A 144,179-nucleotide genomic window follows, 5' to 3' on the forward strand; every position below is an offset into this window, starting at 1 on the left:
ACATTTTTAGAGTCATTTTAGTCCACAAAAGTTTGGGTCCCCATTGATTTCAATGGGGTTTGGGTTCGGGGTCAACTTCGGAAAAAAGTTTGGGTTCGGTCCCGAACCCAAACTTTTTTCCGAAGTTCAGCTGAACCCGTTGAACCCGAACATCCAAGTGTCCGCTCAACCCTAGCTGTTTCTTACATTCATAATAGTATCGTTTAAGCCAGGGGTCTTTCTAAACAAAGGGGCAGTTTACTGTCCATTGAACTTTAGGGGGGCCAGACTTCATTACCAAGAAATAATGCTCCATCGTTGATGTCAGTGGGAGGAATTGTGTACCCTCATTGGTGTCAGTGGGGGGGAATTGTGCCCTATTGTTGGTATCTATGGCAGGGGTGGATCCAGAGTCTAGCCTCAGGAGGGGCAGGGCTAAAAAATAAGGTGTTGCTTACAGAACTGTATTTAACCACTTACGGACCACCCCGCCACAGTTTTATGTCGGCTGTTTGAAGAGGAATAACGTTGTTATGGCAGTAGCTAGCTTCCATAACCCCCGGTATCCTCTTCTTCAGCATGCGGTCCGCTACAATATAAAAGTGGTCTCTGCGGCAGATTCCGCGAGATCACTTTTATCAGTGGCGCGGGAGAGGGGCGCGTCTTGTCTCCTGTCAGGTATGGAGACAAGTGAGGGGAAGATGGCCCCCACCATCTCCATACAATTGCTGTGCGGAAACGACGTCAACTCTTAAAGGGCCATTTTTTTAAATTATTTTTTTAAATTACAATTTTTTTTTTATTGCATTTTAGTGTAAATATGAGATCTGAGGCCTTTTTGACCCCAGATCTTATATTTAAGAGGTCCTGTTATGCAATGCATTACAAGGGATGTTTACATTTCTTGTACCGGTATTAGGAATAAATGTGACAATTTTTATTTTTTTAAGACAGTGTAAAAATAAAATATAAAAGGTAAAGAAAATTTTTTAAACACGCCCCGTCCCGACGAGCTCACGTGCAGACTCATACGTGAACTCATACGTGAATCGGGACAAACTCATCCGTGAGTTCGGGACTAGGGAGCTCCTGTCGGGTGGAGTTCACTCCACCTGACAGGGAAGTAAGTGCTTAGAAAGGCAGGAGTAGGCTGGGCACACTCGCATCGCTGTTCTGCTGCTCTGCCAGTAATACTAGTACACAGTTTGTAGCAGGGGCCCCGGTATCACCATGGTCTGTACCCTCAAAGCGACGCTGCTGCCTGGGCCCCTCTAAATAAGCTGATGGGACCCATTGATTATTTCTTAGGCCACCTGGGAGCCGTGAGTAGCGGGAGAAGCAAAAATAAAGTCCCTGCCTCTCCAAACTTAAATATGGTGAGGGCTTGGGTTTGGGCTTGGGTTTGGCCTGACTCTCACAAATGTGTTTCTGGAAGAAAGGTCAAACATTCCCATAGACACACTCCTAAACCTTGTGGACAATCTTCCCAGAAGATTTGAAGCTGTTGTAACTGCAAAGTGTGGGCCAACTCAATATTGAACCCTATGGACTAAGACTGGGATGCCATTAAAGTTCATGTGCATGTAGGCAGGCGCCGCATTACTTTTGATAAAATAGTGTATAATATATATAGATATATATATATCTATATATATATAGATATCTATCTGTCTATCTATCTATATATATATATATATATATATATATATATATATATATATATATATATATATAGTTGGAGCCCTATTACCTATACGGATATGGATGACATTCAGAGTTAACATAAAACTTTCCACATGAAATGGACCTGAAAGTGTGCTTTGGTCTAACGTATGGTATACCAAAATAAGGGGGCATACCCTAGATACAAAATGAGGAATGAAATGAAATAAAATATGAAATGAGATGAAATGAGTAATCTGCGAGGAGTAGGAATACTTTGAGAAATGCCCTAAAAAGGGGATGTTAGGGTGGGTATCTCGCACAAGGAAACCGACAAAGATCAGGAATCCGGGAGGATCCCGACAATAGTGATATCAGCAGCTGACAGTAGACTTTAGTCCGCTGTCAGCTGAATATAGGAGTACAGGAATACAGGAGTATAGAACTAAGTGCACTCCTGTGACCCACAGGAAAAATAGGACCAACTACATTTCCTTTAAGGTCAGAATTAAGGTTTTTCTCTTACATAAAAGACTACTTGTAAAGGGATAGAGGAACTGATGAGGTAATTACTCTAAACATGAAAAAAACATTATAATTTGTTATGTCTATTTTTGTGACTTGCAACAGCTTGTAAAATATAGATTTAATCTGTGAGTCAGGTGACCTGTAACACCACCCTGTGATTCCAAAATCTCATTAAGTGGGATGTTAGGGGTAAGATTTGAGAGTATGCAAAGAAGGGGACCCAGAGGAGAGAACCAGATAGAGTTGGGAAAATGAAAGGGAAGATAAGAGCATGGGGAGGAAAAAGGGGAAGGTGGGGCAAGAGAAGGAAGAAGAAAACACAGTTTCTCCGAAGCACCCTCTGTGATCCCCTTTCCCTCCACAGAGCTGCCAGGGTTCAATAAACAGTGGATTCCATTTACAAATTAGTGGCATATTGGTGTATCCAACCAGGGCCGGTGCAGTCGCTAGGCAAACTAGGCAGCTGTCTAGGGTGCACTGCTACCTAGGGGGTGCCGCCACGGCCAGCTGCCTTCCCCATTAGCCTGGCCGGGGAACATGATGGGCCTTACGCAGGGCTGGGGCGCTGACTGACTGCAGAGAAAGCAGCAGCTGTGGACATCCATCATGGCTGCTGCATAAGAGGTCAGAAGCAGCTCCGCCTGTGAGGAGGGCAAAGTGGAGGAGGCGGCTACAGCTGGGGAGGCGGAGGAGGCGGCGCACTCGTGACCCAGTCCTGAGCTCAGTAACCGTGGCCGCGGGACCCGATCGGGTCCCAGAGCTGAAGAACGAGGAGAGGTAGGTGTAAACAAACCTCTCCCCGTGCTTCCTACTGAGGCTGTCACTGATCGTCTGTTCCCTGTTATAAGGAAAGATGATCAGTGATGTCACATGCCAAGCCATGCCCCCTACAGTAAAAAAAACACACACTCACACTTAACTCCTACACTGCCCCCTAGTGGTTAACCCCTTCAATGTCAGTGACATTTTTACAGTATTCAGTGCATTTTTAATCTCGCTGATCGCTGTATTAATGCCAATGGCCCCAAAAATGTGTCAAAATTGTCCGATGTGTCCGCCAAAATGTTTCAGTCACAATAAAAATCACTGATCGCCGCAATTACTAGTAATTTTTTTTTTTATTACTAAGAAAAATTATAGTTTACAAAATAAACCAAAACACAAACTTGCAGACTCAGCTGTTTTTGAAACAACAATAGACACTTAGCATTCAAACAACTTTTTTTTTATAAAAATACCATAAAACTATCCCCTATTTTGTAGTCGCTATAACTTTTGTGCAAACCAATCAATACACGCTTATTGCGTTTTTTTTTTACCAAAAATATGTAGAAGAATACGAATTGGCCTAAACTGAGGAAAATGGATACTTTATAGATAGGCAACTCCTATCCTCATATTGATTAGTGGTTCCAAAATAATCATAACTACTGCAGTAGGGAACAGACACAAAAGATACGCTCAGCATCTTTCCAAATAACCGTTCTCCTTTATTATGACACATTTGAAGGTTTTTATACACATGATTACGTAGGTATCACATTAATATTACAATTGTACGTTTATGGTAACAAGGGGCGTTACATAGGCAGGCTAATTCTAATCAGGACTCGAAAGAATGCAAAACATGCACAGAAAACATTATTAGTGCCATGTGCACAGTGAGGGCATTGTGCAATACATAAAAATTGAATACAATTATATACAGAACCTACAAATTTCCATTACAGTCTCCTCTCTTTTGATCAATATTTGGATCACTAACCATACCTGCTATCACCTTTAGCCTGGAACCTCCCCACGCTTAGGTGGACGTAGTCCTGGCCAAAAAGGCAAAAACTCCATTGTGGAGAAAATAATAGCTGAGCAGCTTTTTCATTACAAAATGACTTTTCATTGTGAAAAACAAAGACATATTTACAGAGTACTGGCTGTACACTCCTGTGACCAGAATGGCCTTCTAGCTTAATTGCTGGTTTGCTGACTTATCAGCACATGTAAACACAGACAATTCTACATAAAATGGAAGAGGTACAAAAGACAAATATGACTTCAACATGGCTAAACTACTTTTCAAATATATATATCCTTACAATTAAAGTAATTGAATCAAAAAGTACCCTAGACTGTGATCACAAGAGGGAAACAAATCAAACACAGAGATTTCTTTCATTTAGACATGACCAGTGTAGTTCAGAGGTACCCAACTTGCCTCTTACTACTATACCACTTGTACTCCACCATCCCCATTTCTTACCCTTCTAAAATGATGAGACCACACCTTAATTTTGGAGTATAAATGGCCATAGCAGCCTATTTATTATTCACACCATATAAATAACTCCAATATCAAATATATACCAAAATATCACCTCCGTAACAACTTGTTCAACTCCAGTCTGTTGGTCTTTGACGGCACCCCGGAACTCCAACACATATTCCACCAATACACTGCGGGACCTTTTTCCACACGATAGGCCTCCAGCGGATAATCAGCTCGGAGACAACCCCCTTCCCGCACTGCAACCATTACAGTATTCCAGCTAACCTTTTGCTGGAATACACCGGAGGGGCACATACTACCGATGAGCCCCCCACCCCTTTCCATCACATATGTTTACTGCCACCGTCAAAGACCAACAAAACACCGCCAATCCACAGCTGTCATGACGACCATCTGCCATGCTCCTGAAAGAAAGAAAACACAAACCAACCAACACAGACAACATATAGGGAGGGTGGGTGGGAAAAACTGCCTCCTCATTTCTTTCTCCACAACTTTCTGTTTCCCAGCCCAGCCCCGCCTCCTCCTTATATATTACCACTCCCCCTTGGACTTTTCTCACTGTCCCCTCCAATCTAATCTCTTCATATTAACCCATGCATTGTCTCCCCTAAACACATGGTCATGCCCGGCCTTGCACTACTTTTTCTTTTCTGTCTTTTCCGTTCCGGGCCTCACTTTTTTTGCAGTGTCTGGTGTGGATCCAGGTGACTTTTCCTTCAAGTTTTGCAAAACTGTACATGAAATAGATGCTGTATTGAGTCTCCAAACATTTCCTTATATATAAATGTCTCTTAACAATGGACAAGTCACCTGGCTTTAGTTTTAGATCCTTCCAAACTTTTAGGATCTGGAATTGGGGAGAAAACACATAAATGAGTTTGTCAAAAACCCTAAAAGATCAGCAACATTCTCTGTGAGATCCGAATGGAGGACTTCAGCTGCTGAGACAGAACATAAGCAAGTGAGTAACACTCCCAAACCAAATCCCATAGGGAGAGAGTCCAATATCCACTTAGGGGCTTGATGAAATATAATAAAACATTTAGGCAAAAGTTTTCTAGTTTCTTACTCTACTTTGTCTGCTACATTGTAGACAGTAGGGGGTGTAAAAAATAAAACCTCAAAACTTCTAATAAGGACTCTCCTATAAAAAATGATTTCCTCTGTTACCCTCTGTAGATTCTGTACTCTGTACTTAAAAACTACTTCTGATAACACTTTTTTACTGTGGCCTTTGCAGTAGCATTTGCCACTGGACACCCAGAAAACATATCCATACAAACAAAATGCATACTCGTAAGATCCTGCCTTGGGCATCTGGATATATCTTTTTGTTATCTCTGGAGGGGATGTTCAGCTTTTGGTAACACCTTTGGTAACAGGTAAAACAAGAAGTAGTATGTTATAAAAAAAAAAAAAAAAGAAGTAGTATGTTATAAAAACAAAAAAACAAAAACAAACGCTCATTTACTAAGGCAGCCATAACTACTTGTGACTGATGACACGGTCCATGTGTCAAGCTGGAGAGAAAAGAGTGTCTGGCAGATATAAATGATCACCTTTTCCAAAGTCTTGTTTTGTAAGAAGTTGCCCTTTGTGGAACACTTGTTCTTCTCGTTCTGGGGTCCTTAAAGTTGAATTATTAATCCCAGCTATACTGGGCCAGAACTGGGGTGGAATCTGTGAGTTGCACAGACCCAGCAAGTGTCCGGGGCTGTAAATGTAGCATCCTTAGAGTTGCCTGGTCTGCTTCCATATGTGAGTTTTACTGTTAGTATGGCTACCTCAGCAAGAACCTGGAAGGCTGAAAACAGCCGATCAAATTAACTTAGCATGCTTGATTGGTTTACACGCCGAAGTAAAAACAAACTTCTGGCCCTTCAAAAGGAACCAAAAGCTCTCTATATCTCAACTATTTATATAAAGATATACTCTTTTTATAGCTCACAGGCTTTGCTAAAACATGGAGTTCTACTTCTTGAGCTGGGGAAAAAGGATCCAATGACTCTGAATACAGAGCATCCTTCTGAGTGATAAACTTCATCTTCAGTATTAAACCGGGAATAACATTACAAAAAAGTAAGGGAGTGTGTCCTGCACTGGGCTATCATGCTGTTTGTGTAAGAACTCCAGTTTCATGTTTCAAAAAGACAATTTTTTTCCTGGCAATATTATAATAAATGATAAGAATACCCTGCAGTCAAGCAGAGATATCCATAAACCCTAAGTATTCTTCTACTTATACCCACTGCACTTACAAGGAAAAGAGGCGCATCATTTCACAATCCACACATTCTGCTTTGGATTTCAAAAATAAAAATAGATAATAACAAAAGGACCAACAATATGTATGACGGACCAGAAAGCACTCGGCCATCAAAAACTATAAACCAACTGGCTGCAGGCAGCATCTATCCTAACAGGGTGTGTGGACTTGATGCGATGGGTCTGTTATATTTACATTTATTTATTATTACTCTCACATCATGGACCACACATCAAGTTATTATCAGGCTTTAAGATTTCATTTCTGTAGAAAAACTTTATGTATCCCAGCCATCTCGGCTTTGTTAAACATTATGGCAGCTTAAATTAACAACCTCATCTTAATCTTTTTTCTTTCACTCAATAAATGTAAAATTACAAAATTGTTATCTTAATCTAAACTAATCCCATTTTTAACAATTTCCCCATTAACCTGATTTCATTTCAAACCAAAGGTTGTCTAAACTAGTTTCAATATATCTATATTTATTAATAAAACTCATATTAGAAATGAATACTCATAAGATAATTTCAATATCAAACACTAATATATATGCACAGATAAATGTCCTTAAAGGGGGACATATTACTTATTTTTACTCAATTTCTCTCTTTTTTTTTTAATGCACTGTTTCAACTATAAAAGGATAGTCAATAAAAAAAAAAAAAGAGAAATTGAGTAAAATTAAGTAATATGTCCCCCTTTAAGGACATTTATCTGTGCATATATATTAGTGTGTGATATTGCTCGCCACCTGAAATGGATATTTTATAGGCAACTCCTATCCTCATATTGATTAGTGGTTCCAAATTAATAATAACTACTGCAGTAGGGAACAGACACAAAAGATACGCTCAGCATCTTTCCAAATAACCGTTCTCCTTTATTATGATGCATTTGAAGGTTTTTATACACATGATTACGTAGGTATCACATTAATATTACAATTGTACGTTTATGGTAACAAGGGGCGTTATATAGGCAGGCTAATTCTAATCAGGACTCGAAAGAATGCAAAACATGTACTGAAAACATTATTAGTGCCGTGTGCACAGTGAGGGCATTGTGCAATACATATAAAATAGAATACAATTATATACAGAACCTACAAATTTCCATTACAGCATATTTGATACAAATATTTGATGCATTTGATATTTTGATTTGATGCATATTTGATTTTTTTTTGTCTCTAAACGTTTTCTTGCACAAATCAGCATTTATAGGCATTTAGAGGCATTTGGAGGCAGTAAAAAACTGGGCCTACGCATTTAGGAGAGGAATGTTTTGACAGAAAAAAACGTCCATCACGCATAAATGTGTGTAAGCGCTTTTAGAAGAGCTAGGAGTGTTTAGTGTTCGAGCATCCAAACACTTGACGTACCTAAACAGATTCACAAAATGCAGCATTGATGTCATTCAGAAGAGCTGAGCAAACGCCCAATAAGCATGAGGTCTAAAATTGAAAGGTTACCATCAGCATTCCAAAAGCACAAAGAATGCAATAAGAAATGCAAGAGAGCTAAAAGGCTAAAATAGATTATGAGAAACATTGCTGAAAAAAGAAAAAAGAAAGTTTTGACATTGAAAATGAGCAGTAAAGTGAGAAGTGATTTTGTTAGAAGAAGGCCCTCCATTTAACTTTTCTCAATGGAAGGGAAGGGAAGAGGGAAAAGGGAGGGGAATGTCCTTGTGGGATCACCAACTGAGTCTGGAGACTCAAAGCTATCACTATTAGCTATTATTTCCCTTACTCTTAATCTTGAAGGATCCTATTGTGTGCTTGCAGCTGCTGGTGGGAAGAAAAGGAGGGAAACCAGCATCACTTAGCAGGTAGGGGGGCACACAGGGGTGCACACGGGAGGGAGCCTGGGCAGCAGGCAATATATGGTGCACAGGGAGGGTAATCGGTGTGGTGGAAGGGCAATTACTGGAAATAATACTTTTAATTGCTATCTCTGCAGCAACTGAAAGCCAACAGGAGAGGAGAAGAAGCCAGCTTTCAGCTTCTGCAGAGAGAGCAAGGGATTGTTTCCAGTAATTGCTGTACCAATCACCCTCCCTCCCCACATCCGAATCACCCTGCTGCCTGTGCCCCCCTGCTAGCCTGAGCCCCATACAGGAGGACTGGTCGCAAACTCTTATCTACAGCCTTATCTAACCTCTTATCTACAGCCCTGGCTGGAAGTTTAGCGCCAGGAAGACAGGGCAATATTGCAGTGAAGATTTCTACAGAATCCTGTGGCTTAAATTTTGTGGGACATACTTAATTACAAGTAAATTCATGTAAAACTGTAAAGAAAAAATAGAAAAAAATGTTTTTTTAGATAAACTTCAGCTTTATTTTCCAGGCCATTCAAAGGGTCAACCTTTAGATTCGATTTTTAGAAGAGGAGAGGTGCTGAAAAAACAATCCCAATCTCAGCGATCCATTCATTCTTTTCTTCATTAGCAAAATTTCTATGACTCCCCCAACCCCCCTTCTTCTGTCGTAGGAGGAAGTGGAGAGACCAGACATGTAAACAAAAGCATGAGATCACTGTGATTGGCCATAAGGTACAGTATCAAGCCCCTCAGATTAGCTTGGTACTCTGTCTTTGGGTATCCAGCCATCTAAGGATGGCTTGGTACTCAGTGGTAAGTGGGGAGAATAGCCATATATCCCTAATTCATGTAGTGCTGTTAATATATTGTAAATAATGAGTAAATAATGGTCCACTAATCTGCTTTTTTTTAAATGAACACTCATAGAAAGTGGGTTAAACACTTTGTATGCTATTGAGAGAACTTAATTTGTTTCTTATGTTCTGAAAACCTTTTGAAAGTGTGCTCTTTATGCTGAACATAGAATCAGTCAATGTAGACTTGGCTTTACTACCTACTAACACATACAATACTGGATTGAGGCAACTACATAGATTTGTTATTACAGACAACATGACCATTAAGCCACGCACCCATATCATATGTGAGAAATTCATTTTTCGAAGTTCTTCCAGGTAAACGACATTAGCTACAGCAAATGGAGTTTTAGTTAGCACAAAAACCCCGATGATTATAACAGTATACTTATATAATTTTTGGGAATTTACATGTTTCGATTTTCTTACTTGCAGAACAATAATTAAATTGGAAAAGATCATGACACACAGTGGTATAAAATATCCAATAACTATTAATGGAATATAAAATATATTACTATAATGTTGTCCTTCTTTATATAAGGCTAGCAATGTGTCATCAGCACAACACATACTGTTTTTACATACTTGTCTCTGATATGGAAACTTCACAAATCCCGGTGGCTCCCATGTGTCATTAAGTTGGCTAGTCATTTCCATGGCCTTCAAAACAAAACTTAAAAAAAAAATTTTTTGACCTAAGCTATCATTTCTAGACATATTGTAGCGAAAAGGAAAAAATGCACAATGAGTTTGTAGTCCATCTTTGTGTGCATCGTTATAATATATGGCTGGTGTGCCAAGAGGCAAGACTACCACCCAAATTGCAATACAGATGAAGAAACAAATGCGCTGGGAGAAGATCTTGTGGTGCCACAATGGTTTGGCCACTGACAAGACACGATCGATGGATAAAGCTGTGATAAGGAAAGAACTAGAGTACAAATTACATACAAATGCAGAATGACTCAGCTTACATACAATAGATCCGAATGGCCAGTACTTCCCCAGTTTTATATTTACTGTCATAGGAGTGATCAGCAGGAATAAAATATCTGATGCCGCCAAGTTCAGGAACCAGAGTCTTGACTTTTGTTCCTTCATTTTGAATCCGGTGATGTAGATGACAACAGCGTTGGTAAAAACCCCAAGCACACAGGTAATAGCCGCCAGCGCTATGACCAGATAGCTCGTTTCTGTTGACAAGTAATTAAAGTGGTTTATGGTAGTCTGATTTCTCAAGTCCCAGAAGTAGAAGCATAGATTTTCTGAAAGTATCTCTTTCTCTGTTCTTGAAACCTTAAAGTAATCACAAGGGTTTAATTGAGCTATCCTCTTTAACACATAAGGGGCTAATAAAAACAGGACCTGAGTGCAATATACCGCACCTTCCTTTTTTTAATCTAAAGAACTTTTTTTTCCTGTTCTGTCCCCTATGGGACAAAGTACTGAACATGTATTACTGTGTCCCATGTTACAAGAAACTTTCTAAACCTAGCTGAGAGGTACAGACTGCACCTGCTCTATTCCTGCCGCAGTGGATATGACAACAGCTAGTAAGGAGATGGATGCTTTCCAAATATGTGCAGTGGCAAAAAGAATGTGGTGGGGGGGGGGGGTGTCAGTCTCTAGCATTCCTCTTGCTGCTTCTTGTCTTGAGAAAATCTCTCAGAGCCGAGACAAGCAGCCATATTAAAGCATCCATCTTCTACATAGCTGTTGTCAGATCTGCCATGGCAGGTTGGGATACAGTTTGGACCTCATAGCTAGGTTAAGTAAGCACCTAGCCATATGAGACAAAGTACCTCATGTACCGAGTTCCATAGGGGACAAAACAGTGAAAAAATTATAGTTCTTCTTTAAAGTAGACGTCCACCCTAACACTAAAATCCATGCATCTACAGACATCCACCATCTAAAGCCGCGTACACAAGGGCGGACTGTCTGGCCTACTTAGTCCGCCAAAACACATTTCAGCGGACAGTCCGCTCGTGTGTGGGCTTCAGCGGACTTTTTCAGCGTGCAGTCTGGCGGACTAAGTATTTCGGAATTTCCGTAATACAGTCCGTCGGACTCGCATTTCGGCGGACAATCCGCCCGTGTGTGTGCCAGTCCGCCGTACTTTTGAAATGAGCGGACTTTTCCTGCCCGGAGAAAAGTCCGCTCATTTCGAGCGGGTATCCAGGTAGGCGGGGCCCGCGAAGGAGACGTGAAACCCATGTGACATAAAGCCATGTGACACCGCCCCTTGTCCCTATATAAGTGGCCGCGCAGCGCGGCCCTGGCATTCCGGCCGGAGAGATCGTCGAGGCAACATCTCCTGGAGAAGAAGAAGAAGAAGAAGAACGGAAGGCGGCGGCGACGGCGGCGACAGAAGACCGGGCCACCGCCTGTAAAAGAGCTATAAGAAGGCGCGGTGGCCCGGCAGAAGAACCGAAGAGGGGGACAAGACCCCCGAAGTCGGGAGAAGAGGCTGGCGGCGAGGAAGAAAGCCGGACTCCTCAGCTAGTAAAAGAGCTACAAGAAGATAGCGGAGGAGTCCGGCGAGAAGACCCCCGGAGCTGTGCAATAAAGTATTTTATCTCGTGTGTTGTGTTTTTTTTGTACTTTTATTTTACAGGTGAATGGGTAGGGGTACATTGTACCCCATACTCATTCACATAGGGTGGGGGGCCAGTATCCGGGGGCCCCCTTATTAAAGGGGCTCCCGTATTCCGATAAGCCCCCCGCCCGCAGACCCCAACAACCAACGGCCAGGGTTGTCGGGAAGAGGCCCTTGTCCTCATAAACATGGGGACAAGGTGCTTTGGGGTGGGGGGGCCCCGCGGCCCCCCCTTCCCCAAGGCACCCCCCATGTTGAGGGCACGCGGCCTGGTACGGCTCAGGAGGGGGGGCGCTTGCTCGCCCCCCTTTCCTGGCCGGCTGGGTAGCGTGCTCGGACAAGGGTCTGTTGTGGACTTGGGGGGGACCCCCACGATGATTTTTTTCGGCATTGGGGTTCCCCTTTAAGTCCATTCCAGGTGACGGGGCCAGCGACGTCTCCTTCGCGGGCCCCGCCTACCTGGAGACGCGCTCGAAATGAGCGGACTTTCCTCCGCGTGTGTGGGCGAGTCCGTTCATTTCAAAAGTAGGGCGGATAGTATGGCGGACTTAATACGCCGTATTAGTCCGCTCAAAAAGTGGTGTGTGTGGTCAAGTCCGTTCATTCGAAAGTATGACGGACTGTCCGTCGGATTGTCTGACGGACTAAGTTGGCCAGACAGTCCGCCCCGTGTGTACGCGGCTTTGCACTAACCTATCTAGCCCTGTAAAGAAGAAATTAATATACATACCTTTTTTGAAGCCAATCTGACCCAATCCCACACTGAGCTGTCAGCTGTGACTTCGCTGTTGAGTCTGGTGCAGCCGACAATGGAAGTCCCATAGTAAGTCTATAGGTGACTTCACTCCCCATTCATTTCACAGCCATTGTTGACTGTGTCTTCTGCAAGGCTTCTGCCGCTTGAAACCGGATCGGATCGGCTTCAAAAAAGGTAGGCATACTGATTTATTCTTTACAGGGCTTGATAGGTTAGTGTTAGATCGTGGATGTCTATTGATGCAGGGATTTTAGTGTTAGAGTGGACTAACACTTTAAAGTGTATGTACACCACAACAATGAACCTCCCTTATTTGTTCCATTTTTATTCTTAAAAATACCATTGAAAGCATTTTGTTGTATCCGTTCAGTAAGTGCAAACAAATACCCGTTGATCATGTCAGAAATTTAAGGTCAAGAGCTAACTTTTGTGTTATCTCAAGGAGTCTAATTAGCCCTTCTAGTTGATATCTTAGGACTGCAAAATGATTGGTCTCTTTGCTGTGGAGAATAGGATGAAGTTTGCGTAGTTTAGCAAAAGACCTCTGGGCAGGGCTGAAACCACTCGGTCCAAAATAATCCTATGTGTTGTAGGGCATACAAATGGCAAGAACTGAATAACAATTAAATACATCCTGTATAAGGTTTATTTATTACTCTCAGTAGAGTAAACGTGTGGCTGCTGCACTGGCTTCTGATGTAAGTGTAAGTCTTTCTTTTAACTTGGTTTACAGAGAGCAGTATCCCAGTCACCCCATTTTTTTCTGGGCTCCAACTAAATAATTGCTCCAAGTGTAGCAGCTAGGGATGAGCTTTCTGTTCGAGTCAAACATGAGTTTGACTCAAACATCGGTTGTTCAATCGTTTGACGAAGATCGAACATTATGGCCAAATTCAAGCAGCGCATCATGCCCCATAATGCACTGCGTCATCACAGTGCATTGCTGGCTGATGATTGGCCAAGCATGCACTATAACCCACATGCTTTGGCCAATCACAGCATGTCAGCAAAGAGAGCTATAATTGGCCAAAGGCATGGTGACTTTGGCCAATTATGGCTCAGGGGGTTAAGTCCATGCCCCGCACTATATAAGGCTGCCTGCTCATTGGCCTTGTGTAGTGTGTTCTTGGTGGAGAGAGAGTGTAATTTCATTTATTTTGAGCATGCAGTTGATTCAGTTAGCTGCAGTGTGTGTATATATATATATATATATATATATATATATATATATATATATATATATATACATACATTCCGGCTTTGTATATATATATATATATATATATATATATATATATATATATATATATATATATATATATATATAATACATTCCGGCTTTATATATATCTATATATATATATATATATATATATATATATATATATATATTATACACACAAGGTCTGATTGGTTCCAGCAACCATCGCCAGCGTCTGATTTACATGGTACAGGAATACCTTGGGGCAAGATCAGACTTGGAGGCCTTTCCAACTGAAAATCCACTGGGTTACTGGGTCTTGAGGATGAATCACTGGCCAGAGCTTACACAGTATGCAATTGAGTTACTGGCCTGTCCTGCATCCAGCGTTCTATCTGAACACACATTAGGTGCTGCTGGAGGCTTTGTAACCGAGCACCTGTCCGCAGACTCGGTTGATCGGCTCACCTTCATAAAAAGTCTTGGATCACCAGCTACCAAGCACCTGATGCTGATGTAAACGAATAATTTTTTTATAAATGTGAGATCCCTTGAAGACTATGCTGATGCTCAGTGACTATCCTGTTATGCTAAGTGACTATTCTATTCCTCCTCAATGTTCATGTAGATAGTTTCTATGAACATTTTTGGTTCTGGGTAAAAAAAGTGCCTAAAGCCCAATTTTTCTGCCCCTGTTTGAGAGGGGCATGTAATTACAATTTTTGCTGTAATATTTTGCAGCAGGGCTCATTCCTGCACTCAACTAGGGTATCTGTAAGGGTTTGTAGCGTTGTGGCACCAGCACCAGTGCCTAAGGCCCAATTTTTCTGCCCCTGTTTAACAGTGGCATGTAATTACAATTTTTGCTGTAATATTTCGCAGCAGGGCCTGTTCCTGTGCTCAACAAGAGTATCTGTGTGGCTTTACATTGTTGTGTCACCACTAACATTGCCACCTAAGGCCCAATTTTTCTGCCCCGTTTAATAGGGGTGCATAATTACAATTTTTGATCTAATATTTCACATCAGGGCTCGTTCCTGTGCTCAACAACAGAATTTGTGAGGGGTTACAGTGTTGTGGCACCACCAGCACTGCCCAAGACCCAATTTTTTCTGCCCTTGTTTAATACGGGCATGTAATTACAATTTTGTATCTAATATTTCACAACAGGGCCCGTTCCTGCGCCCACCAAGAGTAACTGTGAGGGCGTACAGTGTTGTGGAAACACCACCACCATGCCCCTGTCCATAGTATATAGGGCAGGCTGTATGCTATATACAGGCAGTCCACTACTTTCAAACATCAGACTTACAAACAACTCCTACTTACAAATGGAGGGAGACAACAGGAAGTGAGAGTAAATCTACCCCTAGGAAGGGAAATTCTCTCCAGAAAATGAAAAAAGACAGCACTCATAATGCCACATCCGTAAAAAATGTGTCTCCACTGATACTTTATCACCAATCCTTGCCTCCCTAAAAATCCCACATTTTCTAAATCCAATTGTCATTGGGACAGAAAGTGAGGTGAAATCATCTGAACAGGGGCACAGACAGCAAAACAAATGTTACAGGGGCGATGGTGAGCCTTCCCTATGTTATCCAAAAAGCTTAAAAATTGATTTTTTTGGCTGGAGCTACACTACAAATGTACCTGTTCCAAATTATAAACAGATTCAACTTAAGAACAAACCTACAATCCCTATCTTGTTTGTAACCCGGGGACCGCCTGTATACTGCTATTCAGAGTATATAGGGCCTGGAAGCCCCAGGCCTTTTCTTTTTTTAATTTGGGTGCAGGGGTTCCCCTCAATATCCATACAAGACCCAAAGGGCCTGGTAATGGGCTGGGAGGTTACTTATGCCATTTTTCTCAATAATTTTCATCCATATTGCCGGGACTCGACATTACATTGCAGTTTAAAATTACTTTTATTCCTTTAGAAATGTCATTTTGTGCAGGGACTTTTCTAAACACAGGAAACACACGCCACTTTACAGGCATACTATAAACACCCCCCAGGTATGATATTTAAAGGAATATTTCACTTTTATTTTTTCACTTTAAGCATCATTAAAATCACTGCTTCCGAAAAAAATGCCAATTTTAAAACTTTCTTTTGCATTGATACATTTCCCCTGGGGCAGGATCCAGGTCCCCAAACCCTTTTTAGGACAATAACTTTCAAATTAGCCTTTAAAATTTGCACTTTTGATATCTCATGTTCGAGTTCCACTTTAACGGTGTTCGAATGTTCGCGCAAACTTTCGGTCCATTCGCACGTTCTGGATGCGAACCGAACGGGGGGGGGGGGGGGTGTTTTTGGCTCATCCCTAGTGGCAGCACTCTTTTGTCCCTAGATTCCCTCTGTGAAGTCAGCTTGTATGAAGTGAATGGATAAGCGCGCCAAGCCATAGGAATTGTTCCAGATGCAAATATTTGTTTGTCATTTTATTTCAAATAAACTTTCATATCTGGAACAATTGCTATGGCTTAGCACTCTCATCCTTAATTTCAAATGTATACATTTTAGAGATGATACAAACAGTATAACCATACAGGCTATGGTGAGAAGGGGCTAAAAGATTAAAAAAACATATGCATTAGTTGGAGGGCTCTTTGATTCCATTAGTACCTTCTCACCATAATCTCGTATTCTCTCATTGAGTCCAAAGCCCTTGTCCAAAAGCAATGGTTTCCATACACTGCACTGATGACGATGACCAAAAATCCTAAAACAGATCTAAGCAATCTAGAACAAATAATACTAATACTGATATTTGCACTATACCCAAATGCTTCAGATTGTTTATTTGGCTGTTTGGAGAACAAAGAAATGATTGGCATGGCTGTACCCACTATCCTTAAATGAAGAATAATCCTCTTATTTTTGGCATATGTGATGACATAAGACAGGTGCTACATAAACTATTATATCTGTTTTTCCAATAATAAAATGTCTTACCTGTATCTGGACAGCAGTGTCCATTCTTGCTCCTGTGCAGTTGTAAATATCTATTTCTCTAGATATTTTCATATTTATAAGAAAAACATTGCCCCGTCCATTTGTATGCTTGTGAATAATAGATCATTGAATTTCACTTCAATTACCCTTATCTTGGTAAAAATCAGTCCTAATATACTAACAAATTCATGCTTGAAATATAATATTAAAGTTTTCACATTCTACTAGAGTAAAGTGCTTCATGTTTACAGAATAATTTATTTGAAACAAATGAAGAAATAAATATTATAACCTTTAGAAAGTAAACTTGCATTATTAATTATTAGAGAAGTGGGTACCAAATTCACTTTTTCCTATTTTGACAGTGTGAGACCCTGCCACTGTGAAAAGGCTCAGAAAAAGATGCATGTTTGCTGAGTGCACGACTGTGGAGTGTTGATTTTGGTATTCCCAGATGGGGCTTCACAGTTTGGAAATTTCAACTTGTCTTGGGAGGGAAGAAATCTCCAATCTAGTGTCCTGGTATTGTGGAAAACCAGCAGGGTGTGTGTCCAGGTGCACACAGCCCTCATAATGATGGATAGACCCCTGCCTGGAGACCTGGTTGTGTCTATCAGAGACTGTATCCCTTGTATGGGGGACTTCTTGCCAAAGGACTGGGAAAGCCAGAACAATTACACGTGCCTGGGAGACTAAGGGATGGGCTGGAAAACTGAGGCCAAGAAAACTGAGGCATGGAGTGGGTCAAGGGAGGCTTGAAGAAGTCTGGAGGTCTCTGAAAGTGAACCCAGGTGGGCTGGAGAACCCTGTTTGAAGCAAGTAGTATGCCTGTGCAGTGAAGTACTGCAAAATGAGGCTACGTGAACTGGAAAAGTCAGTGTACTAGCAGCAATTGAGTTGCCAATGTGTAACCAGATGACTTGTCTTTTTTTTTGTTACTGTTGTTTTAAGAAACCGCAACCCCTGCATGGGCAACTCGTTTATGTAAGACTTTTGTTTTGCCTTTTAATAAAAGTGGGCTACCAGGCCCTTAAATAAAGTACGGACTGACATGAACTCACTTGGAAAACGCATCTACCACTAGAGCTAAACATCCTCCACACATAACTCTCAACTGTTCTCCATTTTATGGAACTGTGACTCATTATAAATTAAATCCCTCTGTCCCTCTTTCCTTCTCACTTTTCCCTCTTGTTTGGTCTAGAGGTATAGACCTCATTAAATTTATAACTGAACTAATAAAATATTTGACAGCGCTAAACCTTTTATCCATTCTCTAAATTCTTACATTTATTGTTCTAAACAGCCAGTATGCAGGAACATTAGTGGCAAAAAGAACTTGTGAGTTTACCTGATCATTTCCTGTGTTTCATTATGACCTGCATAATTGGAGGCATGGCAGGGGAGTGACCATTGCATACAAAAATGTCCCTCTTTCCCATTTCAGAAGTTGGGAGGTATGCATCAAAATTGTGTTTCAAGGCTTTGTTTTCTAGCAGTTCCTCAGGCGTTGACCAAAGCTTATTGGAAATATTTCATCAATCTTGCTAAAGTCAAACCATGGCTCATGGGGACTATGGTTCATGAGAAGCTCACTTTTAATTTAAAGGACATCCATGGCAATCTTTTTGAAGGTTTGGGATCCATGGATCACATACAACAATAGCTTGAACCTTGACAGCACCCTGCTTTCGACCTGATGGATCCCTCAGTAGCCCAGTTTTATGCGCATATGGCTGAACCATGTGAGAATCGACCCACCCCCCTCCTCCCTCCTTTTCTTTTCCCATCCCCTTTTTCTTCTTCTTCTCTTCTTTCCATCATTTCTTCTTTCATTTTGCCTCTAAGCACCCTTGCACCCCTTTTCTGTGCCTCCTGGTTTAACGGGTGGCATTGAGACTACTTCTCTGAGATCCCATTCAAGAGGAGCAAGCCCTGATGAGCTGGGCTATTGTCCTACTATTGAAAAATCTGCTGATTTGTTGTACTATATATTTTTGTTCCTGCCATTGTACTGACCTCTTCCCTCTACTTGTTCTATGTGAGCATTTGGCCCTCTTGCTCATCCTTTGACTAAGTCTTTATACCCTGCGTTGTGCTAGTGTGCTGTTTAAAAAAACAACAATTTTTAATAACTTTCTTTGTAAAACAAAATTATGTTTCATGGGGATTTTACTTATAGTTTTCTTCCCCTAACCCCTTCGTTAGGACTCGTGTAAAGTCCAAGAGGCTCTGTTTTAATGCTTTCACATGGCTATGGGCTCCTTCCCCCAAACCAATATGACAGCCATGGTGACTGGTGATTGACTGTACATGCCTCAGTTTCATTAAGCATCTGTTTCCTTTTCTAGCCTTTTGTAAGCTTTGCTTAGCTGCTCCATGAAAGGACAGTGGGAGACTTGCTTGTAGTTCTGCAATTGTTGTCGGTAATAGACACATTTCCGATGCTGTGGGGACCTGGAAGCAGCTAAATACAGAATATGATAAGCTAATCAAGTAGACAATTAGGCCGCATACACACGGGCGGACTGTTCGCCCAACTTTGTCCGCTGAACAGTGTTTCAGCGGACAGTCCGCTCGTGTGTGGGCTTCAGCGGACAGTTTCAGCGGACAGTCTGACGAACAAAGTTTTTTGGAATTCCCGTAAGACAGTCCGCTGAAACTTGGTTTGAGCGGACAGTCCGCTCGTGTGTAGGCTTGTTCGACAAACTAAGTATCGCGCATGCTCAGAAAGGATTTACACGGCGAAGGTTGCATTGCAGTGTATAGGACGTCGTTTTTCTAGTCCCGTCGTACGTGCCGTTCACGTCATCGCGCACGCTTTCAGCGGACTGTTCGTTCATCGTGTGTGGTCAAGTCCGTTCATGCAAATTTTGAGCGGACTGTTTGTCGTACTGTTTGACGAACAAAGTTGGGCAAACAGTCCGCCCGTGTGTACGCGGCCTTAGAGAATTATTGAAACAGACAGATGTAAAAATCAAGAAGAGGTTGAAAGGAATAAAGTGAAGATCGATGGAGTTGGGTTTTAGGTCTCATTCACAAGGGTGCTAAGACCCGTAGTCAGTGAATGGGCAATGTATTTATTTGGCTTGAGCTGGCAGGTGTGGCGTGCAGGCAGCCCTGTGGATGCGCAGGCACTGTCACTCTTCACAATTTGACAGGGGTGTGGATTCCGGTTGAACACTTAGCCCCCGTACACACGGTTGGAGAATCCGTCGGAATGTGTCCTATCGGACCGTGTTGTCGGATATTTCGACTGTGTGTGGTATGCATCGGACTGTTTCCGTCAGAATATCCATCGGACCAAATTTTCCAACTTGTTGGAAATATTTTCTGACAAACTGGTCCGATAGGACATACTCCGATCATGTGTAGAGAATACCGATCGGACAAAGTGCCACGTATGCTCAGATCAAATTCCTACATCAAAGCTATTGGCTACTAGCCTGAACGTAGTCCCATCGTAACGAAATTATGTCATCACGTTCTGAAAGATCGGATTTTTCGACAACTTTGTCCGACCATGTGTATGCAACAGTTTCGGACACAATCCGACTGACAAAATCTGATGGATTTGGTTGGCAGAATGTCCGACCGTGTGTACGGGGGCTTACTGTCATTAAACCAATAAACTTGTTTTGCAAGGAGAAGTACAAAAGTGCAACCATTGTGTGACACTTCAAAGCAGCATATCCAAAAAAATATAATTACAAATCAATGAACAAACATGGCTGCTGCACACTGATCTCAGCTCAATAATGCTTTATTGTACCATGATTAAACAATATGACCTAAAGATATGCTTAGAAATCCACTCAAAGCTGGTGGCTGTGCTTCCATGAGCCACAGGAATGAAGGGGTGCAGGCATGTCAATGTGCCCATCCGGAAGGAAACGCCGCTATCCTGGCCAGCCACCGTAACGCATGAGAAAGGATTTATGACTAAGCCACGGTGGGTGGGGCAAAACTAGTCGGTTGTGGTTTCTTGGCAAAGACATGTAGGCTGAAGCCAATCCTTACATGTCACGGTGGCTGGCCAGAAGAGTGTTTTTTTTTCTTTAATCAATGATCAAACAATATTTCCCTATTGAGCTCATGGCTTTCACCCTGTAAAGGCCTTAGTCATAAGGATAATTACAATTTAAACTACAAGGTTGATAGTCATTTGGAGAGAAGAAAAGGAATGAGGATATTGATTTGGAGTGGTACTGAGGGATCGGGAAGGGGGAAAAAGGATCATGCCAGGGTTCAGAACTCAGAAACCATAAACATAATCCAAGGCAGCTACTTGTGTTCCTAATGTCTTCGAATGTAACATGATAGTGAGCATAGTTCTTACGTTCTCATCAATTGACAAACCTCAGCAACCCATTCTGAGATCGTGGGGAATCACTGTAGTATTGCAATGTCTGGGAAATAAAAACAAAAAAAGGAGAGCTGTTCAGAATTTTGTATTTGGTACATTTAGGCCTCTAAAGTCCCTAGTGGGGAACTCTTTCCTTCTTCTTTGACAATGTATTGGAATGTGGCCCGAACCTCTTTCACTGACCTGACCAAGGTCAACTCTTTGTAAACCCTTACATACCCAGTGAAGGAACTATCCTCAGGTGATACACATAGATTAAACAATTCCTCCTACATAAGTTGTACCTGTCTATCTACAGTCTTCTCTACATCTGTTCAAAGTGCAGAGCAGTTTAGTCCAATATGTATTCTTCTAAAAAAATGTTTTTTAAATTGCAATAAGAGTATATTGATTGGTTTGCACAAAAGCTATAGCGTCTATAAAATACGATTTATGGGCGGTGGAAAGATCAGACACTTTTGACACATTTTTTGGGACCATTGACGTTTATACAGTGGTCAGTGCTATAAAAATGCACTGATTACTGTGTAAATGTCACTGGCAGGGAAGGGGTTAACACTAAGCGGCAATCAAGGGGTTAAATGTGTCCCCTCATGTGTGTTTCTAACTGTGGGGGGGGGGGTGGGACTGACTGGAGGAGGAGACATATCGCTGTTCCTTATCACTAGGAACGGCAGATCTGTCTTTCTTCCCCTGTCAGAATGGGGAGCTGTGTGTTCACACATGCCTGTTTTGGCTCTTGTGCCCGCAATCACGGGTGGGAGGTGGATATTACAGCCGCCAGCCACGTGCGCCGGGTCCGCCGCCGTGCAGCGCGCGCGTGCCTGCTATGGTTCTTAAAAGAGCCAACGTACAGGTACGGCGAATCGCGGGAACATGCTGACCTGCCACCATATAATGTTTTGTCTAAGCCAATCGGGAGGGAGAGTCCCGGACTGACGAGGCACTCGTGGACATGGATAGAGATGGGGCTCAGGTAAGAATTAGGGGACCTGAGGGGGGCTGTTGCACACAGAGGGCTTTTTGTCCTAATGCATAGAATGCATTAAGATAAAAAAAAAAACTTCTGACCTTACAACAACTCTAATATTTTTTTTTTTTTATAATTCTCCTTTAAGGAGATTTTAAGGAGATGTGTCCTATGCCTACATACTTTTGCTAAAACATGTCCTTCATATAGTTACATAGTTAGTCAGGTTGAAAAAAGACACAAGTCCATCTCAACCAATTAAAAAAAGAAAAAAAACACAACCATACAATCCCATATACCCAATCCTACACCCACAGTTGAGTTGACCCAGAGGAAGGAAAAAAAATTGCTACAGCAGGGGAAACAATTCCTTCCTGATACCCCCGAGAGGCAATTGGATATTGCCTGGATCAACTTTACTTATAAAGAAAGAATCCAGGCCTTTTTTAAAGCAATCTACTGACCACCTCTGGAGGAAGTCTATTCCACATTTTCACAGCTCTTACTGTGAAGAAACCTTTCAGTATTTGAAGATTAAATGTCTTTTCTTCTAGATGTAAAGAGTGCCCCTTGTCCCCTGTGAGGACCTTAAAGTGAATAACTCAACACCAATTTCACTATATGGACCACTTATGTATTTGTACATGTTGATCATATCCCCCTTAATCTCCTCTTCTCAAGAGAATAAATTCAGTTCCTCTAAAGCCCCATACACACTATCAGTTTTTCTGCTGAGTTTTTCCTTCAGATTTACCAAAACCATATAATATGAGGTCAAGCCTGAGGAGTTTCCAATTGTATGCAATCAGGCAGGCCCTTGTACTACATGGTTTTGGTAAACCTGATGGAAAAACTCAACAGAAAAACTGATAGTGTGTATGGGGCATAATAGTTCCTCGTAGCTGAGCTCCTCCATGCCCCTTATCAGTTTGGTTGCCCTTCACTGCACTTTCTCCATTAGCCCGATATCCTTTTTGAGAACTGGTGCCCAAAACTCAACTGCATATTCCATATGAGGAGGTCTTACTAATGATTTGTACAGGGGGGCAAAATGAAAACTCTCTCTCTGCGGTCCATGCCTTTATTAATATAAGAAAGGATTTTGCTCGCTTTGGAAACCGCAGCTTTTTTAAGCTATTGATCTACGAAAACCCCAGAAACCCTCCCTCGTTTGTATCACAAAAAGTTGGGCAGTATGAGGAGAGCCCACTTCAATGGTGACTTTTTTCCATCCTGAACTGAATCCATTGGGTTATACCAGCATTTCCATCTAGGGAACCATGGGTACTTAGGGTTCTTCTAGAGGTTCCCTAAACTGTGGCTGATTGTCTTCTTATATGATGGAGTCTGCATGATTCCACATCCAACACCAATCTTTTTAGCTGTCAGTAGGGTGAGCATTTTCCCACCTTACATCAATGTTGGAGATATTCTTCTCACTGATTGTAAATAAACAATCTTAGCTGGAGTTTGCTGAGACCTGTAAATTATTTCAAAGGTTGATCTGAGAAATTAGGTTGAGGAAGGCTGGTTTACACAGACAGAACAATGAAAGAACTTTGATTAGTTACTACAGATTACTGTATTCTGCATTCAGACCAAATAATCAAAGATCAGTCATTGTATAAAAAAACACTTGAACACTTGGGTAAAGTGTGTAAAATGCACACATGTTGTATGACTAGTTATGCTTCAGAATCCTTGGCGGGACAGCCCATGTAAATCTGAGACCACTTCCTCATTCCTTCTTCGGTTCCAGTTTCACATTGTCAGGGCTTTAAAAGCCTACAGTTGATAAGCTTGTCTTTGTGGCAGCACCAAGCTCTGTCAAGATGGCATTTTCCTGCACATTAGTCCTAATGTCCTGTCTGGTTGTGTTAGGCAGAGCAGACACCGGGAACCCAGGAGCAGTGGTGAGAATCACACAAAAGGGACTGGATTATGGTAAGTTGTCCATTCATGTTGCTGACAGCAATACTATTTGCTTACCTATTTGCACTCTGCCTAGATTTTTCATAATGGGGGTTAGGAGAAATATGGCTTCCCTTGATGAGTTTCCTCTAAAAAATGGGTTGCCTTTCTGAGCCTAGGACTTCAGTGCATTTTGACATGGAATAGGAAGACACCATATTCGTACTATACTTTGGTTTGGCTTTATTTTATATATATATATATATATATATATATACAGGCATGTACTGGCCATTGGGACTACCGGGAGTTTCCCGGTGGGCCGATGGCTCAGTGGGTCACTCTGATGTAAGGGGGCTAGTGATGGGCCACTCTGATGTAAAGGGTTGCTGATGGGACACTGATGTAAGGGGGTGCTGATGGGACACTCTGACGTAAGGGGGTGCTGTTGGGACAATCTGACGTAAGGGGGTGCTGTTGGGGCATTCTGATGTAAGGGAGTGCTGATGGGACACTCAAAATGTAAGTGGGCCGGTCTGGATGAAGTCCAGGGCCAAATTTCTGTCCCAGTCCAGCCCTGTATATATATATATATATATATATATATATATATATATATATATATATATATATATATATATATATATATATACTGTATATACAACATGCTGATGCCAGAAACTGGTATTTTCAGCAGGAAATTATTTAAATAATTTATTTAATGACAGGTTTCCTTTAAAGCTGAGCTAAAGCCCACAGGATACTGATACTGTAATCGTGGATCCCTCGCCAACTGTTGAAATCTTCTCCCCTGATCTCTTCAGGGTGCAAGCTTTCCAGCCTCTTGTCATTCAACCTGACATGCTGGTGCCGTGCTGAGCATGTATGCTGAGCTGTGCATGCCCAGCTCAGTGTACATCAATAGTGGATTGTGAACAGGCAGGTATGTTGGTTTAATTGCAGAAGAGACATAGGGGGTTATTTACGAAAGGAAAATCCACTTTGCACTGCAAGTGCACTTGGAAGTAAAGTCGCTGTAGATCCGAGGGGGACATGCAAAGAAAATAAAATACAGAATTTTAGCTTGCACACGATTGGATGATAAAATCAGCAGAGCTTCCCCCCATTTCAGATCTACCCCTTAGATTTAGAGCGACTCCACTTTCAAGTGCACTTGCAGTGCAAAGTGGATTTGCATTTCGTAAATAACCTCCATAGTGTTACTTATCATGTGTAGGTGATTCAGCAAAAGGATCCAGCACTGTCCTCTTCTTCCCAAAGCTGCGATCTCTGTGTGGTCCCTAGGGCGTCATCAGTTCTTATGAGGGCCCATTAACCCTGTATTACAAAGACAGGGGTGCCAACTGGGAGCACCTTATGCACAGTTGGAGAGACCCACATGGAGAAGGGATAGACTCTTATTCATACACCCCTAGACATAACAAGCATGTAAGCCTTACATTTCGGGGGGGGGGGGTAATTGAGCACTACAAAGGTATTTTGCTTTGTTGTTCCCAAAGCTGGGCCACTGAAAGCAAGAAAAGTTCTTCTTGCTGAAGCATGACCTGAGGAACAATGCATGGCGGGTCAGTATTAGGAAAAGAACAGCTTCAGAAAGACCACACTTGATGCTGGTGATTGGGTCTTTGCCATCTGCCGGCCATTTTTTCATTCACAGCTTCCATGGCTTATTTTCTCTTGTAACCTATTAGGAATTTTAAGCATGCACATTCGTGGGTGTTCACAATTGATCATCCTTCTAGTTAAAGTGGTTGTAAACCCTTTACAACCACTTTAACCTACAGGTAAGCCTAGATTAAGGTTTACCTGTAGGTGCATGAAATATCTCCGAGAACTGCACGGTCAAGGAGATATTTGCAAATCGCCATATGGCGATTTCTTCTGCACATGCGCCGGAGCTAGAAAGGGCACGCTGTGCTGTTTCTTGCTTGGGTCATGGCATTAAAGGCGGCACCAGTGCGCATGTGCGGGAGTGACGTCACGCGACACCTGCCAGTCACAGAGCCAGATTTCGCGGCCCCGGAAGGAAGAGTGGTGAAGAATGGACGCTCGCTACTAGTGAGGAAGACGGGGACATCGCGGGCTTCTCCTGCAGGTAAGTGTCACATAATGGTCTACTATGTGATGCACAGTAGCCCATTATGCTTTACCTTTGCAGGGCAACAAAGAGGAAGTAACACCCACCAGGGTTTACTTCCTCTTTAAGAAGTACCTATTACAATAATCCAAAACCAGAAATACAATATAAATATAAAGGTAGCAAGCATAGATTATGTTCCTACTTTTGCAAGGAAATTCCTCTACCAATCTTTGCTGCTCTCAGACTTCTCGCTTCCTGTCAGGAGGTGGAGTATGTTCTCACGGTTCTCACCTGCCTGGAGTTTGCATGTTCTCCCTGTGCCTATGCGGGTTTGCTCCAGGAACTCTGGTTACCTCCCACACTCCAAAGATATGCTGGTAGGTTAATTGGCTCCTGTCTAAATAGGCCCTAGTATATGTATAAATGTGAGTTAGGGACCCTATATTGTAAGCTCCTTGAGGGTAGGGACAGATGTAAGTGTACAATATACACTATATTACCACAAGTATTGGGACGCCTGCCCTTACCTACACATGAACCTTAATGGCATCCCAGTCTTAGTCCGTAGGGTTCAATATTGAGTTGGCCAACCTTTTGCAGCTATAACAGCTTTAATTCTCCTGGGAAGGCTGCCCACAAGGCTTAGGAGTGTGTCTATGGGAATGTTTGACCATTGTTAAAGAAGCACATTTGTAAGGTCACCAGTGCACAAATCAAGGTCCATATAGACATTGGTGAGAGAGTTTGGGGTGGAGCAACTTGACTGGCCTGCACACCCAACCTGATAGAACACCTTTGGGATGAATTACAGCGAAGACTGCGAGCCAGGCCTTCTTATCTACATCAGTGCCTGGCCTCACAAATGCGCTTCTGGAAGAATGGTGAAACATTCCCATAGACACACTCCTAAACCTTGTGGATGGCCTTCTCAGAAGAGTTGAAGCTGTTATAGCTGCAAATGATGGGCCAACTCGATATTGAACCCTACGGACTGAGGCCGCGTACACACGGGCGGACTGTTCGCCCAACTAAGTTTGTCAAACAATCCGACAAACAGTCCGCTCAAAATTAGCATGAACGGACTTGACCACACACGATGAACGAACAGTCCGCTGAAAGCGTGCGCGATGACGTGAACGGCACGTACGACGGGACTAGAAAAACGACGTCCTATACACTGCAATGCAACCTTCGGCGTGTAAATCCTTTCTGAGCATGCGCGAAACTTAGTTTGCCGAAAGAGCCTACACACGAGCGGACTGTCCGCTCAAACCAAGTTTCAGCGGACTGTCTTATGGGAATTCCGAAAAACTTTGTTCGTCAGACTGTCCGCTGAAACTGTCCGCTGAAGCCCACACACGAGCGGACTGTCCGCTGAAACACTGTTCAGCGGACAAAGTTGGGCGAACAGTCCGCCCGTGTGTACGCGGCCTAAGACTGGGATGCCATTAAAGTTCATGTACATGTAAAAGCAGGCGTTCCAATACTTTTGCTAATATATTGTATATGCGTAAAGCGCTGCATAAATTGATGGCACTATATAAGTAACTGAAATAAATAAATAAAATAACCAAAAATTTCTCGTAGCTGGGGCTAGGCAGTGGCAGTGACCACGTAGGTGACACAGAGACCTGCAAGGAGTTTTGGAGCAGCAGGACACCTATTGGAACCAGAGGTCAAGCCTAGTATGCCCAAATGTACAGCAATGGTGAGACCCCCTAGAAGGGCCAAGGTGCAGAGTCTAAGGAGCCATCTTGTCTTCACCAAAGCTTAGCAGGGTGTGGCCCTTTGATCAAGTGGACATCTGCTGAGTACTGAGAGCAGATACTCAGGGAAGAGTACTTGCACCAGAATCACTGGTCTGTAGGTAACACAGTAGGAATGCACAAGTATCTCTGGAGAGGTAGACGGCACCAGAGATTGTTGAGGTTTACTGAGACAATGCAAAGAGGCACTAGGAATCACAGGAGCGTTTACTTGGAAACACAGGGATCCAGCTGCTAGTGTGTGGATGTGTTGCTCACACACTGAGCAATCCACACATGATCCCTTTAACATAGTTCCCCCTCTGTGATTGGCTGCAGTACCAGAGGATGCAGGAAGCTGGAGGCTGGACACAAAGGGGACGTCCCAGTGAACAGGTGTGTGTGAATCTTGTATAAGAATTTTGTATTTGTAAATATTTTTTTCCATTATTTATTAAGAACAAGAAAGCTGGTAGGCATTAAATATTGCATATGAATATTAATATGTTAATTTCCAGCCATCAGGTGGAGACCTAGGTGTCTTTTAATGTTTACCAGGCTAACTGTAGCTGCTATGCAGAAAATATATGTTGTTTATGTAGCACCCTCTAGCTAGTGTGCTAGGTGTATATAGTTTAGTTGTTAGCTCTTGTACACACGTTCGGAGATTCCTACGGAATGTGTCCGATCGGACCGTTTTGTCGGATATTCCGACTGTGTGTGGTCTACATCAGACTGTTTCCGTCGGAGTATCCAATGGACCAAGTTTTCCAACTTGTTGGTAAAATTTTCCGACAAAATGCTCCGATCGGACATACTCCGATCATGTGTAGAGAATTCCGATCGGACAAAGTGCCACGCATGCTCAGATCAAATTCCTACACCAAAGCTATTGGCTACTAGCATGAACGTAGTCCCGTCGTAATGAAATAACGCCATCACGTCGGATTTTCCGACAACTTTGTCCGACCGTGTATATGCAACAGTTTTGGAAAAAATCAGACGGATTTGGTTGTCGGAATCTCCGACCGTGTGTACAAGGGCTTAGTATAGGTAAATTGGCTTGGCTGAGAGCCAGGTCTGGGCTGAATCTGGGTCAGGATTTAGTGACCCAGGGAGGCTAAATGACTCATCTGACAGCTTTTCCGGTGCCTCCCCCTGTTTTTTGGAACCTTGGAGAAAGTTCTAGATGCAGTGGGTGGAGGCTAGGAGGGGCTGTAATGCATATTTATAAGGACCCTGGCCAATCCCTAGAAAAAAGGGGCTGAAAGGGGCAGCTCACCTCATAAATAGGTATGAGTCATGCCAGCAGGGACAGTCGGGTGGAAGATGGAGTACTAAGGTGGCTGTCATAGGCCCTTGCAAGGTGCCCCCTATTCTAGGGGGGTTGACTTCAGGCCTGGGGCTCGGATGCTTGGCGATAACCTCACGAAACATGGAGGAAACCCTTCCTGAAGCTATGGGAGTAAGTGAGTGGACAGCAGGAGCAGGTCAGCACACAGATCTCCTGAGAGTCAGCCAGGTGGGCTGGTGAGTGTCAGTCTGGAGGACTGTGGGAAGAAGTTAGCCTGGAGGGCTATTGAAAGGGGCAGCTGCAGCCAGAAGAGGTGGTGCTGGGATTAGTGCTGGGAAAGTGTGAGCTATGTCATCCTATCTAAGTATAGGGGCTGTGAGTCTCTGCCTGCAATGAGTCTTTGCTACCAAATTGCAACTAGGTGACATATCTGGGTTTCTGCAAACAAGTGAGCACTGGAGGAAGAAGTGGAGTGGATATAGGACTGTATATAGGAAGAGTTGTCCCTGAAGTTATTCTGAAGTCAAGTGGGAATCCCATAATCTCCATTCCCTATCCAAGTTACAGTGGTGTGAAAAAGTGTTTGCCCCCTTCCTCATTTCCTGTTCCTTTGCATGTTTGTCACACTTAAGTGTTTCGGAACATCAAACCAATTTAAACAATAGTCAAGGACAACACAAGTAAACACAAAATGCAATTTGTAAATGAAGGTGTTTATTATTAAAGGTGAAAAAAAATCCAAACCATCATGGCCCTGTGTGAAAAAGTGATTGCCCCCCTTGTTAAAACATACTATAACTGTGGTTGTCCACACCTGAGTTTAATTTCTCTAGCCACACCCAGGCCTGATTATTGCCACACCTGCTCACAATCAAGGCATCACTTAAATAGGAGCTGCTTGACACAGTAAGGTCCACCAGAAGATCCTTAAAAGCTACACATCATGCCGAGACCCAAAGAAATTCAGGAACAATTGAGAAAGAAAGTAATTGAGATCTATCAGTCTGGAAAGGGTTATAAAGCCATTTCCAAAGCTTTGGGAATCCAGCGAACCACAGTGAGAGCCATTATCCACAAATGGCGAAGACATGGAACAGTGGTGAACCTTCCCAGGAGTGGCCGTCCCCAAAATTACCCCAAGAGCCCAGCGACGACTCATCCAAGAGGTCACAAAAGACCCCACAACAACGTCCAAGGAATTGCAGGCCTCATTTGCCTCAGTTAAGGTCAGCGTTCATGCCTCCACCATCAGGAAAAGACTGGGCAAAAATGGCCTGCATGGCAGAGTTCCAAGGAGAAAACCACTGCTGAGCAAAAAGAACATCAAAGCTCGTCTCAATTTCTCCACAACACATCTTGATGATCCCCAAGACTTTTGGGACAACATTCTGTGGACCGATGAGACAAAAGTGGAACTCTTTGGAAGGTGTGTGTCCAAGTATATCTGGCGTAGAAGGAACACTGCATTTCATAAAAAGAACATTATACCAACAGTAAAATATGGTGGTGGTAGTGTGATGGTCTGGGGCTGTTTTGCTGCTTCAGGACCTGGAAGACTCGCCATGATAAAAGGAACTATGAATTCTGCTGTCTACCAAGAGATCCTGAAGGAGAATGTCCGACCATCTGTTCGTGTACTCAAGCTGAAACGAACTTGGGTTCTGCAGCAGGACAATGATCCTAAACACACCAGCAAGTCCACCACCGAATGGCTGAAGAAAAACAAAATGAAGACTTTGGAGTGGCCTAGCCAATGTCCTGACCTGAATCCTATTGAGATGTTGTGGTATGACCTTAAAAAGGCCGTTCATGCTCGAAAACCCTCTAATGTAACTGAATTAGGACAATTCTGCAAAGATGAGTTTGCCAAAATTCCTCCAGGACGCTGTAAAAGCCTCATTGCACGTTATCGCAAACGCTTGGTTGCAGTTGTTGCTGCTAAGGGTGGCCCAACCAGTTATTAGGTTTAGGGGGCAATCTCTTTTTCACACAGGGCCATGATGGTTTTGATTTTTTTTCACCTTTAATAATAAACACCTTCATTTACAAATTGCATTTTGTGTTTACTTGTGTTGTCCTTGACTATTGTTTAAATTGGTTTGATGTTCCGAAACACTTAAGTGTGACAAACATGCAAAGGAACAGGAAATGAGGAAGGGGGCACACAGTTTTTCACACCACTGTATATCCAGTTAAAAAAATAAAAATAAAAGTCACAGACTGTCCTCTGACTCTGGAGTGACTGTGGAAATGCAGTGTGCCTGGCTGTGCAGGGTAGGGGATCCCAATATACTTGCGGCTCCTTAGGGGGTGCGCTACATTTACAGAGTTCAAGTGCTCCAACTCAAATATACTCACCCAACTAAAAAGCTGAAAGAATCAGAGGATTAAAGTAGCTCCCCCACCCTGCCTGTTCTACACAGTTCCAGACATTTTTTTTTTCTTTAGAGGGAGAAAACTTCAGTGTGCTATCACTTTAAAAACCCATAATGCTTGGTAATGCCAATGTCGTGCGTAAAGCAACCAAAGACCAACTGCATAGAACAAGGAGAAGGAACTGAAACATAAAGGTCACTTGATCAGAAGGTTTGTGGTGATATTGATTTCCTCTTTCATATTTTTTCAGTTTTGCGCTTTTCAAAGCTGCACCCAGTGAGATAAAAGAAACAAATAATGCAGCTCTGCCTCCATTACTACACAATTAAATCTAAAAATGAGTCAATGGGCCATGTCCCCAATACTGCTTGAAGGAAATAGAGAACCAGGACTGGGATTTTCTATGCACTAATTAAACCACCAAAAAAATTACAAAGATATATTTTTTGCAATATCAGATAAAAAGAAGAAACTCTGGTAAAAAAAAAATGTGGCTAATATATAGCTTGATGTTTCTCAATACAGAAGGAGCACCCTTTATTTATAAATATACATAGGCTCCTATAGTCGCAAGAACTTTGTATATGGGCCACAACACATTTCAATCTCAACAAATCTCCATCAGGGTGTAAGCAGGTGTAGTCTATTTTCTCCACTGCAGGTGGCAGTGCAGAGGAAGTCAGAAAGGAAACTGATTCCTCCATGGTTTCCTGGGTCACTGGAGCAGTGAACCGGTTGGATGCTGACAGTCCATGTGACTCTTTTGGCCATCTTGGGCCAGGCACAGTCTATTTCAGCCCTTGGCTCCTGGATTTGGCATGCTTTAGCACGTGGATAGTGTAGGGACCGGTCACCCATCTGTCAGGGATAGTATTAGTGGTAAGGAAAGGTTTTAGACAGGTAGGGAAAGCTTAGGGATAGTTTCATAGTTAGTAAGGTTGAATAAAGACACCAGTCCAACCTGAGTGAGTGTCTACAATTGTCCCTATCCCTGTACATTGCAAACTCACATCAGTCCCTACCCTTAATGAGCCCAGAATCCAAGGTCCCCATTCATATACTAGGGCCAATTTTTGGACAGAAGCCAATTAACCTACCTGCATGTCTTTGGATTGTGGGAGGAAACCGGAGTACCCGGAGGAAACCCACCCACGCAGAGAGAACATGCAAACTCCAGGCAGGTAGTGTCGTGGTTGGGATTCGAACCAGCGACCCTTCTTACTGCTAGGTGAGAGTGCTAACCACTACACCACTGTGCCGCCCAACTACACCACTCTGCCACTCTTTTTGGACACCTCCCCACTTGGACTTGGACTTGGACCAGGCTGCATTTTCCCCTTCAAGACAGACGCTGTCAGCTCGTCAGAGACCTGCTACATGCAGCTGTCATCCGTGAGTGTTCTCGGTTGGGCTTCCTTCCTTGGGGATTGTTGCGAACTGTTTAACTTTGAATTTATTTATTTATTGTGAGATTGTGATTTTGCGATTTTGCCATTTTGTTGGGATTTTTTTCAAAGTACAGATTTTGTTTCACATTTTCACTTACATTTGTGTATTCACTAATATTACCTGTATTTACCGAGGACACCAAGGAGGAAGGTTTCAGATTTTGTTTGCACTTTATAATTTAACACAATTTTGTTATTGACACTACTAAGGGCACTAGGTGCAACAACATACTCTTTTTATATAGCAGTCTTGTGACTTCTATCAGTGTCCGATTAAAGCTTGTAGGAGGAGTCATTATCCTCTGACTGTCCTATGATGCTGCATGACCCTCTGTCTGGGCAGTGCTGATTGGCCCTGTGCCGAATACTTGCACCCTCCAAAGAAAACCTCTCTAAAGGCCCGTACACACGGTCGGACTTTTTGACAACAAACATGCAAATTAGCTGTTTTGGAGCAACATCCGACTGTGTGTACGCTCCATCGGACAAACTTTTTCTGTTTTCATCGGACTTTTGTTGGCTCTGCGAACGGACAAACTTTTTGACAACAGAAGTCCGATGGAGCAAAGTCCTACCGTGTGTATGCAAAAGCATCGGACTTTTGTACAAGGTACAAACACGCATGCTCAGAACCATTGCAAACGATCAGACTACAATACAGAAGTTGACCAAAGGTGGCGCTGGAGTCATTGAACGTCCTCTTTTGAAGCGGCGTCAGTACGTTGTGACGTCACCACGTTCGTGTTTGTTGTCAAAAAGTCCGACCGTGTGTATGCAATACAAACTTGTGGACAACACACTTTGTACAAAAGTCCACGGAAAAGTTTGTACAAGTCCGACCGTGTGTATGGGGCTTTAGACACATTAAACTGAGCATATGCAGAGTGCCTCCAAGGCTCTGTACTATCAGGAGATGGATTGGGGAGTGGGAAAGAAGGGGAGAATCAGAGAAGACAGGATCAAACAGCCCTTTTACACAATGCAGAGGACTAACCCCTTAGCTTCCACAGTGAGTATGCTTCACTGCATATACAGACTGATTTTACTGTTGTGGGTTTAGTAAAACTTTAACTACAGCAGATCAAAATCAGGTCGCCTTCCCTGCTTGCAGGGCTGTGTTGTATGGCTGTGGTCAACTCAGAACTGGATAGAAATGCAAATCCTTTGACAGGTAAAACAACTCATTTTACACGTTTCATGTTTATTTAGTTGTTTACCTGGAGTTCAGCTTTAAAAGATATATATATTGATTGAAAAAATGTCACTTTCATTTACAGCCCGCCAGATAGGAATCAGTGTCCTGCAACAGAAGTTGTCAAGTCTTCATCTACCAGATTACTCAGGGTCCTATGATGTGGGAATACTGGGAAGTGTGGATTATCACATCTCTGGGTGAATATTAACTGTCTGTCATTATTTGTAAATAAAGAATTGCTGTTGGGCTATGTTTAACAGTTGGAGCATGCCCAGTGAATAGTACATTGCTCCTCGTGTTCAGTGTAGGAGCTCCTCGTGTTCACATTAAAGAGGAAGTAAACTCTGATGGGTTTTACTTCCTCTTTATTTCCCTGCAAAGATAAAGCATAATGGGCTACTATGCATCGCATAGCAGCCCATTATGTGTCACTTACCTTAAACTGAAGCCTGCAATGCCACCGCTGTCCCCACTCCCCAGCAGCGAGCGTCCATCTTCACCCCCTTCGTTGCGGGCCCGCGAACTCTGGCCCTGTGACTGGCCGAAGTTGCATAACGTCACTCCTGCGTGTGCGCTTGGGAGCCGCCAGTCACGGCACGACCCTTATTAGAAACGGCTTTCTACCTTTTCTAATGTGCGCATGCGCCGTAGACACCGGTGCATGCGCCGTAGACCTCGGCGCACGGCTTTTTTGTAAATATCTCCTAACCCGTGAAGGTTCAGGAGATATTTGCAGCACCTAAAGGTAAGCCTTAATATAGGCTTACCTGTAGGTAAAAGTGTTTGTACAAGGTGTACAACCACTTTAAGTGCGCCTCGTGTTCACATGAGCTGTGATAGTCAATGCAGGCTCAACAAAAGGTCACAGAGGAAACAATTGTTTTTTGTGTATCCTGTTCACACCGTACAGGTACATTGCACCACAATGCACAACAACATGTTAAAACACACGGCAGTCCATCACTATACACTGCTCTGTGTGAAGTTGAAAGAGTTTTTTTCTTAACTTTAAATAAGGTCTTATGCACACTGGGGGTTTGCTTTTGCTTTGCTCCTCTGAACATCTAAAAGCTGTGTGTTGCACATGCGCTCATCAAGCGTGAGAACGTTTATGAATTTCCATTAATTCCTTTATTCAGGCCATTGGAGTGCATTAACCCTCAGGCACATTCAGCATTTTCTCTGCTCTTCAGCTCCTCTTCTGAACATGCTTGTGTGTGTTTTTTTTCTTCCTGTAAGGCTACTTTTACACTGAGGTGCAGATAAAATATAATACAGATAAAAATCATTGAAAAAAAAACGGCATGGGTCCCCCCCCCCATCCATTACCAGGCCCTTTGGGTCTGGTATGGATATTAAGGGGAACCCAGAACCCAAATTTAAAAAAAAATGGAATGGGGGAACCCCAGGCTCTATATACTCTAAGCAGCAGTATAGATACTATACAGCCTGCCCTATATACTCTGCAGAAAATTGGGCCTTAGGTGTTGGTGATACCAGAACACTGTAAGCGCTCACAGTTACTCTTGGTGAGCGCTGGAACGGGCAATGCTGCTAAATACTATATCAAAATTTGTAATTATATGCCCCTGTTAAACCACCAGAAAAGTAGTAGAAACAGTACTACGGCTGCACTGTATTGTGTATACCACCAGAAGTGTAGTCAAAACTGTACATACTGTATTAGATACTGTGTACACCGCCTGCACTGTATTAACAACTGTACTACGGCTGCACTGCATTGTATGCTGTGTACACCACCAGACATGTAGTAGACACTGTATTAGATACTGTGTACACCGACTGAAGTGATCCAACCCCACCTCTGACTGTCCGACAACAGCCTACAACAGTCTATGAGAAAAACTCATACAATGTTCCAACAATCTGTAAAGGTGGAATTCATTTATCTTCATAGATTTATTGAGGGATATTGTTGATAAATATGTCTGTCCCAAGTGAAGGAGCCTCTCCAGCCCAGTCTGCAGGAGGACCACCATTATTTCCACTGACCATTATCCTGTACAAGATTAATATTACCTCTTTCCATCCACTCCAGAAGGGAAGATTATTGTCCTTATTCAGAAAATGAATCCAAGACTCGCTCTCAGCATTCATCAAGTTGTCCACAGGGGCGGACTGACCATTCAGCCACTCAGGCACTGTCAGAGGGCCCCATGCCACTAGGGGGCCCCATCAGGGTTGTCAGCCTCAGTAAAACTAGGGACAGTATGTAAAAATCTGTGTTCTTTTACATCTGCCTCTGAAATGTCTTTTACCGACATCCTTTTGGTCTAAAAATCCAGAGATTATAGCTGCCCCACCTCTCCAGTACCTTTTCAGCCAATAGAAACATATCTGTATATACTGTGTGTACATGTATGTGTAACCTGTGTGATTGTATACTGTGTGTGTGTGTGTGTTTGTGTATACTGTGTGGCCCCATAATCTCTGATTGCCTGGGATCCTCATAATCTCCTATTGCCCGGGGGCCCCATGAGTTGTCAGTCCGCCCCTGGTTGTCCATCATTATAGAATGATCTGCTCTCTCCATGGGCCATAATCAGTGGGTAGGAGGGTTGCCCCTAGTCCTCTCCAAAAGCCCCCTGTCCTGGTTGGGTCTGTCACATAACCATTCTCTTAGTTTCTCCAAAGACCTTCTACTATTTAGCTTCCATGTCATGTTGTCACTATAAATTTTATATATTTCCTCTAGAAGGAAGGTATTTTTAAGGTTGAGTATATGCCTGTATTAACCTTCTCTGTCTTGTATTATTTTTCAGCATGGCTATAACCAGTGTCCAGCTGTCCAGCTCACAGATTGTGTTTGTTCCTAATGTCGGCTTGAAGGTTTCCATTGATCAGGCTTTTATTGCAATACATGGAAATTGGGGAGTAAAATACTTGTTTGTGTAAGTAATGTTTTATCTTTTCTGAGTTACATCATTAGCTTCTGAGTTCTTGAGCATGCGCACACATTCTGCGGGTCACTGTACTGCCCATATACCAGAAACTAGTAGCATTTGTGCACATGTGCAGCAACCCAACCTCAGAATGTGTGTAGATGTGCTACCATTTTGTGCCATGTCACAGATATCTGGCAGAGACCAGTGGTAAATCTGCCCACATGCCAGATTTTAGAAGATGGTGGTGCAAAATGGGGATGGGATTGATGTAGCTGTGAAGTTGTGCTTTAAAGTGGTTGTAAACCCTTATGCCCCGAACACACGATCGAAAATTCCACCAGCAAAAGTCAGATGAGAGCTTTTGGTCGGAAATTCCAACCCTTTGTAGGCTCCATTGGACTTTTGCAGGCGGAATTCCCATGCGCAAAAGATTGAGAGCATGTTCTCTATTTTTCGGTCGGAAAAAGTTCCGATCCAAAATTATGATCGTCTGTACAAATTCCGACGCGCAAAATTCCTACGCATGCTCGGAAACAATTGGACGCATCAATGCTCGGAAGCATTGAACTTAATTTTCTCGGCTCATCGTAGTGTTGTACGTCACCGCAGAACTTTTGTGTGACCGTGTGTATGCAAGCCAAGCTTGAGCAGAATTCTGTCGGAAAAACCATCCAAGTTTTTTCCAATGGAAAATCCGCTTGTGTGTATGGGGCATTACATATACTCAGTGAAGTGACTGGGTTCCGGTGATACACAGAGATTATAATAGTAATGGTACAGCGCTGCACCATTACTTTTATATTTACACTACTTGCAATTGTCATATGCGGTGCTAGCAGCTGTTTCTGACAGCGTGGTATTCACCACATGTTTTACATTGATACACAGAGATTTTTCACAGACTCCCAAAGCAGTGGACGCCCATTCCCCCCCCCCCCCCCACCTTCACACAGCACACAGGAACAGAGCTGAAGCTACCAATCACAGGCTGTGCCCTCCATGTCACCTTTTTACCTCTTGGTGTCAGGAAAACTGTTGGTGTCAAGAAAATTTGTCAGAAGTGACTTATGCTTATAACAGAGGTACTAGACATCAGGCAGAAATAGCACTTATTGCTTTGCAGAAAGGCAAGTAAACACTATATAAATATGTTCTTTGTTCAGATTGAGGTTTACAACCACTTTAATTATAAGTGAATACTAAAGAATAAACCACTTTTCTAGTTTTGCATAAAATGAGTGTCATTTTTTTATTTTTTATTGCTGTTTGTTTCCTCTTTAGTGATATTTTCCTTCACTTTCAGTAAGCTGGCAACACAGGAAATGAGGGCACATCTCCCCAATGTGAATTCTCATCTTTGACAGCTGTCAGTGAAACCAATGTTGATGGGAGATTTCCTTATCGCTGACAATGGTTAAAAATTAGGGACAGAGGGGAAGTGAGAAGAAACCTCGGGGACACAGATATCAGTAAAAGTCTTATGCCGCCTACACACGACCGGACTTCCCGGCAGAATAGGTCCGACGGAATCATTCCATCGGATATTCCGATGGTGTGTGGGATAATCCAATAGTTTTTCTTTAAAAAATTCCAACTGACCTAGAAATAGAACATGCTTAAAATCTGTCCAACGGACTCAATTCCTATCGGGAAAACCGTTCGTCTGTATGCTGGTCCAACGGACCAAATACGACTCAAGGGCAGCTATTGGCTACTGAACTTCCTTTTCTAGTCCCATCATACGTCATCACGTTCGAAACTAACAGACTTTCAAACGGACTTTAGTCCGTTTGTGTGTGGGCAAGTCCGTTCATTCGGAAGTCCAGTGTAACTCCGTTGAAAGTCCATCGTAACTCTGTTGAAGGTCCATCGGGAAGACCATCGGACCTCTTCTGCCGGAAAGTCCGGTCGTGTGTACACGGCATTACAGAGGTTTTTATTGATATTTACCCACAACTATTAAAAGAGAGAAAAATTGGACTGGAAAATCACTGTATTAGGATCATAAGAAAATGTTGAATACAGATATAAAAAGATATATCTAATACCAACGGTGGAGCGGATTTTAGCGTTTTCCCATCCCTAAGATATAAATTGATTTTAAAGAAGAGATTGACTTACTGTAATTGCAATCCAAGTACATTAACTTAACAGGAATATCCTGTTTAGTGGAAATCCCTGCCCTTGTTCTGAATTTTATAGTAACACCAAGCACGTTACTCTAATAGACAGCAAGGGGAGTGAAGCTTGTCATCTGATATGATCAATACAAAGGACTGAAATTCCCATTGTACTCTCATGCTTTTCTATATTAACCATTTGTTAAATGTATCCCATCTTCATACTTGGTGACTTACATCTTAGTTCAAGCCTTAACTGTTTGTCTAGTTTTGAACATAGTGGGTAAAAGTCAGGGCTGTCTATGACCTTTTTGGGGGTATTTTGACCCCCCCCTCCATACATTATAAAGCGCTGCGTAAACTGTTGGCGCCATATAAATCATGAATAATAATAATAATAAAAAATGTTCCCCTTACATCCTGTCCTGATGACACAAGCAAGAAAATCATGGCGTGATTGTCACCGAGAAAGGAAGATAGAGAGCAATAAAAACGGATGTTCCAACCTCTTTGCCTTCTACGTGAAACTTAAAGTGGTTGTAAAGGTGACTTTTACCTATAGGTAAGCCTAGAAAAAGGCTTACCTATAAGTAGTGGAAATATCTCCTAAACGAGTGCCGTTTAGGAGATATTTCACTTGTAGTGCGCCAATGTCGTCATCGGCGCATGCGTTGTTAAGAAACGGACCACCGCACAGTTTCTTCCCCCAGCGTGTGCCATGACTGATGGCTCCCACGCGCATGAGTCAGCCACAGAGTCCGTGGCCCCGGAAGGAAGAGGGGCGAAGATCGACGCGGCCTGCTCAGGGTACAGCGCAGGCTTTGTTTGCAGGTAAGCATCATATAATGGGCTAGTATGCTATGCTTATACTCCTACCCATTGAAATCAATGGGGCAGCGCGGCTATACCGCCAGAAAAGCGCCGCTGCAGCCCCGGTAGCTTTCTATGCTATAATTGGCACACAGTGAGCACATGGTACCTGAGCCAATCACAGCACCCTTTACCATGTGATTAGCTGTAGCCAATCGGAGATCACTAGTAATCATAGCTGTTATGAATGTAACCCAGTGGTGACAGTTGAAAACGTTTGCTATTACGATGATCGTCATTGTAACAGCAAAACAGGTGTAAAAAAAAAAAAATCCCTGATTACCCCCTCAGAGTAGTATGGTGTTATTATGGTGATGACAGTACATCAGAATTGATTAATTTCCAAAAATAAAACTATGGTTTTATATATACAAAACCATAGTTTGTAGACGCTATAACTTTCACACAAACCAATTCATATTCACTTATTGGGATTTTTTGTTACCTAAGGCATGTAGCAGAATACATTTTGGCCAAAAGTTATGACAATATTAAATTTATTGGATATGTTTTATAACGGAAAGTAGATGGTCTTGTTTTTCAAAATGTTGAGTCTATTTTGGTTTATATCGCAAAAAAAGAAAAGAAACACAGAGGTGATCAAATACCACTAAGTGAAATCTCTATTTGTGTGAAAAAATTATAAAAATTTCATTTGCGAACATTTTGCATGACCGGTGAATTACCAGTTAAAGTAGCGCAATGTGGAGTAGCAGAAAATGCCCTGGTCATGAAGGGGGTAAATCCTTTTGGCGCTGAGGTGGTTAAAGAAACAATATATGTATTTCCTTGTTACCTTTAGTAATGATAAAGTAATCGCCGGATAAACAGATCCATAGCAGAAATGTAAAAGTTACTCTGGTCCATAGGAGGTAAACAGGTATGAGGCAAAGTGGTTAAATGCTGAACTAAATAGGGTGAACACTGGACCTATTTTATGGTAATAATGCTAAACCAAACCTAACCGATAGAAACAGAGTAATACCGCGTACACACGATCGGAAATTTTGGTCGGAAAAAGCTCTGATGATTTTCCCGACAGAATTCCAACGGGATTTCGCTCAAGCTGTCTTGCATACACACGGTCACACCAAATTCCGAGAAGAACGCGGTGACGTACAACACGTATGACCGGACTAGAAAAAGGAAGTTCAATAGTCAGTAGCCAATAGTTCAATAGTCTCGTAGTTGAATCTGAGCATGCAAAGTTTTTGCGCGTCGGAATTGCAAACACACGATCAGAATTTTCGGAAAAATTGAGAACCTGCTCTCAATCTTTTGCTGGTGGAAATTCGGCCAGTAAAATTCAGATGAAGCATACACACGGTCGCATTTTCCGATGAAAAAGCTCTCATCGGTCTTTTGCTGGCCGAAATTCCGACCGTGTGAAGTATTCCCATTAGCTAACCCAAGAATAAAGGTCCCTGAGTGCATACATGTATGAATATATTATAACTACTGTATATACAGAAACAACATTTTTAGAAAATTAACAAACACAGATAACATTATCTACAGTAAGCTGATCTCCTTTACATTTCAAATTGGACAACACTGGAAAAAGTAATTTCCTTTAAACAGAAGGTTTATCCATATTTTACTATGTTTCCCTCCAATAGATCAGACAGCGGTGACTTCGATTTGCAGGTTCTGAGAATATCCATTTCTGTTGGGCTGAGTTTAGGAAGTGATGGATCTGGTAGGCCAACAGTGTCCACCTCCGACTGTAGTGCGAACATTGGAGACATGAAAGTACACTTCACAGACACCTTCGAGTAAGTTCATTCTCTCTATCTCCAATAAAAGCTTGTTCACAATGTAGTGCGCATAGTAAGATATACCAGTGGCATCACTAGGGTTGATGTTACCTGGTGCGGTAAAACCTGGTGTCACCCCCCCCCCCCCAATAATTTTTGCAACCTGCGGGAGAGAAAGGGGGAAAAGAAGGGAAGAAAGAGAGAGGGGGGAGAGAGGGGGAAGAAAGAGAGAGGGGGGAAGAAAGAGAGAGAGGGGGGCAGGGAGGGGATAAGAAAGAAATAGGGGGGAGAGAGGGGGGAAGAAAGAGAGAGGGGGGAGAGAGGGGGGAAGAAAGAAAGAGGAAGAGCAGGGAGGGGGGGGGGAGAGGGGGAAGAAGGAAAGAGGGGGGGGAGAAAGAGAGAGGGGGGAGAGAGGGGGGAAGAAATAAAGAGCGGGCAGGGAGGGGGGAAGAAATAAAGAGGGGGGAAGAAAGAGAAGGGGGAGAGAGGGGGGAAGAAAGAAAGGGGGGCAGGGAGGGGGAGATGGGGGAAGAAAAAGAGGGGGAAGAGAGGGGGGAAGAAAGAGAGGGGGGGCACGGATGGGGGAGGGGGAAGAAAGAAAGGGGGCGGGGAGGGGGGAGAGGGGGAAGAAAGAAAGGGGGGCACGGAGGGGGGAAGAAAGAGGGGTGGAGAGAGGGGGAAGAAAGAAAGGGGGGCAGGGAGGGTGGAAGAAAGGTAGAGGGGGGAGAGGGGGAAGAAAGAGAGAGGGGGCAGGGAGAGAGATAGAGACAAAGAGGGCAGAGAGAGAGGGGGCAAGGAAAAAGAGGGGGGCAGGGTCTGGTCAGTGCTCACTCACTTGGGTGGTTATGGGGCTCACTGGCTCAGTCAGTGGCTTCTCTTTCAATGTGGCTGTCGGCTTCACAGATGGAGCACACAGGCAGGGAGAGAGAGAGGGGGGAAAGAGAAAAGGGGAGAGAGAGAGTGGGAGACAAAGAGAGGGCAGATAGAGAGGGGGCAGAGAGAGAGGGGGGCAGGGAGATTTATAGATATTCTCCAACCTTTCATAAGTTCTAGGCAGCGTGCATCTAATGTGTGTGGGTTTTTTTTATTAAGCATATATTGTGTAAATTTTTTATTGTAATTATTTTTATTATTAGCTTATTATTTAAAATGTATTCCTCAATAGCAGCACAGGCTATAAGACCACTTTTTGTGCAGTGGCGGCTGGTGCTTCATCGGTCCAGGGGAGGGGGGGGGCAGAATACGAACCTCACGGACCCCCAGTACTCTGCCCCCTGAGACCACCATTTTTTGAAGCCTATTAGAGCCAAATTTTTAATCCATTCATCCAACACCCTGTATGTAGATCAGTAGGAGCCCGTGCGCCCCTAATGGATGGGCCACCACTGGATATAACCTTGAAGAAGTAGCAGTGACATCATCAATGTACTGTACATAACTTGTGTAGAAAGCAGAGCTGTGGGAGGGACCCAGCAATCCCACCCACTACAGGCTGCCTGCAGAAAACGACAGGAGGGGGCGGATACAAGACCAGTCACCCTGCACAAGGAGAGAGAGCAGCAACAGTGACTGGTCTTTATTCCAGGAAACTCTGGCAACTCGGGCCATAGAAATAACTAACATATACTGTGCTTTTTACTTTTTGTTTTGTTTTTTCTGTAATATTCTAGCTGGCTTGTTAACCTCTTTGATGACGCCATTTCATCATCCTTAAGGGAAACTATGCAAAATCAGGTATTTATATAATTGCTACTTACAGCCTTTTCTGCTTGTAGGATAAATGGAAGATTATTACCATCATGTATTCCTCCTTCTGTATATGCAGATTTTTTTTTTATATTATTATGAATGAATTTCAAGAGACAGGCTTATTTAATAACCAAACATGCTTTGTGGAAGGTGAAGTAATTCATAAGCCAATAGAAAACTCAAGCAAGCCGGCATTGAGAAAAGTGGAGACAACTATTGCTAACCTCTCCAAGTGAAAATGATAGCTGCCTGGCTGCCATGAATATCCTCTGGCTTCAGTGCTTAATGTGATGTTACCCTGGAACATATATGTAAATAAGGAGCTCCGAGCTGCATGCTTTTTCTACATCAGTGATTCAGAGGGCATTAGAGGCAGAGACAACTAGGCAATTAGCATTTTCAAAAGAAAGTCTTCATTCTGAGCCCCTGTGTTATTCTTCTTTTGGGATGTGGAAGCCCTGAAACTTATGCGGATGCGTTTTAAAGTCATGGGTGGTTTGTGGTCCTAGAGTCTGCTCATCAGTAACTGTGGGGGTCTTTCTGGACCCCCAGAGGAATTTGTTAAAGTTTTGAAAGAATAGGAGCGCCACACCAGCTTGTACAGACTTTTTTTAAATAAATTTTCCAATGCGTTTTGGGGGCTCAGCACTTCCCCTTCTAAGCTCACTAAACTGAAATCAAATAGTCTACCCCCAGGGCCGGTGCTAGACTATTTGGCACCCTAGGACAGACCAGCTACTAGCACCCCCACCCTCCCCCAAACAAAACAAAGGCTCCAAATGCAGCCTGTACAGGAATGCTCCCCCCCTTGCTGTTGTTGGCTCCATGTACAAACTGACTGGGGAGCTGGGAGGAAGTGACGGCTTGTATGGCACCTAATTGGCTCGATACCTCTTCTTCATGGCTTGGGTGAAGTTTGCAGGAGACGGCTTCATCTCCAGCTAACATCATTCAATCCTGCATCGGTATGAGGAACTTTGGGGCCACTTACACAGCCTTAGGCCTGGACCCCCCGAGCCTGACCCCTTTTCACCCCTTTCATTAGGGTCCCCAAAATCCCCCTCCCTTTCATCAGAGTCCCAACAGTTCCCTCTCCTTAAATCAGGGTTCTCAGAGTTCCCCCACCCTTACATCAGTGTTCCCAGAGTTCACCCTTACAACAGAGACCCCACTTTCATTAGGATCTCCAAAGTCTTCCTTTACATTAGAATCCCAAAGCCCCCCCCCTTACATCAGAGTCCCCATAGCTCCCCCTTACATCAGGGTCCCCAGAGTCCCCCAGTTGCGCCCTAGGCAGCAGTTTACCCTAGGCGGCTGCCTAGTATGCTTAAGCCCCATACACACTATCAGATTGTCTGCTGATTTTTTCCTTCAGGTTTACCAAAACCATGTAGTGGAAGGGCCTGCCTGATTGCATACAAATTGAAACTCCTAAGGTTTGACCTCATATTATATGGTTTTGGTAAATCTGAAGGAAAAAATCATCAGAAAATCTGGTAGTGTCTATGGGGCTTTAGTGGTAGCACCGTCTCTGCCTACCCCAAAGTAATATTTTATTTATAGGTGGAGTGTGGTGGGCTGATTCACTCCTGGTCTCCTATATATCTTTAACAGTAAAGCCCCATACACACTATCAGATTTTTGTCTTCAGATTTACCAAAACCATATAATATGAGGTCAAACCCTAGGAGTTTCAATTTGTATGCAATCAGGCAGGCCTTTGTACTACATGGTTTTGGTAAATCTGAAGACAAAAATCAGCAGAAAATCTGATAATGTGTATGGGGCTTTGCTGTTAAAGTAACCAAGATATATAGGAGACCAGGAGTGAATCAGCCCACCACACTCCACCTATAAATAAAAAAAAGTGTGTATGGGGCTTGAGAGCTCCCTGCTATAATTTCTCAACTTGGTTCCTGTCCACCTGGGAGTTTTGGATGTTCTTGTCAACCTTTGTTCCAGTTCCTTTGTTTCCGGTTGTAAACTTGGGATGAGCTTCAGAATCGGCTTGAACATGTCAGAAACCATGAATCAGACTGAGACAGCAGTACAGTTATATCACACTTGATTAATAAAAATAATAATAATGATAATAAAAAGGTAAATAGAGTAAAGGTAGTCAAAACCAGAGTTCAGGAACCGGAACGGATAGTCAGACAAGCCAAAACATCAGGGAGCCAGAGATGAGCGTAGTAGAAACAAGCAAGCAGGATCTGGAGCCAGAAAGAATGTTAGCAAAGCGAGTCTTTAACAGGAACACAATTGAGTGTCTCTAGAGATGTGACCGAAGCAAAAGCAGAGATCATCTGGGCTCAAAGGCTTAAGTAGGCAGGACTGATGAGTAGCATATCATCAACAGGTGAGTCACCTGTTAAAATCACATGCAATTCTAAAGCAGTGCGATTCGAGCCATTAATTCTGTATGGCTCAAATCACACTACATCCGCATTAAAATCGTGCAGGACTCTTTTTTTCGCCTCACCAAAATCAGATCGCTCGGGTGTTCACACCCATGCGATCTATTCTGCAAATCACACTGCGTTTTGCAAACCATCGTTAACTTAACTTACACACCTGCAGTGGATCACATGAACGGGCTGCGATTTTGATGTGGTGCGGAAACAGCATAGAATTTGCTGCAAATTCCATGCCGCCTCAGTGTAAACCGGGCCTAGATGACAGATCCCCTAGTTTGTTGAGAAACACAGGCTGGCAGGGATCTGTCATTTAGCAGCAGGAAGGCTACAATAGTTAATTTACAGATCCCTAGCTGCTGTCTGTAGACAACCTAACCTCTGGATCTACAAATCATCTTGACAAGTCTGTACTTTTTTTCACATCATATTGAGTTATCCATTTTTGCAACAGACTTTACTCTTAATAAATGCAGTGCTAACATATATCTTCTTTTAGATATGTCCACAGGTTATTGATGCAGTAAATAATCGTCTGCAGCCTGTTTTGCAGAGCCTTCCAGGTAGGTAGACTGTCATGTGTAGTCATTGGTATTAAAATGTATGTAAGGTAAAAAAGAAGTAAAAAGTAAGGTAAAAAAAGAAGTACAGAAGTGGTGTTAATGCAGAAAAATACTAATTGATCTTCCAGAAATCCAGTGAACATCTTACTGCCTATATGGGTTGACAACACAGTGCTTTTGCTGCAGTAAAATCCCAGTTGGTGTCAGCCCTGCCTACTGGACTTCTAATCTCTATTTATATCTCTCCTCTGTGCCTCTCTACATACATACTGTATATCGATTCCTGTCCAAGACACACAGAGCAGCTGCCTTGATTTCTAAGGGCCTGCCCATACACTGTGCATAGGGAAAAGACTCCCGGGAGATGTAGTTCTGGGGGAGTGTCTACAGCAGTAAGAACTTACACCCCAGCTTCCCCTGCGAGAATTTTACAAGCCTGATGATGACATCACAGGAAGTAAAAAAAGCTGTTTCTTGCTATAGAAGCTAAGTAAAAGAAAAAGTAATGCTGGGACATGTTTTAAAAGGTAAGAGAGAGGTTTAGGAGTAAAGTTGTATAAGGCCAGTGTTAATTGTGACGTCAAATTTCAATTTAGTTTTAGTCATAGTCTTTTTGACTAAAATGCTATTTTAGTTTTAGTTGTATTTTAGTCTTTGAATTAAAATGCCATTTTGGTTTTAGTCGTATTTTAGTCATCTGAATTGTTTTAGTCATATTTTGGTCGACTAAAAACTCCAGCACATTTTAGTCGACTAAAATCGAATTGGTTTAGTTAAATTTGAATGCGTTATTTCTTTAGAATTGGCAAAACATTATATACTCCTGGAGTAAAAGTCGAATAACATATTATTTATGGTATTAAGGTTTGAACATACAGTGGTTGATTTACTTAAAGCAACTAGACTGTGCACTTTGTAAAGTGGAGTTGCACTCCGCAGGTGCAATTGCTCCAGAGCTTAGTAAATGAGGTGAAGCTTCACTTTGCAAAGAACACCCAATCACATGCAAAGGAAAATTTAAAAAATGGCATGTTTGCTTGCATGTGATTGGATGATGGAAGTCAGCAGAGCTTCTGCTCATTTACTAAGCTCTGGAACAACTGGTCTTGTAGCGTGCAACTGCACTTTGCAAAGTGCACAGTCAATTTGCTTTTAGTAAATCAACCCCATAATATCTATATAAATAAAACCATGGGGTTTATTTACTAAAGGCAAATCCGCTTTGCACTGCAAATGCACTTGAGAGTACACTTGGAAGTAAAGTCGCTGTAGATCCGAGCGGGACATGCAAGGAAAATAAAAAACAGCATTTTAGCTTGCACATGATTGGATAATAAAATCAGCAGAGCTTCCCCTCATTTCAGATCTACCCCTTAGATTTACAAGTGACTGCACTTCCAAGTGCACTTTCAGTGCAAAGTGGAGTTTTCCTTTAGTAAATAACCCCTGATGTTTCATAAACAAACAAAAAAAGAAAAAAAAATACATTAAAAATTAGAAAAAAATCATAAAAATAATTTTTATAACTTACCAGAAATGCCTGTTGCTAGGCATATCATCCTAATCTGCCTCTTCCTCCTCCGCAGAGATCTTCTTTCTTCTCTCCTTGTCGCGCTGTCTTCTGGGTAATGGGTCGCACTGTGTTCCGGGAACTGTATGTGTCCCAGAACACAGCGCGTCCCATTCACAAAGCGCTGCGCGACTCGCGCATGCGCAGTAGGAAACGGGCAGTGAAGCCGCAAGGCTCCACTGCCTGTTTCCCTTAGCGAAAATGGCGGCGCCGGGACTGGAGACTGAGGGACGGGTCAGCCTCGGGCGGCCGACATCGCGGGCGCCCTGGACAGGTAAATGTGCTTATTAAAAGTCAGTAGCTACAGTGTTTGCAGCAGCTGACTTTTAATTTATTTATTTTTTTTAAACCGACCCTCCTCTTTAAGAAAAAAAAAAAAACGAGAAAAGCCTTTTTCTTAATTTTATTTTTCTTTCAGCAGCTTATTAGATGCCCCCTACTTATTCATATGTGGAAGTTCAGTTGCTGAACTTTTATTACCTGTAAGATTACCACTGTGGGGTTATGGGGGGGCGGCAGAGGACTTTGAATTTCAACTCGCCCACCTAAGCTCCCAGCACAAAGAACATTTCTCATTAAAAGAAAAATGACCTCAACTTACCAGTGCCCATGAAATGCAGCATGACCATCTCCATAAATGCAGCCTGAACATTACCATACATACAGTCTGACCATTGCCATAAATGTAGCATGACCATTGCCATAAATGTAGCATGACCATTGCCATAAATACAGCCTGACCATTGCCATAAATGCACCCTGACCATTTCCATAAATGCAGCCTGACCATTTCCATAAATGCAGCCTGACCATTACCATAAATGCAGCATGACCATTGCCATAAATGCAGCCTGACCATTACCATAAATGCAGTCTGACATTTACCATAAATGCAGCCTGACCATTGCCATAAATGCAGCCTGACCATTACCATAAATGCAGCCTGACCATTGCCATAAATGCAGCATGACCATTGCCATAAATGCAGCCTGACCATTACCATAAATACAGCCTGACCATTGCCATAAATGCAGCATGACCATTACCATAAATGCAGTCTGACATTTACCATAAATGCAGCCTGACCATTACCATAAATGCAGCCTGACCATTGCCATAAATGCAGCATGACCATTGCCATAAATGCACCCTGACCTTTTCCATAAGTGCAGCATGACCATTACCATAAATGCAGCCTGACCATTGCCATAAATGCACCTTGACCATTGCCATAAATGCACCCTGACCATTTCCAGGAATGCAGCCTGACCATTTCCATAAATGCAGCCTGACCATTACCATAAATGCAGCCTGACCATTACCATAAATGCAGCCTGACCATTACCATAAATGCAGCCTGACCATTACCATAAATGCAGCATGACCATTGCCATAAATGTAACATTACCATTACCATAAATGCAGCCTGACCATTGCACCTAAATACAGACTGACCTCATGTCATTCCATCCTCCTGACTGAAGACAGAGCAGCCTGAGTGGCCCGAATGCTCTGTCTTCTTTCTCAGCAACAATGTCAGGCCCAGCCGGGAGATCACCCGGTGCTCACAGGGGCTTCAGATGTCTGTCCTCCCTCTCCTGCTTCTCTTCTGGCGGTACCGGTGTTCTGGCAGATAGTGTCCGGCCATTATATAGTGTCCGCCCCGTACTGCGCATGCACAGTACAGAGCAGACGAAGCTTCGGAAAATCTCCGAAGCTGAACGGCGCCTGTGCCATGAGTGGAGGTGGTAGCCCCACCATTCAAGCGGACATAGGATTGTGAATATTAGAGGGCCCCTCGCGGGCGAGCTTCGCTCGCCATGCTTCGGGCTCGGCCTCGCTATGCTCGGCTCTTTTATATTCCTACTCTATGTCCACTTGGATGGTGGGGATAGAACCTGGACTCACAGCGCAGGCGCCGTTCATCCTCGGCAATTTTCGGAATCCGTGTTGCTGTGTACTGCGCATGCGCAGTACACAGCAGACACTAACGGATGGGGGACCTTATATGATAGGACACTGGCGGTGGGCAGTGCCAGCAGCAGACTGGGGGGGGGGGGGGTGCCTAGAATACATTCACTCCATAAGACACAGAGACATTTTCCCCCCATATTTCTGGGGGGAAAAGTGCGTCTTATGGTGCGGAAAATACGGTAAGTGTAATAGATCAAAGATAGTGGCAAATGAAAAATCCTTTTATTTTTGTATATTTATTACAGGTACCTATATAGAGCTGCCAATTTATGCAGAGCTTTAAATATATATTGTACATTCACTTCAGCCAATTAGCCTACCAGCATGTTTTAAGAGTGTGGGAGGAAACCGGAGTACTCAGAGGAAACTCACACAGGCACAGGGAGGACATACAAACTCTACCTGGGTAGTGACGTTGTTGGTATTCGAACCAACGACCCTAGTGCTGCTAGGGGGAAGCGCTAACCATTTCGCTTTTAGGGGTCCGAAGACTTTATTGTTCAACTAGATATTTTTCTTCTGATATTTCAGATGTATCTCAAAATTACATGGAAAACATTTTTATTTTTAGTTTCAGTGAAACTCGATGATGTGGCAGCTATTGATTACTCACTGACGGGGCCTCCAACTGTGACGCCTGGAAATTTGGATGTACACATGAAGGTACAGTGTTAGTTGACCCTGGTGTTTTTCTAATCCCATCTGAGATTGGCTCATATTGAGGTACAGATAAGCAAATATCTTCCCGGGAACGCTAGACAGAACCCCCCCTGAGATTCCCCTACTGGCTTGAAGTTGAAAGGCTCTTTAACCCATTCCTGCCTCGACTTAGATCAGTTGCCTTGACACATTGGAATACTATAGACATGGGGACCCCCAAGGTATCTACTGCACAGAATTACTGCACCTCACCAACCTTAACCAATTAAGGACCTCTTTTTGATATTTGTTGTTTACAAGATTTTTTTTTTGCTAGAAAATTACTTAGAACCCCGAAACATTATACATTTTTTTCTTACACCGTAGAGAATAAAATGGCGGTCGTTGCAATACTTTCAGTCACACTGTATAATACATTTGAATTAAAAAATAAGACAACAGTAAAGTTAGACCATTTTTTTTTTATATTGTGAAAGATAATGTTATACTAAGAAATTTGATACCCAATATGTCACGCTTCAAAATTGGGCCCGCTTGTGGAATGGCGACAAACTTTTACCCTTTAAAAATCTCTATAGGCGAAGTTTAAAAAATTCTACAGGTTGCATTTTTTAAGTTACAGAGGAGATCTAGAGCTAGAATTGTTGCTCTCGCTCTACCGATTGTGGCGATACCTCACATGTGTGGTTTGAACACCGTTTTCATATGCAGACGCTACTCAAGTATTCACTTCTGCACAAGAGCTTGGTGGGATGGGGTGCGTTTAAAATCTTTTTTCTTTTTTCTTATTTATTTTACCTTTTATATTTTACTTTTACACTATTCTTGTAACAACAGCCATTATTTCCTAGGATGTCTGCTAAAAAAAGAAAAAAAAAAATATATATAGATATATAGATATATACACATATATATATGTGTATATATCTATATATATATATATATATATATATATATATCTATATATATATATATATATAGATATATATATATATATATCTCATGTCTGGAGGTTCTGAGCAATTTTCAAGCAAATAAATGATGATCTTTACATGTAGGAGAGGAGTGCTAGAATAGGCCTGATATGGAAGTGGTTAAATAGGATTAATTTGAATTTGAGTAGAATAAGATAGATTAGAATAGGAAGATGGTTCTATTCTATTCTATTGTGTTGTTTTTTTTCTATACTGTGTTCTGTTATTTTTCTATTCTATTCTAATCTATCCTTTTCTATTCTTTTTAAATTCAAATTGATTCTATTTGAATTAATGGAAATGGTTATATTATTTCTTATCTATTTTATTTGTTTTTTAATTCTATTATTTTTCTATTTGTTTATTCTATTCTATTCCATTCTGTTCTTTTTTTTTATTTTATATTTTATTTTGTTCTGTTTTACTCTATTATATTATATTTTTTATTTTCTGTTATAATATTATCTATTCTATTCTTTTTTGTTCTATTCTATTCGTTTATTTTCTATTCTATTTTATTATTTTTGGAAATTGGAAAACTATTTGAATTTGAATACTTTTAGCATTTGAATTTGAAAATGTATCGAATTCGAAAACTATTCGGATCGATATGAATTTGAATTCAAATTGATTTGAATACGAATAAACAAAACATAAATATATTTCAAAAAAATAATAGGACAAAGTGGGACTCTAATTGTGCCTCAGAGCAGTGCAAAAAAATTGAAAGATAATATAATTATACAAAAATAAACACATTTTTATTTTCTAAAAAACAAAATTTAAGTCATAATAAATATATAATATATATATATATATATATATATATATATATATATATATATATATATATATATATATATATATATATAATGACTATGTTTATATATTTAATATCTTTTAATGTGGTATAGGAATCTTATCAATATTTCTTGTAATGTTTATATTTTCTGATATAAGTGTATGTAAAGACAAATAGATTAACATATCTATGTTGATTGCATCATTATGTATTAATTATATATGGTACATTCCTCAACACTATTTGTAGAGTGTGCTATCCTCAAGGCCCTGACAATGCGTAGGTAATTTTCTGTATAACCTGTTTAACCAGCTGGGAACTAGCACATCCCTGAACCACTCAAATTGAATCATTAAGACTGTAATATATCTTACATTTTGTTTTCTAGAAAATAAAAATGTGTTTATAATTTCTATAATTATATTGTATTTAAATTTTTTGTACTCCTCTGAGGCACAATTAGATTCCCACTTTGTTCTCTTATTTTTTTTAAATATATTTACATAAATCTTTTCGGATGGTGCCTCTGTAGGAATATTGGTGTTCCACGCCCACCCCACCCCTACATGAATAAACAAAACTAATTTAGAAAATGAATTAGACGGATTAAATAAATTTAACTAAAGGAATTTATGCAAATAACAAATCGAAACGAAACAAATTTTTCCATTCTGCACATGTCTAATTGAGAGAGGGCTGATGTCACTGAGTGGAGACTGGTCCAGTGGATACAAGTTCTGGCCATCCACAGTCCGGCCTGCATAACTCCACCCCCTTTGTTGCTTGTCTGTGCTTGTCTGATGCCCCAGAGGACGTTAATTCTAACGAAACACGGCGGGTGGAGTCCATGTCCGTGAAGTACCATGCACGCCAATCCTGTATACTGGTTTATTGACTTCTGGGATGCGAATTGGATGCGGGAAAACTGCATCCAATTTGTATAAGAGTGAACCCAGCCTAACTGTTTTTCCAAGATGGGATTTAAATGTATCCTTTGTAAGGAGCATATGAGAATGTACATTAATTGTCTTTTTGCAGGTGTCTTTGTCACTAACAAACTTGTTCAAAATTTATATCCACAGGGTGAAGTTTTTGAAATTGCACACCGTGCCACGCCACCATTTTCACCACCACCATTGTCTCTACCAGATGACCACAACCTGATGGTCTACTTTGCTGTCTCAGATTACTTATTTAATACAGCTGGGTATGTCTATCAGTCAGCTGGAAAGCTTGTCTTCAATGTGACTGATGACATGGTAAGAAAGCTAACTATAAAAATACCGCATTCATCATTTAATAAGAAAGAAAAAGAGCAGTGATGTTGTGTAATAGGATAGTAAAGTCAGTAATGCTTTCACTAGAAAATACAAGTGTTGAAAAATGTTGGACTTTTAGGCAAAGGTAATTTTAAACAATTTTATTTCTAAAAACAAACAGATTTTCAATGCCTCAGACCTTAATATTTCACTGTCTATTATGTTGTAAATACATCACATTTTACATATATTCCCATATGCATCCAACATAGGGACATTAATAAAAAAGGACCATCAATACAAAAAAATACAATTTATACAGACAGTGTATCAAGGGCGAATCAGCTCAGAGGTGCTCTACATGTTACATGTTCACTATAATGCTTCATCAGGAGCTTATGCTTTTTTGTTCCCTATGGATAGCCAGATAGAGAGAAAAGGCGTCTCTACAAAGGTAAAGCAGTAGTGTAGCCCATATATCGTATAAAAAGGCACAAAAGGAAACGAAGGCTCCAAAAATATAAAGCAAGGAAGGGAAAAAGGTTGTTTCCTAATAGCTTTCAATTTAGCCTTGGGAGAGAAGGGGAGAAGAGAGCCACCCTCAGTACCTCCGTAGCCAACACCGGGGCTGCTGTGAAGTCAGTAATGTCGCGTACACGTGATCGGACTATCCAGCCGGACAATTCAAGCCGGACAATTTGAGCGTGTTTTCTTCCCAAAAGTCCGGCGGACTTTGAAAGAAGACTTGACTCAAAATTGTCCGGCAGATTCGCCTTTCCGGCGGACAATATGCTCGTCTGTGTGCTAGTCCGCCAGACTTTCCAAATGAACGGATTTGCCCACACACGGACTAAAGTCCATTCATTTTGAGCGTGATTTCAGGTACGACGGGACTAGAGAAGGAAGTCAATATCACCGCCTCCATCGGCGCAGCAACTTATATAGGCATAATGTCACAACCCCGGGGGATGTCACAGTCCCGCGGGCTCCTGGATTCCGATAAGCCCCCCGCCCGCAGACCCCAACAACCAACAGCCAGGGTTGTCGGGAAGAGGCCCATGTCCTCGTCAACATGGGGACAAGGTGCTTTGGGGTGGGGGGGCCGCAGGGTTCCCCTTCCCCATAGCACCCACCCCCCCATGTTGAGGGCATGCGGCCTGGTACGGTTCAGGAGGGGGGGCGCTCACTCGTCCTCACCCCCTTTACTGACCAGCTGGGCTGCGTGGTCAGATAAGGGCCTGGTATTGGCTTTGGGGGGACCCCCACTCTGTTTTGGCGTAGGGGTTACCCTTAAAACCCATACCAGGCGACGGGGCTCTCAAGGTGTTAATCTCGCCAATGGAGGCGGCGACATTGACATCCTTCTCTAGTCTCGTTGTAACTGAAGTCACGTTCAAAATGAATGGACTTTAGTCCATGTGTTGGCAAGTCTGTTCATTTGGAAAGTCCTGCGGATTGTCCGCGGGACCTAGTCCGTTCGAAAAGTCCGTTCATATGTGGTCGTGTGTGGGCAAGTCCGCTCATTCGGAAAGTCTGGCGGACCTCTGCTGAAAAGTCCGGCGGAGCCTCCGCTGGAAAGTCTGGCGGATTGTCCGTCGGACTAAGTCCACTGCATAGTCCGATCGTGTGTACGTGGCATAAGAGTATTTTATGCCTGAAAAAAAAAAAACATTCTGATATCTGGAAAGTGTATTATTTCATCATGCTTTCAGTAATTACTTGGATCATGGAAAAACATCATGATCTTAAGGCCTGATTCACACCTGATTCACAATTTGCATGTTGCAGGTGCATTTTGAGTTTTTTAACCACCTTCAGACCGGACCATTTTGCTGGTAAATGACCAGAGGTCTTTTTACAATTTGGCACTGCGCTGCTTTAACTGGTAATTGCGCGGTCATGCAATGTTGTACCCAAACAAAATTTGCGTCCTTTTCTTCCCACAAATAGAGCTTTCTTTTGATGGTATTTGATTGCCTCTGCGATTTTTATTTTTTGCGATATAAAGGTAAAATACCGCAAATTTTGAAAAAAAATGATATTTTCTACTTTTTGTTATTAGAAAAATCCAATAAACTCAATTTTAGTCATACATTTAGGCCAAAATGTATTCAGCCACATGTCTTTGGTAAAAAAAAAGTCAATAATTGTATATTTATTGGTTTGCGCAAAAGTTGTCACATCTACAAACTAAGGTACATTTTCTGGAATTTACGCAGCTTTTAGTTTACGACTGCCTATCTCATTTCTTGAGGTGCTAAAATGGCAGGGCAGTACAAAACCCCCCCAAATGACCCCATTTTGGAAAGTAGACACCCTAAGGAAATTGATAAGTGGCATGTTGAGCCCATTGAATATTTTATTTTTTTGCCTCAAGCGATTGAATAATGACAAAAAAAATTTTTTTTTTTTTTTTACACAAAGTTGTCACTAAATGATATATTGCTCACACATGCTATGGGCATATGTGAAATGACACCCCAAAATAAATTCTGCTGCTTCTCCTGAGTACGGAGATACCCCATATGTGGGACTTTTTGGGAGCCTAGCCGCGTACGGGGCCCCGAAAGCCAAGAACCGCCTTCAGGTTTTCTAAGGGCGTAAATATTTGACTTCACTCCTCACTACCTATTACAGTTTTGAAGGCCAAGATGGCACAAAACCCCCACAAATGACCCCATTTTAGAAAGTAGACACCCCAAGCTATTCGCTGAGAGGCATTTTGAGTCCATGGAATATTTTATATTTTGCCACAAGTTGCGGGAAAATTACAAACTTTAATTTTTTTTTATTTTTTTTTCACAAAGTTGTCACTAAATGATATATTGCTCACACTTGCTATGGGCATATGTGAAATGATACCCCAAAATAAATTCTACTGCTTCTCCTGAGTACGGGGATACCACATATGTGGGACTTTTTGGGAGTCTAGCCGCGTACGGCGCCCCGAAAGCCAAGAACCGCCTTCAGGTTTTCTAAGGGCGTAAATATTTGACTTCACTCCTCACTACCTATTACAGTTTTGAAGGCCATAAAATGCCAAGATGGCACAAAACCCCCACAAATGACCCCATTTTAGAAAGTAGACACCCCAAGCTATTTGCTGAGAGGCATGTTGAGTCCATGGAATATTTTATATTTTGCCACAAGTTGCGGGAAAATTACAAACTTTTTTTTTTTTTCACAAAGTTGTCACTAAATGATATATTGCTCACGCATGCCATGGGCATATGTGAAATGACACCCCAAAATAAATTCTGCTGCTTCTCCTGAGTACGGGGATACCACATATGTGGGACTTTTTGGGAGCCTAGCCGCGTACGGGGCCCCGAAAACCAAGCACCACCTTCAGGCTTTCTAAGGGCGTTACAGTTTTGAAGGCCATAAAATGCCAAGATGGCACAAACCCCCCCCAAATGACCCCATTTTGGAAAGTAGACACCCCTAAATTTAGGGGTACACTAGTGAGACTAGGTAATAAATGGCGGGTGCCCTGAAACTATAAAAAAAATAACTAACCAACCAGCGTCACCTGTAACAGTTATATGGTGATCACTGGTGAAAGGGTTAACTAGGGGGCAATCAGGGGGCTTTATGCGGTAGTATATGGGGGTCCCTGGCGCTATAAAAAGCTGCGGCGAACCTAAATACCTACCTGCCTAACTAGCGTCACCTGTGACACTAATACAGTGATCAGAAAAATGATCGCTTATTAGGCTGGGTTCACACTGGAGCGATGCGGGAACGCCACGAATCCGCGGCGGGTTCCCGCATCACATGCCTCCCGGCGGCAGTTCACACTGCCCTATGCGAACTGCTGGGAGTGTCAGTGAAATGTTAATGACACCCCCAGATCAGTTCGCATATCGCAGTGCGATCTGCAAACTCGGATCGCATGGTGTGAACACAGATGCGATCCGATTCTGCTGCGGACCAAAAAAAGGGTCCCGTGCGAGTTTGCGGCGGGTGCGACACGAATTCAGCCATACTATCTGTATGGCTGAACTCGAATCGCACAGAGATCGGATGTGATTTGCACTGCAGTGCGGTGCGAATCACATTCGTTCTCATAAACCGCTGCAATGTGAACCCAGCCTTAGTGACACTGGCGATGGGGGGTGATCACGGGGTTAAACCTTTATTGGGGGGGTTAGGGGGGTACCTTAGAACTAAAGGGGGCTAACCCTAACTGCCCTAACAGTTATTACAGTCACAAATGACACCCGCCGGGTGATCAGGGGGTTAAACCTTTATTAGGTAATAAATGGCGGGTGCCCTGAAACTATAAAAAAAATAACTAACCAACCAGCGTCACCTGTAACAGTTATATGGTGATCACTGGTGAAAGGGTTAACTAGGGGGCAATCAGGGGGCTTTATGCGGTAGTATATGGGGGTCCCTGGCGCTATAAAAAGCTGCGGCGAACCTAAATACCTACCTGCCTAACTAGCGTCACCTGTGACACTAATACAGCGATCAGAAAAACTATCGCTTATTAGGCTGGGTTCACACTGGAGCGATGCGGGAACACCATGAATCCGCGGTGGGTTCTCGCATCGCATGCCTCCCGGCGGCAGTTCACACTGCCCTATGCGAACTGCTGGGAGTGTCAGTGAAATGCTAATGACACCCCCAGATCAGTTCGCATATCGCAGTGCGATCTGCAAACTCGGATCGCATGGTGTGAACACCCATGCAATCCGATTCTGCTGCGGGCCAAAATAAGGGTCCCGTGCGAATTTGCGGCGGGTGCGACACGAATTCAGCCATACTATCTGTATGGCTGAACTCGAATCGCACAGAGATCGCATGTGATTTGCACTGCAGTGCGGTGCGAATCACATTCGTTCTCATAAACCGCTGCAATGTGAACCCAGCCTTAGTGACACTGGCGACGGGGGGTGATCACGGGGTTAAACCTTTATTGGGGGGGTTAGGGGGGCACATTAGAACTAAAGGGGGCTAACCCTAACTGCCCTAACAGTTATTACAGTCACAAATGACACCAATGCAAAAAAAAAAAAAAAAGCAATTGGTGTCACTGTGACTGGGGGGGCAGGGGTAATTGGGGGGTGATCGGGGGGTAAAGGGGGGGTGTGAGTGTGCCTGGCATGTTCTACTGTATGTGGGGTGTGTTGGTGCAACTCACCGAACCTCTCTCCTCGGTGCCGGAACGAAAAATACCGACACGGAGGAGAGAATACATCACTTCCTCTCCTGTGTTTACATTACAGGAGAGGAAATGATGTCACCGGACATTTTCATTCGCCGGGAGCGATCGCGAGGGGGTGGCCATGAATGAATGGCCGTCCCCTCGTCCGGGATCACTCCCGAACGAATACCGACCGCCGCAGGCACCGGGCGGGGGCCCGATCGGGCCCCCGACCGGCGGGCAGGCAAGGACGTACATGTAAGCCCTTATGCCTGCCCGTGCCATTCTGCCGACGTACATCGGCGTGCGGCGGTCGGCAAGTGGTTAATACACGCTTTTGATCCATTAAAGTCTATGGAACCAAAAACCAGAAAAAAGTCCCTGGCCCTTTCCATAAAATGCATAGATGTGAACTACATCAATAGGAAGCCATGTTAAATGGACAGTAGTGTATTCCTGCAAAACTGAAAACCCACAAAAAAATACATAGGTGTGAACCAGGCCTAGAACATTACTCATAGCTATTGTTAAATAAATAAATAGGCAGCCATATTTGTTTGACATGTTTAAACCACAATAGCAACTTTTTTTCTTAATTGTTTTTATGAAGCGAGACAGCATAAAAAAAAGATTGTGTAATATTGACCCAAACTATTACAGTAAAACCTTGGATTGTGAGCATAATTCATTCCGGGAACATGCTTGTAATCGAAAGCACTTGTATATCAAAACGAATTTCCCCATAAGAAATAATGGAAACTCAAATGATTCGTTCCACAACCATTTATTCATCAGCCCTTCAGTTTATAGTCCATATAAAAAGATTATAGCAATGTGATAGGTTGTGTAACCATAAAATGTCCGCCCACAAATGGAAGCCTCCACAAGGGAATTAGAAGCAAAATCCAGCAGGAGCTACAGAGTATAAAAGTAAAGAGAGGAGCCTCTATATGTAGCAATATGGTTACATTTAATGAAGGTACAACATTTAGCAACTCACATGGTTAATGATTAAAAGAGGCACATCTAAGATCGCAGGCATCCGGGGTAAAGCTGTCTGCAATCGTGACCGGGAAGACTACCCTGCAGTAGAGCGATCTGAAAGCGAGACTTGAACAGCTTGTGGAGCGCAGCGTGGAAGGGGCGCCATCAGTGGCGGTGCAGAGAATTGTCTATGTTGACATCTTTACCCCGGATGCCTTACATATATAGATGTGCCTGTTTAAATCATCAATATGAGAGTTTCTAAATGTTGTACCCTTATTAACTTATTCAGATCCGAGCTGTAGCCGAACAACGTCTACAGCACAGATATGCTTTGCTGGGAGGTCGTCTATTGGCGTCCTCCCCTATGAACGCTGGCCACGCCCCCCCCCCGAAGGGGCACGCTGTGATCACCCGAGTTAATGAGACTCGGGTGATCACAGATTGGAGTATTGGATCCCGACGCCTTACCACGTGATCAGCTGTCAGCCAATGACAGCTGATCACATGATGTAAACAGAAGAGTGAGGAGAAAAAAAAGCAGACCACCGGCTTCTGTTGAAGGGACATCGGTCTCAAAAGAGGAAGAGGTGAAGCCGCCTCAAATGTGCCCACCAGTACCGCCTGCAAGTGCCACAAATCAGTGCCCACCAATCTCTGCCCACCAGTACCCAAGTGGCAGCAATCGGTGCCACCTATCAATGCCCTTGAGTGCCACCTATCAATGTCCACCAGTGGTGCCAATCAGCTCCTCATCAGTGCTACCAAGCAGTGTTTCCTATCAATGTCACCTACCAGTGACGATCAGTGCCCATCACTGCCACCCATCAGTGCCCATCAGTGCTAGCTATCAGTGCCACCTATTAGTGTCCTTCAGTGCCACCTATCAATGCCCATTAGTGCCGCCCATCAATGCCACGCATCAGTGCCACCTATCAGTGCCCATCAGTGCCATCTCATCAGTTCCCACCAGTGGCGCCTATTAGTGCCCATCAGTGCCGCTCTAACAGTGCCCATCAATGTCGCCTCTCAGTGCCCATTAATGCAGCCTATTGGTGCTCATCAGTGCAGTCTATCAGTGCCTATCAATGCCCATCAGTGTAGCCTCATGAGTGTACATCAATGAAGGAGAAAAATTACCTGTTTTTCAAAATTTATTAAAAAATATAAAACGGTTTTATATTTATTTGTTTCTGGTCTTTTTTAATTTGTTTAACAAAAAATAAAAAATCCAGAGGAGATCAAATACCATCAAAAGAAAGCTATATTTGTGGGGGAAAATGCTAAAAAAATAAAATTTAGGTACAGTGTTGTATGACCGCGCAATTGTCATTCAGAATGTGACAGCGCTAAAAGCTGAAAATTGGTCTGGGCAGGAGGGGGGGGGGAGGGTTAGGTACCCAGTAAGCAAATGGTTAAATGTAACTGTGTTGCTACACTTAGAGGCGTATCTCTTCTCTTTTATATTCAGTTGTGATATGACGCTACTTGTATATCAAGTCAAAATTTATTTAAAAATGTTGCTCGTCTTGCAAAACGCTCTCAAACCAAGGTTTTAGGCTGGATTCACACTGATGCATTTTTTGTGCTTTTTGCATTTTTTTCAGATTTGCACTACAGAATGTGTTCCATAGGAAACCATGTTAAATGGACTGTAGTACAAATCTGCAAAATGCAAAAAGCATTAAAAATGCATAGGTGTGAATCAGGCCTTAAGCCCCGTACACACTATCAGATTGTCTGCTGAGTTTCCCCTTCAGATTTACCAAAACCATGTAGTACAAGGGCCTGCCTGATTGCATACACATTGAAACTCCTAAGGTCTGACCTCATATTATATGGTTTTGGTAAATCTGAAGGAAAAACTCAGCAGACAATCTGATAGTGTGCATGGGGCTTTAGTGTACCTAGCAGTTTCAGCTGCTGCAGTAGTAAGTAGTCTGCTGAATATCCAGACCATAAAAAGCAGTCTGGATGTAAGAAGTCCCATGTCCCCCTGCATAGTCATGAGGCTGGATTCACACTTATGCATTTTTGCAGATTTGGACTACAGTCCATTTAACATGGTTTCCTATGGAACACGTTCTGTTGAGCAAATCTGAAAAAAATGCAAAAAGCACAAAAAAAACACAGGTGTGAATCCAGCCTAACTGCTGTGCGCCAATCGACTACAATCATATTCTCTGAGCAGAGCGCTGTGCAGAGGGGTGTCAGATTAGGACTCCCACATTCCATTGGTCCATGTATCTAGAATACTATAAGGGGAGAGCTGCAAAGCATTAGTTGGCAGCATGATTGCAATAAAAAAAAAAAATATATAAAAAAAAAAGCATGCAATGATCTTTTTAATTAACTTAATTTCATAAGTACATTACAAAAATAAAGTTTCAGCTAGGTTTAAGCCCTTGTAAATTAACCACTTCAGCCCCGGAAGAATTTACCCCCTTCCTGACCAGAGCACTTTTTTTCGTGCGACGTGGCTCCCAAACAAAATTGACATCCTCTTTTTCCCACAGTAGAGGTTTCTTTTGGTGGTATTTGATCAACTCTGCGGTTTTTATTTTTTGAGCTATAAACAAAAAAATAGCCACAATTTTGAAAAAAACACATTATTTTTTACTTTTTGCTATAATAAATATCCCCAAAAAATATTAAAAAAAAACAATTTTTTCCTCAGTTTAGTCCAATACTTATTCTTCTACATATTTGGTTAAAAAAAATTGGAATAAGCATTTATTGATTGGTTTATAGCATCTACAAAATAGGGGATAGATTTATGGCGTTTTTATAGATTTTTTTTTTTTTTTTACTAGTAATGACGGTGATTATTTTTATCGTGACTGCAACATTATGGCGGACACATCGGACAATTTTGACACATTTTTGGGACCATTGCCATTAATACACAATCAATGCTAAAAAATTCCATTTACTAGTGTAAAAATGTCACTGGCAGTGAAGGAGTTAACCACTAGGTGGCGATAAAGGGGTTAAGTGTGTCCTAGGGAGTGATGCTAACTGTGGGGGGGGGAGCTTTGTGTGACACATCATTGATCACCGCTCCTGATTATAGGGAGAAGCTGATCAGTGACAGTGTCATTAGGCAGAACAGGGAAATGCTTGTTTACATTAGCATCTTCCCGTTCTTCTTCACCGTGAGACGATCGCGGGTATCCCCTTGGACATCAAGTCCACGGGACCCGCGATCACAGTCACGGAGCTCCCGGCGGGCGTGCCCGCAAGCTGCCTCTTAAAGGGTGATGTACATGTATGTTAATCTGCCTGTACGTGCCCTTCTGCCACAGTATATCTGCATGAGGCAGTCGGAAAGCGCTTAACAAAGAATATTTGCTAAAAATGGGTGGATTACCATTCATAAAGATAGAGAACAAACATAAACAAAATATTTGTTTTAAAAATAAAAGAAAAGGCATCTCAACTTATATTTGTAATTGCAAGAATAGGCTAAATCCACTTAAAGCGGAATTCCTGGAATTAGATCAATTTTACCCTTGCAGTTGACTCATGGGCTATTTCTTCATATACTGTAGGTTCCAAAAGGTTCTCCAATGAGACTGAATACCTCAACTTTTGGGATATTAATACCACAGGTAAAGTATGATAACTTAATTTGGGGCATAGCAGAATATTAACTCCTTGTGATGGTAACAAAAATGTGTAATTTATTTGGTTACATGTTGGGAACTGTCAGTGGCCGTTTCTGTTAACTTAAAGCGGAGTTCCAGACAAAATATGACTTATAAAAATACCCCTAGAATACTCATCCCTTGTGCAATGTAACAAAGGCATGCTGTAAACTATGGCCAGTTTTCTATCTGTGCAGCGTTGTTTTCTTACTCTGAAGTTTCTGCACAGCACGGCCATCTCCAGTGTAGGCATCTGAAGCCTTGGCTACCCAACATGCACCTGCTGATCTCACGCATGTACAGTGCGGTGCAATTTTGGTCAGCTTGGCATGGCACAGCTGACCAAGATTTTCCATAGATGCCAATGTTAAATGTTACTGGAGCCGTGCCATGCCAAGCTGGCCAAGAATTTCCATAAACGCCATGCCAAGCTGACCAAGATCTCCCAATCTCGCCAATGCAAAACCGGAAATGTCTCACAGTGCCATGGCCCGCTAGAGGAGGAAGTGAAATTAGATATAGGCATAAATCAGGTAAGGGAACAGAAAAAAAAAAAAATTGCCAATTAATTTTAAGGATGCACATTAGTGCTGCATGGTGAGTTAAAAATATGGGTGGAACTCCACTTTAAGGTTCACAGTTGCGTCTGTTCTGCCATTCTACTGATCAGAGCTTGTAACTCTTAATCCCATTTCTCATGAGCAGTCCAATCCTCTGTTTTTCAGGCGGACCCGTTCGGACCCTTCATTTTCCTTTATGGAGCGGCGGATGTAAATAGACTTGTGTCCATTTACACCCGCCAACCTCAAATCTGATCTGCCAAACCAAACAGAAGAGGATCTGTTCCCACTCACCTGGCCGAATCAGAGCAGTCGGGTATAAACGAACAGCTAGCCCATTTGCAATTGCAAATAGAGACAAAGGGGCTGTGTTCATGTCTAGTCTGCATAAGCGGAGCAGATGCGAACGTGTCATCCGTCCCTCCAATGAGCTCAGCAGGGGATCATCAGATAGATTGAAAGGGGCATTATAGTCTATTCTCCTGCAACTAATCGTAAAGTGGGGGTTGCAGTATTATTCCAAAGGCACATGGGAACCTTACATAGCCCGCTCAACTGTGCTGCTCCCTAGCGGCATGAACTAGCTTGTCTCTCTGCTTAGTACCTTCTTCAAATTCAGACAGAAGGCATGGTGTTAAAGTAGAACTATGGTATCCCATTAACATTTATTTTAAAAGTTTATCTGCACTTACAATTTTCTCTTGTTCCCCTGCAAAGTTCCACATATACCTGTTGATCTTGCCAATGCAAGTCCACCTGATGTAGATTCATTTGATGGTGCGTCAGCAATGCTGCACTGCTCCTGAGCTCAGAGCAGAGTTGTCACTCTTATGTAGGCTGTGCTTGCTTGCACCGTGAGCGGAAAAACATGTTGCAGGGTACGTGGCTATGAACATTGTCAATGATTCACAACCCTAGCTTGTCATTAACTACCTGATCACACCTAGTCCTGCCCTTTACCAGGCAGGAAGTGATGGAATATCTTAAGCAGAGCCTCTGACAGCAGTGAAACCTAACAGGAGCTTTAAAATAACGTTTTGGCAATAGACACTTTAAACCAACCCCAGTTGCTTTTATCTCTCAGAGTCTCCATTTTTGAAATCTCTGCATTTTCTTGCATAATTACACTAAAAAAAGCAATGTAAAATGACTTTCTGTCACACTCATGAAAATCATTCTTACGTTTTTTTTTCCAGTTGGAAAAGATGTACCCAGATATGCTTATGAAGCTAGTAATTACCTCACACTCTGCTCCATCTCTGAATATCAACCCAGGAAATGTGAGCATGGCACCATTGGTGGACATCCAGGCCTATGCAATACTTCCAAACTCATCCCTGGCTCCTCTCTTCCTTTTAAACCTGGTCAGTAATCTCCTGAAAGGTCATTCATGTTAAGGTCATGTTGAATTGTTTTTCCCTGCACCATCCATAGTCTTGAATATAGTGGGATTTTTTTCGGTCTTTGTCCTCTACTTCCTGTTGTGTCTTTAACACTGGAAGTGAAGGGAAATCACTCAAAAAAAAATCACAATTTAGGGCCCATTCACACCATTAATTTGCAATAACATGCATGCTACTCTGCATGTTACCGCAGTGAGCAGCAACACACATTCAAAGCATTGGTATGATGCAATTTTAATCACTGTGAGTGGCACCCTACACCTGCCAATGGGCATGCGTTACAGTGCAACTCAACAATGCACTGAAAAACCTTGTAGTGTTTTGCCAAAAATTGGGGCAGATGCACACCAGTCGGAATGTGCATTGGGTTTTCATCCAGAATGAATCCCACCATATTACACCAGCACACTTAAAAGGTATTTCTGGACGTTATGGTATAGAGTGTGGTAAGGTTGAGGCAGTTTCCTCTACATTTAGTAGGAGCAATGGGACTTTTCACCTTTGATATTTGTACTAGTTCTGAAACCTCTACTTTGTCATATTAGGGTTAACCCGGACACAAGGGGCATACAAAGTGGGAGCACCCATCATAAAGTTGCGGCTTATTGGTTTTTGTACCTAATCCTGAACTTACTATCCCTAACCTGATAAAAACCCTTATAACATATGCGGCCATTTCCAATTCTAAAATAAATGTGCCCGGAATTTGGTTCTATTCCTGATCCCAGTGTGTGGGCTAACAGGGGCATCAAATATATCGCGCAACTTTGTTTTGAGGGTAAATTACAGACCTTTGACAGGCTGAAGCAACAGTACGCTTTGCCTAACTCGCATTTATTCAGATTCCTGCAACTTAGCCATGCCTTTCGAACACAGTTTGGAAATGCCCCAGTGGCGTTCTACACTTCGAGGCTAGAGACTCTGCTCAGAGATGATGATCTGTCTAAACCTCTGTCGGCCATATACAAGGTTTTGCTCCCGAATGTTCATACCGGTCTCGAGCTCCTGAGGGCAAAGTGGGAGGCAGATTCCTCCTCTTTGGACACAGAGGACTGGGAGGACGTCTGGGAGTATCCTTTCTTACAGTTAGTGTCAGCCAGGGATAGATTAGTGCAATTTAAAATAGTGTATAGGGTATATTATACTCCGCAACGTCTCCATAGAATCTACCCATCTGTCCCTGCCTCCTGTTGGAGATGCAACTCACTCTCAGCGGATTTTATACATGTATTCTGGGGCTGTCCTCAAATAGCTATTTTTTGGGTGGAGGTGACTAACTTTATTCGGTCGGTTACCACTGTAACGGTACCGTTGTCTGTTGAAATATGTCTATTGGGTTTGGTCGGATCGCTGGCCCCACGCCGAGCGATCAGAACACTGGGATTATTGTTATATTATGCCCGTAAGTCTATTGTTCTTAAGTGGAAGGCTCCGTTGGCCCCCTCTATTAATTTTTGGAAGAGTTTAGTGAACACGGCTCTTCCACTATACAAGGCCACCTATCTTTCGCGTGGCTGCGGAGCTAAATTTCATAAAGTATGGGACATTTGGACGGAGTCACGAGACACCAATGCTGACTCAAGTGCTGACTGACAATGTTTCATTAGGATTTAGTGGAGGTTTTCTAGGATATTAACACGTCTGTAGCCCTGGGTCCTCCTTACAGGGGCGGTGGGGGGTTGGGGGGGGGGCGAAGGCTTGCATGCTTCATCCGGGGATGGCCTACAGCCTGCAGTAGAGCATGAGCGAACTTGAAGATTGTCCTGAGCAGTGAGCAGTGGTGCTAGAGTGTACGGTGGGTTTTTTCCTTGGTTGTATACGCCGGTGGCGGTATTTTGGGGGGGGGGGGGGGGTCGTTGTTATTGTTGACTCAGGGGGTTGTAGTAGTAATCAGCCTGGGTATGCCCAATAGGCTGTAAGTTGTTTTATGTTTTAATTGCAAACTCAATAAAAAGAATTTAAAAAATAAAATAAAAATAAATGTGCAAAAATCGGAAGGCGATAGTTGTGAACCTACGCCCTGACAGGCTCCAGAACAAAAGACACAACTTCCCATTCACGTGGGCCAACCAAAATTTGAGATCTGGATCTCAAATTTTCCGACAACAAAATCCATTATTGGAAATTCCAGTCGCGTGTACACAATTCCGATGCACAAGTTCTACGCGTGCTTGGAATCAAGCAGAAGAGCTGCACTGGCTATTGAACTTCAATTTTCTCGGCTCGTTGTACGTCACCGCGTTCTTGATGTTTGGAATTTCCGACAACATTGTGTGACCGTGTGTATGCAAGACAAGTTTGTGCCAACATCCGTCGGAAAAAATCCCATGGATTTTGTTGTCGGAATGCCTGATCGTGTGTACGCGTCATTACTGAATGCAGAAAAAATATGCATTCCTCAAAAATGCAAATACTCAGATCCACCAACGGAGGGCCAGTGGATCACTGTTTTGAAAATAATCGTCAAAACAGAAGGTTTTTACGGCAGCTATGGGACAGAAGGAGGAGTAGCACAGAGAAACGTGGTATTATTGGGCGATTTCCAATATTCCAGCGATTACAACACGTGTCCTCTGCGCTTCCTTCAGTAATTCTACTAGGAGAGGAGCATAAATAGAGATGCTGGAGTGGATTGTGTGCAGGGGTGGACTGACAATTCATGGGGCCCACCGGGCAATAGGAGATTATGGGGCCACACAGTATACACAAACACACACACAGTATACAATCACACAGTATACACAGACATGTTTCTATTGGCTGAGAAGGTACTGGAGAGGTGGGGCAGCTATAATCTTGGGATTTTTAGACCAAAAGGATGTCGTTAAGGGACATTTCAGAGAAAGATTTAAAAAAAACACAGATTTTTACATGCTGTCCCTGGTTTTACTGAGACTGGCAACCCTGATGGGGCCCCCTGGTGGCATGGTGCCCTCGGGCAGTGCCCGAGTGGCCCAATGGTCAGTCCGCCCCTGATTGTGGGGGTTATGACGTGATGACCTGGCCCCTGGTGTCCCAGCTGTATTATTACTTTCATTAGTCCCTCCATCTTTCCACACACATTTTGAACCCCCCCTCCCCTCCTTTTTTCTCTTAATCTCTGCCTCTATCCTATTTTTTTTCTACTGGCTAAGGTTTACATATACAGAATATTGTAGGACACGCTACTTGATGTGTGTCAGTTGGTAAATAGCCTGCTAATAATTTGAGGCACTATTGCAGTGCTACTGACTTATGTTCTTAGTTGGGTTTTCTTTCTTTTAAGTTCTACCTTGGAAAATACGCAGTACGCAAGCCGCTGAGATGTAAAACCCCCCTTTGGCACCAATGTTCATCATGGCTGTAAATTAGTCTCGGAGATCAATAGAAAAAATAGCAACGATGAATCTCCCCAATTGTGAATGGGACCACAGACAGCAGACCATAAAGGGCTTATTTACACCAGATGCAGTTGAACACAGTTTTAAATGCAATATTAACGCATATGCAAGAAAAATTAATGTATTTCAATGTGCCTAGTTTACACAGTTGTGGTCCTTTCATATCTGCAGTGAAATAAAGCCTAAAAAATGCACTACGAAGGTGGTGCAAATGCACTGCAAATGAGCCGCAAATGCATGTAAGGCCTTGTTCACTGTGGACTACAAGTGCGATCCATTTGCTCAGCAGGAGATCGTCTGCTGGTCCTCGCTGAGGAGGCGGATGACAGGTCATGCATAAGCGGAGAGGGCATGGATACCGGTCGCTCTCCTCTATAGGCGGCCAGATGTAAACGGACCACCTGTCTGATTACACATGACTACCATCTAATCCGGTCCCCTGGAGAGAAGGAGAAAGGACCCCCATCCGTCTCTTTTTGGCAGATCGGATTGGACTGGATGTAGGCAGGTGGAGGTTCCGATCCGATTCCCTGAAAAGCCATGAAAAAGCAGCTGTAAAAACGTGTTTTTCCATTGGCGTTAATGCGTGTTTAGTCACGCTAACTTTAACCACTTTCAGACCGGACCATTTTGCTGGCTTAAGACCAGACCACTTTTTGCGATTCGGCACTACGTCATTTTAACTGACAATTGCGCGGTCGTGCGACATGGCTCCCAAACAAAATTTACGTTGTTTTTTTCCCACAAATAGAGCTTTCTTTTGGTGGTATTTGATCAGCCCTGCGGTTTTTATTTTTTGTGCTATAAACAAAAATAGAGCGACAATTTTGAAAAAACGCATTATTTTTTACTTTTTGCTATAATAAATATCCCCCAAAAATATATAAAAAACATTTTTTTCCCTCAGTTTAGGCAGATACGTATTGTTCTACATATTTTTGGTAAAAAAAAATCGCAATAAGAGATTATTGATTGGTTTGCGCAAAAGTTATAGCTTTTACAAAATAGGGGATAGTTTTATGGCATTTTTATTAATATTTTTTTTTTTTACTAGTAATGGCGGCGATCATTGATTTTTATTGTGACTGCGACATTATGGCGGACACATCGGATATTTTTGACACATTTTTGGGACCATTGTCATTTATACAGCAATCACTGCTATACAAATGCACTGATTCCTGTGTAAATGACACTGCCAGTGGTTAACCAGGGGGTGGCAGTGTAGGTGTTAAGTGTTCCTAGGGGCGTGTTACTAACTGAGGGAGGCTGGGCTTTGTTTTAGTGAACACTGGTCACTGGTTACTTGTTGCTAGGCAGAACGGGGTGATGCTGTTTACAATGGCATCTCCTCGTTCAGCCGCCCCGTGAGACGATCGCAGGTATCCCTGCGGCGATCGAGTCCGCGGGACCTGCGACTGGACTCACAGGGGTCCCGACCGGCACGCGATGGCAGGGCGGCATTTAAAAATGGACGTGCCTGTATCCCAATATGCCTGCCCGTGCCATTCTGCTGACGTACATCGGCGCGCCGGTCGGGAAGTGGTTAAGCAGCGTTTTTCTGCCTCTTTTCAAAATCAATGGTTCCCTGTGAGATCCCATTCATTTAAATAGCAGAAGTCACATCCAAATTGGATCATGATGATCCAACTTGTGTTGCGACTTGTGCTCTGAGGATCTTGAAGGGGAACACCTCACCAAAATGAGAAAAAAAAACGGCGTGGGCCCCCCCACCCAACCAAGAGCATACCAAATTGAATATGGAACTTGAGGGGGAACAACGGAGATTGTTTTTTAAATTCCATATCAGGCTGAAGGGTCTGGTATGGTCTTGGGGGGGACCCCATGCCTTTTTTTTTTTTCGGCAAGGGGTTCCCCTTTGAGATCCTCAGAGCAAAAGTCGCACTACAAGTCGAATCATCATGATCTGACTTGGATGTGACTTCTATTCAAATCATAGGGGACCATTGATTTTGACATTTAAAAAAAAAAAAAAAAACGCTTGACCCATTTAGCAGCCTTTAGCAGCATCAGACAACTTTACAGCTGTAATGCAGGTCTTTATAACACTGGCCCTGGGGGATTTTTTGTCGCTTTAAAACGCCTATGCCAATAACAGCTCCTAAAAGCCTGTGTGTACATGAGGCCATAGAATAACAAAGAGAGGCTTTTTTAACCACTTCAGCCCCGGAAGGATTTGCCCCCTTCCTGACCGGAGCACTTTTTGCAATTCGGCACTCCGTCTATTTAACTGATAATTGCGCGGTCGTGCAACGTTGTACCCAAACAAAATCGACGTCCTTTTTCTCCCATAAACAGAGCATTCTTTTGAGGGTATTTGATCGCCTCTGCAGTTTTTATTTTTTGCACTATAAACAAAAAAACTGTGACAATTTTGAAAAAATAAATAAAGATTTTTTACTTTGTGCTATAATAAATACCCCCCAAAAATATATATTAAAAAAATTATTTTCCTCAGTTTAGGCCGATATGTATTCTTCTACATATTTTTGGTGAAAAAATTGCAATAAGCATATGTTGATTGGTTCATGCAAAATTTATAACGTCTACAAAATAGGTGATAGTTTTATGGCATTTTTATTATTAATAATTTTTTATTAGTAATGGCATCGATTTTTATGGTGACTGCGACATTATGGCGGACACATCTGACACTATTTTGGGACCATTGTCATTTATACAGTGATCACTGCTATAAAAATGCACTGATTACTGTGTAAATGACACTGGCAGTGAAGGGGTTAACCACTAGGGGGTGATGAAGGGGTTAAGTGTGTCCTAGGGAGTGATTCTAACTGTGGGGGGGGTGGGCTTCAACACACACGACAGCGATCACTGCTCTCGATGACAGGGAGCAGTGATCTCTGTCATATCACTAGGCAGAATGGGGAAATGCCTTGTTTACAAAGGCATCTTCTCGTTCTACATCTCCGTGATACGATCGCAGGCACCCGGCAGACATTGAGTCCACGGGACCCGCGGTCAGAGGGAACGCAGCCCGCAGTTACGCTTCTTAAAGGGGATGTACCTGTACTCCCTTTTGCCCACCCGTGCCACTCTGCTGACGTATATCGTCGTGCATCGGTCGGGAAGCAGTTAAGCTGCAAAAACAAACAAACATTGAACTCTGGTAAAAGCAGCTGTAAAAACTCCCTGTGTGCGTGAGGCCTTACAAAGGAAAAACACTTTGGATAAACCAGATGCTGTGTTGACTGAGTGTATTTACTTGTATTTTACCAGAAAGGAAACCTGCACTGAAAGGAATATCTTATGTTAATTACTTGGGCACCAAGCCATGTAATCAAAGGCATTAAGGAAATGTTCTGAGACAAATACATTACTAACATTGCTGACATTGCTAATCTTTCTTTCTGAAGATGCAAGTTGAGTTGACTAACTATAATGCTGATCCAAGGGCTTGCTGACATCAAATAAAAAGATATTGACGATTGATATCATCATTGAACGTCACTGGCTGCGTTCTTGTTCCTGATTGGTAACAAAATGATAAAAACCAAAAACAATGACAGCCGCCATAATAGCACAGGTTTCTTTACATAACTTAAAGGGATTGTAAAGTAAAAATTTTTATTTTTTTAAAATAACAAACATGTTATACTTACCTCCACTGTGCAGCTCGTTTTGCACAGAGTGGTCCCGAACCTGCTCTTCTGGGGTCCCTCGGCGGCTGTCTCTGCTTCCTCCCGCAGGTACTTCTCACGTTCATGCGAGCTCCCTCGCATTGGTGAGAAGCACCTGCGGGCGCGCTCCCGTGATACAGCTGGCGGCTATAGCCTCTCGCTGTATCACAAGGCCCCACCCCCCGGCGCGCTGCATCATTGGATGTGATTGACAGCAGCGCAAGCCAATGGCTGCGCTGCTTTCAATCCATCCACTCCAGCAAATCAGCGGCCAGGCTGAGCGGCGAAGAGGACGGCGGGGGCGAGCGCGGGATTTTCGAGGGGTCAGGTAAGTAAAACGCGGGGACTGGGGGCGCCGGCACTGTCAGATGTTTTTTCACCTTCATGCATAGAATGCATGAAGGTGAAAAAACATTTACCTTTACAACCCCTTTAATTTTTAATTTGCTAATACTTTAACTTGTTTGCTAACATGTGTCAATCTAATTTACAGAAAACTGATGTGTTTGCAAATGTTGCAGTAAATTCAAGCAGGATTGTGGGAAACCTGAAACTTAGCAGGTAAATAGTAAGCATAAATAATAAATAAATAATAAAAATATATATAAATATTTTGTGTGTATATATATATATATATATATATATATATACATACATATACACTATACTATATATATATATATATATATATATATATATATATATATATATATATATATATATATATATACAGTGGTGTGAAAAAGTGTTTGCCCCCTTCCTCATTTCCTGTTCCTTTGCATGTTTGTCACACTTAAGTGTTTCGGAACATCAAACCAATTTAAACAATAGTCAAGGACAACACAAGTAAACACAAAATGCAATTTGTAAATGAAGGTGTTTATTATTAAAGGTGAAAAAAAATCCAAACCATCATGGCCCTGTGTGAAAAAGTGATTGCCCCCTAAACCTAATAACTGGTTGGGCCACCCTTAGCAGCAACAACTGCAACCAAGCGTTTGCGATAACGTGCAATGAGGCTTTTACAGCGTCCTGGAGGAATTTTGGCCCACTCATCTTTGCAGAATTGTCCTAATTCAGTTACATTAGAGGGTTTTCGAGCATGAACGGCCTTTTTAAGGTCATACCACAACATCTCAATAGGATTCAGGTCAGGACTTTGGCTAGGCCACTCCAAAGTCTTCATTTTGTTTTTCTTCAGCCATTCGGTGGTGGACTTGCTGGTGTGTTTAGGATCATTGTCCTGCTGCAGAACCCAAGTTTGTTTCAGCTTGAGTACACGAACAGATGGTCGGACATTCTCCTTCAGGATCTCTTGGTAGACAGCAGAATTCATAGTTCCTTTTATCACAGCAAGTCTTCCAGGTCCTGAAGCAGCAAAACAGCCCCAGACCATCACACTACCACCACCATATTTTACTGTTGGTATAATGTTCTTTTTATGAAATGCAGTGTTCCTTCTACGCCAGATATACTTGGACACACACCTTCCAAAGAGTTCCACTTTTGTCTCATCGGTCCACAGAATGTTGTCCCAAAAGTCTTGGGGATCATCAAGATGTGTTGTGGAGAAATTGAGACGAGCTTTGATGTTCTTTTTGCTCAGCAGTGGTTTTCTCCTTGGAACTCTGCCATGCAGGCCATTTTTGCCCAGTCTTTTCCTGATGGTGGAGGCATGAACGCTGACCTTAACTGAGGCAAGTGAGGCCTGCAGTTCCTTGGACGTTGTTGTGGGGTCTTTTGTGACCTCTTGGATGAGTCGTCGCTGCGCTCTTGGGGTAATTTTGGGCGGCCGGCCACTCCTGGGAAGGTTCACCACTGTTCCATGTCTTTGCCATTTGTGGATAATGGCTCTCACTGTGGTTCGCTGGATTCACAAAGCTTTGGAAATGGCTTTATAACCCTTTCCAGACTGATAGATCTCAATTACTTTCTTTCTCAATTGTTCCTGAATTTCTTTGGGTCTCGGCATGATGTGTAGCTTTTAAGGATCTTCTGGTGGACCTTACTGTGTCAAGCAGCCCCTATTTAAGTAATGCCTTGATTGTGAACAGGTGTGGCAATAATCAGGCCTGGGTGTGGCTAGAGAAATTGAACTCAGGTGTGGACAACCACAGTTATAGTATGTTTTAACAAGGGGGGCAATCACTTTTTCACACAGGGCCATGATGGTTTGGATTTTTTTTCACCTTTAATAATAAACACCTTCATTTACAAAATGCATTTTGTGTTTACTTGTGTTGTCCTTGACTATTGTTTAAATTGGTTTGATGTTCCAAAACACTTAAGTGTGACAAACATGCAAAGGAACAGGAAATGAGGAAGGGGGCAAACACTTTTTCACACCACTGTATATATATATATATATACACACACATATATAAATATAAATATATATATAAATATAAATATATATATATATATATATATATATATATATATATATATATATATATATATTGTGATATATTTTACAATATATAATTGAAACATTTTATCTTGGTGTCTCCACCTTATTCTCCATCCACAGTAAGGCTGGCCATACATTATACAATTTTCTTGTACAACTTTCCTTTAGAATTATTTGCCAAAACCATATAATAGGAGGTCAAACCTAAACACTTTCAATTTGTATGCAGTCAGGCAGGCCCTTGCACTACATAGTTGAAGGTAAAGCTAAAGAAAATTGAATAAGAAAATTGTATGGTGTATGGCCAGTTTTAGACCTACAAGAAAATCCATATAAAAAAATAAAAAAAAAAGACTGATATAATTCACAGGGAAGATTTTGAGGCAAATGGTCAGGTCTTTTGGGTAACCCTATCTCAGATGTGGGTTGCTAAGAGTTATTGTAAATTTGAGCTGACAGAATGGATTTTAGCTTCCTTGCATTTTCTAAAGACTCCATTTGGATTGACATTAATGGCAAAATATAGGGCAGAAAAAATTTACAATAATGCCACGTACGCACGATCGAAGTTCTCATCGGAAAAAGCTATGATGGTTTTTCCGACGGGATTCCGCCCAAGCTTGGCTTGCATACACACGGTCACACAAAAGTTCGCTGAACTTTCAACCGTCAAGAACGCGGTGACGTACAACACTACGACAAGCCGAGAAAATTAAGTTCAATGCTTCCAAGCATGCGTCGAATTGTTTCTGAGCATGCGTAGGGATTTTGCGTGTTGGATTTTCTACAGACGATCAGGATTTCCGATCAAAACTTTTTCCGTTGGAAAAATTGAGAACCTGCTCTCAAACTTTTGCTGGCGGAAATTCGGGCAGCAAAATTCTGATGGAGAATACACAGGGTTGCATTTTCCGATGAAAAGCTCTCTTTTGCTGGCCGAAATTATGATCGTGTGTGCGCGGCATAACTCTCGGTAATCCAGGTCTGGGATAGGATTACTGAAAAGATATGATCATTTGTCTCAAAATCTTGCCCGTGAAATCAGGTATTCATAGTCACATTTCACAATAAGGCCTTATGGTTAATAGCTGCAGTTCTGGATTTATCACTTTATACTAGGGCTGTCACTGATTAAAATGTTAGATTAATCGATTTTTTTTAAATCGATTAATCGACTAATGTCAATTAATTATAACGCACATACAGATCCAACTACTTTTAGCTGATCTCCTTGCATTGCAACTCTGCATTAGTCAGTGGTAAATGTGGTATACACTACATACAATCACCCGACACTAGTTCGTTTCCACAATCCATGACTTAACCTCACAGTTCACACAAATACGTTTTAAATTCAAACTGTAGCACTGATGTAAGTCATTTTTTTTTTCCACAGTAGCATGACAATCCCTCCACCTCCGATCTAACTAATCCCTCTCACCTTATGGCATGGACCTCTGTGCAAACAGGTGGTCATGCAAGCGGGTATCAAAAGGGTTAACACAGATCATAAACTTCTCTCACGTCTCCTTAGATCTCAGCAAGGACTCCAGGTCATGGGTAGAAAGAAAAGATCTAAATGCTCACCGCTTAAGTATAAGATTTCATTTTTGTGTTCAAACACAAACTACTCACATAAGGATGATAAAAACACAGCATGTAATCGTGTTAGTTCCGTAGGGCAGCAGCGGGTGACGCCATGCGTAGCTCCTCCCCGTGCATGTTACGTCCAATCAGAACTTTGACGTCAGCGGATTCCGCCCCCCTTCCCTTCTTTAGCGGACGGAGGCACTTGGGGAAGGGGGGAGGAGTCCAGTGACATTGATGTCCGTGATGTCACCGGATCTTCTGACGGAACTCCCTGAAGACCCGGGAAGCCGGCGGAGAGGTGATTACCAATCAAAAGAATTTTGATCGATCAAAAAAATGAATCAATTGATCAAGGAATTAATCTTTCATTTCCACAGCCCTACTTTATACACATTGCCCATAGTATCCTCACCCTAAAATGAAATAGGTATGGCAGACTGAATAGTCTATATCTATAATGCAGTAAACAAGTATGTTCTGTATATAAGGTAATGTAAATCTTTTCTTATAAAAGACAAGGAGACATTATTTATAAAGCATCAAGATCTTGCTGTGTTTTTTTTTCATTTAGGGTAGACATTGAGCTCAAACATTCTGATGTAGGACCATTCTCGGTGAGTATGAATTGAGGTGATGGTATAACTTGGGTCAATAAATTGGTATCTTAGTATGTAACCTGATAAAGCTCTTCTCACCAGTTAGGGTAGTCATTTTTAGCAAAAAATTCAACTTTTACAAAGTGGTTATGTGAAGGTACGTGCCATGCTTGCCAAACCATGTTTGGCAGAAAAAGTAGTACATGTTATTCTATTTCTATTTTGTATGAAAACGGAGAACCAACCAAGGCTTCGGAAGATGGTTCGGATGGGCTCTTTTCACCTGAAACCAGCTGCCGAAGCCAACTTGAAAGAAGGAGCAACTTCACTCCAGATTTCACTAAACCTCTTAGAGCCATGCGTTTTATGTCCTGATGAAGAGGGAGATTTTCAGCCCCTGAAACACATTACTTTTATGCCCTGTTTTTTTGTTCTAATAAAACAAATATTTAATTGATGCATTGCACTTGTTTCCTTAAAGTGTTACTAAATCCACAACAGTAAAAATCAGTCTGTATATGCTGAATAGCATGCTTGTTATACTCGCTGTGGAACTTAAGGGGTTAATCCTCTGCATTGCAAAAAAAAAGGCTCTTTGATCCTGTATGCATAGTTCCTTCACTTCTGCACTGTCTATCTGGGGAAGGCCAGCTAATGCACAGGCAGAGTAGCCAACCTACACATGCTCAGTTGTGTCTTTTATGCTGGAGAGAACATTTCCTTGTTCTCAGAGCTAGCCAGGTCACATAATAATGGCATCACACATGTGGGCGTGTTTACAGGCTATAGTGGAAATCTCCTCCTAATGGAAATCACAGCTCTGGGCAAACTCTGCAGGTTATCATGTGACCGTAGTATACAGATCAGCCGAAAAGCTATATAGTGGCAGTATTTTAATGTAAAAAGAAGATTTAGAAGTTGTGGGCACTGTGGGTGGGCAGATTAACAATTTTCATATTACTGGGTTTAGTGACACTTTAAGCCCCTGGATCTTGCTAAACATTTTTAAGAGACACTTAACCATTACCATTATCCTTGTTCTATAAAACAGATTCTTCTCCACTCTGTGAAATGAACCAACATTGGATTCAATGCCCCTTAAACCTAGTACACACGGGTCAAACTTCAATCAGTTCAACAGAAACCAGCTGAACACCTTTGTGAACACCAGCCTGTCAGGCAGCAGACATAACCACCACTGTCATGCCCTGTACACACGGTCGGAAATTCAGACGGAAAAAGTCAGTTCGTGTGTGGGCTCTATCGGACTTTTTCAGACGGAATTTTGAGGGAAAAAGTTTAGGAGCTGGATCTAAAATTTTCTGACAACAAAATCCGCTCTGACTTTTTCCACTCGTGTGTAGAGAATCCTGACACACAAAGTGCCACGGATGCTCAGAAAAAATTTGGAGACGAAAACTATTGGCTACTGGCCTCTACGTAGTCCTGTCGTACGTGTATAACATCACCTCATTTTCAAATCGACACCTTTGTGTGACCGTGTGTATGCAAGACAAGTTTTGGCCAGAATACCTCGGAAAAAATCTGACGTATTTTATGATCAGAATGTCCACCTGTGTTTATGGGGCATCAGAGGGGAAGCCACAGGGGAACCAAGGCCTCTCAAAAGAAGGTTAAAAATCTTCTGTCCCAGGAGTGAAGCAGGATACGGCAGAAGATTATTAACCTGCTATTGAGATGCGTTTGTTCCCCTGTGACTTCCCCTCTGACAGTGGTGGTTACAAATGACAACAGTATCATATACAATTTAAAATCTCCCCAGAAAGGACATTTGATATAAGGGTCAAACTCCCTAGCCTTGAAACTGAGGATACCCCTCATGTTATGGTTTATCCACTTGCATAATTTAATTTGCAAGGAGACATTATACAACCTTATATGTGCCCACACATTCCCCTTGTTGGGGATCCTGGGTGGCCACCCATCTGACCGCCTCACTCCATTAAAAACAAAAAAATTGTTTTATCTGTTAATCTCCTGAAGAAGCATGATTGTCACGAAACATGACAAGTAAGAACTCATGCTTGACATCATAATCACCCCTATAGTGGTTACCCATCTATATAATAGAAACTGGAATATACCTGTGTGTAGATACATGTGTGTGTGTGTACATATAGGTGTACCCAACCCAGTAATGGGACCCACATACTTATACAATATATTCTAGTGTCTTTTTGAATATTTATAACAGTACTTGAATGCAGATGGGTAGATGAATAAGGGTACAGGAGGACAAATTCTCAGGCAAAGTCCTTCGGTAGCAGCCTTGGGTAGTACTTGATGAAAAGGGGACAGCCAACTAGTCTGAGACGCGTCAGAGCAGTCACAGTCCTTGCAGCAACTTCTGGTGTCTAACCTTTAAAGCACAATCACTTATCACGTAAAACACGATTGGAACTTCGGCCAGCAAAAGACAGATGAGAGCTTTTGGTCAGAAAATGCGACCGTGTGTATGCTCCATTGGACTTTTGCTGGCCGAATTCCCGCCAGCAAAATATTGAGAGTATGTTCTCAATTTTTCGGTCGGAAAAAGTTCCCAGATCGGAAATTCCAATCGTCTGTAGCAATTCCGACGCCCAAAATTCCTACGCATGCTCGGAAACAATGCGATGCATACTTGGAAGCATTGAACTTTATTTTCTTGGCGCGTTCTTGACGGTTGAAAGTTCAGCAAACTTTTGTGTGACCGTGTATATGTAAGCCAAGCTTGAGTGGAATTCCGTCTGAAAAACCATCCAAGATTATTCTGACGGAAAATCCACTTGTGTGTATGTGGCATTATGAAGCAAAAGGTCCTGCTCACAGAGTCCAGAGACAGATTCCCATCTAATATCCCCGGGACACTCATTAGTGAAAGGAATCCTTCTCCAGCCCAGCTTTCTAAGTTAGTGTGCTCCAGCAGATTTCTTTCAGGCCCTCGGCCAGACAAATGTTGAGTCCTAACAGCAGTAGCTCTTCAGTAACACAGGCTGCCTCCCAGTAGCTGAGGCCCCAGGAGAAGAGACTTCTAAACAGACCTTCCCAAACCTTTATCTTCTCCCCAGTCATACCTTCTGGGTGCCCCTTCCCAGGGATTGGTTGAGGTCACATAAATATTCATAACTAAGTCGCTGACCCTCCTACGCTATCTCTGGAAACCTCATCCAGAGGCAACTAGGAGCAATCCACCACCAGGCTTAGGGATAGACCTGACCAGATCTGAAAAAGAAATGACTCCTCAACTGAGTACAGAAGAGCCAAAAACTAAATTTAACAAAGTTTAGAGCAGGGTGCTATTCCTGTCAGAAGATTTTTTATTAAGATTAGAGATCAGGCCCCCATGTTAAACACTATGAGCGTTGGGTTCACCATTCCAAAGACTAATGTACAGATAATAACACATCTGTGTCTGAAAAATTATATTTCAGGTGGGACTTATACAGACTGCTGTGAATTTTTACCTCTTAAACACCCTTCTTCCTAAAGTCAATGGTATGTACCTGGACATTACACATCAATGAAATATTTCTATGTGTTGGAATGCTATTGTGCCCTTTTGTTTTTTCCCCTGAAAATAAAGGATGACAATCTTTTTTCCCTGATTATTTAGAAAAATTTAATGAGGGCATTCCCTTACCTCTACTGGACCATGTGCAGCTTGAAAACCTTATTCTGAAGCAATATGAAGTAAGTCAATACTTGGAGTATACATGATTAAGTGTTTATACCTTTAACTACTTTTGTAGTTTAGAAAGTCAATGTTGATTGAAAGTATATAGATTTTATTGTATTCTGTCAGTTTATGCTTTTAATCCACAGCATCATGTATTGACTGAAGGTTGAAAGCAGATAAGGTTGTGTAGGCTGTAAGGCCATCAGGTTGAGGTCAATAACTGCTATGCTATTTATCACATACACTACACAACAGTGTATTAGTTTGTCTTAAAGTGTAAGTTCTAGAATAAATAGGACATGTCAACACAATGTGGTACTGTGGACATCAAATGTTTAGGCTGTGCCTCGTCCTACTAAGCCTGGCAGCCTAAATTATGCAAGTGGATAAACCATAGCATGGGGGTATGCTCAGTTTCAAGGTTAGGGAGTTTGACCCTTATATCAAATGTCCCTTCTGCTGAGGTATTCAATTGTACAGTATATGGTACTGTTGTCGTTCGTAACCACCACTGTCATGCCCTGTACACACGGTTGGAAATTCAGACGGAAAAAGTCAGTTCGTGTGTGGGCTCTATCGGACTTTTTCAGACGGAATTTTGAGGGAAAAAGTTTAGGAGCTGGATCTAAAATTTTCTGACAACAAAATCCGCTCTGACTTTTTCCACTCGTGTGTAGAGAATTCTGACACACAAAGTGCCACGGATGCTCAGAAAAAATTTGGAGACGAAAACTATTGGCTACTGGCCTCTACGTAGTCCTGTCGTACGTGTATAACATCACCTCATTTTCAAATCGACACCTTTGTGTGACCGTGTGTATGCAAGACAAGTTTTGGCCAGAGTACCTCGGAAAAAATCTGACGGATTTTGTGATCAGAATGTCCACCCGTGTTTATGGGGCATCAGAGGGGAAGCCACAGGGGAACCAACGCCTCTCAAAAGCAGGTTAAAAATCTTCTGTCCCAGGAGTGGAGCAGGATACGGCAGAAGATTATTAACCTGCTATTGAGATGCGTTTGTTCCCCTGTGACTTCCCCTCTGACAGTGGTGTTTACAAATGACAACAGTACCATATACAATTTAAAACCTCCCCAGAAAGGACATTTGATATAAGGGTCAAACTCCCTAGCCTTGAAACTGAGGATACCCCTCATGTTATGGTTTATCCACTTGCATAATTTAATTTGCAAGGAGACATTATACAACCTTATATGTGCCCACACATTCCCCTTGTTGGGGATCCTGGGTGGCCACCCATCTGACCGCCTCACTCCATTAAAAACAAAAAAATTGTTTTATCTGTTAATCTCCTGAAGAAGCATGATTGTCACGAAACATGACAAGTAAGAACTCATGCTTGACATCATAATCACCCCTATAGTGGTTACCCATCTATATAATAGAAACTGGAATATACCTGTGTGTAGATACATGTGTGTGTGTACATATAGGTGTACCCAACCCAGTAATGGGACCCACATACTTATACAATATATTGTTTCCTTAGGGTTGATGGTGGTTACCAGCACAATTTTGTGTACATAAAATTTAATGGATCCTGATTTTAATTGTTTTTTAAATTGAATTACAAAAGATGTCATTTTTAACCTGTTGGTATACGAGTCAATTGTGCCATGAAAGTCCATTTCTCTGTACATTTTCTTTAATGAGATTAAAGTGTAAGTTCACCTTCTGGAAGATTTTCAAAAATATCCCCATGCAGTTCTCCTGTATATTCAATGAAAAGTACAAATCCAAAGAATAGCACATACCAAAGCTCCTCCAGGAGAAGATCCTCCCATTACATGGTCCCCAACACCTGCATCGGTAATGGAGGAACTTCACCATTTACAACAGATGGAGCTCTGGTATGTACTGTTCACTGGGTATAGAATTGCATAGGGGAATTTTTGGAGAATACTTCTGAAGGTGCACTTACACTTTAAACAATATCTGACCCAGACAACTTAAACTGAGCATGGGATGAAAAACATATAAGCAGAGGTTACCTTCAGTAAGAGCACTTGATAAAACAAACTGTAGATCTTAAGACATAGGGAGCTGAAGTTATATGCAAACATGGACTTTTCTAGTAAATGCTGTACTTGGCCCTTGCCCCCTTCCGGTCCCTGTTGTACTTTCACATGATGACTGACCAACAGGAAGGTTGAGACAATGGGAGACAGTCGGGCCAAGCTTAACCTGTAAAAATAAGTCTGGCGGTTGGCTCTAATGTCAGACGGATGTTGGGATCAGATCTCTCCGTATCACCTGCATTTGTCTCGCACTGACAGGGAGGAGGACGGAGACATGCAAGGCAGCCATGCCTCAAGCAAATAAAGGAACAATGGGTGCAGGAATACCCCAAGGGACAGCTCAACCCTCCTGGTCCTGACCAAGCTTCCCTCTGTCCTAGGTCCCAAAATAACCTCATGGGTGGCTATAGCAGTAGTTTAGCCACTTGACTCCATACTACCTCCTACAGTGCATTCTAGCACTAGTTTTTACTAAAATCACATGACACAGGGGCAGAGCTTACACAATAGTTTGCCATCATTCACATGTACCTAGGGTAAAAATACAGCCCCGTGCATCATGTTAATTTTTATTCACCCTGAAGCAAATGGCGGTTAAGTACCAAGACTTTACTGAAAGAACAACCATGTACACAATATTCTGTCTGTTCACTTTTTTATTCCGATTTTTTTTCAGCACTACCTTCTGTTGGGAGCTGACGTTCACTATGGATGAATGATGGGTAATAACTGCCACTGTCTGTCCAAACCGGTTTATCCAGATAGTGTTATCAAGGTCCCATGAGTCCATCTATTTTCCTTCTATGGTCTTATTGCTGCAATACAAGACTGCTACATCTCAAGAATGAATTATCACGTGTCATTATACTACTTATGTACATTTCTAAAAGGAGGCAACGCAGAGAGATGGAGAGCCACCATAAAAACACTGAAGAAATCAAAGATCCCTGGTGGGGGCACATTTTAAAGCTGGTGTGTCCAAATCAAGTGGGTGTGGTCGGTGATAAGGCAGTAAATTAAATCATACATCTACAGTAACATTCCCTCTTACGTTGCTGGTCATGGACCCCCCCCTCCCCCCCGTTGTAGGGCCCCATTACACTGTCCCACATTTTAGCTCTTCTTATCTTTATAGTATGAGTGTGTATGACCAGTACCACAAATATCTCCCCCAGTGTCATCATAATGTGCCACCATGCCACCCCAGGGCCATATTTATGCCATCCTGTCACATCAGTGCTACCATTAAGCCCCTCCCAGTGCCACCATTATGTCCTCCCAGTGCCACCATTTTGTCCCCCCAGTGAAACCATGTTCCCCATCAGAAGTTCAGAAGTGGGAGAGAGTCACTATGCTGGCATCGGGATCAAATGGCCACGTTTAATGGGTAAATGGAGATCAACCTGTTGCCGACCACTACTCTAAACCTCCTTGACCTGAATGCTTTGTGTCTCTAGTGGAGACATCATCCCTTCCTATTCTGTCTGACATCTGTCAAATGGAAAAGAATATGTCTTCTAAACAGGGACACAGGCAGTAATTAAAACTTGCAGGGGCTCTAATACTTCCCCTCTCTATCCAAAACAAAAAATGTAGAGTTTGTGTTAAACACTGGTTTGTTTTTTAAAGACATTCTTTGTTTCTACAAATAATTCTTGAAATCGATTCCTTTATTATTCCCCATTGAATCAGAAAACCAGTGCAAAGTTGATTTAGGTTTGTTTAATCCATGGCTGTAGTATAATTCATGCTACATTAAAACGGGAATTTCCTTCTTTATCCACAACTGTTATCATTGCTTGAGCTTAACTAGATGTAAATCCAATTACTAAAATCCCAATAAATCATTGATATGTTAGAGCCTAAGGCTCCGTTCATCTCTGCATATGGGGGGCGACAATCGTGGTAAAAATGTGCAAATAGAATCGCGGGATGCCCGTCGCCCAAAAGAAGCTCCTGTATTTCTTTTGGGCAACGGACGTCCCCTGATTCTGTTTGCGTGTTTTAACCACAATTGTTGCCTGACGAATCGCGGGAAAATGGTGCAGCGTTTAAGGTGTTATTAAAATCAACAGGCAATGCGCCAGGAATGCACGGGAATGCACGGGCGTCCCTGTGATTTGCTGCTATTGCAAAATTGCGACGATTCCGCCCATAATTCGTAATGCGGAGATGTGAACGGAGCCTAAAGCTGGCCATAGATCAATCGATCCATCTATGGGCAGGCTAACTGTACCCAAGTAAATCCATTGATCGACTTGGGTACAACCAGCATGTCAGATTTTTAGCATGAGATTACTGCTATAGCCACTAGCAGTAATCCCTGTGTTCTCCCTGCAGGGACGGTTCCCCGGCCACCCGTTCTGAGAACACAATGGCTTCATTGGAGGGATTCAGGAAAGAAAATCGCATAATCTATGAGCTGCTTAAATTTAGGTAGATTTTTTTTTTTTTCATATTTGAATTTCTAATGTTTATTGAGATCAAATCAATGATTGTTTTCTATTGTAATGATGAGAAAAAAAATTGAAGAATGGAAATTTTTTTTGGAATAAAATAAATTCTAACAGTGAACGTGGGAAAACTTATACTTATTGTGATGCACATGGAATTCAAAACTTTGGCATGTCTAGCTAACTAAATATTAGGGTTTTCAGATGAAATTTGGCAAGTCCATAATGATACTACTGAATGTCTTGGTGAATGATTTTCATTAAAACTAATGAGGCGTACACACAACGGACTTTTCGACGGACTTGGTCCGGTGGACAATCTGACGGATTTTGCAGCTGAGGTCCGCCGGACTTTCAAACGAACGGACTTGGTCACACATGATCACTCCAAAAGTCTGACGGATTTGAACGGATGACATAGAATAAGGAAGTTCATAACCAGTAGCCAATAGCTGCCTAGCGTTGGTTTTAGTCCGTCGGACTAGCACACAGGCGAACGGATTGTCCGCTAAAAGCCACGTCCGCCGGACAAATTTGAAGCCAGTCTTATTTCTAGGTCTGGCGGACTTTTGGGAAGAAAAAGTCAGTTGGAGCCCACACATGATTGAATTCTCCGACGGACTCTGGTCCACCTGAAAGTTCGATCGTGTGTATGCGGCATAACTTTAACTTGTGTATGGTCAGCTTTACAGTTGGTGGTTAATGGGCTATATATGTATCCAGGTTAAGGGATAGGTTTAGGGGTTATATTAAAAAATGAACACTCTAGACAAAATCCAAAATTAACCTTTAGAATGCATACATGGAACACAGCCTACCTATATCAGTTTGCTCTCTTCACCCAGACATTACTATAGTGAAAATAAAGGAATAAAAAGCCCAAATAAAATTAAAAGTAATGCTGCCAGTACATTTAAAGTGGTATTAAAGGTTTGACTATTTAAAAAAAATTTACAAACATATCATACTTACCTGCTCTGTGTAATGGTTTTGTACAAAGCAGCCCCGGTCCTCTACTACTGGGGTCCTCAGCCGGTGCTCCTGGCTCCCCCCCCCCCCTTGACCAGTGGCCCCAAAGAAAGCCACTTGCTATGGGGCACCAGTGTTAATTTTGGCAGCAAATTTCTATTTAGTTTTAGTCTTATGCCCCGTACACACAGTCGGACATTCCGGCGACAAAATCCGTCAGATTTTTTCCGACGGATTTTGGTCCAAACTTGTCTTGCATGCACAGGGTCGCACAAAGTTGCCGGAAAATCTGATCGTTCACAACACGGTGACGTAGAACACGTACGACGGGATTATAAAGAGGCCAGTAGCCAATAGCTTTCGTGTCGTAATTTATTCTGAGCATCCGTGGCACTTTGTCTGTCGGAATTGTCTACACACGATCGGATTTTGTTGTCGGAAAATTTTAGATCCAGCTCTCAAACTTTTTCCGTCTAAATTTCCGATGGAAAAAGTCCGATAGAGCCCACACTCGATCGGATTTTCCGACAATATAATCTGATCAGACCTTTTCCATCGGAATTTCCGACCGTTTGTACAGGGCATTAGGGGTAGATCTGAAATAAGTGGAAGCTCTGCTGATTTTATCATCCAATCATGTGCAAGCTAAAATGCTGTTTTTTTATTTATTTTATATTTTAAGTGCACTTGCAGTGCAAAGTGGATTTTCCTTTAGTAAATAGCCCCCATAGAGATACAGCTCCGCCGCTCCCCCCTCTCTTCATTGGCTCACTGGCAGTAATTGGCAGCAGTAGGATCCAATGGCTCCTGTTGCTGTCTCAGCCAACGAAGAGAGAGAATCCTGGGACAGCTGAGGCTCTTGAGTACATCACTGGATTGAGAAGGGGGCTCAGGTGAGTGGGGTGGGGAGAGGGCTGTGGGGGGAACTGTACCAAGAAGGTTTTTTTATACCTGCATGTGTAAAATAAATAAAAAAAATGTTTTGGTGATCTGGAAACACTGACTGATACAAGTGGGGAATTCCCAAACACACCCGCTTCAGGCTTCTCATTGTCTTGTACATACAATGAACCTAATGTAGTAAAAGTAAAAAAAGTTTTTCACAGCCACCAACCTTGTCTTGAAATCTTGAATTGTAAAGGCAATTTTTTTTTTTAAATAATAAACATGTCATACTTACCTGCTCTGTGCAGTGGTGTTGCACAGAGAAGCCCCACTTCTCCTCTTCTCAGATGCCCTGGCACTGCTCCTGGCTCCTCCCCCCTGCCAAGTGCCCTCATATCAAGCCGCTTGCTATGGGGGCACTCGTGCATGCTCACTCCTCACTCTGTGTCTATAAGATACAGAAAGCACTGCTCAGCCCCACCCCCTGCTCCCTCCTTACTGGCTATGATTAACAGCATCTCAGCCAATGAGGAGGGAGAGACCCAGGAGAGCTTCTGCTCACGTACACATAGCTGGATTGAGATCGGGTTCCGGTAAATATTAGAAGGACTGGGGGGGGGGAGCTGCACACTGAAGGTTTTTTCATAGAATGCATTAAGGTATAAAACCTTCAGCCTTTAGAACCACTTTAAGCATATTTTTGACCCCGGACGTCACCCCGGACGTCACCCCGGACGTCACCCCGGACGTCACTTCCGGTATCCTCCTCAACGCAGAGTCCGTTCGTTTTTATGCTGTATGTTTTTGCCTTTGACTGTTTTACCTAATGTGAGTACCTAGGACTAGGTCCTTTCTATATTAAAGCTTATGTTTACATACTTCACTATTGGGGCCCCCCCCTTTTTTGTCTCCTATATGGAATTGATCTATGGTGTATGGCTGAGAACCTAGGGAGGATGATCTGCAGTACCTATACCAACTGATAGCATCATTTTTTTGCTGGAATTGGGAGATTGTTTGCTGTTTACCTTACAGCAGGGAGGTAAGGTAGCCATTGCACTCAGTGTGGAAACACCCGACTCTGAAGATACACAAAGATCACCGGTGGAATCACTAATTTATGTTTAATTTTTCACGAGGCCAGCTTTTGCTACTACACAGTGTGAACTCACATACTGCATGTATTTTTAATGTTATAGATAAGAAATATCTTTATTAATTATTTTTTTTTGGACTTTTATCAACTGTTTTTTAAACCATTTTTTCACTGGATGCACTGTATGGATTTAGATGCAATTTAGTGTAATCACACTCACCATATGCACTGTATAGTTTGAAGTTTGATCTGAAATCATTGATTTATTATTATTCGTATATATTTATATACTTTGTGTAGCAGGACTGTCACTGTATGCACTTTAGTTGGGGTTATTTATATTTATTTTTTTGTTTAATTGGCACTTTTGCACTTTAGAAGGTGTAGATTTAAAGGAACACGGTTTTAATAGCTATATTTAGCTAATTTTTTCTTTTTCTTTTTATTAGTATTGATTTATTTATTTAAATTTATTTTATTTTTTGTGGAGCGCAACACTACTCATGCACTACAGTGTACAGAATGATGAGGTATGGAAAAGAGAATGTACAGCACAGTGTACTGAATGATGAGGTGTGGAAAAGAGAATGTACAGCACAGTGTACAGAATGATGAGGTATGGAAAAGAGAATGTACAAAGCAGCACAGTGTACAGAATGATGAGGTGTGGAAAAGAGAATGTACAGCATAGCGTACAGAATGATGAGGTGTGGAAAAGGGAATGTACAGCACAGTGTACAGAATGATGAGGTGTGGAAAAGAGAATGTACAGCACAGTGTACAGAATGATGAGGTGTGGAAAAGAGAATGTACAGCACAGTGTACAGAATGATAAGGTGTGGAAAAAGAGAATGTACAGCACAGTGTACAGAATGGTGAGGTGTGGAAAACAGAATGTACAGCACAGTGTACAGAATGATGAGGTGTGGAAAGGAGAATGTACAATGCAGCACAGTGTACAGAATGATGAGGTGTGGAAAGGAGAATGTACAAAGCAGCACAATGTACAGAATGATGAGGTTCGGAAAAGAGAATGTACAAAGCAGCACAGTGTACAGAATGATGAGGTATGGAAAAGAGAATTACAGCACAGTGTACAGAATGATGAGGTGTGGAAAGGAGGATGTACAAAGCAGCACAATGTACAGAATGATGAGGTGTGCAAAAGAGAATGTACAGCACAGTGTACAGAATGATGAGGTGTGGAAAAGAGAATGTACAGCACAATGTACAGAATAATGATGTGTGGAAAGGAGAATGTACAAAGCAGCACAGTGTACAGAATGATGAGGTGCGGAAAATAGAATGTACAGCACAGTGTACAGAATGATGAGGTGCGGAATGCAGAATGTACAGCACAGTGTACAGAATGATGAGGTGTGGAAAAGAGAATGTATAAAGCAGCACAGTGTACAGAATTAGTGATAAATAGTTATCCTCGCGCCACAATGGTTCAAAGAAATAGTTATAAAATTATGGTTGCAGCAAAAACACCGATAGGAGTATGAAACCCTCCCCTAAAATTGTGATATGTAGTGCATGAGTAGTGTTGCGCTCCACAAAAAATAAAATAAATTTAAATAAATAAATCAATACTAATAAAAAGAAAAAGAAAAAATTAGCTAAATATAGCTATTAAAACCGTGTTCCTTTAAATCTACACCCTCTAAAGTGCAAAAGTGCCAATTAAACAAAAAAATAAATATAAATAACTCCAACTAAAGTGCATACAGTGACAGTCCTGCTACACAAAGCATATAAATATATACGAATAATAATAAATCAATGATTTCAGATCAAACTTCAAACTATACAGTGCATATGGTGAGTGTGATTACACTAAATTGCATCTAAATCCATACAGTGCATCCAGTGAAAAAATGGTTTAAAAACCAGTTGATAAAAGTCCAAAAAAAAATAATTAATAAAGATATTTCTTATCTATAACATTAAAAATACATGCAGTATGTGAGTTCACACTGTGTAGTAGCAAAAGCTGGCCTCGTGAAAAATTAAACATAAATTAGTGATTCCACCGGTGATCTTTGTGTATCTTCAGAGTCGGGTGTTTCCACACTGAGTGCAATGGCTACCTTACCTCCCTGCTGTAAGGTAAACAGCAAACAATCTCCCAATTCCAGCAAAAAAATGATGCTATCAGTTGGTATAGGTACTGCAGATCATCCTCCCTAGGTTCTCAGCCATACACCATAGATCAATTCCATATAGGAGACAAAAAAGGGGGGGGGCTCCAATAGTGAAGTATGTAAACATAAGCTTTAATATAGAAAGGACCTAGTCCTAGGTACTCACATTAGGTAAAACAGTCAAAGGCAAAAACATACAGCATAAAAACGAACGGACTCTGCGTTTGTACCCCGGACGTCACTTCCGGTATCCTCCTCAACGCAGAGTCCGTTCGTTTTTATGCTGTACGTTTTTGTCTTTGACTGTTTTACCTAATGTGAGTACCTAGGACTAGGTCCTTTCTATATTAAAGCTTATGTTTACATACTTCACTATTGGAGCCCCCCCCTTTTTTGTCTCCTATATGGAATTGATCTATGGTGTATGGCTGAGAACCTAGGGAGGATGATCTGAAGTACCTATACCAACTGATAGCATCATTTTTTTGCTGGAATTGGGAGATTGTTTGCTGTTTACCTTACAGCAGGGAGGTAAGGTAGCCATTGCACTCAGTGTGGAAACACCCGACTCTGAAGATACACAAAGATCACCGGTGGAATCACTAATTTATGTTTAATTTTTCACGAGGCCAGCTTTTGCTACTACACAGTGTGAACTCACATACTGCATGTATTTTTAATGTTATAGATAAGAAATATCTTTATTAATTATTTTTTTTTGGACTTTTATCAACTGGTTTTTAAACCATTTTTTTCACTGGATGCACTGTATGGATTTAGATGCAATTTAGTGTAATCACACTCACCATATGCACTGTATAGTTTGAAGTTTGATCTGAAATCATTGATTTATTATTATTCGTATATATTTATATACTTTGTGTAGCAGGACTGTCACTGTATGCTTTTTAGTTGGAGTTATTTATATTTATTTTTTTGTTTAATTGGCACTTTTGCACTTTAGAGGGTGTAGATTTAAAAGAAACACGGTTTTACTAGCTATATTTAGCTAATTTTTTCTTTTTCTTTTTATTAGTATTGATTTATTTATTTAAATTTATTTTATTTTTTGTGGAGCGCAACACTACTCATGCACTACAGTGTACAGAATGATGAGGTATGGAAAAGAGAATGTACAGCACAGTGTACAGAATGATGAGGTGTGGAAAAGAGAATGTACAAAGCAGCACAGTACAGAATGATGAGGTGTGGAAAAGAGAATGTACAGCATAGCGTACAGAATGATGAGGTGTGGAAAAGGGAATGTACAGCACAGTGTACAGAATGATGAGGTGTGGAAAAGAGAATGTACAGCACAGTGTACAGAATGATGAGGTGTGGAAAAGAGAATGTACAGCACAGTGTACAGAATGATAAGGTGTGGAAAAAGAGAATGTACAGCACAGTGTACAGAATGGTGAGGTGTGAAAAACAGAATGTACAGCACAGTGTACAGAATGATGATGTGTGGAAAGGAGAATGTACAAAGCAGCACAGTGTACAGAATGATGAGGTGTGGAAAGGAGAATGTACAAAGCAGCACAATGTACAGAATGATGAGGTTCGGAAAAGAGAATGTACAAAGCAGCACAGTGTACAGAATGATGAGGTATGGAAAAGAGAATTACAGCACAGTGTACAGAATGATGAGGTGTGGAAAGGAGAATGTACAAAGCAGCACAATGTACAGAATGATGAGGTGTGCAAAAGAGAATGTACAGCACAGTGTACAGAATGATGAGGTGTGGAAAAGAGAATGTACAGCACAGTGTACAGAATAATGATGTGTGGAAAGGAGAATGTACAAAGCAGCACAGTGTACAGAATGATGAGGTGCGGAAAATAGAATGTACAGCACAGTGTACAGAATGATGAGGTGTGGAAAAGAGACCATATATACTGTGTGTGTATATATGTATATATATATATGTATGTATTTACTGTGTGTGCGTGTGTGTATATATGTATATAATGTGTGTGTGTGTGTGTGTGTGTGTGTGTGTGTGTGTGTGTGTGTGTGTGTGTGTGTGTGTGTGTGTGTGTGTGTATACACACACACACACACACACACACACACACACACACACACACACACACACACACACACACACACACACACACACTTATAGAGATAAAACATGATTTAGACGGTATATATTATTATTATACAAAATGTGAGGAATTGTATGTATATAAATCTTTATTGCAATTTGTATTTACTATATATGTTGTATATGGGGGGATAGATGGTGCAAAACGCCCATTATTTATCTTTATCATTACACAGAAAACGTTCCCGCCATTTCTTCCCCCTTTACAGCTACATGAAGTGATTTTGTCCTCTGTATCATGGCGGCCTCGGGCCGTAGCCTCGGCATGGAAGATTTTGCTCTCTAGTGTCCAATTAATCATTCCTGTTACATACAATGCATACGGACTTCGGCAAAATGGCCGCCGGCCGGAGCCCAGATATGAGACAAATCGTCCTCTAGTATGTTAGGAAGAAAATGCGGAGGATGCTGGGAAAGGAAGTAGTATGCACGGAGACATAGTGAGGAGCAGACGAAGGAGAGACAAGGCGATCCCTTGATCGGCGTTCTATGAGAGAGGAGGCAGAAAATATACAGTGTAGGGGATGGAGGAGAGTGAGGGAGAGATAGTGCGACCTTCTATATGAGTCTGTCATAGAGGATGGCGGAGATAGAGAGCGGATAGAGGAGGATTACCATAGAGATCTATAGGAGCTGAGATAGGAATCTTATAGATGACGGAGGAGGAATATAATAGAGTGACAGTGCGACCTTATATAGAGATCTATCATAGATGATGGAGGAGGAATATCAGAGAGAGACAGTGCCACCTTCTATATGAGTCTGTCATAGAGGAGGATTAACATAGATCTATAGGAAGAGAGCTGAGATAGGAATCTTATAGATGATGGAGGAGGATTATTATAGAGAGACAGTGCGACCTTCTATAGGAATCTATTATAGATGATGGAGCAGGATTATTATAGAGACAGCGTGACCTTCTATAAGAATAATACTAATACATTTACTTTTAAAGATATAGAAGAACATTATCAGCTAATAGACTGGTACCATCACTTAAAGTATTTAAAGCTAAGAATGTGAAATGAAGAAAGTAGGAATGAGAAAGAAGAGGAAAAAAAAATTAAATAAGCAAAAAATGTAAAAACAAATACAGGTTTAACCACTTAACTACCGCCCATTGCGCACCAGAGCATCCGTGACCGCTGGGTCCAGTGGACCCGGCGAATCACGGTCAAATGACGGAGTGATCACTTGTAAACAAGCCGGCGTCATGTTATGACGCCGGTTCCTCCCTCCCCCTCTCTGTACCGATCGGTACAGGTACAGCGGAGGGGGAAGAGATCGGTGTCAGCAGCGATGTGGGCTGCATCTGCAGTGCCCACATCGCTGCTCACCGAAAATTAACCCCTCGATTCCCTGCATTACTCTGCAATACCCTGCCATTTCTCTGCATTACTCTGCAATGCCCTGCAACACTCTGCAATGCCCTGCAACACTCCGCAATGCCCTGCAACACTCCGCAATGCCCTGCAATACTCTGCAATACTCTGCAACACTCTGCAACAATCTGCAACACCCTGCAAAACCCTGCAACACTCTGCAATACCCTGCAACACTCTGCAATACCCTGCAATACTCTGCAATACCCTGCAATACTCTGCAATACTCTGCAACACTGCAACACCCGCCAATACCCTGCAACACTGCAATGCTCTGCAACACCCGCCAATACCCTGCAACACTCTGCAATGCTCTGCAACACCCACCAATACCCTGCAACACTCTGCAATGCTCTGCAACACCCGCCAATACCCTGCAATGCTCTGCAACGCCATACTCTGAGATACCCAGCCATACTCTGAGATACCCAACCATAGTCGGTGATACCCTGCAATACCCAGCCATAGACATCCCCCCCCTCCCGCCGCCCTCCGGTGCTTCTACCGAATCGCCAATACGATCAAAGCCAGAATCTTTTTTTTTTTTTCAGGCTTCCCAGCTTAGAGGTGAGATGCAGGGTCTTATTGACCCCACATCTCACTGTAAAGAGGACCTGTCAAGGGATGTTTACATTCCTTGTAATAGGAATAAAAGTGATCAAAAAAATTATTTTTGGGGAAAAAAAATTCAAACTAAAATAAATAAAGTAAAATGAACAATAAAATTTTTTTTTTTTTAAAGCGCCCCTGTCCCCATGTGCTCGCATGCAGAAGCGAACACATACGTAAGTCCCGCCCACAAATGAAAACTGTGTTTAAAGCACACATGTGAGGTATCGCTGCGAACGTTAGAGCGAGAGCAATAATTCTAGCCCTAGACCTCCTCTGTAACTCAAAACATATAACCAGTAAAAAAAATTTAAATCGTCGCCTATGGGGATTTTTAAGTAGCGACGTTTGGCGCCATTCCACGAGCGTGTGCAATTTTGAAGAGTGACATATTAGGTATCTATTTACTCTGCGCAACTTCATCTTTTACATTATGCAAAAATTGGGCTAACTTTACTGTGTTTTTTTTTTTTTAAGCACAAAACTGTTTTTTTTTCCCAAAAAAAGCATACGAAAAATTACTGCGCAAATACCGTGCGAGATAAAAAGTTGCAAAGACCACCATTGTATTCTCCAGGGTGTTTGCTAAAAAACATATATAATGTTTTGGAGTTCTATGTAATTTTCTAGCAAATAAATGATCATTTTTACATGTAGGAGAGAAATGTCAGAATTGTCCTGGGTGCTCCAGAACACCCGATGGCGCTCCATGCATGTTGGGCCTCTGTATGTGGCCACACTGTGTAAAAGTCTCACACATTTGGTATCGCCATACTCGGGAGTAATAGCAGAATGTGTTTTGGGGTGTAATTTGTGGTATGCATATGCTGTGTGTGAGAAATAACCTGATAATATGACAATTTTGTGAAAAAAAAAAGTAAAAAGAATCTTGATTTTGCAAAGAATTGTGGGAAAAAAATGACAACTTCAATAAACTCATCATGCCTCTTACTAAATACCTTGGAATGTCTTCTTTCCAAAAAGGGGTCATTTGGGGGGTATTTGTACTTTTCTGGCATGTTAGGGTCTCAAGAATTGAAATAGGCCGTCAGTACTTCAGGTGTGATCAATTTTCAGATATTGGCACCATAGCTTGTGGACTCTATAACTTTCACAAAGACCAAATAATATCCACCAATTTGTACTTATTTTTACCAAAGATATGTAGTGGTATAAATTTTGGCCAAAATTTATGAAGAAAAAATTACTAATCTGCTAAATTTTCTAACAGAAACAAAGAAAAATTCATTTTTTTACAGAATTTTCGGTATTTTTTCTTTTATAACACAAAAAATAAAAAACCCAGCGGTGATTAAATACCATCAGAAGAAAGCTCTATTTGTGTGAAAAAAAGGACAAAAATTTCATATAGGTCCAGTGTTGCATGACTGAGTAATTGTCATTCAAAATGCGAGAGCACCGAAAGCTGAAAATTGGTCTGGTTATTAAGGGTGTTTAAGTGCCCAGTGGTCAAGTGGTTAATGCTGCTCCAACCCAGATGTCAAAGAGCATTGAATCTGCATTCATAAAAACAAACGAGCAAACCTGTGGTGTATCCTTTTTCCTTCCCCCCCAAAGTGACGTATCAAAATATCAACATTTTATATTCCGCCTGCGGCGGTTTTTGCTGTTATAATTGCAAGGTCAATTTTGATTGTCTGTATCGGAAGTATATTTTTTCTGTTATACAAAAATTTTTCTTCAATAAATATACATTAAAAAAAAAACAAAAAACAAAAACAAACGAGCAATATATAACTGTCCTTGAAAATTATTATAAAGTGCCTTGAAAAATAATACATTGCCTCTGTTACAGCAACAACTTAGCAGAAAAAAATAAAGAGGAAAAAAAAAATAGGTAACTCCTTTCCCATATTTGTGATCAACAGGTGAACAGGATCGCTGTCACTAAATATTTACAAGTCGGGTAAAAAAAATAATATAAAAAAAAGGAGAGAATAAAACAATGGTTGCAAAAAAACATTTAGAATTTAGTCAAACCCGACTGCACTTTATTGCTGAATCAACATTTTTACAGGCTTTTTTTCCAAAACGTCAAAAAGAATAATAAACGTTCTAGGGTCCTCTTTTAAATGGGCACAATACTCTACATCTGTCTCTTAAAGCTGACCACATCAGGACAGCAACAGGGTGGAGTTCACTAAAGCTGTGGCCCTAAGATGGTACCTGAATGAACTGTTCCCATTAAGAAACCTTTGTTTGAGATATTTGGATTGACCTCTTTTGATCTGAGATCACCCAAATCGCCCACTTATCTCCTAAGATATCTTGATTTTCCGGCTCCCTTGTTACCTCCTTCCATGTTCAACATCAGGACCGCTCCAGAACCTCTGGAACTCCCCCACCCCAATATGTCCAGCCAGGTTCTACCCTTTTTCACACCTAGGTGATCCCTAGAAACTTTTATTTCAGGGAAGTCTACCCCGCCTCCACCTAAAATGTTACCTCAGCTAGCTCCATATCAGGTAATTGCCATCAGATATTATTTTGTACCACCCTCCTCCCCTTAGATCATAAACCCCTTGAGCAGGAAGGGCCCTTCTATTCACGTCCTGCACAGACTGTTGTCACTATCTAAATCATGTTTCCCAAACCACCCGAGTACCCAACATTTAACTCCCCCCCCCCATTGCAAGGTGTCAGGTTTGCTATAAAACATTTTTTCGGGGGTGAGTCGGGGTACAACTTGGCTTTCCTGCTATATTCATGCCAAGGGCAAGAGATGTACAATAGACTCCCAGAGGTAGTGTACCCCGCTGAGTACCATTTAACCTGATGCTGAAAACGGCATCATTAGACCTGTGATACCAGCACCAGTACCCAGGTCTCATGCATTTTTAACTTTGTGTAGGACCAGTGGGAACACTACCCCGGTATCAATTAGATGTGACTACCTCCTGTGCCAGCATTGTTGCCTTTTCCCATAGCACAATGCCTTCCTTTCTCCAGCACTCATTGGTACCAGTCATCTGAGGCTGTCCGGACTCAAACCATCAGAACAAGATGGACTCAACAACGTTTCATGGTGACATATGCAGAACAATAAATATAATATAATAATTAAATAATACAGACAAACCATTTAAATGGATTGAAATGGCCGCGGACCTTTATTTATTGGTATTTAACATCTTATAACCAATTATAAGAGCATGCCTCAATCTAGATAACACAATACTCATAATTTAACCACCACCAAGCCACAAAGCTCGGGTAAACATAAGGCATGTCTAAAATAATTACAAAACTGTCCCATATGCCAGGTTCATCCAAAATGAACCTGGCACCCCCCCTTCACTGCGGGCAATTGTACACAATTTTGAATACCAACATTAAAAATATCCAAGGCGATATCAGTCAGATGGACAGCGTCAGAGCGGTAAAAACCAACATGACCTCCTTCCAAGTCAACATGTCTATAAGACAAACCCCCTAACAAGGGCATAAATTTAGCTATAGCTCGATTAACCTTTTTATGGATCTTTTCACAATGGTGAAGCTCGGAATTACGTAACCAAATCAATCGAACAATTTCGGAAAACACCAGGATCGAGTGAGGCAAAATAGAACGGAAAAGCAAAAAATTCTAATTTTAACTGAGAAATGATATCCAAGGTATGATGTTTGCCAATATCATTTCCAGCAATATGACAATACTAGGAGGAGGCCAAGAAGAGCAAAGAGAACAAAACGTCTGGCGCAGATCCTCCAACCGCATACTGCGCAAGGAATACCACCATAAAACATATTTATCATTTGGAAAACTCAAATTAGTACCGTATAGCCTATTTAAAGCTTTATGAAAAGCCCAAAAAACAAACGAGAGACCGATGATCCATACATGACATTGTGTACCTAAAATCAAGCAGAAATAGGACGTATGTAAGATTTGTAACAACGAGAATTCCATCTGCCAATAGTCTTTATAGTATTATCAGATAATCCTACCTCAGAAGCACTAGTAGCAGCACCTCTACGAAATGAGTGAGAAGTAATAGGTAGATGAGCCAAACCTAAAGAAAATAAACATTTCTTTAAGACAGAGCAAAATTGAAATTTTGTAAGAGGCAACGCTGAACCATGAACCAAAAGATTTCCGGTTCCGGAAGGGCGCACTTGCAAAAATTGTCTAAGCAATAATACGGGATAAATATTGGACGAAGGAAATCGATGCAAAGTTATCCACCTACCACGATGCAATTGATCAGTCTTGCTTCGAGCAATCCGAATTTTTTTTTTTTGCCACCTCAGTAAGTTCAATTTATTACCAGAGGACCCAAATCAGCTTAACGCTCAGAATCCCTCTTCTCCAACTTCACATCATTGTGGCAATTTATCCCTTTTTTTTTTTTCCCCTTCCTTTGTAAATCGCAATCCTTAATTTCATGTCTCACATACAATACCTATAAAAATATATCAAATCGATCTTATAAAGTAAATTTATCCCACCTCCTCCTCCTTCCCTTTCCCTCCCCCCGATTCACCCCGTAGACCACCCCATTCTAACTATTACAAAACCCCTACAAACCTTATATCCTTAGCCTTTCCGTTGTGTACCATTTTATTTTGAATTCACGCCAACTCTTCCATTTCAGCATAATATTATTGTTACTTTTCTCCTCCAGATTGCACCCTAGGCACTCCATCCTATAAGTTTCTACGACAGCATCGACCCATTCCCACATTGTAGGGGCTTCACTCTCCTTCCAATTTTTAGGAATGAATTTTTTTCCAGCATTTAAAAAATGGGGGACTAGTGACACCTTATATTGTTTGGTTCTACCCTTTATACTGTGAAATAATACTACCCAGGGCTCTGCCACCACCTCGGTTTTGGTTATCTCCTTTATGTAGGATAGGATTTTTCTCCAAAACATTTTAATTTTCGGACAGCCCCACCACAGGTGAGCCATCGTACCTACTTCATTACACCCCCGCCAGCACTTCCCACTGTCCTCTTAGTGGAATTTACGACTCCGGTCTGGGGTATAATACCACCTTGCCAGGCACTTATAACTCATTTCTGCCATCTTGGAATAGACCGTCGAATCATGGACCAGTTTGAATATTTTACCTAATGTTTCCATCTCTATATGTGTACCCAGTTCCCTTTCCCACGCTTTGACGAATGGTGGGACACCCGGCCCCTCTCCCGCCAGCAACAGCTTATACCACCTTGAAACTATCCCCTTTGGGTTCTGTATTATAGTTAGCTGCTCCAAAGGTGTTAGATCCTTACCCGATCGAATCGGTTGGGGTAATTTTTTTATGAAAAGAGAGAGCTGGGTGTATCTCCACTCGTCAATTACGGTACCATCATTTTTATTTTTTGCTTTAAATCGTGAAACGGTGCCAGGCCTCCCCCCGTGATTACGTCTCTTAACTGTGCCAGGCCTCCCCCCGTGATTACGTCTCTTAACTGTGCCTCTGTCTTCACCCATTTACCTCCAATCTCCTCACAACCAATCAAAAAATATTCGTTCTCCTTTAATGCAATAAGGGGTGAGTTATATTTCCCATTTAAATGTTTATAAACCTTATCCCATATCCTGAGTGTATTACGTGTTATAGTGTTGCCATCTAGGATCACTGTCCTCTTGTGCGGGGGATTCCAAATCTGCTTACCTAATTGTGTCTTACAACTAACGTGCTCTAAATGAACCCACCTTTTTTCTTTATTCTCCCTTTTGGTCCATTCAGTCGTTCTTGACAGGACGGCCGCGTTGTAGTACAATTGAATGTCTGGCATTGCTAAACCACCCTTTATTTTCGGTTGTCGAATGCTGGACATTGCTACTCTGGGTTTTTTATTTTTCCAAATAAATTTTGTTAAAATCGATTTTAATTTCATGAAATATACCTGAGGAAGGGGAATCGGCATCATCTGAAACTTATACAGAATTTTCGGGAATATTATCCTTTTTCAAATATAATTTTTATTCCGGCACAAGAAAGGGTCATGCCGCTCTTAAACATTACAAACATGGCAATAGTAAAGGACGCAGCCTCATCAGATAAGTCATCAAAAGCAGTACAACTTTGCTTCGCAACTGGAATTACATTGACGCCACCATTACTGGTGTACACATGAGGACAGTATGATAACATATCACTAACTAGCCGCTGACGGCTACCCTTTCTTCCTTTCACTTTTTCTATAAGAATTAAGGAGAGTGAATAGTTAGAGGAACAGTATAAAGAATAGCTAATAAAAGTAGAGAAAGAGAACTAGCGGAGAAGAGCCAGAGGGAGTGAAGAAGAAGAGGGGGTGGGGATGGGTATAGGTTAAAGAGGTGTAGGGTATAAGAGGGGTAGGGTATGGGAGGGAGGGGGAGGGTCACAGCCATGGGTCTGGTACATATCCCTGTGTCTTTACTCCTAAGCACCAGGCATCTGGGCTCCCAGTAGGGCTCTCCCCTCTGCCGAGAGGATAAACATATCCCAGAGACTCCATGTGGTCCGGAATATCTCCTGTCTGTCTTGCGATGAGAGGACCAGATCCTCCATCTTCTTAATTTCCTCCACCTTCCGCAGCCATTGTGCTGTGGTCGGAGGGCGGGATTGCTTCCACAATTGAGGGATGCAGGATTTGGCAGCGTTTAGTTGATGTCGTAGGATCGATTTTTTATATGTTTTGACAGGAATGGACGAGAGGTGCAACAGAAAGAACGCTGGGTCATCAGGGATCACATATTCTGTAAATTTTTGTGAGACGGTGCGGACTGATGTCCAGAATTCCGTCAATTTGTGACAATCCCAAAAAATATGCATAATCGTTCCAGCGTCTTCGTTACACCTCCAGCATCTGCCCGAAGTGCCAGGGAAAATAGAGCTCAGGCGGCTAGGCGTACCATCTGGTCAATATTTTAAAATTGGTCTCTTGGATTTTGGTGCATATAGATGATTTAAGAGAATGTCTTATTATGGTCATTATCTGAGACGTCGTAAAGGTGCGACCCAAATCTGCTTCCCATTTGCGTACGCAGGGGAGAGGTGGCTGGGCTCGGGGAGTGTTTAGCAGTGCATATGTGATGGAAAGCACATGTCGTATAGGTTCATGTCCAGAGCATAACTCCTCAAGAGGGGTCAATGGCCGAGAGTAACGTTGTGGGTTAGGGAGGGAATGTAGAAAATGATGAACCTGTGCTGCCGGCCAGAATGTAAGGCAATACGGTCCCGCTGCATCCATAAGCTCCTCTATAGTGGGCCACCTCCCGTCCTTTACAAAACTAGAGGCCCATTGACAATTGGCCTCACGCAATGTCGGAAAGGCCAGCTTAGGCAGTCCCGGAGGGAAACGGGGATGGCCCAAAACCGGGGTCAGGGGGGATTCCGTCGTTGTCAAAGAAGCCGCCCGTGCAGCTCGACAACATTGTCTCAATGTATTGCCTATGAGCGGGTGTGTTTTAACCTCCTCCGGTAAGGAATCATAACACCATAGCGCCCTCTCCAAGGGGAATGCTATTTTTTTACTCTCTATTTGGACCCACTGTTTCAGTTCTACCTGACGGTCCCAATCGACCACTCTACCTAAATTAATCGCTCTGTAATATTTCCTGATGTCCGGCGGCGCAAGACCACCATACTGTTTCGGGAGTGATAACTGAGAGCGGGGTATTCTGGGTTTCTTTTGAGCCCAAACAAACCTAATGAACATGGCCTGCACCTGTGTAAAATATAGGGGAGGAATCTCAATTGGTAAGGCCTGAAATAAGTATAAAAATTTCGGGAGTATGCTCATTTTAATGAGGTTGTACCTACCGAACCAGGAATGTAAACCCGTGTGCCATTTTGCCAGCAGTTTCTTAGTGTCAGCAAGTAGCGTGGGGAAATTATGTTGATATACCCGTGTGACGTCCGCCGGTATGTGTGTGCCCAAGTAGTTCAGAGTAGAGGAAGTCCACTTAAAACCAAAGCTATTTTGCAGCCCCCTGCTACTACTCTGCGTCAACCCGACGCCTAATGCCTCTGACTTGGTGAAATTAATTTTCAAATTAGATATCGCACCATAGGCATCGAATTCCTGAAGGAGATTCGGGAGCGAGATCGTCGGGTTCGTCAGGGTGAACATCATGTCATCCGCGTACGCCGAAATTTTATGCTGAGCATCTCCCACCCGTACCCCCCTAATATCTGGATTTCTCCTAACAGTGGATAAAAATGGTTCCAACGAAAGAGCGAACAGGAGGGGAGACAACGGGCACCCCTGTCGCGTCCCGCTTTTTATACCGAAAGGTGCCGACAGAACCCCATTAACTTTAACTTGGGCGGACGGGGTGGAGTATACCCCAGCAATTCGGTTGATCATAACAGCTCCAAGGCCCACTTTCTTCAACACCGAAAACATATACGGCCAGCTCACCCTATCAAATGCCTTTTCGGCATCAGTGTTTATAAAAACACTGGGGGTGTTTGTGGATCGTAAGACGTGCAGCAGATTCAGGACTTTCGTAGTATTATCTCTCGCTTCTCTAGAAGGTACAAAACCAACTTGGTCTAGGTGGATCAACGTTTGTAGGCGATGCGCTAGCCTAGTCGCTATAATTTTGGTTAGTAATTTGAGATCCACATTTAGCAGAGAAATCGGCCTGTAACTGCCGCACGACGCAGGGTCCTTACTGTCTTTATGTATCAAATATGGGCTCGCAGTGTGTCTTTGGGAAGCGTCCCGCACGCACCAACCGTATTATACAACTTAACCAATTGAGGTCCCAGGATCGGGAGAAGTGTCTTATAATATTGGATAGTGTACCCATCAGGGCCTGGCGCCTTCCCTGGTTTCATCGCTCCAACGGCCTGTTGAAGCTCTACCACAGAAATGGGGGAGTCCAACTCCTCCCTGGCTTCGGGGGAAATACATGGCATCTGGGCCAAATCGAGATATTCATCAATTGCAGTTTGGGGGGGAGGGGTTTGCGGAAGATTATAAAGTTGCGAGTAAAAGTCGTGGAATTCACGAGAGATTTGATTAGGCAATGACATTTTCTGTCCACTAGGGTTAACAATATGAGGGACATACGTTAATAGCTTTTGGTCGCTCACCATCTTCGCCAACAGTTTACCACACTTATCACCGGACTCGTAACCCGTCTTACGACAGATTTGCATGGCAGCTTTTTTTTTTACAAATTTACTTTTATTCAAAGGGCAAAGAAACATGGAGCATAACAAGTAAACATTACATTGAACTGATACCAATTGGCATAAAACATTGCACCGATTGGTACGAAATACATCTTGCCCCTGAAGCCTACCAACCAGTAGGGTTAAGAAAATGGGCCAACCAGAGCTTCATCATTGAGCACGCGATACTCTCTCCTCTGCTTCACCGCCATGAGCTTCTTCCTTGTCGGTGACGACGCTTCTGTTCTGCAGAGGGCAGAGACCAAGGTAGCAAATGACATGCCAGAAACAACAACTTGCCCCATAAATCTCGCCCTGATTTTCCATTTTTTTCAGAGAGAATAATAGCAAAGAAAAAAAAAAAAAAAGGGGAAAAAGGTATCGAGGGCGTGGAGGACACTGCAACGTTCTCTCCAGGCCCCAATCCTTCAAAGAGAAAGGAAAGAAAGAAATAAAGAACAAGTCAAGAGTGTAAACAAGAGTAGGACAGAAAGGGATGGGGAGGGAAGGATAGGGGAAAGGGAAAGGAAAAAGGGGGGTGGAAGCGCTAGGGGCAGTGGGGGGGGTAAAGGCAAGGTGGGGACCATGGAGGCAACACAACCCCCCAATCCAGACCCCATCTCCAAGCACCCCAGCCAACAGTGTCAGCCCATTAACACCTACTGGGATCTAAATCCGGGACACACCCTTCTCCAAAAGGGCCCTGCCTTCCCTCGAGAATATAAACATGTTCCAAGCCGTCCATGTTTTAGTGAATTGCTCGTTCCGGCCCCTATTAGTGAGGATTAAATCCTCCATTTTTTTGATGTCCTCGACTTTTTTAAGCCACATACCAATTGTCGGTGGTTGTGTGTGCTTCCATTTTAGAGGAATACACGCCTTGGCGGCATCTAAGAGATGACGGGTCAACGAGGTCTTATACCGTTTTCGGGAAACATTAGTGGCATGGAGCAGAAAAAAGGCAGGATCATCCGGAACAGGACTGTCAGTAAATTTCGATATCGTTTCCCGAACCGTCTTCCAGAACTGCTCCAACAGAGGGCAGCTCCAAAAGATGTGGAGAATCGTCCCCTCCTCCCTCTGACACCTCCAGCATCTATCTGACGATGTCGGGAAGATCCGGTGCAATTTTGCCGGAGTGTTATACCATCTAGTTACAATTTTGAAATTGGTCTCCTGTGTGCTAGTGCAGATGGAAGACTTATGCGTGAAGTAGAGGATATTTTGCTTCTGACGGGTCGAAAAGCTGCACCGCGCGTCCCTCTCCCAGGCCCCGAGGCAGATCAAGTCATAATCATCCGGCGACGAGACCAACATCTGATACGTGGCGGACAAGGCATGGGGCATGGTACCCTCCTCTGAGCAGTAGACTTCATAGGGGGTTAAATTTAGGGCGAAGTTACCAGGGGGAGGTAAAGACTGCAAAAAATGGAGTAGCTGTGACGCTCTCAAGAAATCCAATTTGTACTGCCCCCGCGGATCTACAAGGGTGGCCGCAGAGGGCCATTTACCCCCGTAATGAAATGAGACGCCTGAAAAATCCCTGACCATTTAAGGAAACGATATTGTGGGTCCGTAAGCCCGGGGGGTAAACTCAGGTGTTCCTATTATCGGATGAAGCGGAGAGGCCTGCGACACTAGCTTGGCGCTCAAAAAAAGAGACGCGCACACCCGCGAGGTAACTCCTATAATGGGATGCTCCCTCACACTGCCTGGCAAGCTGTCGTGGCACCACGGGGCTCTGTGCAGTGCCACTACACATTGAGCTTGTTCCAACTGGATCCACTGTTTCGTGATGTGGTGTCTATTCCAATCTATGAGTCTCGTCAGGTGGGTAGCCTGATAATATTTACGGAGATCTGGGATCGCTAACCCTCCCTGTTGTTTCGGTCTAGTCAACTGGGCGTAATTAATTCTGGGTCGTTTGTGGGCCCAAATAAAGTCTGATAATAAGGCCCTAGTCTGTAGGAAATAGTAAGAGGGGATATGGATCGGCAAGGCCTGCAAAAGATAAAGAAATCTAGGAAGGATGCACATTTTAACGATGTTGCACCTGCCCAGCCAGGAATGTAAACCCTTGTGCCATTTGATGAGCAGGTTGCGAATTGTGGAGAGCAGTGGAGGGAAATTTATTGCATAAATTTGTGACACCTTTGGTGGGATATATGTGCCCAGGTATTTCAGGGCTGTCTGGGTCCATTTAAATTTAAAGTTCATACGGAGCGTGGAGACTAGGTGCGGGGAGAGGCCCACGCCCATCGCTTCCGATTTATGAAAATTGATTTTCATATTGGAGACGAGGCCGTAGTCCTTGAATTCCTGCAGTAGGTGGGGAAGGGAGGTCGCTGGATTGGTCAATGTAAACAACATGTCATCTGCGTAGGCAGCAATTTTGTATTGCGTATCTCCCACTAAAAGTCCCGTAATGTTTGGATGGGCTCTCACCTTACACAGGAAAGGTTCCAGCGACAAGGCAAAGAGGAGAGGAGATAACGGGCACCCCTGACGAGTTCCGTTGCGTATCTCAAAGGGTTCGGACAGAATCCCATTGACCCTAACCTGTGCCGATGGGTTGGAGTATATAGAGCCAATCCAAGTCAATAGCCTGTCTCCAAAGCCCACGTGGTGCAAAACAGATGTCATAAAACCCCAATCCACCCGATCAAAGGCCTTCTCCGCATCCGTGCCCAGGAAAACACAAGGGGTCTTGGTTTTATTGGCAACATGTAGAAGGTTAAGGACTTTAACCGTATTATCCCGTGCTTCCCTGGTGGGTACAAAACCAACCTGGTCCAGATGAATCACGGACGGGAGAAGGCCCTGGATCCTGGCAGCCAGCAATTTCGCGAATATCTTAAGGTCTGCGTTAAGTAGCGAAATCGGCCTGTAACTAGCACATTGCGAGGGATCCTTCCCCTCCTTCGGGAGTACTGTGATATGGGCCAGCAGGGACTCCCTAGGGAATGTGCGAGTAGATCCCAAAGAGTTGAAAAATTGAAGCATAAATTTCCCCAATGATGGCAGCAACATTTTATAATATTGGGCCGTGAAGCCATCCGGGCCCGGCGCTTTCCCCACCTTCGTCGCCCCCACCGCCGCCTGCAATTCCCGCATTGAGATAGGTTCTTCTAGGGACATGCACACCTCCTCTGACAGTTTGGGCATGGCAGATTCAGACAAATAGTTCTCTATGTGAGCCTGCGAGAGGGTGGGGGTTTGTAGATTATACAGAGATCCATAGAATTTCTGAAATTCTCCTGCAATCTCCCGGGGGAGGGTAACTTTCTGGTTATGCGGAGTCATGACCTGCGGGACATAACTCGCAATCCTCTGTTCCTGCAACGTTTGGGCCAAGAGCTTGCCACACTTGTTGCCGGATTCGTAGGAGATCCGTTTACACTTCTGCAGCGAAGCTTTGGCTCTGAATTGCATCAAGTCCGTAATCTGAACCCTGAGAAGTTTGAGGTCTGCTTCGCCGGCCGGCGATTGAGCGTGTTTGTGCTTGGCTTCTGCCCGGTGGAGGTCCCGCAAGAGGGCTGCCAATCGTGCATTACGCCTCTTCTTAATGCGTGCCCCATGCTTTATCAACACCCCCCGTATAACCGCCTTGTGCGCCTCCCACACCATTCCAGGGTCGATGTCAGGAGTATCATTGAAAGCAAAAAACTGCTCCAGTTCCCTGACCACCTCTTGAAGCACCTCCGCATCTTGAAGCAGGCTCTCATTTAACCTCCATGTCCCGGCTTTGGCTGCGTGGCCATCAGTCATGGCATAGGAGATCAAAATGGGGGCATGGTCAGACCACGTGGTTGGTTCAATGGAGGAGCCCCTAAGGGCATGTAATTGGTCGTGGGGTATAAAGAAATAATCAATCCTGGAATAATGGCTATGGGGCGCTGAGTAAAACGTATAATCTCTTTCTGACGGGTGAAGTAACCTCCACGCATCTATCAGCTGTGCTCTGTGTATGGAACGCGCAATACGATGTCTGACAGTGGGAGTTATTGAGGAGTGTCCCGAGGATGTGTCCTCTGAGGGGATCAACGGGATGTTGAAATCCCCACCTAGGACCAGCTGACCTGAGACAAACGTCTGTAGAGTCTTCAGTGTCTTGGAGATGAATTGATCCTGCCCGGAATTCGGTGCATATATATTCGTCAATGTGATTGCTATTCCCCCGATGGTGCCCTTGAGGAACAGGAATCTACCCTCTGGGTCCATCTTTACCTCTAAGCATTTCCAGGGAACATGGCGAGCTATGAGAATGGAGACCCCCCTAGATTTGGCGGTCCCATTAGTGGAGTGGTAAACAGTTGGGTATAAATTGTTCCTTAAGAGGGGCAAATTTCCTCCCTTAAAATGGGTCTCTTGGACCAAAGCCAGATCCACCCTAAGCTGGCGTAAGTCTTGTAAGAGCATACGCCGTTTTTCCGGAACATTCAATCCACGAGCATTGAGGGAGAGAATAGTCAGTGCCTCCATGGTCCCCAGGGAGATATAGCGGGGAGGGGAGGAGGGAAGAGAGGGTTGCTGGGAGTGGGGCAGGCAGAAGGGTAAAAGCAGAAATAGGGAGGAGTAAGGAAGAGAGGAAGCGGAGGGAAAGATGTAAGAAAAGAGGGAGAAGAGAAACTATAATTTGCCTATTCTCAGAGGGAGAACAGCGGCAAACTAAATTTGTAGCACAATGGTGCTAATGCGCTCACCAGTTTCAAAACCGGTAACCGAGCGCAGACCTACGTGGGGAAGGAGAAAGGAACGGCCAGTGGGACGGCTACCAGCCCTCCCCCCCACCCAGACTATAACAGAGCATAATCAACTGAAAATAAAGACAGCCATAACATAAACAATAGAAACAGTGCGTCATATACAACAAATACAGAATCTTAACATGCAAGCAACTTTAATGTACCTCTCAACAGGGAGATTGAACCAAGGACCGGACACTAAAAGAGCCGGCCCCAACCCGGCCACCGTGGGGCCCTCCTGTACCATGAAAATGGGACAGGTAACCCCCCTCCCACCCCCCAGCCTGCATGGCAGCTTTTGCCCTATAGTGTAGTAGGTCCGTTATTTGCATTTTAATCAGCCGTAAATCTGACTCCGACGCAAGAGAGACATCATGTTTATGTCTAGCTTCGGCAGTAGATAACTGCCGTAGCAGGCTGTTCAGCCGTTCATTACGTTCCCGTTTAACTCGAGAGCCATGTTTTATAAGGACCCCTCTAATCACAGCCTTATGCGCCTCCCATAGTATGCCTGGGTCGCAGTCTGGGGTACTATTGGTATGGAAGTAGGACTTGACCTCTCTCGTAACATCTGCCAATATTTCTGGGTCCCGCAGTAAACTCTCATTCAAATGCCAGAAACGATGTTTAAGGGATGTCGTCGGGATAGTGCGTACGTCAAGAAGACCGGTGCATGATCTGACCATGTGATATTCCCGATGTCTGTGGTGCGTATTGCATGTAGTTGCACATGGGGGATCAGGAAATAATCAATTCTGGTGTACGATTTATGCAGGTTTGAATAGAACGTATAATCTCGTTCACCGGAATGTTGAAGCCGCCATACATCTACCAATTGTGCTCTATGTATGGCCTTTGCAATCCGTTTCAGCTGGCCTGTCGGTATAGAGACAGAGCCTGCCGTAGTGTCTACAGAGGGCATCAGAGGGATATTAAAGTCCCCCCCAAGGATCAGTTGTCCCGTCTTAAAGTGAAGCAGTTTTTCCAGAACCCCTGCAATGAAGGCGTCTTGGCGTTCATTGGGAGCATAGATGGTCGCCAAGGTCACCTGAGTATCCCCCAGGAGGCCCTTGACAAAAATATAGCGGCCCAGCGGGTCTGTCAAAGAATCCTGTCCCTTCCACTGAAGTCCACCGGAGATCAGAATGGATACTCCCCTCGACTTCGCGGAAGGGTTCACCGAGTGATAGGTTACAGGGTAATATCTATTCTGAAGGAGAGAGCATTTATGGTCCCGGAAATGTGTTTCCTGAAGAAAGGCGACATCAACATGAAATCGCCGTAAGTCATGCAACAACATGCGTCTCTTCTCCGGAATGTTTAGTCCCTTAGCATTTAGTGACATTATCTTGAGGTTATCCATCCCCATAGCTGTTGTAGAAAAGGGGGGGGGGAGAGGGGGCGGGAATGGGTTAAGGGAGGAAAGACAGAGGGGTAATAAAAGGAGAGGGAAGAACAGAAAGAACAGAAGAGAGAAAAAAGAAAGAAGAAATAGAGCGGGTTCAACCGCTTCACCACCTACAAAAGTATCCTAGGTACGCTTCGTTCCTAGGAGGCTATATTACACCCCCCAGGAAGTGCGCTTTCTTACGTGGGGGAGGGGTAGATTCAGGGCTGTCTAGCGAGGCCCCGAACCTCCCTGCCATCCCAGCCAAAACATGAAAAATAATACACTGCAACTCTGTGGCAATCGGTGCATAACACAACAATTATCCCAACAACAACTATGTAACCGAACAGTCAGCATCAGATCATCCCCCCACCACATCCCCCCGCCACCCAGGCCCCATACCTGAACCAACTAACGTCCCCAGCTAGACACATGTCCGAGGAGGTCAACAGGATAATGCCCAAATTTCACCTCCCGGAGAAGCGTAGTCCCCTCTCACACAAAGGTCAACCGTAGTGGCCGGGCAGCGTGTGGGCAGCCGGTGCCGGGCCGCAAAAATAAGCACGGCAACGGGCTGCAGACAGACACAGACCAGACCAGCCCAGATGACACGGGTATCTCTACGTTAGGGGGAGAGTCCCCGAGAAGAGCAAGGTGGAGACCAGGCTAATCATCAATCACATGAAAGGTTCAGACATACGTCCCATAATAATGGCAAGTCCATACATCCACCCCGCACCCAGAACCCCCCGAACCCCCATTAAACCAATCCCGTGATGTCCATACACCGCCAGACATGAAATTGGCATTGAAGGGTCCCATTCGGCTACCGGTTCCAGTCGTAGATGAAAAGGTGCGTCCCTGGCAGCACTGAGTCACCTCCAGATGCTCCGGGGGTCTGCAACAAAGTAACCCCACAGGTGACCAACCCCCGTGGTCAAATGATCACCACCCCAACACTCCAGCCCGAGTCGCGATCAGTCCCTGAAAAGCAAAAAGCGGGGGAGACCCCTCTGCAGTCCAACATCGAGAGTGTGCGTGGGGGGGGGGGCAGGTCCACCAGCTCCCACCTTCCCATGGCTCAGGAATCCAAACAGGGGTGAACATAACTTAAGTTTCTGAGGGACCGGGCGGCAGAGTCCAGGCGGTAGCATAAAAGAACAGTATAAGCACCCAACTGAGCGACCACCCATAACCCACACCCGCCCCCCAGTCCCCCCCGAACACGGCATCGGCTGCCATGAAAGGATTAAGTCATGTCATGTGGCAGTGGCAGGGTGCAACATATGGGAAGGGGGACAATCGTTCATCAGAATGGTCTGTTAGGACTCACGTGTTTCCTCAAGCGATGCTGTTCTCTGACGGCGGCGACTCCTCTGTGGTCTGGGGGACAGGCTGTCACTACGCGTGGGCCCTGTTCCCCGCCCCGAGAACCTCGGAAGCAGGTCCAGCCAATTCGGGATAGGAATGGGCGCTGCGCCCAGGAACTCAAACAACGCCGTAGGGAATCCGGGGCCCGTAGCGTGAACGAGCGCTGATCCTTCCGGAATGTGACCGATAGGGGATAACCCCACCTATAGGTCGCGTTGTGCCTCCTGGCTAGATCCAGCAAAGGCCTAAGCATGGCTCGCCGTTGAAGGGTCGCTTTAGATAGGTCAGGGAGAATCTTGATGTCAGCGCCATCGAATTCCAGATGTTCGGCTTCCCAAGCTTGGCGTATGATGCGTTCCTTGAGCGCATAATGATGCAGACGACAGATTACGTCCCGCGGTCTAGTGGGGTCCGCTGGTTTAGGGCCGAGTGCCCTCTGTATGCGATCCAGCTCTACCCTCTCTGGTAGGTCCACTCCCGCAATACTCCGAAAGATGGCGACAGCAGTGTCTTCAAGGTCTTCCATGCCGGTTGCCTCCGGCAATCCCCGCAGCCGCAGGTTATTCCTGCGGCTGCGGTCCTCCATGTCTTCGGCGTGTAGCTGCTGGGATATCAGGGCCAAGTGTTGCTGCCTCTGCTGGTGCTCCATTTCTGTCATCCTCCGATCCAGCATAGAGATCTGCATCTCGCCTGCATCCACTCTGGTAGCAAGATTTGTCACCTCCACCCGCACTGCCGCCATCTCCTTCCTATGTGCTGCTTCCACCTTCCCTATTAGGGTCTCTATGTCTGACCTGGTTGGGAGTGCCTGGAGCAGCTGTTTAATGTCCGGGTCTCCCGCCCACGGCTGGGGATGGCAGCGGGGAACCCCCTCAGCACACTGCAGAGTACCTGCCTGCACGTCAGGGAGATGGTCCGGAGGCGCCGCTCGTAAGGCTGTGGAAGCTCCGCTCGCCGCCCCTCTCTCCCGCTCCACGCGCGGGTCCGCCATTTTAGGTTCCGGGGAGCTCGTCTGGGAAAGGTGGAACAAGCGCTGAATCTCACCCGCTGACGGCGTAGAAGCTGCGGATTTAGCCGCCTTGTTGTGCCCCTTAGTGTTCTTCTTCTTTACAGAGTGCATAATGTATGGTATGAAGCTGAAATAGCTGGGCTTTCAGGGACAGGCCCGGGAGCTCAGAGACCACACGTCGCTATCTGGCCATGTCCAGGCCACGCCCCCCCAATATTATCCTTTTTACCGTATTTATACGTCCTAACCAGGATAATGGTCTGTTTCCACATCATTTGCACTCCGCTTGAATTTCATGTAGTAATGGTATGTAATTTATTCTGTACATTTTCTTCTCAGAGTTGGCTAGTTTAATGCCCAGGTATTTAAGATCTTTTTGCCAGGGGAACTTCCATTTTCTCGTGAGCGGTTGTTCCTCGGCTTTACTTGTACTAACATTTAACATCTCCGATTTCGGACAATTTATTTTGAAATTTGAGAGATCACCATACTGTTTTAAAGTCTTTACTAAGTTAGGCATACTGTTCTTAGGGTTACAGATGTAAAATAAGATATCTTCTGCGAATGCTGCAAGGTTATGTTCCTCCGTTCCGATTTTTACCCCTAAAATATCTGGGTTTTCCCTGATCGCCGCGAGGAGAGGTTCTAAGGACAATACAAAAAGGAGGGGAGACAACGGGCACCCCTGCCTTGTCCCCCTTTTCAGTTCAAAGTAGGGCGATTCAAGTCCATTAACTTTTATCTAAGCGCCAGGATGAGAATATAAAATTTTAATCTTCTGCAACATTTTTGGGCCTAATCCCATACTCTCTATCGTCTAGAACATGAACCCCCAGCCTACTCTGTCGAAGGCCTTCTCCGCGTCCGTCGACAGTAGCAGACTGGGGGTCCCCCCCCTTCGCATCTTTTGGAGCAGCAAGAGTGTTCTTATCTCATTGTCTCTACCCTCTCTACCTGTACGAACCCCACCTGATCAGGGTGGACTAGTGTGGTCATCAGACCCCTCATCCTTTCAGCCAGGACTTTTGCATATAATTTCGTATCTGCATTGAGCAGGGAAATCGGCCTATAGCTAGAACATTGAGTTGCCTCTTTCCCTTCTTTCTGAATTAAGGTGATTGTAGCCAACAGAGCTTCCCTACTTATTTTGTACTCTTCCACCAAGCCATTCATGTATTTACATATTTTTGGGATCAAACTTTCTGAGAATCTTTTATAGTAGAATATTGTAAACCCATCTGGTCCAGGAGATTTCCCCGAGGCTGACGCTAGCAGCAATCCGAATTATAACATAAGATTCAAAATAAATCAAATCAGAAAAAAATGCCAGTGTTGCCTGTGACATTAGTAGGAAGCAACTCAGAAATATGAAATGCTCCAAAAAAACAAAGACAAAATGCAACTTTAAACAATAAAGATTCATATGTAGAAAAGCAAACCACCTCAGTAGAAGAGCATATTTGTTGTAAAAGGTCCACCGAAATCGGTAAACGAGAATCAACTGACCCATTAACCTTTAACCTTTTTATATCCTTTCAATGCTTCTTTCACGGTACCAAAACTAAAACAAGAAGGATAACCCCGCAATTTAGCAAAAAAAGATATCCCAGCTAATTGCTTCAAAATGTGAGAGTAAGAATAATCTTTTCCCATCAAGCTATCTATAAGGATTATCGAGTCTCCATTTTGTTATACTGTATTCCATTTTGTTATACTGTATTCCATCTTTAAACTTTGTATGACCAAGTTAGAATTCTAAGTACTAAGACATAGCTGCTCTCTATCTGGGAAATATGCTGTTTTCTTAGAATGCCCTTGGCCGCGAGAGTTTGTGCAAAGAAAGCCAGACTTACGGTCATCTCACATTCCCTTAACTGCGTCTGTGACCTAGAACGTCTGGATCACAGGCTACTAGCACAATGTTGATGAATATTGTAGTCTCACTCTTATCTCGTGTGAAGGTTAATGATGTGCTTTGCCATGAAGACACGATTTCTGCTTATTCTGCTTGTTCTGTCAATAAACCTGTTACTAGGAAAAGTTTGGTGTATAACTACAAGGGGGAATGGGAATCCCTGATTGGCTACTCCACAGGGTGCCGCCCCAACTGTCTCAGCATATAACCTGTTGTATTCAAAACATTAAATGTAATCATTATTCACATACATCTCGTGTATGAGTCTTGGTTATCTCACCGGTGAACGGGACTCCCAGGTTCATACAGACCACAGCCTAGGCAAGATAGGAAGAGGGAAATCGAGCACCTAACAGAGCAAGGACCTACCTTTACACTATCCAAAAAGGACAAAACTAAATGTTCAGAAAACATGCCGACCTTACCATAAGAGTCCAGGTAAGCACACCACAACTTCCACGTGGCATAGTAATCCGCCCACGTAGAAGGCGCTAAAGAATTACGAATAGCCGAACCAACATTCACCAAACCAGATCCCACAGATCCGAAGAGTAAGGCAACCCACCCTCGTCCGCTCCCGGAGCCAAAAGACGAAAACGGTCCAGCTGCAAAAGTGATAAAGAATCAGCAATCGAGTTATCTATTCCTGGTACATGCTTAGCCTTCAAACAAACATTTAATTCTAAACACTTAAAAACTAAACGTCTAAGAATAGACAAAACAGGCAAGGACCTAGAAGATAAACAATTGATAGCGTTGTCCTGAGCAGTGAGCAGTGGTGCTAGAGTGTACGGTGGGTTTTTTCTTTGGTTGTATACGCCGGTGGCAGTATCTTGGGGGGGGGGGGGGGGGTTTGTTGTTATTGTTGACTCAGGGGGTTGTAGTAGTAATCAGCCTGGGTATGCCCAATAGGCTGTAAGTTGTTTTATGTTTCAATTGCAAACTCAATAAAAAGAATTAAAAAAAAAATAATAATCCATCAGCGAGCCCTTGCCACTCTTTTGCACCCTACATTTGATTGAGTGGTGCTGATGTCTTGTGGAGCGGTGCCCTCACTTCTATGATCAGTTGACAATGTTCAGGCCTAGCAATTGGCATAGACCTGAAAATTGCCTCAAGGAGGTCTCATGCTGGGATACAAGTGCTGAGCCTTGGCATAGTGGAGTAGCAAGGAATGATGGACTGCTGGCATGCTGAGTATTAAGGGTTTGCTCTTCTCAGACACTGTCATGTTGTCCAAAATGGACAAGATTCTAGTGTCTTTGGAGAATTTAGTTGTCCTGGTAATTAACTGTTAACAGTTGCCAAAACTGGTAGAAAAGAGTATGAATACTTAAGTGCTATTGATACTGCAGTGAATTAATGGCACTAAAAGATTTCAGACTTCTCACAGTTCATGGTTTGAACATTCTCAAATCCTTTAGTAAATCAGCCTAGTTTTGCCAAGCCGGGGTAGCCTGAAATAGACCTATGGGTGGCTCATCTGTGTTCCAGGCTGTACGTTTCAAACCAAAAAAAAAAAAGAAACAAAAATAAACTGGCTAAATTATTCACCAACTGGTCCATCCTGTGCTGCACATTCGTCATTCTGTTTTGTACCGAATTAGTGTAGTGCTGAGAAAAAAGTTTAGAGAAAGATTTCAAAAGCTGCGCCACAACCCCTGTTAGCTAACCAAACCAATATAAATTAATAAATGAATAAGTGAATGCTTGATATGCACATAAATAAATATGATACATAAATAGATGAATTACATTAATCCCACATACCGTATATACTCGAGTATAGGTCGATCCGAATATAAGCCGAGGCCCCTAATTTACCACAAAAAAACTGGGAAAACTGTTTGACTCGTGTATAAGCCGAGGGTGAGACATGCAGCAGCTACTGTTACAGCTTCCATCCCTGTGTCCCTCCCTGTGTCCATTGCAGCCTACCTGTGCCAATCTGCAGCCTCTTTGTGCCATTTTGCACCGATCTGCATGTATAAAAAAACATACGGCGGCCATGCCAGGTTTCAAAAGCCGCACCTCTCCTCCTCGTCTGTGACAGACGGCGGCCATTCCACTGTTCAAAAGCCGCGCCTCTCTGTCTGTGATAGGCGGAACACTCAATTTCCCAGCAGTCAGTGTTCCGCCTATCACGGACATCCTCTCATCCTCGTCCGTAGTATGAGGATGAGCGGATGACTCGAGTATAAGCCGAGGGGGGCACTTTCAGCCTAAAAAAGTGGCTGAAAATCTCGGCTTATACTCGAGTATATACGGTACTTCTATTTCTTGTTTGCACCCATTGTAGAAGCCAAACCATTTTACTGAATAAATAAGTATAAGGAATGGTAAAGTGCTGTAATTCTACTTTAAATATAGAAGAAAACCAAGATTTGTACAAGGATACTTACAGATTTAATCATGTCATTAATCGGCACGAGGTATTTGCGTACTCCACCATCCACTTCTCTGGCCCTGAGCTCACAGAAGCAACAGCAGATGAGGGGCTGGATCCAGCACTCTCTTCCTCTTCACCTTCGCTATGCACCTCTGACTTAACTTCAGTTATATTTACTTCTAGGATATCAGAGGAGGCAACAGGGTCTATTACATCTGCCTTATCCTGGGGTACCAAACATAGATCGCTCTGTAATTAGCAAAAAATAAAAAATAAATAAATAAAAAATAAGTTTTAAACTTGCGTAAGAAAATATATATTTAATTTATATTTTACATGTCTATATACCCACACACTCACATTAAAATAAATGTCCACTACTGAGAGTTTTTATGTACAACTACTAAGAACTGTATGTTGATTGAGTTTGTACCTTCTCCACAACAGTCTGAGAGGTAGAGTCATCCCGCTCCTCCTGATCACCCGTAACACTGCTCTTCTGTCCATTCAGGTACCCAGTTGTCGCCACTTTCCTCTTGATGGTGGAATTCCTATGATTCTTCACTGCATTGTCAGTTCTATGCATAGAGTCATGATTGGCGTTCAGGGTTATTCCGACCATAGCATGCGTGTGAAGAGAGTAATGCCACAGACGTGTCAAATGCTCCTGTTTTCTGCCACCTTTGAAGAGACAGTGTGGGCTTTTGCTGAGAGGCTTGTGCCTAGTCCTAACATCATAAAGCTTAAGAAAGAAGAAATGACCCTGGACAACATTCTGCAATTTTATGATGCCTGTGAGGACAAAGAAGAAAAGTACAATGCGCTGAGAAACATTTATGGCGTAGTCACCATTGCTCAAGCGATCGTGTTTTGCAGGACTCGCAGGACAGCCAAATGGCTTGCCTGTGAAATGGCAAAGGACGGGCACAAGGTAGAGTTGCTGAGTGGAGAACTTTCAGTAACAGAGCGAGCCTGTGCTATACAGAACTTCCGTGATGGCAAAGTCAAGGTCTTGCTCACCACAAATGTCTGCACTCGAGGAATAGATGTGGAACAGGTGTCAATCGTCATAAATTTTCACTTGCCAGTGGACATGGATGATCAGGTTGATTTTGAGACATACCTGCACCGTATTGGCCGCACCGGAAGATTTGGAAAGAAAGGCATCGCCATTACACTAATTGAGAAATGTTGGTTATACATGCTGCATGACATAGAAGACTATTTTCATACAAAGATCAAGAGGCTGGACACCAGGGATATCGATCAACTGGAGAAGTTTTTGCCATAGGGAATCTGATCTTGGAATCTGATCTCCGAAGAATAAAATATTCAAGTAGAAAACATTTGCACTTAAGTTGGTACAGAAGGATATTAGTTTGATACAAATATATCGGTATGAAGAAAGGTCTATTCTGCACCCACCAGTCACGAAGACGCTCAGCCCTGCTCCAGCAAAGATATGAATCGTGTGGCACTGGGCCGAGAGAATTTTTGATTGCTTTAGGCTTGCTTGGTTTACAGTGGCCATTATAGTATTAAGCACAGTCTGGTTTACTTTGTGATTTAATGTTTGTGTACAGTTTTTTGTGTACAGTTTTGTTACTCTGACCTCACTATAGGTGGTTTTCTCCCCTTTATTTTGTATGTGTTTTTTGTTTCGTTTTTTTAAACGATGCACAACACAAACTTAAAATGCAAGTGTCTAAATAAATTGCGGCTGCACATGTGCTGTTTAAATGAGCACATTATTAACACTGTAGATATCACCTATTTGTTTATAAAATGCACTTTGGTGTTTTTTTTACTGTTTGAACAGTTCTGATTTTGTATTCTGTAAATAGTGCAGATTGACTTTCAGCAAATTGTGATGTTGGTTGGGGTGTTGAAGTTTAGACAGGATTTCACAGGTGTTTTTTTTTTTTTTTCTGACACGGTCACCTTTGCCATGATCCGGATAAAGTCAAATAATCCATCAGCGGCTCTTTTTGCCCTGGTGATGGAGCCGCTCACGTCGGCCCTCAGGAGGGCGGAGGGGATTCGTGGGATACGGGTGGGTTCCATACGAGAAAAGGTAGCTTTATATACAGACGATCTCATACTTTTTTTAAGTGACCCTGCCCAGTCTCTCCGGGAGACACTATTCATTCTTTCCCACTTCACTGAGTGTTCGGGGTTGAAGGTAAATTGGGACAAGTCTCAAATCATGCCCATAGACAGGGGGGCTAAAGCGGCGGCGGATCCCGACCTACCATTAGTGTGGACGGACACAATCAAATACTTGGGGATTTATATCTCCTCCTCTACCTCTGATTTTTGTGCCCTTAACCTGGATCCATTGGTGCAGAAGATGAGGACTAGACTGAAGGCGTGGTCACATCTCCCTCTCACCTTGATTGGGAGGATTAATTTATTCAAGATGAAGCTTTTGCCTGCTTTCCTCTATGTTCTCAGACATGCTCCAATCTGGATTCCTAAAAAAATATTCCGCATGATCAACTCTCTCCTGGTGTCGTTTCTCTGGGGCGCTGGTCAGCCGAGGTTTCGGCTGACGGTGTTGCAGAGGCCTTGGGGGGAGGGTGGTTTGGCTTGCCCGGACCTACACTCCTATTATGTGGCGGCCCTTCTATCCCATGCCCACAATTGGCTGGTTTCGGATGAGTCCAATGCGGCGGTGGTTCTGGAGGCGGCGTGGTTGGGGTCATATGAAGCATTGAGAAACTTAATGTATCGCGGTCTTCGGGCCCCGTTCCCTCTTACTGCCGCAATGCGGGCAGTTGTGAGGGCATGGAACATAGCTAGCTCGATGCGCCCCGTACCTTCGGGGCACATCTCTCCGCATAGTCCTTTTTGGTTTAACCCCAATTTGCCGGAATTTGGTTCTATTCCTGATCCTAGTGTGTGGGCTAACAGGGGCATCAAATATATCGAGCAACTTTGTTTTGAGGGTAAATTACAGACCTTTGACAGGCTGAAGCAACAGTACGCTTTGCCGAACTCACATTTATTCAGATTCCTGCAACTTAGCCATGCCTTTCGAACACAGTTTGGAAATGCCCCAGTGGCGTTCTACACTTCGAGGCTAGAGACTCTGCTCAGAGACGATGATCTGTCTAAACCTCTGTCGGCCATATACAAGGTTTTGCTCCCGAATGTTCATACCGGTCTCGAGCTCCTGAGGGCAAAGTGGGAGGCAGATTCCTCCTCTTTGGACACAGAGGACTGGGAGGACGGCTGGGAGTATCCTTTCTTACAGTTAGTGTCAGCCAGGGATAGATTAGTGCAATTTAAAATAGTGCATAGGGTATATTATACTCCGCATTGTCTCCATAGAATCTACCCATCTGTCCCTGCCTCCTGTTGGAGATGCAACTCACTCTCAGCGGATTTTATACATGTATTCTGGGGCTGTCCTCAAATAGCTATTTTTTGGGTGGAGGTGACTAACTTTATTCGGTCGGTTACCACTGTAACGGTACCGTTGTCTGTTGAAATATGTCTATTGGGTTTGGTCGGATCGCTGGCCCCACGCCGAGCGATCAGAACACTCCTGGGATTATTGTTATATTATGCCCGTAAGTCTATTGTTCTTAAGTGGAAGGCTCCGTTGGCCCCCTCTATTAATTTTTGGAAGAGTTTAGTGAACACGGCTCTTCCACTATACAAGGCCACCTATCTTTCGCGTGGCTGCGGAGCTAAATTTCATAAAGTATGGGACATTTGGACGGAGTCACGAGACACCAATGCCGACTCGAGTGCTGACTGACAATATTTCATTAGGACTTTGTGGAGGTGTTCTAGGGTATTAACACATCTGTAGCCCTGGGTCCTCCTTACAGGGGCAGTGGGGGGTTGGTTGGGGGGGCGAAGGCTTGCATGCTTCATCCGGGGATGGCCTACAGCCTGCAGTAGAGCATGAGCGAACTTGAAGATTGTCCTGAGCAGTGAGCAGTGGTGCTAGAGTGTACGGTGGGTTTTTTCTTTGGTTGTATACGCCGGTGGCGGTATCTTGGGGGGGGGGGGGGGGGGTTTGTTGTTATTGTTGACTCAGGGGGTTGTAGTAGTAATCAGCCTGGGTATGCCCAATAGGCTGTAAGTTGTTTTATGTTTCAATTGCAAACTCAATAAAAAGAATTAAAAAAAAAATAATAATCCATCAGCGAGCCCTTGCCACTCTTTTGCACCCTACATTTGATTGAGTGGTGCTGATGTCTTGTGGAGCGGTGCCCTCACTTCTATGATCAGTTGACAATGTTCAGGCCTAGCAATTGGCATAGACCTGAAAATTGCCTCAAGGAGGTCTCATGCTGGGATACAAGTGCTGAGCCTTGGCATAGTGGAGTAGCAAGGAATGATGGACTGCTGGCATGCTGAGTATTAAGGGTTTGCTCTTCTCAGACACTGTCATGTTGTCCAAAATGGACAAGATTCTAGTGTCTTTGGAGAATTTAGTTGTCCTGGTAATTAACTGTTAACAGTTGCCAAAACTGGTAGAAAAGAGTATGAATACTTAAGTGCTATTGATACTGCAGTGAATTAATGGCACTAAAAGATTTCAGACTTCTCACAGTTCATGGTTTGAACATTCTCAAATCCTTTAGTAAATCAGCCTAGTTTTGCCAAGCCGGGGTAGCCTGAAATAGACCTATGGGTGGCTCATCTGTGTTCCAGGCTGTACGTTTCAAACCAAAAAAAAAAAAGAAACAAAAATAAACTGGCTAAATTATTCACCAACTGGTCCATCCTGTGCTGCACATTCGTCATTCTGTTTTGTACCGAATTAGTGTAGTGCTGAGAAAAAAGTTTAGAGAAAGATTTCAAAAGCTGCGCCACAACCCCTGTTAGCTAACCAAACCAATATAAATTAATAAATGAATAAGTGAATGCTTGATATGCACATAAATAAATATGATACATAAATAGATGAATTACATTAATCCCACATACCGTATATACTCGAGTATAGGTCGATCCGAATATAAGCCGAGGCCCCTAATTTACCACAAAAAAACTGGGAAAACTGTTTGACTCGTGTATAAGCCGAGGGTGAGACATGCAGCAGCTACTGTTACAGCTTCCATCCCTTTGTCCCTCCCTGTGTCCATTGCAGCCTACCTGTGCCAATCTGCAGCCTCTTTGTGCCATTTTGCACCGATCTGCATGTATAAAAAACATACGGCGGCCATGCCAGGTTTCAAAAGCCGCACCTCTCCTCCTCGTCTGTGACAGACGGCGGCCATTCCACTGTTCAAAAGCCGCGCCTCTCTGTCTGTGATAGGCGGAACACTCAATTTCCCAGCAGTCAGTGTTCCGCCTATCACGGACATCCTCTCATCCTCGTCCGTAGTATGAGGATGAGCGGATGACTCGAGTATAAGCCGAGGGGGGCACTTTCAGCCTAAAAAAGTGGCTGAAAATCTCGGCTTATACTCGAGTATATACGGTACTTCTATTTCTTGTTTGCACCCATTGTAGAAGCCAAACCATTTTACTGAATAAATAAGTATAAGGAATGGTAAAGTGCTGTAATTCTACTTTAAATATAGAAGAAAACCAAGATTTGTACAAGGATACTTACAGATTTAATCATGTCATTAATCGGCACGAGGTATTTGCGTACTCCACCATCCACTTCTCTGGCCCTGAGTTCACAGAAGCAACAGCAGATGAGGGGCTGGATCCAGCACTCTCTTCCTCTTCACCTTCGCTATGCACCTCTGACTTAACTTCAGTTATATTTACTTCTAGGATATCAGAGGAGGCAACAGGGTCTATTACATCTGCCTTATCCTGGGGTACCAAACATAGATCGCTCTGTAATTAGCAAAAAATAAAAAATAAATAAATAAAAAATAAGTTTTAAACTTGCGTAAGAAAATATATATTTAATTTATATTTTACATGTCTATATACCCACACACTCACATTAAAATAAATGTCCACTACTGAGAGTTTTTATGTACAACTACTAAGAACTGTATGTTGATTGAGTTTGTACCTTCTCCACAACAGTCTGAGAGGTAGAGTCATCCCGCTCCTCCTGATCACCCGTAACACTGCTCTTCTGTCCATTCAGGTACCTAGTTGTCGCCACTTTCCTCTTGATGGTGGAATTCCAATGATTCTTCACTGCATTGTCAGTTCTATGCATAGAGTCATGATTGGCGTTCAGGGTTATTCCGACCATAGTATGCGTGTGAAGAGAGTAATGCCACAGACGTGTCAAATGCTCCTGTTTTCTGCCACCTTTGAAGAGACAGTGTGGGCTTTTGCTGAGAGGCTTGTGCCTAGTCCTAACATCATAAAGCTTAAGAAAGAAGAAATGACCCTGGACAACATTCTGCAATTTTATGATGCCTGTGAGGACAAAGAAGAAAAGTACAATGCGCTGAGAAACATTTATGGCGTAGTCACCATTGCTCAAGCGATCGTGTTTTGCAGGACTCGCAGGACAGCCAAATGGCTTGCCTGTGAAATGGCAAAGGACGGGCACAAGGTAGAGTTGCTGAGTGGAGAACTTTCAGTAACAGAGCGAGCCTGTGCTATACAGAACTTCCGTGATGGCAAAGTCAAGGTCTTGATCACCACAAATGTCTGCGCTCGAGGAATAGATGTGGAACAGGTGTCAATCGTCATAAATTTTCACTTGCCAGTGGACATGGATGATCAGGTTGATTTTGAGACATACCTGCACCGTATTGGCCGCACCGGAAGATTTGGAAAGAAAGGCATCGCCATTACACTAATTGAGAAATGTTGGTTATACATGCTGCATGACATAGAAGACTATTTTCATACAAAGATCAAGAGGCTGGACACCAGGGATATCGATCAACTGGAGAAGTTTTTGCCATAGGGAATCTGATCTTGGAATCTGATCTCCGAAGAATAAAATATTCAAGTAGAAAACATTTGCACTTAAGTTGGTACAGAAGGATATTAGTTTGATACAAATATATCGGTATGAAGAAAGGTCTATTCTGCACCCACCAGTCACGAAGACGCTCAGTCCAGCTCCAGCAAAGATATGAATCGTGTGGCACTGGGCCGAGAGAATTTTTGATTGCTTTAGGCTTGCTTGGTTTACAGTGGCCATTATATTATTAAGCACAGTCTGGTTTACTTTGTGATTTAATGTTTGTGTACAGTGTTGAAGTTTAGACAGGATTTCACAGGTGCTTTTTTTTTTTTTTTTTTGACACGGTCACCTTTGCCATGATCCGGATAAAGTCAAATAATCCATCAGCGGCTCTTTTTGCCCTGGTGATGGAGCCGCTCACGTCGGCCCTCAGGAGGGCGGAGGGGATTCGTGGGATACGGGTGGGTTCCATACGAGAAAAGGTAGCTTTATATACAGACGATCTCATACTTTTTTTAAGTGACCCTGCCCAGTCTCTCCGGGAGACACTATTCATTCTTTCCCACTTCACTGAGTGTTCGGGGTTGAAGGTAAATTGGGACAAGTCTCAAATCATGCCCATAGACAGGGGGGCTAAAGCGGCGGCGGATCCCGACCTACCATTAGTGTGGACGGACACAATCAAATACTTGGGGATTTATATCTCCTCCTCTACCTCTGATTTTTGTGCCCTTAACCTGGATCCATTGGTGCAGAAGATGAGGACTAGACTGAAGGCGTGGTCACATCTCCCTCTCACCTTGATTGGGAGGATTAATTTATTCAAGATGAAGCTTTTGCCTGCTTTCCTCTATGTTCTCAGACATGCTCCAATCTGGATTCCTAAAAAAATATTCCGCATGATCAACTCTCTCCTGGTGTCGTTTCTCTGGGGCGCTGGTCAGCCGAGGTTTTGGCTGACGGTGTTGCAGAGGCCTTGGGGGGAGGGTGGTTTGGCTTGCCCGGACCTACACTCCTATTATGTGGCGGCCCTTCTATCCCATGCCCACAATTGGCTGGTTTCGGATGAGTCCAATGCGGCGGTGGTTCTGGAGGCGGCGTGGTTGGGGTCATATGAAGCATTGAGAAACTTAATGTATCGCGGTCTTCGGGCCCCGTTCCCTCTTACTGCCGCAATGCGGGCGGTTGTGAGGGCATGGAACATAGCTAGCTCGATGCGCCCCGTACCTTCGGGGCACATCTCTCCGCGTAGTCCTTTTTGGTTTAACCCCAATTTGCCGGAATTTGGTTCTATTCCTGATCCTAGTGTGTGGGCTAACAGGGGCATCAAATATATCGAGCAACTTTGTTTTGAGGGTAAATTACAGACCTTTGACAGGCTGAAGCAACAGTACGCTTTGCCTAACTCACATTTATTCAGATTCCTGCAACTTAGCCATGCCTTTCGAACACAGTTTGGAAATGCCCCAGTGGCGTTCTACACTTTGAGGCTAGAGACTCTGCTCAGAGACGATGATCTGTCTAAACCTCTGTCGGCCATATACAAGGTTTTGCTCCCGAATGTTCATACCGGTCTCGAGCTCCTGAGGGCAAAGTGGGAGGCAGATTCCTCCTCTTTGGACACAGAGGACTGGGAGGACGGCTGGGAGTATCCTTTCTTACAGTTAGTGTCAGCCAGGGATAGATTTGTGCAATTTAAAATAGTGCATAGGGTATATTATACTCCGCAGAAAATATATATATATATATAGTGCAAGCGCTCAACCTGTATACACTTCTTATAGTGCTACAAAGTGATATAAGTTCAAATGTATATATAAAATAACCCAAAAAGAAAAAGTGAATACAATATTATAAAAGTACAAAATATAAACATATATATAGTGACTTATATATGTGTATATATAACAAAAAATAGTGATTAATAGGATATTATATCCCAAAAAAAGAAAACAGTGACTGTGGATATCTGTAAACAATAATCACAGTGATGAAGTCTATAAATGGATATATAGTCCAAAGCAATCGTGCAAAGTGCCAATAGCAGCCAGGGTTCTGTAATATTGTGACCGAAGAAAACAATATTTCACCATGTGACGATCCCACCACCGTATAGAGTGCAGGCTTACCGGATCTATATGACCCTAGCAGACATACGCCTCAGGGGTCAATCACAGCTTGCGATCCCAAAAAAGGTCTCAAGAATTGGATGTATCAGTCATGTCATATACGATCCCAACAGATCCCAACAGATGGCTAGATGTGGTCAATATTCCTCATGTGCATGTACAAATCCAACAACGACTCATAGGTAGGCATAGAAGATGAGAAGACGGAGCCAACATAGCATAATAACGTTTTTTTAAAAAAACTTTAATAAACATTTTTTTACTAAAACTCACATTTCAGGAAGAACAATCAAGCGTGTCAGAGAGATGAAAATGGCAGTAGCGGAGTCCTCCCGACGCGTTTCGACCCACCGGTCATCATCTGGGGTGGACTCACACTACTGTCCTACTGTCCTACTGCCTTATATATCCACCCATATATCTACACCATTTGACCCCAGGAATCACATTTAGAAGTGATGGTAGTTATACTTCCGGTATACGGAAAAATGGCGGCCCGGCGTGCGTTCCACGCCTCGCATAGGATGCGTTTCACCTAGTCATATTGATGTGTGAAAAAGAAATGTAGACAGAGACCTGTTTAAAATGGTCTCTATGTAAAAAGGGGCCAACATATAAAAGAATTGGGATGTTATGGACTCACAAATAAGTAAAAATTGTATCAAAAACCCTTTTTAAGATGGTGGTCGAGAACCGGAAGTGCGCATCCACAAGACCCGGAACCGGAAGTAAATGTACATCACTTCCGGAGCGGGATGGGAATGTAAACAGGACATGGATATAGAAAAATCACTATCTATTCTCTTATACTAATAAAAAGGTGGCGCTAATGACACCTAGTGGCCACTAATGAAATTGCGACTTGATGATACAGAAAGTAAGCCGTCAATGCTTCACACTGTGCAAAAAATACATCACGTGTTATAGAATAATAACCTTATGGTCAAAATGACTGTGTGACCAGTCACCCCGACCATGAAGTCACTAAAGTCATTACTCTACAACCATAAAAATGAATGAATATTATTGATAATATCATTCAAAAAATAAAATTAAAAATAAAAATATAGATATATAAAATAAATTAGGAACTACTACATAGATGATACCCACGGGTAAGAACCTACCCGATGCCAGACTACAAACATACCCAATACCAGACTACACATTGCTAATGCCTAAAGGTCCTATGAATCATCAATGAACGCATTAATGTCCCACTCCACATTCATACCGAATGGGGAGTGGGACTGAAGTTCATATATCCAAAAAGTTTCGAGCCTGGAGACCCCACGAGTGAGGGGTCCCCCTCTCCAAGGTGGAGTGTATTTATCTATCGCGATAAATTGGGTGCCACGTAAGTCATTACTGTGGCATTCCCTATAGTGTTTCGGCACCGTATGCTTGGATAATTTACTTCTAATCAGAGAAATATGTTCGCCGACCCTCGTGGAAAAAGTTCTGGTAGTACGGCCCACATATTGCTTCCCGCAAGGGCATGTTATCAAATAAACCACATATTTAGTTTTGCAAGTGCAAAAACATTTAATTGAATATCTTTTGCCAGTTACTGTAGATGTAAATTCCGAGATTCTTCGTTGTGTCAGTGCATTATGCTGACACACACTACATTTTTTGCACGGGAAATAACCTACCATGTTATGAAAAAAAGTGGGCTGTGTTGGAGGGTTAATGATATTGGGGGCAATTTTACTTTGCAAGGTGGGAGCCCCTCTGAATAGGACATTAGCTCTTTCAGGAAGATTAGGACCCAATACAGTGTCCTGTCTCAAAACCTCCCAATGTTTACTAAAAATCTGTTTTACCTGCCTATGTTGCATACTGAAGGTAGTTATAAAGGACCATTTAAATTTCTCACTGTCATTCCGAGGGGTTTTCACCTGCAGGAGGGTGTCCCTATTTATATTCGAGACTTCCTGTAGTTGTTTTTCTAAAGTCGGTGCATGATACCCCTTGTCTAAGAACCGTTGTTTTAAACAGTTTGCCTGATCCACAAAAGTACGATCGTCAGTACAATTACGACGCAGTCTAATAAATTGACTGCGTGGAACGGAAGTGAGCCAACTTTTATGATGGCAGCTATCCATGGCAATATAGCTGTTACGGTCAGTGGACTTAAAGTGAGTTTTGAAACTAAAACCCCCTGAAGTAATTCCAATCTCCAAATCGAGAAATTGGATTCTATCTGTGCTGGTCTGGTAAGTCAATGAGATTCCCCTGTCATTATTATTCAAACCACTGAAGAATTCAAGAAGGGCATCGGAGGTACCCCCCCATAGGAGGAGGATGTCGTCTATGTACCGGACCCAAAAAATCAATGATGGGCTCCGCTGGGCATAGACGACATCCTCCTCCCATTTAGCCATAAAAAGATTGGCCAAACTGGGCGCAAATTTGGCCCCCATGGCCACACCCCTTTGTTGTGAGTAATATTGACCACCAAACCAGAAATAGCTGTGGCTAGTGGCAAATTCCAATAATTCTATAATGTAATTACGTTGGCAAGGAACTAGCGTGCGTTCTTGTTCAAGAAAGAAGCGTACCGCTTCTATTCCCTTATCCTGTGGGATACAGGTGTACAGGGATGAGACATCTGCAGTAGCTATAATGCATTGTCCTTGGAACTGTATGCCTTCCAATTTTCTGATGGTATCTCCAGTATCTTGTATATATGAGGGCATCTTTCTCACGAGTGGTTGAAGGTAAAAGTCTATGTATCTACCTATGCGTGCTGTAACCGAATTTATGCCACTTACAATAGGTCTACCGGGGGGAGCTGTTAAGCTCTTGTGGATTTTAGGTAGATAATAGATGGTAGGTATTCTAGGGGATGTAGGGACCAAAAAAGCTTTCTCTTTTTTGTTCAAGATTTTTTGTTCGTAACCTTTATCAACAAGGGCTTTTAATTGTTTTCTGTAAACATTTGTGGGGTTATTAGGTAATTTCCGATATGTGTCTGGCTCACTCAAGATGTTTGCCATTTCCTCCTCATACTGAGTTTTATCAAGTACAACTATGCCCCCTCCCTTGTCAGCTGGGCGTATTATAACTTGCTTTTGGTCACAGAGAGACCTCAATGCGACTCTCGATAAAGAAGTGGAGTGATATTTTTTCACTGGTAATTTGGCTAGATCGCCAAGTACTAAATCTCTAAAAATTTTCACTGCAGGAGCAGTGGATACCGGAGGGGAGAAAAGGGAAGGATTAGATAACCCTGAGTGGACAGTGCCTGACGTACTGGCATGGTAGTCTGTGCGATACGGATTGGATGTGAGATATCTTTGAATATTCAGCTTCCGTGTAAATTTGTGTATATCTATAAATGTGGAAAATTTATTGAGTTTGTTAGGGGGTGCAAATTTTAAGCCCTTGTCTAAAACCAACATCTCTTCGGATGTGAAAGACTTAGAGCTCAGATTGAAAACCCCCTGCCCTATCAGAGCCTTCTTCTCTTTCCGTCTTTGTAATCTCCTTCCCCCTCTACAACCTCTCCTCGTTCTTGACCCCTTTTTTTGGGGTGTGGGTCCTCGTGAAAACCCTGTTGTTCATAATTGGTATTGGGAGGATTGTATGGATAAGGGGAAGGAGAATGCCTGGTATAAGTGATGTCAGAACTCCTCATATCGCGTAAGGGTGCAAACCTGTTCTGCGAAGGAGGTATGTCCTCATAGTGTTGGATTCCTCTATTGTAATGATTGGGGGAGTTGACCTCCCGGGGGGGGAGGTAGTTTTGATGGTTAGAAGGGTATGGTGTACGTGGTGAATGGTAATATGGTGAATTATTGTAATCCACGGGGGCTGAGATGTTTCTATGATGGGAATGATCCCTTTGGTACCCACGTCCTCCTCTCTTACCTCTTGGGCCCCCCCTACCCCTTTTGTGATTGTTTGTCCTATATGGACTAAAATGTTGAACATTATGTGTTCCCCTGTCGGGCCCCCTCTGGACAGCCTCACTATATGTTCTGGAAGGCGGTATATCCTGGGAGGCAGAAATTCCAGGATTTAAACTACTTTCCATATTCACAGAAGGAGTAGTTTGATTAAGAGGTGGTGCTAAAAATAGTTTTTGCCATCCAAATACATTGTTTGTCTTATAGTCATTCGTGTCTCGGGAATATTTTTTCTGTTTTTTATTCTTTTGGTCTCGGTCCTCTTTTTCCAAATGGTTGAGTAAATTGGACGAGAGGGAGTTGTATTCCGACGACCCTTTATATGTATTTAGTTTGTCTCTAATTTCTTTAATTTCTTTATCTATATTTAATAGACATGCCTTTTTCTTTGAGATAAGGAAAGAAAGAAGGTTGGTTCCTGCCTCGTTGAAATATTTGAACCAAGAATCAGGATCTGATTCTCCCTGTTGAGGACAAACGTCCCATCTGAGGCTGCGGGGAACCATCTGTTCCGTGATGTATTGTTGTAAAAATACCAAATCCCACTCCAGGTGTAATTCAGTCGACATGATATTTTTCAACCTTAAAAAAAGGCCTCCGATTTCAGTATTGCTACTATCGGGGACAAATACACCATCTGCATTCACTTTATGTGAAGCTCTATAGTCAAATACATCCATAATGACTGTGGATATTTCTTTACAAATGCTGCAATATTAATCCACTAAAACCAAAAAAGAGAGTATACAACAACAATATTGCGCAAAAGAAAATGGAAAAATAATAAGAAATGTGTATGGTTAGCAGCCAGCACGCTAAAACTAGGGATTTTTTAAGCTGAGAAATCGGTAAAAAATATATATATATATATAGTGCAAGCGCTCAACCTGTATACACTTCTTATAGTGCTACAAAGTGATATAAGTTCAAATGTATATATAAAATAACCCAAAAAGAAAAAGTGAATACAATATTATAAAAGTACAAAATATAAACATATATATAGTGACTTATATATGTGTATATATAACAAAAAATAGTGATTAATAGGATATTATATCCCAAAAAAAGAAAACAGTGACTGTGGATATCTGTAAACAATAATCACAGTGATGAAGTCTATAAATGGATATATAGTCCAAAGCAATCGTGCAAAGTGCCAATAGCAGCCAGGGTTCTGTAATATTGTGACCGAAGAAAACAATATTTCACCATGTGACGATCCCACCACCGTATAGAGTGCAGGCTTACCGGATCTATATGACCCTAGCAGACATACGCCTCAGGGGTCAATCACAGCTTGCGATCCCAAAAAAGGTCTCAAGAATTGGATGTATCAGTCATGTCATATACGATCCCAACAGATCCTAACAGATGGCTAGATGTGGTCAATATTCCTCATGTGCATGTACAAATCCAACAACGACTCATAGGTAGGCATAGAAGATGAGAAGACGGAGCCAACATAGCATAATAACGTTTTTTTTAAAAAACTTTAATAAAAATTTTTTTACTAAAACTCACATTTCAGGAAGAACAATCAAGCGTGTCAGAGAGATGAAAATGGCAGTAGCGGAGTCCTCCCGACGCGTTTCGACCCACCGGTCATCATCTGGGGTGGACTCACACTACTGTCCTACTGCCTTATATAGGTACTCACACAGTAAAATGATGGCAATCCCCCATGTGTTGTGAATATGCCCACTTCCGGTCTGTCCAAGATGGCGGACGGGCGTGCGTTCCACGCCTCGATTAATATGCGTTCCACCCATATATCTACACCATTTGACCCCAGGAATCACATTTAGAAGTGATGGTAGTTATACTTCCGGTATACGGAAAAATGGCGGCCCGGCGTGCGTTCCACGCCTCGCATAGGATGCGTTTCACCTATTCATATTGATGTGTGAAAAAGAAATGTAGACAGAGACCTGTTTAAAATGGTCTCTATGTAAAAAGGGGCCAACATATAAAAGAATTGGGATGTTATGGACTCACAAATAAGTAAAAATTGTATCAAAAACCCTTTTTAAGATGGTGGTCGAGAACCGGAAGTGCGCATCCACAAGACCCGGAACCGGAAGTAAATGTACATCACTTCCAGGGCGGGATGGGAATGTAAACAGGACATGGATATAGAAAAATCACTATCTATTCTCTTATACTAATAAAAAGGTGGCGCTAATGACACCTAGTGGCCACTAATGAAATTGCGACTTGATGATACAGAAAGTAAGCCGTCAATGCTTCACACTGTGCAAAAAATACATCACGTGTTATAGAATAATAACCTTATGGTCAAAATGACTGTGTGACCAGTCACCCCGACCATGAAGTCACTAAAGTCATTACTCTACAACCATAAAAATGAATGAATATTATTGATAATATCATTCAAAAAATAAAATTAAAAATAAAAATATAGATATATAAAATAAATTAAGAACTACTACATAGATGATACCCACGGGTAAGAACCTACCCGATGCCAGACTACAAACATACCCAATACCAGACTACACATTGCTAATGCCTAAAGGTCCTATGAATCATCAATGAACGCATTAATGTCCCACTCCACATTCATACCGAATGGGGAGTGGGACTGAAGTTCATATATCCAAAAAGTTTCGAGCCTGGAGACCCCACGAGTGAGGGGTCCCCCTCTCCAAGGTGGAGTGTATTTATCTATCGCGATAAATTGGGTGCCACGTAAGTCATTACTGTGGCATTCCCTATAGTGTTTCGGCACCGTATGCTTGGATAATTTACTTCTAATCAGAGAAATATGTTCGCCGACCCTCGTGGAAAAAGTTCTGGTAGTACGGCCCACATATTGCTTCCCGCAAGGGCATGTTATCAAATAAACCACATATTTAGTTTTGCAAGTGCAAAAACATTTAATTGAATATTATACTCCGCATTGTCTCCATAGAATCTACCCATCTGTCCCTGCCTCCTGTTGGAGATGCAACTCACTCTCAGCGGATTTTATACATGTATTCTGGGGCTGTCCTCAAATAGCTATTTTTTGGGTGGAGGTGACTAACTTTATTCGGTCGGTTACCACTGTAACGGTACCGTTGTCTGTTGAAATATGTCTATTGGGTTTGGTCGGATCGCTGGCCCCACGCCGAGCGATCAGAACACTCCTGGGATTATTGTTATATTATGCCCGTAAGTCTATTGTTCTTAAGTGGAAGGGGAAGTATGGGACATTTGGACGGAGTCACGAGACACCAATGCTGACTCGAGTGCTGACTGACAATATTTCATTAGGACTTTGTGGAGGTGTTCTACGGTATTAACACATCTGTAGCCCTGGGTCCTCCTTACAGGGGCAGTGGGGGGTTGGTTGGGGGGGCGAAGGCTTGCATGCTTCATCCGGGGATGGCCTACAGCCTGCAGTAGAGCATGAGCGAACTTGAAGATTGTCCTGAGCAGTGAGCAGTGGTGCTAGAGTGTACGGTGGGTTTTTTCTTTGGTTGTATACGCCGGTGGCGGTATCTTGGGGGGGGGGGGTTTGTTGTTATTGTTGACTCAGGGGGTTGTAGTAGTAATCAGCCTGGGTATGCCCAATAGGCTGTAAGTTGTTTTATGTTTCAATTGCAAACTCAATAAAAATAATAAAAAAAAAATAATAATCCATCAGCGAGCCCTTGCCACTCTTTTGCACCCTACATTTGATTGAGTGGTGCTGATGTCTTGTGGAGCGGTGCCCTCACTTCTATGATCAGTTGACAATGTTCAGGCCTAGCAATTGGCATAGACCTGAAAATTGCCTCAAGGAGGTCTCATGCTGGGATACAAGTGCTGAGCCTTGGCATAGTGGAGTAGCAAGGAATGATGGACTGCTGGCATGCTGAGTATTAAGGGTTTGCTCTTCTCAGACACTGTCATGTTGTCCAAAATGGACAAGATTCTAGTGTCTTTGGAGAATTTAGTTGTCCTGGTAATTAACTGTTAACAGTTGCCAAAACTGGTAGAAAAGAGTATGAATACTTAAGTGCTATTGATACTGCAGTGAATTAATGGCACTAAAAGATTTCAGACTTCTCACAGTTCATGGTTTGAACATTCTCAAATCCTTTAGTAAATCAGCCTAGTTTTGCCAAGCCGGGGTAGCCTGAAATAGACCTGTGGGTGGCTCATCTGTGTTCCAGGCTGTACGTTTCAAACCAAAAAAAATAAAAAGAAACAAAAATAAACTGGCTAAATTATTCACCAACTGGTCCATCCTGTGCTGCACATTCGTCATTCTGTTTTGTACCGAATTAGTGTAGTGCTGAGAAAAAAGTTTAGAGAAAGATTTCAAAAGCTGCGCCACAACCCCTGTTAGCTAACCAAACCAATATAAATTAATAAATGAATAAGTGAATGCTTGATATGCACATAAATAAATATGATACATAAATAGATGAATTACATTAATCCCACATACCATATATACTCGAGTATAGGTTGATCTGAATTGTTGTGCTTTTAAGGACATTTTCCCGCACAATATTTATTAAGTAATTTTTAACGAAGATATTTTTAAGATACAGAATCAGTCTATATGACACAGTCTATATATGTGAAACTTATTCACGGAGACGAATGATCATACAACATAGCTACATTTATTGGTTGACAGAAAACAAATATTTACATGAAATATTAAAATACAGATTACATTACTTGATCATTTTGACAATTTCTGGGAACACCCTCAAACTGGGCGTAGTAGTACCTTGGACACAATTATCACCATTATCACTTCTCAGTAGAATCAATAACCTTTTGATAATTGACAATTAAACAGAATGTCTGTATTTCACACATCCAACCGTTACTATACTGCAGGTAAGTAAGTGGTTAACAATGTGAAATAAATTAGACATTTGTGTGTCAATAAAATTGGCATCTATGCAACAAGAAATGTATGAAAAATTTAATTTAGAGAAAAATCTAAAAGGCGGTTATTGATTCGGGAGAAGTATTTCAATAATAGAATATTCAAAAACATCAATATTTAAGAGAACATAAAATAGATGATAAACATATATTTACCCATTTCCAATATGGCTATTAGTGTGGAGTATTAGTTACTAGGAATTTTAAGATGGCTGCCGTGGCTTCAACATTCCAAGGAGCAGGGATCTTCATGAATGTAAAATGTGTATTCATGCATGTCTTCCAGTGTCCCTTCTCAGGGGGGGTCCCTAAGCTTCCCCCTGACTCTCTCCCCCCAGCTCTCCTCCGAGCTTCCTTTTCCTTTTTCTCCATCTTCCTAGTTTCTTAAATATCCTCTTCAACAAAAGGATTATAAAATTATACTAAGTTCTGCCCAGAGGGTATGTGTTCCCCCCTCATTGGCCGGCAGACTTAATGGTTAGCTTTCCCGGGAGTCTCGTGATTTTAAGGTAATAGCACCTTCCACCACCAGGTGTCTCACCTATGTTTGGTGTTTTATTTCTTTAAGTGAATATTTTTCTAATTCTGTAATATGTGTTCGTTATTTATATGTTCTAACGAATATATTCGAGTGTTCAAGAATTATGGCATAATGTAGAATACGCTTTAACATAAATTTCCAATAATCACTTGCATAAATTGGTGATATATATGCATATCACTGTATATCTGTTAATCTTTAGTCCGTTTAGAAAGGACACAGGTTAGATATATATCAAACAAATCACATACAATTATTATCTATATGGATACATGTATAATTTGGGTATCCAATCAATATTTGTTTATCTAAACATAGGTTAAATTCTTATACAATTCTAATCATGATTTATGTTTTTTATAATACTAATTTGTTGCTAAAACACTTCTACTTATGATCACACTTTCATATATAATCTCTTTATGACAAAGTTCTTTAGATCATTAGATACTAAATTTATAATCTCAGTTGTGACCTATGTATAAATTGAATGGCTTAGAAAAATATAGATGATACTGGTAGATGAATCTTACAGCATGTTTTGGGATGAACTCTGAGCTTCCAATAAATGATTAAATGGGTTAGCTGTGCCCTTCAATATGTTTTTGGATGAGGCGTCAGCTATTTGCACGGTTGTATATTGTCCAAATAGTCTTTTTACTTACGCACAATGGGGTTCTATAGTTGAGGGTTATTTCCATGTGATAAATACTTATGCAAGTTTGGCCTTCTCACTCTAACCAACAAAATAAGTAAACAGCTTTTTGTTTGGTGACAGAAAATACCATTGTTTCAGCGAGTTTCTTTTTTAAACACAGGTTTTGTAAAAGTTTAAAAAGAACTAATCCTTTCAACATTTGGAAAAAAAAAAAACCTGCGAGATCTTGTACTTTGCTTTAAAGGTCTCCAAGAGGTCACAGTTCAATAAAATACTGAAATCCCTCATCTCGGCCAGCGAATATTAAATGTATTTCTTCATGAATTCACAACAAAGCCCCCCTTGTGAAGTGTTCAAATGCCGGAAGTCGTTTGAAAGACTTCACCAATGCAACAGTTTGAAGAAATATGGCTTCGCTCGGGCCTTGTAAGTTGAGTTGTGACGATGGATCCGGATTATGGATATATATAATTAAGAGGTATAGACACTTGCAGATGAGTGTAAAACAAAATGGGTTTGTGATCGATGTGTGCATCTCAGGACCGTCATCCGTTGATTGGCAGGAAATGGACCATTCCGGGCACCTTTATTCCTGGCCGTCCTGGTGGGTTCCATCCATGTAGACTGGCCATCAGTGGTGTCCCTGGATCCCCCATACGGTTCCTTCTCTGGATGTTCACACATGTTGGACTCTCGGTTCTGTTGAGCGGCTCATGGACATCTTAGTCCTGTAAAGGAAAATGGATTCCATGAGAAAAGATATATAAGTTTTTTTAACATGATCTGTGTTTGAGATCTCAGTGTCAAGCTGGTATCCTGGGCTTACTCAGAGCCCCCCTCTTTCCCATTGTGTTATCAGTCCTTTAACTAAACACTCTGGAAATCAAGACAATGTATGACACATTGGCTATGGGAGACCAAGCTCCAGGGCTCATTATCATGAGGCCATTTATTAATATCTGTGGATACCAGACAATTCTGACTGACTTATGTTCTTCAGAACCATTTTTTTTTTTTAGCTTAATTGTAGCGGTTCTGGAATAATAACAATTAACAACATTTCAGTTTGACATGTGACACTTACTGTCAGTAACAACATATTTGACATCATAGTCAACCTTCTACTTGGGAGGAATAAAACAGATAAAATCTTCCCCCTTTGGGGTGTCAATACAACTCATTTGAGGCAATCAAACTACCTTATACGGGTGACTCCTCATCTTTTACCAAAATATCAAACCCTTTAGGCCTCCTGATATTTATGTCTTTAGGATTCGGTCTTCCTCTGGAATTACCGTCTTCGGGACTTCTTGAAATTGGGCTGTTTGGAGCGACCTGTTTATGTCAGAGGAATGAAGTGACCACTGAAAAATAGGAGAATAGTTAATATCTAACAACCACAATCCCTCAGTAGGGATTTCAGGATCCTCATTACTGTAACCTGGGGAAAAACATGATGTTAGAACCTCTGCTTCCTATATCTTTATTCAGTGCATTCCTCTGATTTATTTTAACATAGGCGCTTAAAAGGCTCTGTGGCCCTTGGGCTGGCCACAGGATTTGTCCCTGGAAGAAGTGTTATTCACGTTCCGTATAGCAATGAAACCGTGTAACATATCCATAATTTTGTCTATTTTGGTTTCCGTATTGCTTACAGGCTGATCAGAATTGGTTCGTGGGACCCGGTTTCTGTACTTTCTGGGGACTACTGGCTCAGTTTTATCAGACATATCCACATCAGAAACATTGTCTTGATTCTGGGATAGTTGTCTGGGCCTTAGTTGTTCCCTATTGTTCTGGGGATTTTGGGGTGTCTTACCCTGTAATTTCTCCCTATTTACCCGTGTAGGCCCCCGAAGTCCATTACACCGGTAAAGGTGAGGGTGTCTACCCTTAGTTTTAAATCTGACCCGTTGGAGATATACCCTATAGTTTCTCCTAAACCTCGGGTCTGGATCCTTTGGATGAGACTTCTGAGGTGGTCTTTGAACTCTCCCTCTAAAGGGTGGTCTCTGCTCCCCCCTTCTGATGGGTGGGGACATTGGTTTCCCGCTGGGGAGACTCGGTATCATCTCTCCTCTGACTATATCAGCGTATCTCTTTTTCTTGGTTTTGGGCTGTAATGATTGAGGAGATACATAAAATTCATCCACAAATTTCATTATAGGGCTTTCAGGCCTTCCATTGTTTTCACCAGTTTGTTGGATAGAGTACAAATTGTTACTCTCTTTTACCAAAGACTCCAGTGAACACCCCCCTTTGTAGTCTTTCGCCAAATTCACTTTTATGTGGGTAGGCGGGGCCTCGAAGAACATGGGTTCAAACTCAAGTTCATTATAACTTGGCTCCTTTTCTTCTAAGTGGACAGCACCCTTGAGCACAGCCATAACTTCGGTGGGGCTTTGATCACTGGTGCGTGTGATATTGTGTATATCCACTCTAGCTGCGTTAAGATTTTTATGTGGGACAAATCCTAGATGACAGATGTTTTTAATTGTTTGCCAGGCAGTACCCCACAGACTTATTACAGCTTCGCAGAATGGACGTAGTTTGGGTTCAAATACCCACGGTAAGAAATTAATCCTAGATTGGTCATCATTTAGGCCTAAAACTGATAAAGCATTTTCATATTTTTCAATGTGGTCAATAATGTGCATGGATCCCTCTTCCTTAAACACCGGGACAGCATCTTTTAAAAATTTTATTATTTCTGAGGCGTCCTGTTTAGGGGTGCCTGTATTTTTCTCTGATCCCAAAGAAAACTGATTAGGCATACTTTCATGTGGTGGTTCAATTTTTACCCCCCTTTGCACTACAGATGGCTTGGGGTAGAATATAGTTTCTTTTTCTAATTCTTTTTCATTATGTAACTCCCAAATTTTAGGTTGAGAGTCAGATTTTGGAGTATTGTCAGACTCTATACTTTCAGGGTTAAGCATCTGAGCGTTATCCTGGGGCATAAACTCCCCTTGTTCTTTTAATTCTTCTGGTTGCTTAATTAGGGATTCCTGTCCTGACCTAAGCTGATTTGTTTCTTCTTTTAAATTTCCACTGCATATTACTCGGCAACTTTCGTCAGGAGACTCGTTTTCCTGCAGAAAATTTTCCTTCTCCTCTCTTGTATTGTTTATTATTTCTTTATTTAATTGATAACATTTGTACAGCATTATTATTGTATTATTGTGCATCTGTTCTGCTTTAATTAGGGTTTCCTGTAAAAACCTCTCCTTCTCTCTTGATTGTTTATACTTTTTATTTAATTGGTGATATTCGTCCAGCATTATTACATCATTTTGTAACTGTTCTGTTTCATATTTCACCATTTTCGCTATAGCCTCATCAAAATAATCTGCCTTGTCTTTAATCTCCTTTAGCTTTTTTGTGAGCTCACATTCCCCTCCTATTAACTGGGACTGGGATTCTAAGATATCACTCTCTAGTTGGGTATATTGACGTTTAAACTCACTATAAAGATACATCAGGTTAGTGCTTGGTTCAAAATGCATGTGATCAGGCCTTTCTATTTCCTTTGTCTCAGATGAGCTGTCTGTGAGTTCAACGCTTTGACCTTCCACGTTCCATACGTCTTTTATTGATTGACGGGTGTGGTTTATAAGGTCTTCAATGAGTGCTTCTAGACCATTCTCATTAGACAAACTTTTTTCGGCATGATTTATCATGTTACTTTTTGACATTATATCCAACATTTCCTGTTCTTGTATCCATTTTGTCTGAGTACTCATATTACCACTAAGGGCTGACTCTTGATAATCCCCATCAAAATAAAATTCACTTTGACCAGACATTTTTCTTGGCAAAAATATTTTTTTTTTAAAAACTTAATAATTAATAATTTCATGCAACATATTATTTGTCACCACCGTAACTATGATTGATCCTATACAAAATATCAACGTTATCTCACGCAGTGCCTCCATTTATATATGTTGTGCTTTTTAAAGGAATTTTCCCGCACAATATTTCCTAAGTAATTTTTAACGAAGATATTTTTAAGATACAGAATCAGTCTATATGACACAGTCTATATATGTGAAACTTATTCACGGAGACGAGTGATCATACAAAATAGCTACATTTATTGGTTGACAGAAAACAACTATTTACATGAAATATTAAAATACAGATTACATTACTTGATCATTTTGACAATTTCTGGGAACATCCTCAAACTGGGCGTAGTAGTACCTTGGACACAATTATCACCATTATCATTTCTCGGTAGAATCAATAACCTTTTGATAATTGACAATTAAACAGAATGTCTGTATTTCACACATCCAACCGTTACTATACTGCAGGTAAGTAAGTGGTTAACAATGTGAAATAAATTAGACATTTGTTTGTCAATAAAATTGGCATCTATGCAAAAAGAAATGTAAGAAAAATTTAATTTAGAGAAAAATCTAAAAGGCGGTTATTGATTCGGGGGAAGTATTTCAATAATAGAATATTCAAAAACATCAATATTTAAAAGAACATAAAATAGATGATAAACATATATTTACCCATTTCCAATATGGCTATTAGTGTGGAGTATTAGTTACCAGGAATTTTAAGATGGTTGCCGTGGCTTCAACATTCCAAGGAGCAGGGATCTTCATGAATGTAAAATGTGTATTCATGCATGTCTTCCAGTGTCCCTTCTCAGGGGGGGTCCCTAAGCTTCCCCCTGACTCTCTCCCCCCAGCTCTCCTCCGAGCTTCCTTTTCTCCTCCTCCTTCCTCTTTCTAGTTTCTTAAATATCCTTTTTAACAAAAGGATTATAAAATTATACTAAGTTCTGCCCAGAGGGTATGTGTTCCCCCCTCATTGGCCGGCAGACTTAATGGTTAGCTTTCCCGGGAGTCTCGTGATTTTAAGGTAATAGCACCTTCCACCACCAGGTGTCTCACCCATGTTTGGTGTTTTATTTCTTTAAGTGAATATTTTTCTAATTCTGTAATATGTGTTCGTTATTTATATGTTCTAACGAATATATTCGAGTGTTCAAGAATTATGGCATAATGTAGAATACGCTTTAACATAAATTTCCAATAATTACTTGCATAAATTGGTGATATATATGCATATCACTGTATATCTGTTAATCTTTAGTCCGTTTAGAAAGGACACAGGTTAGATATATCACAAACAATATCACATACAATTATTATCTATATGGATCCATGTATAATTTGGGTATCCAATCAATATTTGTTTATCTAAACATAGGTTAAATTCTTATACAATTCTAATCATGATTATATGTTTTTTTATAATACTAATTTGTTGCTAAAACACTTCTACTTATGATCACACTTTCATATATAATCTCTTTATGACAAAGTTCTTTAGATCATTAGATACTAAATTTATAATCTCAGTTGTGACCTATGTATAAATTGAATGGCTTAGAAAAATATAGATGATACTGGTAGATGAATCTTACAGCATGTTTTGGGATGAACTCTGAGCTTCCAATAAATGATTAAATGGGTTAGCTGTGTCCTTCAATATGTTTTTGGATGAGGCGTCAGCTATTTGCACGGTTGTATATTGTCCAAATAGTCTTTTACTTACGTACAATGGGGTTCTCTAGTTAAGGGTTATTTCCATGTGATAAATACTTATGCAAGTTTGGCCTTCTCACTCTAACCAACAAAATAAGTAAACAGCTTTTTATTTGGTGACAGAAGATACCATTGTTTCAGCGAGTTTCTTTTTTAAACACAGGTTTTGTAAAAGTTTAACAAGAACTAATCCTTTCAACATTTGGAAAAAAAAAACCTGCGAGATCTTGTACTTTGCTTTAAAGGTCTCCAAGAGGTCACAGTTCAATAAAATACTGAAATCCCTCATCTCGGCCAGCGAATATTAAATGTATTTCTTCATGAATTCACAACATATCTATACTCATAAACCCCACCGATCGTAAAAAGGGGCACAACGGGTGGTAGTAAATACTATCTCACTGTTCCTTGTCATGTCCAAAATGAGGAAAAAAAGGGGGAGAAAGAAAAAACGAAAGAGAAAAAAACCCGAAAGAGAAAAAAGCACGCACCGAGGAGTTACTTGTTTTAACCTTTAGCTTATTACCTTACTGATATTCATATGTATTAATCTTATTATGCCCAAAGGAGGGGCACTTCCCTTTTGTTGTTTAGATTTCTTTCATTTGTAATTAGGCTCGGATGATCCCTCAAAGCTGTTTGCAAACCAGCGAGGAATTATTTCTATTTTTTTTTTATTTGCATCTGATACCTCTTACAAAAATTCCCAGATATTGTCTTATGAACCTCATGGTGAGCAAGGGATATGGTAATTTAAACTATGCACTCCACACTGTCATTTGGAATCTTTTACCAGCTTGTTTATCCACATCCGATGTCCCTCACAGGACTTCCAATTATTCATCCCAGATATTACCTTGTAAAACTTATGACGAACGAGGGATAGGTTAATTTTAATTTTTTTTTAATTAACCTATCCCTCGTTCGTCATAAGTTTTACAAGGTAATATCTGGGATGAATAATTGGAAGTCCTGTGAGGGACATCGGATGTGGATAAACAAGCTGGTAAAAGATTCCAAATGACAGTGTGGAGTGCATAGTTTAAATTACCATATCCCTTGCTCACCATGAGGTTCATAAGACAATATCTGGGAATTTTTGTAAGAGGTATCAGATGCAAATAAAAATAAAATAGAAATAATTCCTCGCTGGTTTGCAAACAGCTTTGAGGGATCATCCGAGCCTAATTACAAATGAAAGAAATCTAAACAACAAAAGGGAAGTGCCCCTCCTTTGGGCATAATAAGATTAATACATATGAATATCAGTAAGGTAATAAGCTAAAGGTTAAAACAAGTAAGGCCGCGTACACACGGGCGGACTGTTCGCCCAACCTTGTCCGCTGAACAGTGTTTGGGCGGACAGTCCGCCCGTGTGTGGGCTTTCAGCGGACAGTTTCAGCGGACAGTTGGACGGACAAAGTCTTTCGGAAATTCCGAAAAACTGTCCGCTGAAACTGTGTTTGAGCGAACAGTCCGCCCGTGTGTAGGCTACTTTCGAAATGAGCAAACTGTTCCCGCTTGGAAAGTCCGCCCATTTCGAGCGCGTGTACAGGTAGGCGGGGCCCGCGAAGGAGACGTCGCGGGCTCCGCCGCCTGGAATGGACTTAAAGGGGAACCCAACGCCGAAAAAAATCGGCGTGGGGGTTCCCCCAAAGTCCACACCAGACCCTTGTCCGAGCACGCTACCCGGCCGGCCAGGAAAGGGGGGCGAGCGAGCGCGCCCCCCCTCCTGAGCCGTACCAGGCCGCGTGCCCTCAACATAGGGGGTGCCTTGGGGAAGGGGGGGCCGCGCGGCCCCCCCACCCCAAAGCACCTTGTCCCCATGTTGATGAGGACAAGGGCCTCTTCCCGACAACCCTGGCCGTTGGTTGTCGGGGTCTGCGGGCGGGGGGCTTATCGGAATCCGGGAGCCCCCTTTAAGAAGGGGGCCCCCGGATACCGGCCCCCCACCCTATGTGAATGAGTATGGGGTACAATGTACCCCTACCCATTCACCTGTGAAATAAAGTACAAAAAAAAACACAACACAGGGAAAAAATATTTTATTGCACAGCTCCGGGGGTCTTCCGTCTTCGGGGGTCTTCTCGCCGGACTCCTCCGCTATCTGTGTGTAGCTCTTTTGCTAGCGGAGGAGTCCGGCTTTCTTCCTCCCCGCCGCCGGCCTCTTCTCCCGACTTCGGGGGTCTTGTCCCCCTCTTCGGTTCTTCTGCCGGGCCACCGCGCCTTCTTGTAGCTCTTTTGCAGGCGGTGGCCCGGTCTTCTGTCACCGCTGCCTTCCGTTCTTCTGTCGCCGCCTTCGGTTCTTCTGCCGGGCCACCGCGCCTTCTTGTAGCTCTTTTACAGGCGGTGGCCCGGTCTTCTGTCGCCGCTGTCGTCGCCGCCGCCGCCGCCTTCCGTTCTTGTTCTTCTTCTTGTTCTTCTTCTTCTTCTCCTGGAGATGTTGACTCGACGAGCTCTCCGGCCGGAATGCCAGGGACACGCTCCGCTGCCACTTATATAGTGACAATGGGGCGGTGTCACATGGTATATGTCACATGGGTTGGTCACATGGGTTGATGTCACATGGGGACTATGAATCGTAAGGGGGCGGGGTCACCATGTGACCAACCCATGTGACATATACCATGTGACACCGCCCAAGTCCAAGTCGGGAGAAGAGGCCGGCGGCGGGGAGGAAGAAAGCCGGACTCCTCCGCTAGCAAAAGAGCTACACACAGATAGCGGAGGAGTCCGGCGAGAAGACCCCCGAAGACGGAAGACCCCCGGAGCTGTGCAATAAAATATTTTTTCCCTGTGTTGTGTTTTTTTTTGTACTTTATTTCACAGGTGAATGGGTAGGGGTACATTGTACCCCATACTCATTCACATAGGGTGGGGGGCCGGTATCCGGGGGCCCCCTTCTTAAAGGGGGCTCCCGGATTCCGATAAGCCCCCCGCCCGCAGAC

The 144,179-nt window shown here is 42.6% G+C and overlaps 3 protein-coding genes and 1 pseudogene across 4 annotated transcripts; 3 read left to right on the forward strand and 1 right to left on the reverse strand.

Moving 5' to 3' along the window:
* Positions 1 to 9,481: 9,481 nt before the first annotated feature.
* On the reverse strand, positions 9,482 to 16,952 carry LOC143934782 (chemerin-like receptor 1). Its single transcript, XM_077458410.1, has 2 exons — positions 16,929 to 16,952; positions 9,482 to 10,702 (listed from the first exon to the last, which is right to left on the reverse strand). Exons 1-2 carry the CDS (start codon positions 16,950 to 16,952, stop codon positions 9,482 to 9,484), a joined length of 1,245 nt encoding a protein of 414 aa, XP_077314536.1.
* Positions 16,953 to 24,024: 7,072 nt separating this feature from the next.
* Positions 24,025 to 85,623, forward strand: LOC143935291 (bactericidal permeability-increasing protein-like). Of its 2 annotated transcripts, XM_077459040.1 has the most exons (15): positions 24,025 to 24,208; positions 34,417 to 34,531; positions 37,118 to 37,246; positions 41,850 to 42,005; positions 43,658 to 43,721; positions 46,650 to 46,713; positions 50,829 to 50,920; positions 53,776 to 53,952; positions 63,640 to 63,699; positions 65,492 to 65,659; positions 73,234 to 73,301; positions 77,312 to 77,354; positions 80,768 to 80,831; positions 80,950 to 81,026; positions 83,726 to 85,623. In XM_077459040.1, the coding sequence occupies exons 1-15, from the start codon at positions 24,097 to 24,099 to the stop codon at positions 83,762 to 83,764; spliced, it is 1,428 nt and encodes a 475-aa protein (XP_077315166.1). In that variant the 5' UTR covers positions 24,025 to 24,096; the 3' UTR covers positions 83,765 to 85,623. The 2 variants fall into 2 exon arrangements, with proteins under 2 accessions (XP_077315166.1, XP_077315167.1); XM_077459041.1 differs by lacking the exon at positions 41,850 to 42,005.
* A 31,594-nt stretch (positions 85,624 to 117,217) lies between these two features.
* On the forward strand, positions 117,218 to 118,302 carry LOC143934783 (ATP-dependent RNA helicase DDX25 pseudogene; annotated as a pseudogene).
* A 4,509-nt stretch (positions 118,303 to 122,811) lies between these two features.
* LOC143934844 (ATP-dependent RNA helicase DDX25-like) lies at positions 122,812 to 123,729 on the forward strand. The gene has a single exon (XM_077458452.1). The coding sequence runs from the start codon at positions 122,822 to 122,824 to the stop codon at positions 123,518 to 123,520; it is 699 nt and encodes a 232-aa protein (XP_077314578.1). The 5' UTR covers positions 122,812 to 122,821; the 3' UTR covers positions 123,521 to 123,729.
* Positions 123,730 to 144,179: the final 20,450 nt, after the last annotated feature.

This window comes from Lithobates pipiens, unplaced genomic scaffold (assembly GCF_037356315.1).
Source record: "Lithobates pipiens isolate NorthernLeopardFrog02 unplaced genomic scaffold, aLitPip1_a1.2 Scaffold_28, whole genome shotgun sequence".
In the NCBI taxonomy this organism is placed as follows: Eukaryota; Metazoa; Chordata; class Amphibia; order Anura; family Ranidae; genus Lithobates; species Lithobates pipiens.

What these genes read in the sequence shown, in the direction of transcription:
- LOC143934782 (XM_077458410.1), bottom strand. Translation starts at nt 16,952, where the DNA reads ATGGACACTGCTGTCCAGATACAG. An exon ending in ACACTGCTGTCCAGATACAG is followed by an intron (nt 10,703 to 16,928) that starts GTAAGACATTTT and finishes GATTACTTTAAG; the next exon opens with GTTTCAAGAACAGAGAAAGA.
- LOC143934844 (XM_077458452.1), top strand. Translation starts at nt 122,822, where the DNA reads ATGATTGGCGTTCAGGGTTATTCCGACCATAGTATGCGTGTGAAGAGA.
- LOC143935291 (XM_077459040.1), top strand. Translation starts at nt 24,097, where the DNA reads ATGGCATTTTCCTGCACATTAGTCCTAATGTCCTGTCTGGTTGTGTTA. An exon ending in GGAGTAAAATACTTGTTTGT is followed by an intron (nt 37,247 to 41,849) that starts GTAAGTAATGTT and finishes TCCCTCCAATAG; the next exon opens with ATCAGACAGCGGTGACTTCG. An exon ending in CTGATGTAGGACCATTCTCG is followed by an intron (nt 77,355 to 80,767) that starts GTGAGTATGAAT and finishes ATTATATTTCAG; the next exon opens with GTGGGACTTATACAGACTGC.